Here is a 144,179-nt window from a genome sequence, read left to right as displayed (position 1 = left end):
TACATGTATCTCATAGCAGGAGAATGTCTGCATTCACACACAAAATACCTATTGACAGTATACTCCGGGTGATTTGCCGGTCAGTCGCGAAACGTAATTACATTATAGCTGGCGTAGCGATCTAACACACGGAGCTAGAGCTAGTTTTGGTCAGAAAAACATTTTTGTGATGCTACGTTGCTAGCGTTTAAATATATCAACTACAATGTCAGCAGATGGCCTTACATGTTTGTCATGGCAGGAGAATGTCTGCAGTCACACACACGGAATACTCATACAGTATACTGTACTGTGATTTACCGTACATTGTGACCGTACATATACTGCATGTAGCTAACGAGGCTAGCTGTATGCTAGCGCAAAACAATGTATTCATGCAAGTTACATTGTATGGTAGCAGAATACCCGTATACGATTGCAATTATAAACACGTTATTGCTAGCCTAATATGAACCACTAGCTTTTGTTCATAGTAGTTTTATTACACTGCATTATAGTTGCCTTTCCTCCAAGCTAATGTTCATATCGTGTTAGCTACCAAGGTAAACAAAGCTAGGTTAGCATATTAGCAGGCAAGCTGTTCATTACACAACTACTACTAACTAATCTAAAACAACTAAGTTTCTCTAATATTTTGTGATTTGCATTTGATTTCGTCCAGCCAGATCCTGGCGGACAATCCATGACGGGGAAGGGATTCTACTACTACTGAGGGTGCTAAAAGGCACCGCACCGACTGTGCGCAGGCAAGATGCGAGGAGGAGGAATGAATGATATACCGTGTGTATATATGTATATTTATGTTCATTTTGTACATTTCTAAAAATAAAGTTTAATGGAAATACTTAGTAGGCCTATCCTTTCTTCCCTGAATTCATATATAGCAAACCATGATTTGATTTCTCATCAAACAGTAGTAGTTTATAACGGGTAAAAATAACTTACTCTTTGTTATGAGAGTAGCTCGTAGGCCACAACGGAAAGACAAGGAGACATACACGAGTTTACAAAACCACGGCACATTTATTGTGGTAAATGCAAAGATAGGTGGTTGAGAGGATCGCAGAGTTAGTCTTCCTGCAGCCGCTTTGGAGAGAGACTGTGTCCGGAGGTGTCCGTGATCGTGCTGATTAGCCTCTTCAGCTCCACCCCATCGTAAGACAAAGGCCCTGGGGCCGTCACACTCTTCTATAACAACAGTTAAAAATATATATGTATATAAAATATACCGCTGTACCGACGCCATGATAAGACTGATGTTACGCTGAGAGCAGCCGGGAAAAGCACTGACATGGGCGCAGCCTCTCTGGTGGTTGACTAATCAGAACGAGTGGCCGAGCTGACCAATCGGAGCACACTAGGCTCACAGGGAGGGGGGGGCAAGAGCTCCAACGAGTCGTTTAGTGGAGAAAGTGAATACTGCTGAATACACATGCTTGACAGAGATGCTGTATGCGAAACCAATGTGAGTTTGGAAAATTGCACAGTATAAATCTATTTTAGTATACCTCAACAATGTAATTATGATCAGTGGAAATGGCCATGACATGGGCCCTTTAACAAGGATTTTATACCAACCTTTATAACTCTGTACACACACGACACACCTATATGTCGTGAGCTGATTATCGAGCCTTCATTGTAACAGATCTGGTAGGCCACCACGTTATTCTTTACTTTCTACGTCTTTATATGGAGAAGATATTACTTTTTTCTCCGTCATGTTGTTTCCATAGCAACAACAACTTCCTGTCAACAGCCAACGAAAAGTAACAAAAAACACTGTAATATCCTTTTCAGTTTCACAGAACACAAATTGGGTTATTTACATAATGTTTACAGTACTGTTTATTGTTATTTTGTAATATTCTTTGCGGAATTTGGCCATGTAAAATGTCCTATTGGGTTGCTGTACAGCCAATGCGTGACGTCATTGGTAAGCGGCGTAACGAACCCCGAACAGATTCTGGTACCTACACCGCCACTGTGGGCTCAGCCCCGAATGTTTCCAGGTCCAGGCGACGCCCCTGCTGACGAGTCACACACCACACAAAAGGTACGCGGTAGTAGAGCATTTTAGATTAGGCTATCGTTGCATGTAAAATACACAGTGGCGACTGGTCATTAGGGGCAGGTGGGGCACAGCCCCACCTAGTGTCAGCAGAAAGTATTACAAATAATGATTACAAAAATGCAAAAAAAAAAAAAAAAAAATATATAAAATATATTTTAAGATCATGTTTAATCATCTGATTCGTCTGTACATTGCTGTTTTAGTCTGTGTTCTTCTAATTAGTGTGTCTACAGTCACAGTGTGTGCCTATTGAGCTGTTTAGAGCCATGTGGGACAAAACCTGATTATGCCCCTCCCTCTCGCTGTGAAGTCAACGGTGACTGTAAAAACTTCACTGCGCATGCTCAGAGTATTTTGTAATGAAATGTGTGTGGCAAAAAAATAATGACCAGAGGGGCATGGAGCTACCATCCCCACCATACGTCATCTCAAATCATTCAGAGCTGATTGGCTGTAAGTACGTGTGCCGCGAAAAGTGTGCTGTGTGAAGAGGAGACGAGAGAGCTGCAGTGGCGCGTCCTAAAACCAGGAAGTAAGCTGCAAAAAAGCAATGAGATTTCTCCATTCCCGCATATATATGCGTATATGATGCGTATATGATATGTTTTATAATGATTGATCATGAAAGTGTTATCAAAGCTGGTAAAGTTGCAGCTAGTTTGAATGACTTTGTATACTACAGAGTAGCTTGTGAATTTACTCCAGGTGGAACTAAAGTCTGATTTAACACTTGATTATATTTCACATCATTCATCCACATCTGTAAAGTAACTAAAGGTATTAAATACATGTAGTGGAGTCAAAGTACACCATTTACCTCTGACTTGTGTTTACTGCCAACCTAAAAGTACCTCAAAAATAGTAATCAATAATATATTGAAAAGTTATTTGGCTGATTGTTTTATATTGGCTCAGCCAGGTTATATGGGATGCCCAGTCTACGTGCAGATGGGTCACACATTTGGAAATATTAAACTTAGTTTTCTTTTCTAACATTTTTCATTTTTCATCCTCATGTAGAATGCTATTATGAAACACACATTTGGTTGTTTATAGCATAAAGAACATCTGATTTAATGTGAGGTAGGGAAATAATCATTTGAGTATAAGTATGTGTATATAAATATGTAATTTACAACAGCTGTAAGATGCTTGAAAAGCTTGAAAATGCACCTTGAAAATGCTTGAAAAGTGCTTGAATTTGACTTTGGAAAAGGTGTAAGAACCCTGTAAATGAATCCGGGAGGAATGATTTAATTTTAGAGTACAATCCATCGTCAAAAGATAACCAACTTGCTATCTCTCTCAAATGTAATGACAGGTGTTGTTGCAGGGCCCTACTGTACATACACTAATCATCATCACTAACATTTTGCTAGTTGTTGGTATCTGGTTACTTTGGCACATCTACATCTTTAGAACCAACCTGACCAGAGCTCTCTCTGCATTCAGACACAAACTGATTTTTTATTTTCTCTCAGTGTTCAAGGCTTTTTTATTGTCATACGTACATAGCTACAGTGTAGTTATGTCGATGAAAATCTTAGGTCCCAAGCTCCTCCAACAGTGCAACACAATAAAACAGATACAAGTAAATACAATAAAAATAGAATAGAATAGAAGTAGTGCCATAAGAGTCTATATACAAGTGATACATCATTTGTAATTTACAAACAGGTGAATATTATGGATGTTCTTAGTTCAGGTGTTTAACAGTCTTGTTTTACTGTATATGTACCAGCTGTAGTTGGTAGTGGTGAATCCAAATACATCCATCAAATGCAGTTTATTCTCGCTTGTACCGTTTGTTGTGCTTGGTTAAATCTGGTTCACTTGGCCATTTTGCCTCTGTCGATGTGATGTCTCCCTCTTTTGGCTAATTTGCTGCTCTACATGTTTTATATGTTATTCATGGTTAGGACCTGGATACAGCAACTCTGTTGAAGGTTGCTAGTTAACGCACCACAGACTATGACTAGACCCTGGAATATATATATATGTCCTAATTGCTGTAACACTGTACAAGCAAATCACTCTACTTTGTATGTTGTTGACTACAATAACCAATATAAAAGTCTTCATGTTCTCCCATCATCTGAGAATGTAAAGCAACAGTGGAAAAAAACTACAACTAGATCCTGGAAAAAACTTTAAATAACACCAGGCTGTCAGTGACCCAAATTCAAACTTGGAAGCTATCATTTTTGGCATTCCTATGTTTTTTAAGTTTTTATTATGCATGTTACCCTTTAAGTTAGCTTTAGCATGTTGTGTGGATAATGTGGATATCTTTGATTGTAGGTCCACCCACGGGAGCAATACTGGATTAACAGTTATGTAATACTGAGAGACACTCTGTGACTGTCGAACATTTGAAGCCAGGAAAGTCAGTAGTAGGTTGAAGTGTTAACTGCAATGCAAAAACCTTTTCCATCCCTGACTCTTGATTGTATGCCTGTGTGTGTTATGTATGCTGTCATACTGTGCGTTTCGAGTTACTTGATAGGCACTTCCTGAAGGGACACATGTTATAAATTAAAGGTCAAATTGTATGAATTTGCTTTGATTCAAAGTTGGTAACTTGCTCAGGCCTGAAAGCTGGCCACACAGATACACTTGAAATAGTGTACTGTGTAACTGTAATAATAGTTAGTAACACAATTTATCAGCTACATTGCAGTTCCAGTATTTATTGTATAGTTGGAGGCTCTTGGGAGACCAACGCCTCTCCTTTTGCAGCAACAAAGACTTGGTTTTTCTCAAAACTCCAGGACATTTAACTGAATTTAAAAGTTTTTGGTTTGTCACAACACAAGCTAAGCTCAAAGTCAAATGTAGGCTTTCTGATCAGATTCCAGCTAGAAAATGTGCGTGTAAAGTTTTGGTTCAGATGCTTTTTTATTGTGGTGATTTCAGGGTACAGCTGCAGTTTAACTTGTTTACAGTTGTTCCCTGGTTACATTCATGTTGCCAGCAAAGATGTGGAGAACAAAAGCCTTAACCAATCAGCGCAGACTTCGCTTTTTGGAAGGAGGGGTTTAAAGAAAACGGACCATATCAGACGGAGGGTAAGAAGCAAAACATTATTTTATTTGATTACACTCTGAAATCTATGACTTGATAATCAATGCAGAAACTTTGCTAATTCTTTAACTGGATTTTATTTTTTCTTGCAGTGAACAAAGATAAATCTACATAATGCATATACAGGTATTGCCAGACTAGGGACTCCTGCCAAAAGAAAGATGACGGCATTGATCCAGGAAGGGTACGGTACTGATGCCAGAGATGGAAATTTGTCCTGTAAACCACAAAACAGTGTAAGTTGTTACCACTATGCGATGTACTATCAACAGCATTGATCATAACTATGCTTGGTACAACATTTGTCTAGTTAGCAAAGATAGCATCATTGAAAAAGAAGTCAACAAATGGAGGGACGCTTATTTCTGATTTATGAACAATCAAAGATTACTTTTATGAGCTGGAGTGCTTACCGAGTTGACATCCCAGACTAAGTAGGTGAGCTCTTTTTGGACTTGTGTCACCAGGTAGAAAACTAAAATAACCAGAACGACCAGAGGACTGACGAACCGCCATGTAATCTGCCAAAAGATGTTGGGCTTATGTCCGACCATGAACTTCAAGTCCTCATTGAACCTGCCACACAAAAAGGTTTTAGTACGCTTTGAAATGAGTCATGAATCAAACAGGACTTCAATATGTCAACCATACCCCTAGGGGTTTGTCCAATAATTGGTTAAGCATGACGCTACAAATGCTGTATGACCTTTTTATACAACAATAATCAATATAAATGATGAAGGAAACATAAATGGACAATGTGTTGCTGAAATATTTTGAATAAGCACTAACCTGTCTATGCCGTAGATGTATACAATAGATATCATCTCAAACAATCCAATGGTCAGAAGTGGAACAGATCCAGCAAAGTTGTCAAAAAGTGTTACCCAATAAATCCCTGAATTCTGGGCAAACAGGAGACAGAGGATGAAGCCCAGAAAACATGTGACACCTGAAACACACGTCCACAAAAACAAGGAATCATGAGTTAAAACAAGAATCAGACAAACTAAACTTAGTTTAACTACAAAACAAGTTACCAGTCACTGCTTCTTGGGGCCAATGTTTAGGTATAATATTCAGATCTTTCAATGGGACCACCACCCCCTCGATGTTGCCGAATAGGGTTGAGATTCCCAAGCAGAGAAGCATGACGAAAAAGAGGACGGACCAAGCTGGAGAACCGGGCATCTGGGTGATGGCTTCTGTGAACACGATGAAGGCCAGACCTGTTCCCTCCACTCCCTGCACAAACACAAGGAAGTCATGATGCAGGAAGGAGCAAATAAGATGGAATCTGGCCGATATTCATCAATATAGTCACCTCACTAAGAAGTTTCTGCATGTCACAAGTTTTGATGTCCAATCCAAGAACTATATCAGGATAAGAGCTGTTGAGACGAATCAAGGCTGCCTCGTAATTGCTTGTAGTGATGTTGTCTTCAGGAAGCTCAAATGTATTTGACAATGTCATGATGTTTCTAGGGAAAAAATGTCACTGTTAAGAAACACTGCTTTACTCAGGGTGTAATCAAATCAATCAATTTAGCGAAAATTAAGACTATTAAAAAGTATTAAACGGCATTTTCCAAGGTATTACATTTTGTAGCTTGTTTTCAATAAGTATATCAATTGTCCAAAGAGATTGTATTCTACAGTTTGCCTGAATGTAATCATTGCGTGTGTAGTGTGATTCTGTGTAGTTTATTTATGGCCTCCCGTTGGGTTGGACGTCATCTGAACAGGACATCGCACGCTCCCTGCTTGATAGCGCGCGAAGGTCCGTTTACGCCGGTTGTTAAACAACATCGTTATGGGGAAATGCAAGTTTGCGTCCAAATGGTTGGAAGATAAGGAGGAAGGACAATCAATACTGAATATAGTAAATGTTTCGCCAATGTAACCAGTTAAAACTTGAAGTGGCGATGAGGTCTTAAAATGTATGGAAAGGGTCTTAAAAAAGGTCTTAAAAGGTATTACATTTGACTTCAGGATTCCTGCATATACCCTGTTTACTGGAATTTACATAAAATAATACATTCAGATTTGTCTGTCTATATTAAAACAATCCTAACATGGCTTTTAAAGATGTACTGGTTTCTATATCCTGTCCATACTCATTGTAAAGTGAAACTTTAATAGAGTGACCTTATTTTAATTTAGGTTTCAGCCGTCTGACATAAGCCATCTATCTAAAGGCGTAAATGTCAACCTGTTAGTTGAAAGATCTGGGGATTACCATAGCAATTTGCAGACAACGTTTGGGGGCTGTTATTATCTGTACAAAATGTACTGGCACTCCATGGTCACTGAGATATTTCATTCTGGACTTAAGTAGATGATGAACTAAAGTACAACATTGTCATCTCTGCAGCAAACCTGCTAGCCTGGCCAAGAGACTATTACATTGGCAAATCTCATTCCAGGATGAATAACAGCAACTAATAACATCCCCAACTTATATATAAGCATGTGCTTAACTTTTTCAAAACCTTGAAAGGTACTGTTCATTTACATGCTGAACTTTTAGGACTACTATCTTTCAAAAACATTGAAAGCAACATCATGTGACTACTCACTCACTGATACACTTGTCATATTTTGCTGTTGCTCTGAAGCCAATAATGGTGTAGGTGACTGTCGCAGCATACACAGAGGTGAAGCCAGTGATGGCCGACAGGATCACAGCATCTTGCACGCAGTTGTTACTGTTGTTGAAACAAAACAAAGACAAATGATTAAGGACACAGCATGTTTGAGAACGGCTGCCATTATTATAGTTTTGTGGCTTGTGATGTATATCTTACTGAACAGGGTTGTAGCTTGAGAAGGAAATGAGACCACCCCAAGCTAAGCTAAAGGCATAAAAGACCTGGGCACCTGCATCCAGCCAAGTTGTTGGATTCATCAGCTCATCAACCTGCAATATTTGGGTTTACATTATGTGTTTTTTTCATTAGATATTTAACTTATTTTTTAACATAAGTAATTATATACATACATCTGGTGTGAAGAGGAACTTTACTCCATTAAGGGAACCTTTTAGAGTCAGTCCTCTGATCAGGAAGATGCCCAGCACTATGTAAGGCAGGATGGCTGTGACGTACACTGCCTGATGTCAAGAACAAAAGGGGGAAAAAGCATTTACTCATTTGGACAGTGGTTATTCAGGAAAGCATATTGTGTGTCTGAAGGTTTGACAAACCTTGCCTGAAGTGGCAATGCCCTGCATGTAGCAGACACATATAAAGGTCCAGGCAGCTAGCAGACAGACCACTACGGGCCAGTGCATTCCTCCAGAATCCGATATAGAGGCCGAAGTATTCAACGTTACTCGGTAATAATAATAGTCCACTGTGGAGCTCTGTTCACACTCCGGTACATAGCCTGCAGGGGCAAGAAACAGTCCTCTTTAAGTGTTTATTCATATTCATGGATAATCATGAGTAGGGTTTTGGTGCTTAATGAGTATCTCTGTATTTATATCAACCTGTTCCATTGATATTCAGAGGACACTGGGTCCAAGGCAGCGGGCTTTGAAAGGAATTGAAGAGATACCACATAATCCAGGCTATCAAGGTGTTGTAGTACAGTCCAATCAATAAGGACACCAACATGGAGGCTATACCTGAGAAGTACAGAATTATTAACTGATGTTTTTATTATGCTTTGGACAACTTGTTTCAGAGCCTATTTAACTTACCAATACCAGTCAGATAAGGGTTGATGGACCTCCACACTCCTACACTGCCTTTCCTGAGACGCTGGCCGATGCCAAACTCCAGCAGCAGGAGGGGCATTCCTTCCAGCACCAGCAGGATCAGGTAGGGAATTAAAAAGGCACCTAAAAAAGTATTATTATTATTATCAGAAACATATTTACACAACTCTAGTGTTGCGCTTACAGTATGACAATCATGAGCCTTTTCAGCAGCCTAACTATGAAAATGCCTAAGCAGAAAATCTAAGCTTTGATTTTAAATGGCTCTGTCTGCAGACAATGAATACTTATATTATTTAGTTACCCCTGTCAAAACCCCACCTGCTCTGCCTGCCTACCTTTCCTGCTCTGTGGGTCTCCCTGACTGTTGCTCACAGTTGGAGTTGTGTTTGTCGTTTATTGGTAACTGCAACATCTGTCCTGGGCCTCTTGGTTCATAACGTTTTTCCTCCAATTAAACTTGCGTTAACATTCACTGTGCACTAATCCGTGTGTATACTTTGATAAAAGATCAAAGAAACCCAGATTGTATTTATGCCATTCATAAATCACCAGATTCAGTTGTTAGATTACAAGTTAATCTTTTGAAAGTTAAAAGAGTTATTAGATCAGGGGTGTCAAACTCAAGGCCCGGGGGCCAAATCCGGCCCGCGACTTCATTTAATGTGGCCCCACAAGAGCTCTGAAAGAATATAATACGTTTATTATACGGTTACATGCCGATTTACAGAAGCACGTTGCCCATAAACATGTCCCACAATGCATCTCAAATATGAATGTTGTTCAGAATTTGACTTTTTTCTCAGAATTAAACTTTTTTGCTTCAACATTTCACATTTTTTACATAATTTGGCTTTAAAAAAAAGAAGTGACATTCTCACTGAAGAGACTTCCAATTATTTGCCCTAGACTTCTGCATTCAGACGTAGTTAATTATTAAGTTATTACCCTATCCCATAATAATCCAATGCAGAGGAAATATTGTAATATAATACATACGTTTATATATATCAAATATTTATATATGTATTTTTATATAGTCTTAAAGTTACAACCGGCCCTTTGAGTGCAACCATAATGCTGATGTGGCCCGCGATGAAATTGAGCTTGACACAGCTGTATTAGATAAAACATGTAATGTGTATTTTGTTAGTTAGTAAAATAAGTCTCTAGGATAAATACTTTTTAACATACAGAATATAGGATACTCCCAGCACCTCAAACACACTATAATCTGTCAACCATTATTCAAGAATTGACAGTCCAAGATGGTAAGGTGTTCCTTTCCAATTTTCATCTGAGCTTACCTCCTCCATGACTTTGACACAAGTAAGGGAATCTCCACACATTGCCAATCCCAATGCAGAAGCCCACACAGGTTAGGATGTATTGGGCTTTGTTGTCCCACTTGGGCCTGTCCCCAGCCTCCTCCTTATCCATCCTCTCCAGATCATCATAGCTAGGGATCCTGTCATCCAAACCTGGGTTTGGAAGTACCAGCTTCATGGCGACACTACTGAAGATTAGATGTTACACTATCCTTCTCGGAAGTCAAAGTGAAGGCACTCGGCACTCTGCAATATTAAACTGGTTTATGACCTTTTACTTTATCTAGTGTGGTTCAAAGATTAGCCCATGCACCCTCTGCTATTCTTGCACTCCCGGTTAGTCATTTCATTCAGTCAAAAACTATAGAATTACAATACTGACACAGAAGTTGCCACTGTCCCTTCACCTCAATATTTCCCTAGGTTTAAATTGACTTGCTAATATAGGAGCACTGGGCCTTTTACCCAATGTTAAGCTCCCTCTCACATGGTCTTACTGCTGTTCGTCCCTGAGGCTGATAATGGGGCAGATAACGAAGTAAACCGAGGTTCAGGCATTAACAGTGACCCTGAGACCTGAGTCATTCTCGCACTGGTTGCTTTAAGAACATTATGAAGAGAGATTATCTGAGGAGAATTGTTAAGAGGGTTCCCCCCGAAATTGCCTTTAACTGCTCTCATTGAGTGGATTGCACCTGAAGAAAGATGGAAAACCTGTGCTTGTTTCAGATTCAGCACTAATAACATTATACCAACTGCAGTAAGGGTCTTTAGGTGGCTCCTGCTTTATTATCTAATCTTGAGGCCCAACCTCTAAGAGGGTGAACTCTACTTTCTAGACATAATTTAAATTCTGGCTGACATACATTTCCAAATCCTCGTGGTTCATACATTTACTACACAATAAACACTGTGCAGGTCAAAGGCAGAACACAAAAATCTCAGTTATGGTTGAACGTCTGAGACTTTGAAAGACAAGAGGCGTTGCATCCTACATTGCATCCTACATTTTTCCATTCAAGTACTCCTCTAACATAATTCAAATCAAAACAGTTAATAATTTGATAGGACTCAATGAGGACTTCTTAAGTGGGTAATTTAATTGTATTGCCTTGTAGACCAACCCAGAATGAATGACTGCGGGACCAATTGATGAGCCTAAAGGTAACCCAATTTATTTTTAAAATGTTCAGCTAGTGTGCACCAAGCTTTTAAGTATGACTTGACAGTGACCTTTCAAAGAATGTAGTCATTATAAGACATTTACACATGATCAGCTACATATGGTGTGAATCATTAAAGGATAATAGTCTGGCATTCGATCAAGTGCATTAAATGATCATGGAGCAATGTTCAAATGGATGGAAAATGCATCCATAAAACAACTTTTATTATTATTATTAGTTCATTAAGTTACTTATTGTTAGTGTACTGTATGAACACTACAAACATAATTCCATCTCAGTTTGTATGTGCTTACTACTATAATGGGAAGAACTATTCTCCTAAGAACTGTCTTAAGAACTGTTACAGGATGTGTATTTTGAAAATTATGTAACTTTTTATTTGTTATTATATTTTTTATTATATCATAACTCAATACTTTTGAATGCATGTAACATTAAGCTGTCTGTGGCAATCTTTTCTGCTGTAACTACGTAAATGTCCCCTCTGTGGGACTAATAACTGGCACTTTGGCAGATATTCATCAATATAGTCACCTCACTCAGAAGTTTCTGCATGTCACAAGTTTTGATGTCCAATCCAAGAACTATGTCAGGATAAGAGCTGTTGAGACTATTAAAGGCCTCCTCATAGTTGCTTGTGGTGATGTTGTCTTCAGGGAGCTCAAATGTATTTAATAATTTCATGATGTTACTATAGGAAAAAAAGTCACAGACCCAGAATGAATGACTGCGGGACCAATTGATGAGCCTAAAGGTAACCCCAATTTATTTTTAAAATGTTCAGCTAGTGTGCACCAAGCTTTTAAGTATGACTTGACAGGGACCTTTCAAAGAATGTAGTCATTATAAGACATTTACACATGATCAGCTACATATGGTGTGAATCATTAAAGGATAATAGTCTGGCATTCGATCAAGTGCATTACATGATCAAGGAGCAATGTTCAAATGGATGGAAAATGCATCCATAAAACAACTTTTATTATTATTGTTAGTTATTTAAGTTACTTATTGTTAGTGTACTGTACATAATTCCATCTAAGTTTGTATGTGCTTACTACTATACTGGGAAAAACTATATTGTCCTAAGAACTGTCCTAAGAACTGTTACAGGATGTGTATTTAGAAAATTATGTAATTTTTTATTATATATTTTTTATTATATCATAACTTAGTACTTTTTAATGCATGTAACATATGTAACATTAAGCTGTCTGTGGCCATTTTTTCTGCTGTAACTACGTACATTTCCCCTCTGTGGGACTAATAAAGGTATTCTGATTCTGATTCTGATCAAATTTGTTTGATTGAATGAACTATACCATACAATACACAGGTAAAGGTTTGAATAAAGGTTTTATTATTGCAGTAATAGTGGTTTATTTACACAGTTTAAGTACTTTAACAATACTGTCAAAGACTCCACTGTCCCTATAACATGAGATGTATCTCGCCTTCTCCTTACAGTATGCTGTGCTTTGTTGGATCAGCTGACCTTACACAACCTGCTCTGTCAGTGTGAAGTCTCCCTCTCGTGGCCAATTTGCTGCTCTACACCTTTTGCCTACCTTTTCTAAAACTGACAGCAAAGAGCTAATGCTTTGAAAGACCACCCTTTTCTCTTTTGTTAAATATTTCTACTGACCATACCACCAATAAAACTACTGTCCTAGTAGTTTTTAACCTGTTAAGCCCCGAGCCTGTTTTTCAGGCCTCAGACTCGAAAATGACATGCCCAGAACAAATTACTATAACTTCACTTCTAAAAGGGGTAAATTAATAATATTTTTTCCCAAAGCAATGATACACCTGTGAGTTAGATGTAGTGAAGTCAGTTTTTTATTTTAAAGTAAATTCAGATTGAACATAGTAAAAAAATGTAAATGATAGTTTCCGTCCAAATACTGAAAAACCACCCTTGAATGATGGGATAGTAGCCAAAAACCTTTAGGAATCCAAACTATAACATATAAGTACCCTCTATCAAGATTGATGCAAAACAAGAGAAATGTGACCTTTTTAGAGAGGTTTAGAAACAAAACCCCACCTCTGGGGTCATTTGGTTGGATTTGCCGTATCTCTGGAACCCATTGGTCGATTTTGATGATTGACACCACTTTTTAACCGTTAGAGCCAATCGAATCGAGGGGGGGGGGGGTTCCTAAATCCACCTAAACATTACCATTGAGGAGTGAGAATGATGCGCACGCAGTTTGCCCAAAACCGAAAGCTCTCATACACTCTATATGAAAAATAGGTTTATTGCCATAAATATGATGATGGATTATCAGTAATCATTTCAAAGTGACACAGAGACATTGGATTAACCTTCAGCAGCGTTTATATGCGTTTTAATGCCATTGAACACAACTTTTGATCAGAAAACAGCAAAGGTAAGACGTATTTGCCGTTTTGGCCCCGTAAAGTGAAGTTGTGTGTTGTCTTTCCTGGCTTTCACTGCCGTGAGTTTTGGTCGTACAGTGATGATACATATACCAATGGAATCTGTGGAATCTCAGCTTTCATATGATATATAGTTTGTGCAGATAGCATGAAGTATACAATATCGCTACCGTACTCTTTCGCTTAGTGCTAATTCAGAGGCTTGGTGTTACCCTTGTGTTTTGTTTAGCTAAAATGGTTCATATCATCAGTTAGCTGAGTTTCTTCCCGTTAAGTGGGTATGACACATTAATAGGTTGTTAAATGTTAAGAAGCCCTGTGACACAGTTTCGTGAATATTGTTGTGTTTACCCCCGCCGGCGGGGGCAATCGGGCTTAACAGGTTTTTAATACAACAAGAAATCAAATGAGCAGTAGGTAAGTATGGTTTTGTAGTATTCTAAAACGTCTGACTTTAAAACAGTGTTTTATTAATTTTGTTCTTACAGCAAACAAAGACAAATCTACATAATGCATACGCAGGCACTGCCAGACTGGGAACTCCTGCCAACAGAAAGATGATCACGTATATCCAAGAAGGGTAGGGTACTGAAGCCAGAGACGGGAACTTCTCCTGTTAACCACAATACAATATGATTTAGCCCATTTGGTGTGCAATGAATATCCAAATGATGTAAGTATGATTGACCAAAGTCAGTTTGATTATGATATACTGTATCATTGAGAAACAACATATACTTGAAGTTATTGAGCATGTGAGTGGCTGATCACAGAACTTGTCTACTTACAAAGTTGGGATCCCAAACTGAGTACGTGAGCGCTTCTTGGACTTGTGTCACCAGGTAGAAAACTAAAATAACCAGCACAATTAGAGGACTGGTGAACCTCCATGAAATCTGCCAAAAGATAGAGGGCTTGTATCCAACCATGAACTCAAAGTCCTCATTGAACCTGCCACATAAGAGGGTTTTAGTTAGTTTTGAATTGAGTCATGAAATCAAGCCTGTATCATTGGATTTCAATAGTTTACCCATCTCCTGCTAGAATATGTTGAATCACTGACCTGTCAATGCCGTAGATGTATACAACAGCTATCATCTCAAACAATCCAATGGTCAGAAGTGGAACAGATCCAGCAAAGTTGTCAAAGAGAGTTACCCAATAAAGCCCTGAATTCTGGGCAAACAGGAGACAGATGATGAAGGCTATGGCACATGTTAAACCTGAAACATACATACACAAAAACAAGCTTGTGTTAAAACATAAACCAGGGACGAATACCAATGGTGTTTTATTGAAGATGGAAAAACAAATCTTTGAAACCAAGTTACCTGTCAGTACTTCATGGGGCCAATTTTTAGGGAATACATTCAGGTCTTTCAGTGGGACCACCACTCCTTCGATGTTGCCAAACAGGGTCGAGAGTCCTAAGCTGAAAAGCATGACGAAAAAGAGGACGGACAAAGCTGGAGAACCGGGCATCTGGGTGATGGCTTCTGTGAACACGATGAAGGCCAGACCTGTTCCCTCCACTCCCTGCACAAACACAAGGAAGTCATGATGCATGTAGGAGCAAATAACTGGCACTATGGCAGATATTCATCAATATAGTCACCTCACTAAGAAGTGTCTGCATGTCACAAGTTTTGATGTCCAATCGAAGAACAATATCAGGATAAGAGCTGTTGAGACTATTAAAGGCCTCCTCATAGTTGCTTGTGGTGATGTTGTCTTCAGGGAGCTCAAATGTATTTAATAATTTCATGATGTTACTATAGGAAAAAAAGTCACAGATTAGCACATTTGTATTGTACATGAGAATATTAATTCAGATTTGTCTATCTTACTACATTATTTAGATGTCAACTAGTAAAGTGAAGAGTGTAAAGGGACCCTTACCTTTCGTGACTCAAATGTCCACAATCTAACCGATACAATTGTGACGGCTTCAAAGTAAAAGCAAGGTAGAATATACTTGTAGGACTTCTCATTTATAAAAACCTTGAAACCGAGGCATGTGACTACTCACTCACTGATACAGGTATCATATTTTTCAGTTGCTCTGAAGCCAATGATGGAGTAAGTAACTGCTGCAGCATACACTGAGGTGAGGCTAGTCACGACCGACAGGATCACAGCATCTTGCACGCAGTTGTTGCTTGGGAAAGGAAATAAGCAAAATAAATACATTGGCTTCGGTTTTGAGAAGGGCTACTCCAATTAAAGTGTGCAAAATGAGACTTGAACTTTAAATTAAGAATCATCACATGTCCTCTAGATGTGTCTTACTGAACAGGGTTGTAGCTTGAGAAGGAGATGAGGCCTCCCCATCCCAAACCAAAGGCATAAAATACCTGGGCACCTGCATCCAGCCAAGTGGATGGTTTTATCAACTCATTCACCTGCAAAGGAGAGGCACACATTTGAATGCGTCTCTGAGTTATGAGATTAAATGTTCCTATGAAGATTTGAAACATACGTCTGGTGTGAAGAGGAACTTTAATCCACTCATGGCACCTTTTAGAGTCAGTCCCCGGATCAGGAAGATGCCCAGCACTATGTAAGGCAAGATGGCTGTGACGTACACTGCCTGATGTCAAGAACAAGGAAACATGGAATTATTGATATTTGGCAAAAGATTGAAGTTCTGAAAGTAGTGGAGTAGATGGGTCTTGGCTACAGTTTGAGTTTCTTTAAGTTCAACAAACCTTGCCTGCTGTGCTGATGCCCCTTATGCAGCAGATTGCCACAATTGTCCAGGCAGTTAACAGGCAGAGTACTATCGGCCAGTTGATTCCTCCAGAGTCAGCTATAGAGGTGGTACTATTCAAAGTCACTCGGTAGAAATAATAATCAACAGTGGAGCTCTGTTGACACTCTGGTACAAATCCTATAGGGGCAAGAAACAGTCCTCTTTAAGTGTTTATTCATATTCATGGGTAAATCATGAGTTGATTTTGGTGCTTAATGAGTATCTCTGTATTTATATCAACCTGTTCCATTGATATTAAGAGGACACTGGGTCCAAGGCAGCGGGCTTTGAAAGGAATTGAAGAGATACCAGATAATCCAGGCTATCAAGGTGTTGTAGTACAGTCCAATCAATAAGGACACCAACATGGAGGCTATACCTGAGAAGTACAGAATTATTAACTGATGCTTTCTTTTATTATGCTTTGGACAACTTGTTTCAGAGCCTATTTAACTTACCAATACCAGTCAGATAAGGGTTGATGGACCTCCACACTCCTACACTGCCTTTCCTGAGACGCTGGCCAATGCCAAACTCCAGCAACAAGAGAGGCATTCCTTCCAGCACCAGCAGGATTAGGTAGGGAATTAAAAATGCACCTGAACAAATATTATTATTATTATTATCAGAAACATATTTACACAACTCTAATGTTACGCTTATGACAATCATGAGCCTTTTCAGCATACTAGATATGAACATGCTTAAGCAGCTAAATTATGCTTTGATGTTACATGTGCTCTGTAAAGCAGTCACACATGACTCTGTCTGCAGACAATGAATACTTATATTATTTAGTTACCCCTGTCAAAACCCCACCTGCTCTGCCTACCTACCTTTCCTGCTCTGTGGGTCTCCCTGACTGTTGCTCACAGTTGGAGTTGTGTTTGACGTTTATTGGTAACTGCAACATCTGTCCTGGGCCTCTTGGTTCATAACGTTTTTCCTCCAATTAAACTTGCGCTAAACATTCACTGTGCACTAATCCGTGTGTATACTTTGACAAAAGATCCCAGATTGTATTTATGCCATTCATAAATCACCAGATTCAACTGTTGGATTACAAGTGAATCTTTTGAAAGTAAAAAGAGTTAATAGATTAAATATGTAATGAGTATTTTGTTAGTTAGTGTCAAATAAGTCTCTCTAGGAAAAATCATTTTAACAGACAGAATATAGGATACTCCCAGCAACTCATACACACTATAATCTGTAATCAAGAATTGACAGTCCAAGATGGTAAGGTGTTCCTTTCCAATTTTCATCTGAGTTTACCTCCTCCATGACTTTGACACAAGTAAGGGAATCTCCACACATTGCCAATCCCAACGCAGAATCCCACACAGGTTAAGATGTATTGGGCTTTGTTGTCCCACTTGGGCCTGTCCCCAGCCTCCTCCTTATCCATCCTCTCCAGATCATCATAGGAAGCGATCCTGTGATCCAAACCTGGGTTAGGAAGTACCAGCTTCATGGCGACGCTACTGAAGCTTAGATGTTACACTATCCTTCTCGGAAGTCAAAGTGAAGGCACTCGGCACTCTGCAATATTAAACTGGTTTATGATCTTTTACTTTATGTAGTGTGGTTCAAAGATTAGCCCATGAACCCTCTGCTATTCTTGCACTCCCGGTTAGTCATTTCATTCAGTCAAAAACTATAAAATTACAATACTGGCACAGAAGTTGCCACTGTCCCTTCACCTCAATATTTCCCTAGGTTTAAATTGACTTGCTAATATAGGAGCACTGGGCCTTTTACCCAATGTTAAGCTCCCGCTCACATGGTCTTACTGCTGTTCGTCCCTGAGGCTGATAATGGGGCAGATAACGAAGTAAACCGAGGTTCAGGCATTAACAGTGACCCTGAAACCTGAGTCATTCTCGCACTGGTTGCTTTAAGAACATTATGAAGAGAGATTATCTGAGGAGAATTGTTAAGAGGGTTCCCCCCGAAATTGCCTTTAACTGCTCTCATTGAGTGGATTGCACCTGAAGAAAGATGGAAAACCTGTGATTCAGCACTAATAACATTATACCAACTGCAGTAAGGGTCTTTAGGTGGCTCCTGCTTTATTATCTAATCTTGAGGCCCAACCTTTAAGAGGGGGAACTCTACTTTCTAGACATCATTTCAATTCTGGCTGACATACATTTCCAAATCCTCGTGGTTAATACATTTACTACACAATAAACACTGTGCAGGTCAAAGGCAGAAAACTCAAATCTCAGTTATGGTTGAATGTCTGAGACTTTGAAAGACAAGAGACCTTGCGTCCTACATTTTTCCATTCAAGTACTCCTCTAACATAATTCAAATCAAAACTGTTTATGATTTGATAGGTCTCAATGAGGACTTCTTAAGTGGCTAATTTAATTCTGAAACCAACCCAGAATGAATGACTGCGGGACCAATTGATGAGCCTAAAGGTAACGCAAATTATTTAAAAATATTCAGCTAGTGTGCACCAAGCTTTTAAGTATGACTTGACAGTGACCTTTCAAAGAATGTAGTCATTATATAAGACATTTTCACATGGTCAGCTACATATTGTGTGAATCCAGGGGCGTTTCCTGGACCTGGAAACATTCGGGGCTTAGCCCACAGTGGCGGCGCCAGAGATTTTCTTTTGGGGGTGCTGTGGGGTAGCTTGACGTTTCATAGAGGGTGCTCAAACATGTAGGGTTTCCCATTAAGGTACCGGGCGGTACAGTGGAATATTCTACTGCAACACTCCCCACACGCACATACACAGTACACCCGCGACTGTTACAATGAAGGCTTGATAATCAGCTCATGGCATATAGGTGTAAGCAGGGGTAAAGTGCTATTTTTATAAGTGGGGAGTGTACCTAACACCCTCTTGGGGGTTCCGGGGGCATGCTCCCCGGGAAGATTTTTTTTTAAATATTGAAGTTAAAAGCATCAATCTGGTGCACTAAGAGAGCAAAATTAAGAGATCTATGGATACATCTCTCAACACCCATATGAAACAGAACTGTAAACAGATTTTCTTTTTCTTTATGGATATTTTACAAATCACTCCCCTTTTAAACTGTATTCTTGTTTTACAGTCATATAGTATTTTATTTGTAGTGAGTTACTCAGATGAGTACCAGGAGACAGCGTTTGGTACTCACCCCACACGAAGCGTGGTCCTCCTCAGTGTCTCCTTCACTGTCCTCTATTTACACTTCTTGCATGCTAGATGATGAAGATGCACCTCCCTGTCTCTTTTTAAGCCTCCGATTTGCTTTCTCCAAAACTTGTTGCCAAAACTGTGAAGTCCTTGCATTTCCTGAGGCCAAGTTGAAGGATCAAATACTAAGAAATTATCACATGACTTGAAGTCATATCTGATTTCAGATGTGGGAAGTTACTAAGTACACTTATTCAAGTACTGTACTTAAGTACAATTTTGAGATATTTGTACTTTACTTGACTTTGATGCTACTTTGTACTTCTACTCCACTACAGTTCAGAGGTAAATGGTGTACTTTTAGTCCACTACATGTATTGAATACCTTTAGTTACTTCACAGATCTGGATGAATGATGTGAAATATAATCAAGTCTTGAATCAGACTTTAGTTCCACCTGGAGTAAATTCACAAGCTACCCTGCAGTATACAAAGTCATTCAAACTAGCTGCACCTTTACCAGCTTTGAGAACACTTTCATGATCAATCATTATAAAACATATCATATATATTATTCTGAAATGGACCAATCTGCACAATGACTACTTTTGCTGTCGCTACTTTAACTATATTTTGATGATAATACTTTTCTACTTTTACTTGAGGAACATTTTGAATGCAGGACTTTTACTGTAACAGAGTATTCCTACACTCTGGTACTTCTACTTTTACTCAAGTACAAGACCTGAGTACTTCAACTTTTACTCAAGTACAAGATCTGAGTGCTTCTACTTTTACTCAAGTACAAGATACTTATACCACCTCCGTTTATAGGCTATGAAAGAAACTATTTGAAAACGAAGGCTAAAGCTAACGTTAGCAGATAGTGACAATGTATGCTAATTAGCTATCTCAACGATTAATTAAATAATATTGCGACAGAAACACTTTTCAGTGCACATCACGCTCTGCCGCTCCGACAGGGAGCTCTGCTCTAAACACCCTGTTCTAACCAGCGGTCCAGTCTGTGCCACAGTGACTCTGGACCGCACAGTTAATATTAACGAACGCACCGTAGGTAATGTAGCTGCTGAAGCTAGACCCTCATCCCGGAGCAGCAGAGCCTTATTATACATCCATGAGCAGAGCTGACAGGCAGGAAGACTTGTGCTCGCGCTTCATTATAATATATAAAAAAAGAACACCATGCGTGTCATGATGGCACATAACAGCTCGCGGCCGCAGATTACTCCGGGTCCCAGACCCCCCCCATACCCCAAAAATATTTTTATTGCAGATCTACATGAATCACACAAACGACCTATTTTGGAATCAAAACGGCGAATTTCGCCGAAAGGTGACAAGTTTGCATCCCTGAACTTACGGGGTGTTTCTCAATCGCGAGTAAAGCTGCTTCCGAGCCACTATTTCAAGCATACTACGTCATCGAGTGCCGCCGAAGTACTGTTCCAATCTCCAGTATACTTGGAAATCTACCGAGCCCGGCGTACTCCGTTTGGAGAAATATCGAGTGTGCACATGAGTAGACTTCGCGGCCTTAAAATCCCCACAATGCTTTGCGCACGGACCAATTTCCCCAAATCTGTGGCGGAAGATGTAAGGCGGGGCCTCTCATATGACGCACACCTGCACACTTGCTAGCGTGTTCCACACTTCGTTTTTCCGAATGCCAGGAAGTATTCTTGACTCGCTTCTGAAGCAAGATGCTCGGCAGACATGTGCTACCAAGCAAGCGTACTCGCGATTGAGAAACACCCACGGTATGTTGTGCTTTGTTGGATCAGCTGACCTTACACAACCTGTGTGAAGTCTCCCTCTCGTGGCCAATTTGCTGCTCTACACCTTTTGCCTACCTTTTCTAAAACTGACAGCAAAGAGCTAATGCTTTGAAAGACCACCCTTTTCTCTTCTGTTAAATATTTCTACTGACCATACCACAAATAAAACTACTGTCCTAGTAGTTTTTAATACAACAAGAAATGAAATGAGCAGTAGGTAAGTATATTTGCGCAAAGCATGGTCACAAATAAGTACTTTACTGATGTGCATCAATAAAACATCATGTTGTTAAAAAATCATACATTTTGTACTATTCTGAAATGTCGGACTTTAAAACAGTGTTTTATTCATTTTTTTTCGTGCAGCAAACAAAGACAAATCTACATAATGCATACACAGGCACTGCCAGACTGGGAACTCCTGCCAACAGAAAGATGATCACGTATATCCAAGAAGGGTAGGGTACTGAAGCCAGAGACGGGAACTTCTCCTGTTAACCACAAAACATTATGATTTAGCCCATTTGGTATGCAATGAATATCCAAATGATGTAAGTATGATTGACCAAAGTCAGTTTGATTATGATATACCGTATCATTGAGAAACAACATTTACTTGAAGATATTGAGCATGTGAGATAGAGTGGCTGATCACAGAACTTGTCTACTTACAGAGTCGGGATCCCAAACTGAGTACGTGAGCGCTTCTTGGACTTGTGTCACCAGGTAGAAAACTAAAATAACCAGCACAATTAGAGGACTGGTGAACCTCCATGAAATCTGCCAAAAGATAGAGGGCTTGTATCCAACCATGAACTCAAAGTCCTCATTGAACCTGCCACATAAGAGGGTTTTAGTTAGTTTTGAATTGAGTCATGAAATCAATCCTGTATCATTGGATTGCGATAGTTTACCCATCTCCTGCTAGAATATGTTGAATCACTGACCTGTCAATGCCGTAGATGTATACAACAGCTATCATCTCAAACAATCCAATGGTCAGAAGTGGAACAGATCCAGCAAAGTTGTCAAAGAGAGTTACCCAATAAAGCCCTGAATTCTGGGCAAACAGGAGACAGATGATGAAGGCTGTGGCACATGTTAAACCTGAAACATACATACACAAAAACAAGCTTGTGTTAAAACATAAACCAGGGACGAATACCAAAAGTGTTTTATCCAAGTATATAAAAAATCTTTGAAACCAAGTTACCTGTCAGTACTTCATGGGGCCAATTTTTAGGGAATACATTCAGATCTTTCAGTGGGACCACCACTCCTTCGATGTTGCCAAACAGGGTCGAGAGGCCTAAGCTGAAAAGCATGACGAAAAGGAGTACGGACCAGATTTGAGAACCAGGCATCTTGGTTATCGCTTCTGTGAACACGATGAAGGCCAGACCTGTTCCCTCCACTCCCTGCACAAACACAAGGAAGTCATAATGCATGTAGGAGCAAATAACTGGCACTATGGCAGATATTCATCAATATAGTCACCTCACTAAGAAGTGTCTGCATGTCACAAGTTTTGATGTCCAATCCAAGAACAATATCAGGATAAGAGCTGTTGAGACTATTAAAGGCCTCCTCATAGTTGCTTGTGGTGATGTTGTCTTCAGGGAGCTCAAATTTATTTAATAATTTCTCGATGTTACTATAGGAAAAAAAGTCACAGATTAGCACATTTGTATTGTACATGAGAATATTAATTCAGATGTGTCTATCTTACTACATTATTTAGGTGTTGTTGGGGAAATATTTTCCAAGGCCCATAACTTTGACCCAGTTTATCAGTTCATACTGTCCTGACTGAGCACAGGCACCTGCAACCTTGGCTGCTGTGCTCTCAGTGTTTTGTCTCCTTGTTCCTGCCTGTTGGCGTCAGCTGATAGAGGTGTTATGATTCTATCTTGTTATGCACAATGTTGATTATTCTCTCAGAACTAGCTAAATACATGGGTCTGGGATAGAGTTCTTCAGAATTGATTGTGGCATCTCAACCGTGTGGTCAGACCACGGCCCGTGATAGGTCTTGGGAATTCTCCGGCCGAAGCTCCAAATAAACCGTGTCAGTGTTTACCATCAAAAGCTCCAGTTCTCCTCGTGTCTCTTTGAGTCCTGACTCCCAATTGCTTCAGAAGTTTCCCCCACAGATGTCAACTAGTAAAGTGAAGAGTCCATACTACAAGTGTAAAGGGACCCTTACCTTTTGTGACTCAAATGTCCACAATCTAACCGATACAATTGTGACGGCTTCAAAGTAAAAGCAAGGTAGAATATACTTGTAGGACTTCTCATTTATAAAAACCTTGAAACCGAGGCATGTGACTACTCACTCACTGATACAGGTATCATATTTTTCAGTTGCTCTGAAGCCAATGATGGAGTAAGTAACTGTTGCAGCATACACTGAGGTGAGGCTAGTCACGACCGACAGGATCACAGCATCTTGCACGCAGTTGTTGCTTGGGAAAGGAAATAAGCAAAATAAATACATTAGCTTCGGTTCAATCAAAGTGTGCAAAATGAGACTTGAACTTTAAATTAAGAATCATCACATGTCCTCTAAATGTGTCTTACTGAACAGGGTTGTAGCTTGAGAAGGAGATGAGGCCTCCCCATCCCAAACCAAAGGCATAAAAGACCTGGGCACCTGCATCCAGCCAAGTGGATGGTTTTATCAACTCATTCACCTGCAAAGGAGAGGCACACATTTGAATGCGTCTCTGAGTTATGAGATTAAACGTTCCTATGAAGATTTGAAACATACGTCTGGTGTGAAGAGGAATTTTAATCCACTCATGGCACCTTTTAGAGTCAGTCCCCGGATCAGGAAGATGCCCAGCACTATGTAAGGCAAGATGGCTGTGACGTACACGGCCTGATGTCAATGACAAGGAAACATGGAATTATTGATATTTGGCAAAAGTAGTGGAGTAGATGGGTCTTGGCTACAGTTTGAGTTTCTTTAAGTTCAACAAACCTTGCCTGCTGTGCTGATGCCCCTTATGCAGCAGATTGCCACAATTGTCCAGGCAGTTAACAGGCAGAGTACTATCGGCCAGTTGATTCCTCCAGAGTCAGCTATAGAGGTGGTACTATTCAAAGTCACTCGGTAGAAATAATAATCAACAGTGGAGCTCTGTTGACACTCTGGTACAAATCCTATAGGGGCAACAAATACAAAAACAATTATGAATTGTGGATGCTCTCTGTGTGCATATGTGGGCTGAAACTGTATGTATACACACCTGTCCCATTTTCATTAAGAGGACACTGGGTCCAAGGCAGCGGGTTTTGAAAGGAATTGAAGAGATACCAAATGATCCAGGCTACTAGGGTGTTGTAATAAAGTCCAACCAATAAGGACACCAGCATTGATGCTATACCTAAGGGACAACATCATTACTTATGATTCTCTCAGGAAGCCAAATACTTGTTGATAACTTCTGTGTTGTTTTTAACTTACCAACACCAGTCAGATAAGGGTTGATGGACCTCCACACTCCCACACTGCCTTTCCTGAGACGCTGACCAATGGCAAACTCCAGCAACAAGAGAGGCATTCCTTCCAGCACCATCAGGATCAGGTAGGGAATCAGAAAGGCACCTAAAACATTTCATGTGGTTGGGAGGTTGGACATTTATGATTAGATGCATGAAGTACAGCTTGAGTACAGGCAATGTTGCTATTGTCATGCATAAACATTGGATTGGTTGGATTTTATTGATTTGTTGTTTAGGCTAAATTAAGTTCAAGTTGTCTGATTAACAAAAGTGAGTGGCCCATATCCAGGGGCGGACTGGCCATCGGGACGTTCGGGACGATGTGGGCCGGTCGGATAAGTCACTAGCACCCCCCCCCCCCCCCCCCCCCCGTTAGTAATTTACCGAAGTGGGCCGGTCGAGAGTCCCGGGCTGATTTGTAGTCCCAGTCCGCCCCTGCCCATATCACTATGCAGATATCTGCTGCATTTCAAGGTATTATGCCTGTGTAAGTAGAGTGTTGCTGATAACAAAATCCTTATGGGCCTTCTATGGGTTGAACAGAAGTTAGGTATTAACTACTGAATACTCTTTAAGGTTACACATCTGTTGTTATAAGATGCTATAAGTGTATGACTTTAATTGTTTTAAGTTTTCTTTATACAATGCACAACACATTAAACACTTACAGCAGACTAAAGTATAACATTGATTTATATCCATAAGGATTGTTTTCCCTTTGCTGTAAAGCTGCTTCTACTTTAAGCGTATGAATGTCTTTGAAACCTGTCCCACTTCCTGTGTCTAACAGTGAACCTTTTAACACTACACTTTTGAAAACAACAACACATACACACAGATGTATGCAGTATGAAGGAATTCTTAGCATTCATTTTCAACTCAAGCCAATAAAGAGCTCTGTCTTTAGCTCAGGCCAAAGGTCTTTCTACCGAAGACGTCTTACTTTTGAGAATCATTAATGTACAGCAACTTGAAGGAGCTTTAGGACACTTAGTCTTCTGTGAATGGCTTATTTAACTTTCCTTTTAGCTTTAGGTCGGTAGCCTTTTGCAGGACCAGTTATTTTGTTATAATTATATTGTTAACTTATCAGTTTAGATAAACACAGATACATCGAACAATGCCTTTTATTCCCATTATATCACAATAAATTGACCCTCGGTACCTTTTCCCCACTCTAATCTGTCAAACATTAATTCCACAGTTTTCGGTCTTACCTCCTCCATGACTTTGACACAAGTAAGGGAATCGCCACACGTTGCCGAGCCCAATGCAGAAGCCCACACAGGTTAAGATGTACTGGGTTTTGTTGTCCCACTTGGGCCTGTCGTCCTCCTCCTTATCCATCCTGTCCAGATCCTCATAGCTAGGGATCCGGAGATCCAGTCCGGGGTTAGGAAGTACCAGCCTCATGCTTACCACATGTGCACTGAACCAGAGAAGTAGAGTCTACTGTGTTTGACGCATTTGTGAGTGGTTAGGGTGCATGTGATACACAGTAGCACTTAGCAATGTTGAAACAGGTTTATGATCTTTTACTTTATCTGTTGTTGGCCATAAATTAGCCAGTGAGTTCACTCTCTTTACTTTGAGCTTTATGTACTTTTAAGTAATATGTACATTTCAAATGTCCAACATTTCATGCCATTCTGCAAGATTTAAAACAATGATTGTTTATATTACAGGTGAGAAAAGATCATTCAAATACTTTGATAATTTGTAACTCCAGTGTTTATTTTTAAGTGCTTTATTTACACTCCTTGTCGATGAATATAGGGGATATCAAACCAGAGATTTCATTTGTTACAACTGTTGCCAGGAGGATCCTTAAGAGCGTCTGTAAACTCATTAAGTTCTGCATGATTTATTTTAATAGCATATAAGTTCTCTTAAGTCTCAACTGCTGAAAGGATTATTAACAGATCATAACCTGACAGTTTATGGCAGTTTAAGTGCAGTAATAAACTGAAACTTAAAAATGCTTTACAATAGCCCTCTACAATAAGTACAACAAGTCAACAGTGTTATAAGTTCTCTTAAATCTCAACTGCTGAAAGGATTATTAACAGATCATAACCTGACAGTTTATGGCAGTTTAAGTGCAGTAATAAACTGAAACTTAAAAATGCTTTACAATAGCCCTCTACAATAAGTACAACAAGACAACAGTGTTATAAAAAGCTCTTTTGCCATTTCGCTTTAAATATCTAAAACATACCTGCATATTGTTTACATTCTAACATAAAACATTATAATTTGTATATTAGACAATTAGATTAAGTAAACTCACATTTATCAAAAGAGTAGCTAGACCTTTTTGGGCACAGAGAGTTAGATTTGAAAACCATCATGTTTTCTGTTAGCTAAATGTGAATAGCTACAGCCAATAGCAGGTTAGCTTAGCTTTGTTTAAAACGTGGAAACAGGGACATAGCTAGCCAGTCTCAACTGCTTCTTTTTTTGTAAATATTTAGAAAATAGGATATAGCCAGGCTTGCTGTTTCCCTTTGCCTGAGCCTCTATGCTAAGCTAAGTTAAGCTAAATGGCTACTAGCTGTATATTTTATATTTAGAGCACAAACTGGTAGGCCTATCCATCTTTTCATCTAACTCTTAGCAAGAAAGCAAATAGGCGCCCAAAATATCCAACTACTCCTTTATTTTACAACACCCACTTACAGGTCAAACATGATATAGCCAGAAACCAATATCACAGTAGTACGAAAAGTTAGCAGCAATTATTATTTTCTCCAAAATTATATTATTTTACAGATTCCGATTCACCCTCTGCTTTTCACAGATAAAAGTCAGAAGTCATTAGAGTGCTCTTCTGTGATTGTACTAACCCATGAGAAAGACAACGTATGTAAGCATAATACACAAATAACAGCACCACAAGTCCATATTCATGTTACTATTAAATATTCTGTTATTCAATGTAAGTAAAAGATATCTACATCTTCATTTTGTCATTCATTTCTACTTTGGCAGAGATAGTGTCCACTGTGCCATCACTGTAGTCCTCCTTTTTGCAGCATTTATTCTGGATGAATTTGTAGAGGGCGAATCCTGGGACAGCTAAACTGGGAATTCCAGCCAGGATGAAGATGATGACGTTGATCCAGGCGGGAAACGGACGTGCTTCAAGGGTTGGGAAATCAACCTATATGGTAAGAGTAATACAATAAATGTACAGAAACGTATGAGGTCTGAAATTACAAAGGTGGGTTTCTATCACCATAAATTTTAAAGTTATTTTAAGATAACACATTTAAAAAACATCTTTAAAGGTCCCCTATTATACTGTTTTTCATCCATATATTATAGGTCTCAGATATATACAAAACATGTCTCTGAAGTGTTTGGCTCAAACAGATCATTGTAGCATCCCATAATCCCCTCTGTTTCAGCCCTGTTTCAAAAGTGCTGATTCTCTGTCTGTTACTTTAGATGAAAAGAAGGAGCCACTCCCCACGCCCCTCTGAGAGATATTTGGTTAAAAAGAACACAATGGTGCTCTAGGAGGAGATTCAGGTGATAAGGTGGGGGGGGGGGGTTACCTTGGTTGGTGATTGGCTAATGGTTACACAAGCCAAAAAATCGTTATGACATCATAAAGTGGCCAAAATCCGATCAGCTCATGTTCAGACAGGTTTTTATATAAATTGATCAGGACAAAAAGAGAGAGAATCTTTTTTCCTGAAACTTTCAGAATCTCTTTACACAGAGGGGACACATGTTGATGTATAAAAGACATGAAAAAGTGGAATTTTGATGAGCACACTTACCGCCTCCTGGTCCCACACCAAATATGTGAGACTCTTAGTGATTTGGGTTACAAAGTAGAAAATCAAGATGACGACCATAATGAGTGGACTGACCACCCTCCACGTCACCTGCCAGAAAAGATTGGGTTTGTGGCCGATCATAAACTCAATGTCCTCGTTAAACCTGTAGGAAGCAATAAGAGGGAGACATAATGTCAGCTTAGAGTGTATGAAGTCATCCATGGTTGATAACCTTGAACTTTTATGAGTTACAATGAAGCAGCCTGTGGGTCTCTGTGTGTGTTTTACATGTTGAAGCTAAACAAGGAAATACAAACTCCACTCTGTTACTTAAATAACTTTTTGTTCTTACGTAACAGAAAGACTACAAGCAGGGGAGAAAATAAAGCAATATTTTTTACATATTAAACAATATTACTTATAAGCCACATTTTTTACTGCATACATCGACAATGTTATTGAAACATTTATTTTCAACATTCCTTAGTGTCGCTACATCTTAAGACAAACTGTAGTTTGTAATGTCTCCTACTGTATGAGGACTGTTCTTTATCTCTGTTCCAAGGTCAGAATTCAATACCAATTTCTTGCTTTGTTTCAACTTCACAAAGAATTGTCTAACTGAGTATTTGATTATTTGTATTTGATACCCTCATTGGCAATAACAATAATTGATCGTGTCCACTGATAGCACCATAAATTGCCCATCACTTGCAATCACTATCTCAAGGTCCGATTCCCTAAAGATATTACGCTAATGATATAACAGTGCCAACATGGCCATAAAGTTTTGCAGCTGAACTCGATTTGCTATTTTTGAATCTGATTGCAAACATGTGGCAAAGTGTAAATGTTGTCTTTGCGCCAAGAACTCCGTTGGCAGAGAAAAAGAGAAACAATACATTTTAAATGAGCTAGCTACAAGTCCTGACCAACGAGGCGCTGGGGCATTTCTCAGAACTTCAGTCAGGGAATTTTAATCTGAAAAACGTGTAATATCGTATGATCAGAGGAAAGTCTGCATGTGACACCCCTTAAACAACGAACATTTGATCTAGGGAAAACATTGCTGCGAAAATATAATGTTAAAAAAGGTCTCCTTAAGGTGTCATATTTGGAGGCTAGAGCTTGGATACATATACACTTCCAGCCACGCAAGCAAATACTCACCTATCTACGCCGTAGATGTACATCACAGCAATCATTTCACATAACCCGATGACCAGCAGTGGGATAGAGCCAGCAAAGCTGTCAAAAAGAGCTAGCCAGTAGTTTCCAGATTGCTGGGTAAAGATCAGTCCACAAGCGCAAGAGATTAAGCAAGTCAGACCTGAAATAAAACAATACAAAGAAGTGGGTTCAACCTTTCTGTAAAGTTCTTCAATCAACATCCTAACCCTATCAAAATGAAAAATAATCGTATATTTATTAGGACATTTGGGAATTTACCAGTGAAAACTTCTTTGGGCCAAGATTTAGGCAGTATGTTGAGGTCCTGCAAAGGAACCACCACTCCTTCTATGTTCCCAAACATAGTCGAGAGACCAAGGCAGAACAGCATGACAAAGAAGAGGACAGCCCATATAGGAGAAACAGGCATTTTGATGATGGCCTCTGTGAACACGATGAAGGCTAGACCTGTTCCCTCCACGCCCTGAAGGAGAACACCAAATATTTAAAACATTGTCCCTCTGCTAACTCACTGAGGTCAGATAAAAAAAGTCTATATTCTAATGTCAAATATTCTATATATCTACTGACCTGACTGAGGAAAGTCTGCATGTCACAAGTCTGTAATTGCAATCCTTGAATGATGTCTGGATTTGTCTGGTTGAATCGGGACAGAACCTGATCGTAGTTGCCTTCTGTGATGTTGTTTTCAGGATAGTTAAAGGCATTCATCAGCTTCAAGATGTTGCTAAAGAAAAAAGCACAACGAGATAAGTTCAGTCCTAGTAACTCTAAATATATCTTAAGGCTGCTTTTTTTGTTCAATTGAAAACTTACTCTGATGTGCAATCGTCAAATTTCTCCGTGGCCCTAAAGCCGATGATGGAGTAGATGACAGTGGCGGAGTACACAGAGGTGCAGCCATTGATGATCGAGATGAGAACGGCATCTTGCTCACAGTTGTTGCTAAAAGGCAAAAATGGGGTCATGTGAGGGGAGAAGTTCATAAGAAGGTTCATTATATGATGTGTAGTTTAGGCAGTATACTCACTGAATAGAGTTGTAACTGGAGAAAGAGATAAGACCTCCAAAGGCCAAAGAGAAGGAGTAGAAAACTTGAGCACCAGCATCCAACCAGGTCGATGGATTCATTAACTCATCTACCTTAAAGAGAGAACAAAATACCTTAATAAAACGTTTAATTAAGCCAAGATTTCTATAGTAATTATTTCCTTTTTAGATATCTGAACTGTGAGCAAACAATCCTACGCACCTACTGTCCTGGACTTTGTTCATAATTAATATGTGACGCACAATAAAATCTCCTTCATGTGAGATCATAAAAAGTTAATGGACGATTAATCAATTGCTAAACAACATACACTCAGAGATGTTTTTAAGTATTTTGAACCAAGTCAAAATCAAGCTAGACTTTCAGCAATGCTAGTATGGAAATTATAAGAGAAGAATAATAATAATAATAATAATACATGGGACTTGTATAGCGCTTTTCAGGAAACTCAAAGACGCTTTCAAGAATGGCCTAAATCACATCAAATACTTGTTTTTTTCACATGGCAAGATCCAGTTGCCAAATGAATCAAATCATAGCGTCAAATGCTAATGAAGGTATATCTTCTTGTCTAACACTTGGCAAGGGTGGTGTAAACTCATCTCTAATCGTCATATTATTTAACTTTTGCAGAATACCCCAGCTATATCCATGCCTTTTTGTGTAGTAGTGTCTGGTAGCGTTTTGGTTAGGTTTAGGCAACAAAATGACCTGGTTAGGTTTTAAAAAAGATTACAATTTGAGTTAGAATAAGTTATTAACGTATCACGGTGACATAGCTTCAGTGAAAATGATTTAGCTTTTGATTTGACACGGGACATGACTTCTGGTTGCAGATGGGTATATATTGGAGTCAGTTAAGCCCAGTGTCTTTCATACAGATGCTCAAGGGTGCAAATCACTTAATCAGCGTCACTTAATCCAAATTGTTTTGACATTTTTTACGCTATATTAGTTATTCTGACAATTGTATGTTTTTCGTTACAGCAGTGCTTACATCTGGTATGAAGAGGAACTTAATCCCCTCTATAGATCCTTTCAGAGTCAGTCCTCTGATGAGGAAGATGGTGAGGACCACGTATGGCAAAGTTGAGGTGATGTAAACAGCCTGAGAAAAGACAAAAAAGAAGATATGATCCTAATACATACCTTTTTTATATGGGATTGAACACATAAGCACATAAGCTGGCATCAATCTTGCATCAAACATTCAGATGTAATGTCATATTCAAACCTTTCCAGTGGTCTCGATGCCCCGGATGCAGCAGACATAAAGCAAAGTCCAGGCAGCCACCAGGGATAGCACCATCCACCACTGTAAACCTCCTGACTCATCGATAGCTGTTGAAGTGTTCAGAGTCTCTCTGTACCAGAAGTAGTCAACAGAGGTGCTTCGAGCACACTCTTCCACCAGACCTGCCAGATAAGCAGACAGCAATGGTCAGATCAAGCGGCCTTGGAAAGACATGTTACAGCAGATGTTGCTTTTTTAAGATTATTTCTGACTGTTGTCTCGATGTATGAACGCATACCTGTCCTGTTAGCATTTAGAGGACATTGGCTCCAGGGCAAAGGACTTTGGAAGGAGTTGAAGAGATACCACATGATCCAGGCCATGATGGTGTTGTAGTACATGCCCACCAGAAATGAGACAAGCAAGGATGCAATACCTATAACAAAAAGAAACAATTAGAGTTGTGGTGTTTTTAGTTTAGTAATTATCTGTGAGGATGCTCACAATAGCAATGCTGACAAGCTTATATTTGGCAGTAAAGTGTTCAATGTTTCATACATGTAAGCATGCTACAATTCGTTTATTGGCTCTAAACAGTTGACGATAATGAGAATAACATTAGTTTTAAGGGATTGGGTCTTAAATCACACTGTTGAACACAATGACATTTGGATTTGATGATGGCATTAGATATGAAAAAAGGATCAGCAAAGTGATCATAATTCTTCCTGTGGGGTGGCATGCATGTCTGTGCCAAAGTTCATGGATATAATACAACCACAAATTATTGTATACCTACTGTATATAATAAAACCACAAATCTTAACCTCATGGTGATGATGAAAGGATTCATCCTCTGGGGACCATGAATGCCTCAATTTGAGAGTAAATCCATTAAGTAATTGTGTAGATATTTAATTTGGGAACGGTTGATGGATCGACATATCTGTCATCCATTGAGCACCACAATCTAATGTGCATGTTTCTTCAATTTATTTTACCCACCAACTCCAGTCAGGCATGGATGGATTGATCTCCACACCCCCACGCTGCCCTTCCTCAGGCGCTGACCGATGGCAAACTCCAGGTGCAGCAGTGGGATGCCCTCCAGGACCACCAGGATAAGAAACGGGATCATAAATGCTCCTAAAATGTCAACATTGACATCGTTATAATGAGTTACCAATGTGACAAGTCAAGTCATTTAATCAGTTTCAACTTTAATGAAGGTAAGCAAATAAAACTGTACCCATAAAGACACCTATAAACCTTTAGTACCATATAAACCATTAATAGGAGTATCACTATTACATAGCGATCAAGTTTGAGAGAGAAAACGTAAGTAATTCAAGCAACAGTTGATATTACCAAAGATAAGTTGGTAGACTATTTTAAATATTCATTCATTCATTCATAACTTTGGAAAACTCAGTCTAGAAAGAAACAAGCTTTTTTTTTTAGAGAGCAGGATTAAACAGCTTACTGCTAAAAAATATATATTTGTAAAACTCTGACAGAACCTTATACAGTGCACAAGGTCTACAAAACTCTGTTAACCCACCATAAAAAAGATACTTCGTTTCAAGCTTTCAACATGAGTTTTACTTAAAATAAATGTTCAATAGGGTCAGTTAATGTGTGACAAAACCATGGGTGTTAAGTGCTACTGTAGGTTACATTTTGACCAAGTTTTTGAAAATCCTCAGTTACTGAAAACAGGTAAAGGCACATAAAGATCCTATAATAATTCATGCACACTGCTGGTTTTCTTGAAACTATAACGGAGAACAATCAGCCTACCTCCTCCATGGCTCTGACACAGGTAAGGGAACCTCCACACGTTGCCAAGTCCCACACAGAAGCCCACACAGGTGAGCAGGTACTGGGTTTTGTTGTCCCATTTGGGCCTGTCCCCTGCCTCCTCCTTCTCCATCCTCTCCAATTCTGCATGAGACGGGATTCGGTCATCCAGTCCCGGGTTTGGAAACTTCAGCTTCATTGTGTCTTCTTTTCAAATTCACTGGACTCAGAAAATCCGTTGTGTCTCCCTTTGGTAAGTAGCTGTTGGTTTTGCTACTTCCCTACAAGCCTTCGAGGTGCTGCGTCCTTTCTGGTATATTCTCCTCTGTGAAAACTGTTGCTGATTCTTGTTGAACTGTCTCTCTCTCTGATCCCTTCACCTCTACTGTATCCTGGGAAAGACCACTGAGGTATTAACTGCGACCTATGGCACCTGAACCGAAGTTATCAGTAGCTCACTTCATTCTGTGGGGTGTTACCTAATGTCAGCAAGGTTAAGCTGAGAAAGGTGCAACCTCCTTGATAATGGTTAATACATCACATGCGGTACCGTCACTGACACTTCTCCCTGGAAGATGAGTTTAGTATTCATTCGTTTGTGAGGGAAATTGAGCACTGTCTTGGCTGTTTATTTACTTATTTTAACACTCCACATAACTCATAACATCCCAGGACTACTTACTGAAGAATAAACTGCTGTACAAAACAACCATCATAGCAAAACGTTACTTCTTGTTCAAACATTATTACATTATTAATTCATATCATCTGAGTTAATAGAAATATATATTTATTTTATTAAAAGTAACAGTTATTTTGCATTTTGCTGAGCACTGCTTTGTTTCTGTCTCTTTCAAAATGCCACCTGTTAGTGTTGTACTTTAAATGTGATCCCATTACAAGATTATAGTTATTCTATTTTATGTATTATAACTGCATAGGCTGCAACTGGGTGTTTTTGACCCCTTGATACAATATATAAATTGCTGTTTTTAGTAATAACTAATTGAAACTAAAACCTTTGTTTCGACATTACTAGAAACTTTAAATGTTGATAAAGTTAGCTCTGAGGTCTGTGGGGACCCAAGTTGGAAGGATGAGGGTTAAGTGTCTGTTAGGAAAATATCACTCGACACCAGGTTGAGAATCAATAATCAGGTTCTAGTTTATTCTTGCAAGAAGGAGCAGAGTTAAATCACATACAAAGGATATGGGTTAACTCACACACATGGGGTATGTTGCTCAGCGGAGTAGCAAAAAATATGCAGCTAATTTCCTGCCATAACTCCACAAACAAACTAAACAGGTTTTACAAATGCCTTATGATTCACTAACAAACACAATGTGGTTTGCAAATACAAAACACCATCTACAAACTAATGAATTTAGTTTTGCAAAGAAAAAACGTATCTATCAAACAAACACATAACATTTTTCTAATAAATCATGTTTCAGAGACAAATTCAGCTTAGGTTTTACAAGTACACAACTTTTTTTTACAAGTGCACAAATTTGTTTTACAACTACAACACTTTGTTTTACAACTACAAAACTTTTTTTTACAAGTGCACAAATTTGTTTTACAACTACAACACTTTGTTTTACAACTACAAAACTTTTTTTTACAAGTACAAAACTTTTTCTTCTCACGGCGGAATATTACTGCCAAAAGTCACGTGAGTGAGTCACGTGACTTTTGGCAGTAATATTCCGCCGTGGCTGGCTCATACACAGTCACACATGCTCACTCACACATGCTACACGGCAGCAGGGGGCGCTACTGAGTCCATTGGGAAGACGGGAGGTTGAGCAGAGCATGGAACAGCTCTTGCCAGTCTGATGACAGGTGTTATAGTGATAATATTATAAACAAGGTGAATTTAGCGATCACAACGAAAACAGCCAAGACACATATTGAGCCCAGAAAATAAATGTTATTAGGGGCTGTAAATATAATAAGCCTTTGTCTAAAAGGGACAACATTGTAACTAAAGAGATTTAAACTATATATACAGCCAGGGGACGTTCGGGACGAATCCCGATGGGCCGGTACTGAAGTGGGCCGGTCGGATAAGTCACTGCTCACCCCCCCTTCCCCCCCGTCGACAATTTCCTCGCGGTATTTACTTGCGGCACCACCGAGGTGGGCCGCTTACTTGCGGTACCGAGGTGGGCCGGCGGTACCGAAGTGGGCCGGTCGAGAGTCCCGGGCTGATTTGTTGTCCCAGTCCGCCCCTGTATACAGCGATTCTGCACTCGGTCAATCAGCTGCTTTTCATTTTTATTCCTGCTATATTCAATGAGTGATACAAATATTTTTTACCACAAGTTCTTAATAAAACTGACACTGTTGGACTTGGTACTAGTTGACTGCAACCAGAAATAAAATGAAGTACTTTACTGTGTACCTTGTGAGTAATCCTCTGTCAGAGTCCCCTCCATAGTACATAATGCATGTTTTTTGCTATCTTTGATGAATGATAAAAATAAAATGTTACCATTAGTTCTTAATGAAATTGATACGGTTTGACTTTGTATTAGTAAGCCTACTACTAACAATACATTGAAGTACTTTTACTGTGTATTTTTTGAGAAATACTCTGTCAAAGTCCCCTCCTGTGAACAAAATCAAGCCACTTCTGCTAAGTTTGATGAGGGAATTCTTTTTTGTTGCCATTAGTTCTTCGTGAGATTGATCCTGTTGGACTCAGTACTACTGATACTACCCCCACAAGTACTATGAAGTACTTATTGTGTACTTTTCCAGTAATCCTCTGTCAATGTCCCCTCCTGAGTACAAGAATGCATGTTTTTCTTTTAATAAGCGTTAAAAAACATTTCTTCCTGAGACTGATATTGTTGGACAGAGTATTTTAAGAGGATGGTAGACATGATATCAGCAATACTTCCAGTCAGTACTCCGGCAGCAGCATTTTCACACCTTGGAAAGTCTTTAGAGTCTGGCCTGGAATGGATAGCTGGTCACAAATATCCTTCAGCAAAGTAACACACTCTGTCACATGGTTGCCCTCTTATGATGCTGCTGTCTTTTAATATATAATTATTCCTCTGCCGCTAGTTCGTTCCTCGCAGATTCTTCAGTCTCATCAGCCTCATCCTTCCATCAGTCCCAGTTAACGCCTCCAGCCCACTTCCAGTATCTGACTCCATATGATATTGTCCTGATGCTGTAAGGGTGATGCCCCATGATCACAAAATGACCCCTCTAGAGTGCCAAGGACCTCATATTATGTCTGTCATTAATGTTACATCACCCATTAAATCACCCAAAAAATATTTTTTTCCCTCATCAAACTTAGAAGAAGTGGCTTGATTTTGTTCTCAGGAGGGGACTTTGACAGAGTATTTCTCAAAAAAATACACAGTAAAAGTACTTCAATGTATTGTTAGTAGTAGGCTTACTAATACAAAGTCAAACCGTATCAATTTCATTAAGAACTAATGGTAACATTTTATTTTTGGGTCATTCCAGAATTGGAGGACATTTCATGTCCCCCATATAAAAAATCTAATAATCCATGCCCAAAAAGCTAAGACATGCACTTGTGTTAAATATACTTGTCTTGAGACAAGATGCATATAAAGTTGTAGAAAAAGTGGTTTCAAAATATTATTTAAAATATCAAATAGCTCTCGAACACCCCCTAAAATTGCCCTTTTCTCTTGTCCCAGCTTCTTGGTGACCAACTTGCATGTCAACTATAACATTTAAAATAGGGTTTTTATTTACTTTTTTGGTATTATTCTATTGATATATGTGTCTTGTAATGGTAAAATCAATTTGTTAAATCATAAACACATTTTAAATAACAGTAATTTTGCACAGAAGGTGTGTCCCTCAACATGCGCGCAACCCTGTTACCGAAACCTTTTTAGCTTGGCAGAGGAAGTGAAAAAACTGTTTGTCGCATGACACAGTGGAAAGGACATCAGCAAGCCATGTGCTACTACCATGGGTAGACCAAAACTAAGTCCTCTCTTTTATTTGTAATATATTTCCAATCTTGTCACTCTTGAAGGAGTGTGGCACTCATACAAACGCAACCCTGTTACTCAAATTATGAAACAAAAACAAATTAATTTCAAATGTATCTTTCTTTTGTTAAATATATATAAATATAAATATAATATAAAGTGTGTCCATTCCTTGACAATAGCATTACATTGTGCAGCTAGCATTAATTCCTGAGGTAAAAGCTAAAATTAGCATTGATTTTCAACCCTGTTACTTGCAACCTGTTGGAGTAGAACATTTCTGCTACGCGCCGTTCGTTGGATGAGGCTGGATCTCTATTAAATTAAGAAAGGAATTGAAAACACCGGAATCAAAGTTATAACAAATTATCTGAGTTTACTTCTAGTAGGAAACCAAACACATATACAAGTTATACAGAGTACTCGAGTACTCCGGACTTTCAGATTTGTGATGCGATGCGGATAAATGCGTCGGGACCCGCCAACTCATCAAACCAAAAAGAAATTGGACTTCAGGTTTGTGATGCGATACGGACACAGTTATCAGGACCTGCCACTCAACAAACCAAAAAAGCATTTTTACACACACAAACATCAGTATTTCTATCTGTCTTTGGGGCGGAGATTTGTCGATTCTTCCTTCCCACTTTTCTCCCAAGCGAATTAGAGAGCCCCTGGGGAGGAGCTGTTTAAACTGACCACCTCCCCCAAGTGCCCTGACTGGCTGGATTCGCTTCTGGTCTGGTTCAATCAGAGTTCGGACCATAAAGTTCCATAAGGTCAAAAGTCAATGTTTATCTTTACCTTATCTTACTCTACATTCCTTTCCCAGGGGATATTTTCACCTAAACTATCCTCCTTCAGACATTTAAACTCTTCCTCACCTATTTAACGATGTGTCTTTAACGACTTAACAGCCGCATCTGGCTTTTAGGGATGATAAGAAGGATGTTGGTGTATTGAAACACAGAATCTCTGAGCCAGTGAATTTAAAAGTGAGAATAACATTCCTATTCTATATATAATTACCCAAACCGTTGTGATTACATAAAACAGTTCAAACAATACATGTTTACTTCAATACAGTGTAGAATCATATCTTCTTACTTCAAACCCTGTTACTATAATTAGAGTAACAGGGTTAATTCTTCATTGGAAAATATACATTTGATGCCTTAGCTGGGCAAATCACTTTTTTTTATGGTTTATTATCTGTTTTTCCTAAATACATAACAAAAAATAATCAAATGAAAGGTTCATTTTTCAAAAATGTTGGTGTCTAAATTGTCCTCCAATTCTGGAATGACCCTTTTATCATTCATCAAAGATAGCAAAAAACATGCATTATGTACTATGGAGGGGACTCTGACAGAGGATTACTCACAAAGTACACAGTAAAGTACTTCCTTTTATTTCTGGTAGCAGTCAACTACTGTAGTACCGAGTCCAACAGTATCAGTTTTATTCAGAACGTATGGTAAAAAATATTTGTATCACTCATTGAATATAGCAGGAAAGAAAATGAAGAGCAGCTGATTGACCGAGTGCAGAATCGCTGTATAGTTTAAATCTCCTTAGTTACAATGTTGTCTATTTTAGACAAAGGCTTATTATATTTACAGCCCTAAGAACATTCATTTTCTGGGCTCAATATGTGTCTTGGCTGTTTTCGTTGTGATCGCTAAATTCAGATGCTGGATCGCTAGAAACACCGCTGTCATGATCAGGCTGGCAAGAGCTGTTCCATGCTCTGCTCAACCTCCCGCCTTCCCAATGGACTCAGTAGTGCCCCCTGCTGCCGTGGAGCATGTGTGAGTGAGCATGTGTGAGTGTGTATGAGCACAACCACGGCGGAATATTACTGCCAAAAGTCAGAAGAAAAAGTTTTGTACTTGTAAAAAAAAGTTTTGTAGTTGTAAAACAAAGTGTTGTAGTTGTAAAACAAATTTGTGCACTTGTAAAAAAAAGTTTTGTAGTTGTAAAACAAAGTGTTGTAGTTGTAAAACAAATTTGTGCACTTGTAAAAAAAAGTTGTGTACTTGTAAAACCTAAGCTGAATTTGTCTCTGAAACATGATTTATTAGAAAAATGTTATGTGTTTGTTTGATAGATACGTTTTTTCTTTGCAAAACTAAATTCATTAGTTTGTAGATGGTGTTTTGTATTTGCAAACCACATTGTGTTTGTTAGTGAATCATAAGGCATTTGTAAAACCTGTTTAGTTTGTTTGTGGAGTTATGGCAGGAAATTAGCTCCATAAAAAAACATCAGGCTTATATAGTCCAAAACACGGATAACAACAAAGTCGTAAATTGAGGTGGCACTAATATCAGCCGCGGGTGTCGGAAAGTCGGGTCACCTGCGATGGGTCACCTGCGATGGGTCATCTGCGACTTCTGGACTTCCAGCAGATGTGAGATATGTAGGAGACAACACGTATGTGCCTGTCTCCTCATAAAGATCAACAACCTGAAATGCCCTGCCTCCTTCCATCATAAAGAGGCCGCTGCAAGGTCGTACACAGTTCAGAATCACACATGATATCAGTGCATTAAAACAAACCCTAAGAGTGGAGACAACAGTATTTCTCCAACAGTGTCCAAAATATGTCCAAAATATGTTGCAAAAAGTAAATACAATTACCCACAATGTTTTGGACAGACGGGGTTAAAACTCTGTACAGAGGTAACACATTTTCCATCATAGATTATATGAACTATCGACCTGCCCTTTTGGAAATGTAATTGTTTTATTGCGCAGGGATCTAAAAGCGTATCATATCGATCTATACACCACACCTTGTCCACATTATCTCAGGATGGAAAATCTAATTCTAAACGGTTCTAATCCTGATTATTTTAGTAGTTATCACAACTGAGTAGAGAAGGAAGTTATTTTCTGTTTGTGTTCATAGCAGGGAAAAAATCTGCAGTGTAATTGTTGAGCGATTCAGAATGAATATAAACCTAATCAGTGTTTCCTTCTAATGGGATTACTAATCAAATGCAGGCATTTACAGAGTGGTGTTTGATGACTGGTGATCTATAGCTGGTCATTTAAAAGATGTACATAAAGCCATCAGTGTATGTACAATAAAAATAGAATACAGTTTAATAAAATAAAATGGACATCGCACAGATTTTTCTGGTCATTGGCCATTATATAGGAAATTGCCAAATGTTGTTGCTCGTTATTGTGAAACCACACGTGGCGCAGCTCACTGACAGCTGGCTATCTATCAGCTTGCTAATTCTGCCATGTTTTAAAGCTACTTCTTTTACAGAAAACAAGCTGAACAATGTTATCGCTCAGCTGGTGTGTGGAAGCATTAAAGCATTAAAACTGTTGAATTTTATAATAGCCATCGCTCTGACCCTTCTCCAAGGTTGATTTGAATGTATTAGTCTGTTCTATTCTTTGTCTTTTTCAATAGTTTATACACTATGTGCATCATTTAAAACTTCATTTACATTTGCCTCTACCCATGTTGCATAGTATTTCTGTTTAGGTCTGTTTTCCATGTTTTTAAATATAGTTGTTTCATTCAATGTTTATATCTTAGATTAGAGGGATGGAGCCAATCCAAGCTGACATCGGGTGAAAGCAAGTGTACACCTTGGATTTTGGGAGGAAACTGAAGCACACTAAGAAAAACCCACACAGCCACAGAGCATCCACACAGAAGATTTGCAGCTTTCATTTAATTAAATGTACTCAAATGCAATGTCCTCCAGTCAAAGAAATGTAAGTTTATTGATTGTCATACAGTATGTTGACTTTGGCTGATACAGTGTTGAGCTCAAGGATATTTAGGTTTTTCTTGCAGCAGCATCTTTGGAATAATTTGTATAAAGCAAATCCTGGGATAAAAAGACTTGGAAGTCCAGCCAAAAGGAAGATGATAACGTAGACCCAGCTAGGATAGGGTATCGCCTCCAATAGGGGGAAGTTTTCCTGTAAACATGACACAGAAAATATACTTTTAATGTGATCATTTGGAGAAATATATCTTACAACAGTTGTGAAACATACCGAGTTTGGATTCCAGGTGAGGTATGTGAGTTCAGCGTTGACTTCGGTGACAAAGTAAAACACAAAGATGACCAAAACGATCAAAGGGCTGACCACTCTCCACGCCGCCTGCCAGAAGATGTTGGGTTTGTGTCCAATCATGAACTCAATGTCTTTGTTAAACCTGTCAAAGAAGGTAGATTTGATTTAGGACTCTGTAGGAATGTCATAATAATCAATTGTAAAAGACCTATAACTTCCATTTTTGGATTATTGCACTAAATGATGGGATTATTGCAATAGGCTCAGCTATCCCCCATTATCTTAACATCTTACCTGTCCATTCCATACAGGTAGGCCACGGCAGTCATCTCACAGAAGGCGATAATGAGCAGCGGGATGGAGCCTGCGAAGCTGTCGAAGAGGGCTAACCAGTAATTTCCAGACGGCAGAGCAAAGATGAGCGCAATCGAGAAGGACACAAGGCATACGACTCCTAAAGAAAGATGAAAAACATCTCATTGTGTGTGGTAAGTAGTTTATTCACAAAGTTACTTAACCCTTACTCTGTAGAAATGTGCCAGCACACATGGGTGCAGGATCATTTACCTGTGATCACCTCTTTAGGACAGTTCTTAGGAAAGATTTGTAGGTCCTGCAGGGGGACCACGACTCCCTCTATACTTCCAAACATGGTGGAGAGCCCGAGACAGAAGAGCATGATGAAAAACAGAACGGACCAAAGAGGAGAAACAGGCATCTTTGTGATGGCCTCTGTGAACACAATAAAGGCAAGACCGGTTCCCTCCACTCCCTGGAAGACAAGTGCACAATTACCATTTCATTATGAAAGCCCTTTTAGAAGAAAATCTAAAAAAGATGCATATTAGCTTTGTGATGAAAAAATTACTCATGAAGTCATTATAAAGACAAACCTTCTGGAATAATGAATTAGCATCTCAACAGAATAACATAATGTCTCAAAATTAAGAGAAACTTATTTTAGGATAGCATTTTAAGATTTTGAGAGTCATTATTTTTGGAGAGAGTTTCTCATTATAATGTGATACTAGGTCATTATTTAGAAAAAGTCTATTATATTTAAGTATATTTTAGGATTACAATTCATTATTTTCAGATAGAAAGTCATTATTTTGGACAGTTTCCTATTATCTTGAGATAGAGTAAAGCCCTTTTTGTTTTAGATACCAAGTCATTATTTTGAGAAATGTTCTCATTATTTTTATTTTTTAAACATTAGGTCATATGACTTTAAGAATAATTCTTATTATTTTTTAGATATTTAGACTTTATTTTGACACTTGAGTCATTATCTCGAGGAAAGTCATTATGACCTACAGGATTATTTATTTTTTCAATACAGTCGTAAATAGCCTTTCATTCTCAAAAGAATTGTTACAAAACACATTGATGCCTCCCAAAAAAAAAAGTCATACTTCACTAAGAAAGGTCCTGAGGTTGCAGGTGTTGAGGTCCAGCCCCTGAATGACCCCTGACCCCGAGATCGTGCTGTTGAGATTCTGCAGAACTTCATCGTAGTTGCCCTCTGTGAACGTCCCCTCAGAAAGATCAAACGCATTTAGCAGCAACAGGATGTTTCTGAAATGGAAAATGTTTAAATTGTGTGACTGAAAAACGATACTTTTGCCTCGATAACAATTAACATAATGTTCCATGCACATACTCATGAAGGCAGGCGTCAAACTGCTCCGTTGCCCGGAAGCCGATGATGGAGTAGATGACAGTGGCGGCAAAGATAGAAGTACATCCATTAATAAGAGAGATGATAAGAGCATCTTGCTCACAATTGTTGCTGGTAGAAAAATACAAAATGAAGAGTTTTATTAGACGTTTTTGCAAGAAAATGCATTAAATAAGAATATTACATTTATGTGACTTTATTCTGTTCATTGCAGCTGATAGATTAGGTGTTATTTAGACTCAACATGGTCTTACTGAATAGAATTGTAGCTGGAGAATGAGATGAGACCTCCAAAAGCCAGAGAGAAGGAGTAAAACACTTGGGCTCCTGCATCCAACCACGTTGCCGGGTTCACCAACTCATCTAGCTAGAGATTGATAATATCATTATCAGAGTGGTGAGTGTGTCTTCCAATGCAAATATCAGGAGTACTACATCTAATGATAATACTAACATCTGGCGTGAAGAGGAACTTGATTCCATCTACAGATCCTTTCAGGGTCAGTCCTCTGATGAGGAAGATGGTGAGGACCACGTATGGCAGAGTGGAGGTGACGTATACAGCCTGGCAGAGAGGTAAACCATTTTACAATAACATTAAATTATCTGTAAAAAACATTTGTTGACATTTCCTGTAGCTCTTTTCACTGTGAGACAAAGTTAGACTTCTCTTATCACTTTTCTGATCCATACAGTACTCACAGTGCCAAATGGTATCAACATGAATTATCATAGCAGGGGAAATCAACTAATTTAGTGGGAATGCTGATACAGCATTCCAACTATCTGTTATGCTACGCACTAAATTCTTTATTATTCCGCCGGGTTATTTTGCACCTCTTCTTCTCCCACATTCCACATCGCAGAAACTCTGTTCAAACATCAAAACGTTCAGCTCGGTCGGGAATCTATGGCTATTACTTTTCTCATTCATAACTTTCATAATTCCAGAGATACATCCCATAATTCAATCACATTTTTAACATGGAAGTCAATGGAGAAACTCTTCAGACTTGAACAATCTTCATGCAAACGGCCCAACACTTCACAGGTTTGGTAACGATGCAGCCATCAAAACATCTAAGCGTATTATTGGGTGTCATCAAATACCATTGCCATGGCGACAGATCATTCGTCATCAAGTTAGTTCAATAGTTTGCAGTTCAAATATTCTGCTGCTTTTCCAAGCTTTTTTTACTTTCTTTTCTTCTCTTATCACACATTCAAGCCCCCAGTGTTCATGTATCATTTCAATCTAAATTCTTCACTTTCTTCTTACACATTACATTTCAGAATAGCAATTCAGCGTCAGCTTTTCAGCATAAAGCATTCCCACTAGCAATTTCTTCAGGAATTGCATTCTCTAGTTAAAGTAATTATGGCTGAACTATGGCTATTCAGGTATAGCACTCCCAGAGACTTGTTATGTGCGTGATGGTTTATTTGGTTATTGGAACACTTACTGGATATGAGCCATCATTTACAACATGCTGTTAGTTACAGCCAATACTTGCCTAGTATGACCTGCTCGGATACAGTATATCGTCATCATCTGATGTGAAGCATGAGACATCAATGCTGCCAAATAATAGAAAGTGAAGGCACCCTACCTTGCCTGTAGTCTCAATCCCTCTGATGCAGCAGATATAGAGCACACTCCACGCAGTAGCCAAACACAGCACCATCCACCACTGCACTCCTCCGGCGTCCTCTATAGTCACCGAGGTGTTCAACGTCTCTCTGTACCAGAAGTAGTCCACTGGAGAGCTGCGTTTGCACTCAGACACTAGATCTAGACGAGGAAGGGTGAAAAAACAAGAAATCGCCTTAGAACATATTCGAAAATATTAAACTGAAATTGGAGATGTGTTTTTAAAATGGTGAGATGCCTGTGAGATTGTCATTGAGAGGACACTGGCTCCATGGCAGGGGGCTCTGGAAAGAGTTGAAGAAATACCACATCACCCAGGCGATGATGGTGTTGTAGTACATGCCCACTAAGAAGGAGACAATCATGGATGCAACACCTGAAATAGAAGGGGAAGAAACGGTGTTAAATATTGCACCACAGAAATTACACTGTAATACTTCCATAGTGCAAAAGGATCTATTATAGGGTTCTTTAGAAAGGGAGTCTTTAAATCCGGAAATAAGTCAGCGTTTTTGCACTCCTGGTTCCTTTGATTTTAAGTATATGATTTTTATATATTTTTTTGGATTTTGGTTAGATCCCATAAACAAGGTCCATGGTAAACATAAGGATTATATCACGTTTCTAGGACATCAAATGTGTCTGTAAATACAGCTACTTGATGTCAAGTGGCTGAATGAGACTACAGAGGTTGTTGGTGACATTAAGAGTCATCATGCCAAGCAAGTGGAAACTCAACTACTATGTGGTAAGGTCATTGGACCGTAGTATTGACATTTAGTGCTGAAAGTTAGATTTTTACTTGGCAACTATACATTTACGCTTTAAAAATAATAATAAATGTGGTATTCCCTTGTGAAGATTATCTCAAACTCTTGTTGGCCACAGATGGAACCCAATGGAAAAATCCCATTAGCCTTTGTCGAGGGAACCAGGGCGATGATAACTAATGGGTTAGCTATACAAATATGTCAAAGATCTGCGTAGGGCAAGTGTTTTCAACATTTTACCTCAATACCAGAAAACCAGATTTCCATTATTTCAAATAGGACTACAAATCCCTCATGAAGGCACTCACCAACTCCAGCCAAGTAGGGGCTAATTGCAGACCAAACCCCTACACTTCCCTTTCTGAGGCGTTGGCCGATGGCGAACTCCAGGTACAGCAGCGGGATCCCCTCCAGGACCACCAGGATAAGAAAAGGGATTATAAAAGCACCTGGGAGACACCAACGTTATCAGATATAGAAGGAACATGTTAGTGATAGCATAGATAAAGCTTGTCTACTGTTACCAGGTATGATCGTTAGATATTCTTTACACCTCAATTCATAAAAACAATCTTTAGTTTCTGCCCTGCATGAAATAAGCAATTTTTTCAGGTTCATGGCCAAACAGGTGGACATTTTAAACACATTTAATTACATTGAACAGCTATTTTCAATACTTGAATTTACATCTAACTTGTGCAATTCCTTTTTTATTATTTCTTATCATCTACCTTGCTATCGCCATGTCTTTTTTTTTTATTATCTCGTTCTCTATTGCTGCCGGTCACTAACATTTACCAAAGATATAGTTCTTTATATAGAACTGCAATATAATGTCTTATTTCTTGGGGTAGTTGGAGTTGTGCGATTTTCGACACATTGGAGCCCAGGGGATTTTATAGTTTACTAGAGATTGTTGTGAATCTCTCTGTAGTAAAATGGGCTAAATGTTAACGACTTGAGATGAATATGCAGACTCTCCCAAACGGTAGTTCATAAACGGACCTTGACATCAGTGGCACGAAGATTGTTGGGAAATCGGATTTCCACCTTCAAAATGTTTTCAGCTTATCTCCACATTGCCTTGAGGGTTGACCGCAAGTTCAAGATAACAAGCCAAACGCAATGTACAATAACCTTTGTATGTGAGTCATCTTTTCCTACTCTGTTGATCACGGCATGAGTGAGTGTTTAGCGTCATCTTAAAAATGTTGGCTTTTAACTGGAAGTGCACTTAAGTAGCCTAACCATCATAAAATTGATTAGACAAAATATACTAAAAAACAAATGTATATAGTTTCCTTTTTTTTGGCTGAAACAGCTTCAGTTAATGTGGGTGGTGCTGTTTGCCTGCTTGGACATGGTGTGTTATGCTACTCATACTTAGAATCATGGTAATATGTCTGTATATCTAAAAATAAATCAGAGTGAGCAGTTGGTTAGTGAAGTAAAAAGATATGATTCTAAACTGTATTGAAGTAAACATGTATTGTTTGAACTGTTTTAAGTAATCCCATATATAATGTCTTCTCACTTACAACTCACTGACACAGAGATCCTGTTTCACACACACAGCTCCTTTTCACCAGAGCGCACACACATGTTCTTTTCAAGGTTCTTTCTGGGTAGCATTATGTTCTTTCTGGGCTCATTATATCTGTATACAATGTTTAATTGTCTGAGAGTAACAGTTTATGTGAAAGATGCCATGGGAAAATAAGGGAGTGAATACCGGTGCAGAGATAAGATTGACTTTGACCTTGTAGAACCTTAGAATCTCACGTTCTGGTCAGAACTCTGATTCGCTGTATTGAACCCGGCCAGAGGTGGATCCAACCAGTAAGGACACCTGGGGGAGTGAGCAGCTCACACAGCTCCTCCCCACGGACTCTCTGATTCGCTTCGGAGTAAAATGGGAAGGAAGAGTCGACACATCTCCGCCCCAAAATATGGATATAAATACTGTTGTTTTTGTATGTAAAAATACTTCTTGTTTGATGAGTTGGCTGGTCCCGATACTTGTATCCGCATCGCATCACAAACCTGAAGTCCGGAGTACTCTGTATAACTTGTATATGTGTTTTGTTTCCTACCAGTAAACTCAGATAATTGTTATAACTTTTGATTCCGGTGTTTTCAATTCCTTTCTTTATTAAATAGAGATCAGCCTCATCCAACGAACGGCGCGCAGCAGAGGGGGGCGCTATCAGCCACCCCAATAGGTGTTCTGCTCCAACATTAGTCAGCCCCTCCATGATCATGTCAAGGCTTTAAACATCTATTTGCAAAATCTGCCACAAAGTGTTAAGTAGTCATCTGTCATCTTTTTTTTGTTACAGCAGTTTAGGTCTAAAGCAGAAATTAGCAAACGTATGCCTGCGCAAAAGACTGTTGGGCCGTGATTAATTTGTAATCAATTCAGGTTTCACCCTGCTCTACACTCAGTTGTGTATGTGGGTGTGTGCTAATTCCCTCAGATCACACTTCAGCCAATCAAGAAGTACAGGGGATACTCTGAACCGGGCAGATGCACATAAAAACTCATAGTTAAAAAACAATGCTTATTGTACTGAAGGTGTGTGTATCGTTACTTTATTGTACCTGGGCAGAGGCAGGAAGACGCAGAGGGGCATATAACAAAGTGGCTGTGTTTGACTAGGGAACTCAAAGGCTCTTTTTTTGATGCCCAGAAAACTCCCAAACAAAAATACAGGTTCTCTTCATATACAGACACAACCACATACTTACAGTTGGCTCTAAAATATGAATAAATCTATGGGTTGCACTTAAATTGTAAGTAGGTATTCATGTTTCCTAAAGTATAAAGCCCACCCAATCTGATTATTCCCTCATTTTCCTCAAGCGCCACTAGCAAGTTGATATCTATGTTTTTTAACCTCTTAAGCCCTGAGCCTGTTTTTCAGGTCTCAGGCTCGAAAATGACATTCCCAGAACAAATGACCATATCTTCCCTTCTAAAAGGGTTAAATTAATAATCTTTATTCTCAAAGTAATGATAAACCTGTGAGTTGGATGTAGAAAAGTCAGAATCAATATAGATGTTTTTTATTTTAAAGAAAATTCAGATTTTACATAGTAAAAAACTGTAAATTATAGTGTCCGTCCAAAAATTATTTTTTACTTATAGTGAAAACTACCCTTGGATGATGGGTTAGTAGACTAAAAGCTTTAGGAATCCAAAGTACAACATATAATAAGTACCCTGTATCAAGATTGATGCAAAACAAGTGAAATTTGACCTTTTTAAGAGAGATTTAGCCAAAAGACCCCACTTCTGGGGTCATTTGGGTGGATTTGCCCTATCTCTGGCCCCCCTTGCTCGATTTTGATGAATGAAATCTCTTTATAACCGCTAGAGCCAATGGAATCGAGGGAAAGTTATATACACACCAAAACGTTAAGAAATAAGGAGTGAGAGTGACGCGTTACCAAAACCGGAAGCTGCATACACTCTGGTGGCTACCATTAGCAGCTAACTTTTCCGCTCCGATTTTTACATAAAAAATTGAATTATGGATTATAAATAATTTTTTAAAAGGCACAGGTCCATTATCAACCTATGGATCAACAGTTGTAGAATTTTTTTTTTTCGTTTTAATGCCATTGAACACGTCTTTTGACCTAATTGACAGCTACGGTGAGACGATCTGCCGCAAAAGCTCCGTAAAGGTACGTGTTGTGATATCTGTGTTTGCTTCCCCTGTCGCAAGTTCGGATCGCTCAGTGATGATACTATACCTAAATAATCAGTGGAGTCTCAGCTTTAATAGGCTATATTGTATGTGCAGCTACGATAAGTAATAAGGGTATCTTCATCTTGAATTGTGTGCCGCAGTGCGTTAGAATTTTTTCGCTCAGGGGTCATTTAGACCCTTCTTATGAGACTTGTGTTTTGTTTTGGTAAAAATGGTTCATATCTTCAGTTAGCTGAGATTCTTCCCGTTAATCTGGTGCTACACATTAATAGTTTCATAAATGTTAAGAAGCCCTGAGACATTATCTCGAAAACAAAAAGGTGGGAGGGGTCCAATGGGGGGACCGCCGTGCTTAAGAGGTTAAGCTTTGCTGGTTTTTGATGACCTTGCAGGATGAATCATTAAAATTCCCTTGGATATCCCATTAACTTCCATCTAGCCCCATCTACAGGTCGAAAATGAATTTGTCTTTGACCAAGCACCTGCAAACTGACTTCCACATCAGCCTCAATTGTAGGATACTTTGTGTTTAGTGTGAGTTAGAAAACGTTAGCATGTTAACACAAACATGGTAAACATTACCCCTGAAAAACATCAGTAGCCTATGTTAGTGTTGTTATTGTTAGCAGGTTAGCATGATGACGCTAGCATAGTTCAAAATGCAGCTGCACACTTAGCCTCACAAAGCTGCTATAGTAAAACAAGTATTAGCATTTTATATAAATGTTTATAAGGAGGTATAAAACAGATTTAGTTTTATAAAAATAATGCAGATGAATCATACAATTATATTCCTATCTGTATTTGTACTAGCATCTGATAAGTTATTGTGGTACCACTTTACAATAAGACTACCCTTATAAAGGATTCATAAAGGGTTTATAATTAGGTTATGAATTAGGTTGTAAACACTTTATTAATCATTAAGAACCATTTAAAAACCAGTTCTAACATAGTTTTCATACATCAACACAGGCTCACTATTTGGCAAGATGACTAAGCCTTATATTGGCTACTTAGCGAGAATCAACTCAGTGAACAACATACCAAGGATGCTGGCTGATGAAGGAGTCTTATTGTAAAGTGGTACCGTTATTGTTTGCCATCTTGAGATATGCTAGTTTGTCTGATAAGTGATAGTGATATCTGAGCACGGCACAAGGCCATGTTTATATTTGCATGTTATGTCAAAGCCAAGGGGTAAAGTTCAAGGAATCGGAAAAATCCCTGCTTTCATAAATCCAGTTTCCGTTACCATTTCTTCCTAATTTCCTCTCCCATTTGTGTTTTAAAATGTACAAGCTCGGAAAATGTCCAGAGGTTTGGCACATCTGTGGGTCTTTATGGAAATGGAAATTCTGTCTATAATGGCTTTCATTCACCACTTAAAGTTAATATTTAACCTAAATCACCCTAAGTGCAGATATTAGGCCCAAGATGATGCATCATGGTTTAAAGCACCACTTTGAAATATGGAGTATGTTTGCTCATACATATTACTTTAGCCTTTAAAATTTCAACTCACACCAGAACATTTGTCAACAAATAAAAACTATAATAAGACTATAAAGAACACATTTTTTTTATTAAAATAATTATTATGGCTTTTTGCAAACTTGAAAAAAACATGCTTATTTTTAACCTTCAAATGTGTTAAAAATCCGTCATTAATTTGTTAATTGATGTATGTCTAAGAAAAAAGGCATTTCTATAATTGTATTTGTAAATTTGTTAGTGTGCCAGATTAAGACAGTCTGAATGTGTACCGCTATAAACACTGTATCTTTGTACACATGTAAAATAACCTTTAAACATACATTACGCAAGTTCAGGTCAGGTTGCTTGGATTGCATATTCTAACATTCAGTTTGAATAAATAATTACTTTCAGATGGGTCTGTTAATGAGTTACAATCCATTATAATTAGAGATGAGGTTACTAGGTTAAACTTTGACCAAATGTAGACTGACCAAGTTTTGGAAAAGCCATCATCAACTTCTGGAAACAAGTAAAGATTTCAGCACACCCGGATCAAGACCACCAGACTCAGGACAGTATTTCATTTGACTTTCTGTTTTATCTTATCTTTTTTACATGGACACAGTTGACTTATTCCTGCGTTTACGTGTACCATTGTGTGACTTGCAGTATTTTATGTCTTTTCTTTTTATGTCTTAAGTTTATTGAATGTTGCATTCTTGGAGGAACCTTTGAACACACTGAGTTTACAGAAAATTATCCTCATCCCAGCCTACCTCCTCCATGGCTCTGACACAGGTAAGGGAACCTCCAGACGTTGCCAAGTCCCACGCAGAAGCCCACACAGGTGAGCAGGTACTGGGCTTTGTTGTCCCATTTGGGCCTGTCCCCTGTCTCCTCCTTCTCCATCCTCTCCAGGTCCGCATGAGACGGGATTCGGTCATCAAGACCAGGGTTTGGGAGAACCAGCCTCATGGTGTTTGTCGAGTTAATCCAAAATGCCTGACAGCCTTCAAAGCTGAGTGATTCTCAGTACTACTGACTAACTAAGAACACCAACGTTTTGTGGGACTTGCAGAATCTGTTCATCTCATACCATCTATGTGGAGCATGGGTGTTAACATCATAAAATATTCCTCCCTATCAGAGGAGAATGAGGTGGTCATTTTGACACAAACACACATCTAGGGGGAATTTGCATCCTTTAATGCAATTGTGGAAACTGCAAGGACCATTACCTCACAACACAACACATGTTACTCTCATCTTCAACTTTACCACCCTTTGTTTCAATTAACTGCATGGTCATTCTGAACTGTACTGTACTGCAGAACGTTACAGAGAAACAGATAAGAAATTATACTGCTGGAAGTTCGGAGGGTCAGGTTGCCTCTGAACTTTGTTCTTTAGAGATTTAATGGCATGTTACACAAGACCCTTTGCTCACAGAGGATGTTTGCAACCTACCATCCATCTAACAAGCCCCTTAAACGCATGGCTTCCTCCTGTTAAACGTATTTACTTCATGACACCGCTTGTTGTAACTGCTTTCTGTTAGCGTTTTATTTCTTCTAGTCCATTTCATCACATCTTATGTTTTAATTTAAGTGTGTATGTTTGTTTGTAAGCTTGTTCGAAATGTTTTAATTTCAAAGTGTATTTAAAAGGGACTTATTTTATGCATTATATTTATTCAGCTTCATCTTTTACTGTATTTAATTTTTTTCCATGTGTGTTTAATTTCCTATATTACTTTCCCTTTATTCTGAATTTGTATCCCTCTTTAGATGTCCCTATAAATGTATCATTAATGATATTGTTATTGATATTATTTATTTATGTTGAATTATTATTCGTATTATTATTTTAGAAACTACACGTGCAAACTACTTTTTTTTATACAGTAAATGTGAGATACTGTTGCACATCAGTACACAAGCTACCTCCTATTGACTTCCATAACAATACTGTATATTTGATTTGATTATTTAGAGTACTTTGCAATAGTATACTGCACGTATTTTTTTTGTTTATCCAGATTTCATGTAAATACTTTCTTGTATAATAGTTTCACTCGTTTTTATTTAATTTTTGGTTGTTTTTTCTTACATTTTATCTTCTTTATCTGTGCTTATGTATGCACCATTTACACCAGTACGAATTCCTCGTATGTGTCAACATACAGTACTTTAAAGTGGACCTATCATGCTATATTTAAATGATATATTGTAGGGCCATACCTATATAAGGTATATTTATTTATACGTTTCTGTTTTCAAAATACCAAACAGATCATGCATTTTAGCTATGCCTCATTTCGCTCTATTTGCTGTTCTCCAGCCCTGTTTTTGCAGGGGGCTGATTCTGTGAGCTGCAGCTGACCACGCCCCCCTGCAGGAGAGGGGAGCGTGCTCTGATCAAGTCAGAAGAGGGGGAGAAAAATAGATCTCCGTCCTCCGTGTTTTATTATATTATTATTAGGGCTGTCAAGTTAACGCGTTAATAACGCCACTAATTATTTTAACGCGATTAACGCATGTGTATTTTTTGTCCTCGGCCGCCCCGTAGTTTCAGAGCGCATCAAGTTTAAAATACCATCAACAAGCTGATGCTGACAGCCCCGCTCCTGCCGCCCGCTTGTGGCAGACCACACTTCCACGCTCACCGGCAGGCCTGGACTGGCCGTCGGGAGGACCGGGAGGGTGTGTGTATAGTGGCGCGAGCGAGGCACACCTTACGTGTTGTTGTTGTTGTTAGCATCTGGTGCTAGCTAGCTGCGCTAACTAATATAAGGAGCTGTTTCAATGACATTTCGACAACAACTGCGCCGAGCACTTGACTTTATGCAGGTAGCCAGACAGTGGGACATTGTACGAAAAGTCAGCACACTCAGCACGGATAGTACGCGCAACATGATTGCAGCGTCCAGGCAGCTCCCGTTCGAGCATATATGCCTTGAGCTGCACATAGCTCCAACGATCCATCACAGTGTCTCCACACACACACACACACACACACACACACACACACACACACACACACACACACACACACACACACACACACACACACTTTGTATTGTATTATTGTATGAGAGGTTCCAGGTTGAATTGAGGCGAATATTTGTAATGTTCAGAGGTTGTTGTGTTTAATATTCATGAGAATATTTGTAGAGATGTCCCGATCCGATCATGTGATCGGGGATCGGAGCCGATCACGTGATTTTCAAAAGATCGGAATCGGGAGAAAAGAATCGGGTATCGGGATTTTTTTTTTTTTTTTTATAAAATATTTGTATTATTTCATTTAATGTTACAAAACAAAAATGACCATGTTCACGTCTTAAAGTCATCCTGAGGCCTTAGTTTTGGTTTAAAATTACACAACATCATGTATGTGTTGCTTCTTTTGGGCTTGTTTTCATAGACCTGGTTGCTTATTTCTCTCAAATCTGGCAACAGAGTGGGCGCAGTGTCTAATAGTAGCAGTAAGCTAACGAGAGGCTACGTTCAGCTGGTGACTCGGGAGTCGGGACAGAGAAAATGTCAGGAGTTTGGAAGTATTATAAAATTGAAAGCGAAGGCAGTGTAACAGCCAGATGCAATGTTTGCAAGGCGGAGGTTCCGCGTGGTGGAAAGAACAGAGCTACGTTCAACACGACCAATCTAATACGCCACCTGAGAAACAAACACCAACAACAACACAACGAGTACACAGCGGCCACTCAGGTAAAGGCACTGAAACAACCAACACTTTCAGAGACTTTTAAAAGGAAAGAGAAACTGCCCCAGAACAGTGAAAAGGCCAAAAAAATAACAGCCAAGATAGCTGAATTCATCGCGTTGGATGACCAGCCGTTATCTGTGGTGGAGAACGTGGGGTTTAAGGGACAACTTGAATGCTTTTCTCCTTTTTTTTCTCTTAATGCATTGCATAAAGATCGGATCGGGAAAAATCGGTATCGGCAGATTGTCAAAATCAAATTATCAGAATCGGATCGGGAGCAAAAAAAGGTGATCGCGACATCCCTAAATATTTGTCATTGTTCAAATGATAATAAACAAACATATAAAGCATATTTGTCCACTCATATGTTGATAAGAGTATTAAAAACTTGAAAAATATCCCTCTAAGGTACATTTAGAACAGATAAAAAATTTGCGATTAATTTGCGATTAATCGCGATTAACTATGGACAATCATGCGATTAATCGCGATTAAATATTTTAATCGACTGACAGCCCTAATTATTATATAGAGTCGTTATTCATTTGTTTTAAAGCTCAATAAATAACAAAGAAGACCTTTGACCGGCACTTTTCTAATTTTGTCCGGAAGATTTAAACTTTAACGGACATCTTGACCGGCGAAAGAAAACCTAACTGAAACTCTGCCACACGGTCCCCTCGTTCCTTGGAAGAGGCGGAGAGGTGGGTGTTTGTCATCTGCTGGTGGACTAACCGGAGAGAATTACAGTGCTTGCCTCAACGGGGAGGGATTGCATTGAATTACAGCAGCAGGAGCAAACGCTTGCCTCGGGGAGGGAGAAAAAAAGCCACAGCGGAGAATAAACAGAAGGGCAACCATGGCAACCATGCGCGGGAAGTCTTCTTCGCTGCTTTTGTGGCAGACTACAGCACCACTTACAGGCCTGGCATATGTACTACAGCGTCTCCAGCGCTTTCGAGCGGCAATGGCCGGCCGTGGCCCAACCCCAGATTCCCCTGATAGGTGGAGAGTTGGCCCAATAGCCGTAGCGCCACTTCTGTGACGACATAGAAGTGTTCAAATCTGGATCAGTTTTGATCAGATCCGTTGCAGCCCCGTTTTAAGAGATTTGGGTATGGAGGAAAATAGAGAGGGTTGTGTTTTCTGACACTTGGTGAGTTCCCTGGAACACCGGGGACACATATTCATGTATAAAAGACGTACAAAAGTGCATTTTGCATGATAGGTCCCCTTTAAATAAACCAGTAAACCAGTTTCTGATTCTGATTACTGTATAACATGCATTTACGCCTCTTAGCCACTAGAGGTCGGCATTTGTCAAGACTGCAGTTTAACATGCACCAAAAAGGAACATATTTATTTATCCCTGTATTCATCTGATCTGGACTTGTAGTGTTGGACTCTGTTGTGAGCTTAAACCAAACCAAACAAATCTACTTTATTTGTTAATTTATTATATTTTAAGTTTAAGATTTCCCCTTTTCTTTAATCTAATGTTGCACTAACACAGCAGTAGGTCCTTATTGTCCCTTAATTTGTTAAATGATTTATAAATATACTCATTTTTTGCAAGGATTAGTGCAGTTCATTTTCATATAGGAAGCCACTGCTAAGCCGGAGACAGTGATCTGAAGGGAGGTGGGGGAGTGAGGCAGAGAGGAAAATAGATATGGGGTTGTGGGGGGGAGGAGGGGGGTGGATTTAGTGTGACTCAGACAGCAGACCGGCTGTCCCAGGCTGCGCTGATCCTTCACTCTCCGGCCGGCTTCAGTCCGCCTGCTGCCTCACTCTATCACCGGACACCTGCCTCTCCGAGAATAACACACAGAAACATCCCAGCAAAGCAAGAGGAGCAAAGCGAGACAGCCAGGACACACAACCGGTTTCTTAGTGCCACTTTTTCGGCTTCCAGCACCCCCCCTCCCTCTCCTCTCCTCCTCCCTCAGGAGCGCGCTTGGAGACCCGGGTTTGTTGTCGTTACTGGGAGAGGAGCGCTCAGCGACCCGAGCCTCACACCGCGCTGCCTCCCCTCAGAGGAGATACTTGCATGGATGCACCATGGCCACGTTTGTCTGCAGGGTTCAGTTTCTAGATGACACCGATCCGTTCAACAGCACCAACTTCCCAGAACCGACGAGACCGCCGCTGTACACCTTCAGGGAGGACATCCCGCTCATCAACCAGCTAGCAGGCATCCACCGGCTCCTCGGGGCTCCACACAAGGTAGGGTTACCGGCATCAAATCATCTGAAACTTCATTTATGTCACCGTATTAATCCCATAGTAGGATGCTGATTTTGTTATAAAGCCAAAAAAACACTGGAAACAACAAAAATAGCACAACATTCATATTACTTATTAAAGTTTTCCTCTTTATATTCTTACACGCATAGGCCTACTTAGGTTCAAATCAGGGCTGCATGAGGTTGTTTTGAATGCTGTTTTTACTTTAAGCCTTCTTCAAATAAACTTCCATACCCACCATTCAGAGGCTATTTTGAGAACACAAGCAAGCACAAGTGATTGGCTCTCCAGCCTGAGGACTCGAACAGGGTTGCAAACGTTTTCCTTGAAGCCCACAGCAACATTACACATGGGTTTAGTTTGTTTTGGAATAAATTACTCAATATTCACATTCATTCCAGTGTTGGCAAAGGCTGACAATCCACCAGCCCTAAGCAGACTTCACATTTAAGAATAAGGATGCATTCTCGTCTTAGAATAAACCTTTCTTCTAAGACGAGAAGATGCATTCTCGTCTTAGAATAAACCTTTCTTTATTGTTTCTGAATATTTGCATTGTCACAGAGACAGGTGTGCAAATGCATCAGTGAAACCAGATCCATGGGACAGTCAGTGAAAGCTGTTTCCCAGCCAAAAGCATGAATCACAGAGGATCAGATTTAGTGGCGAGTCAGATTATAATAGTGTATTATAGTAGTCTGATAGAAAGTGTCTGAATTTCAGTAATAAAAGCAACACTGAAAAGCAACACACATTCCTTACTGTTGAGGCTAGGTCACAGAAACACACCTGCAGAGAGGTAAAGCAGATGCTGAGCTTGTTTTTATTCTTCATTTGCTATAAAATTCAAGCTGAAAACATTGAATTAAAAATAAAAGTCAGACACCAAGAGAAAAAAGAGAGGCCCTCTGGCTCACAACCCTGACAGCAAACCAGCGTTCGACAGCAGAGTGGTTTTCCAGACCAAATAGATCTTTTGCTGCCCCATCTTTAAAAGCCACAAAACAAATGAAAAATGGCCCACAGCACAGAAAAGCTTATGATTACAACCTCCACACAGACAGATGGCACAGCCCGTGTTCGTGTTTGCAATTTGGTTCACATCAGAAGGAGGACTGTGTGCAATGGCAACTGGATATTGTGCTCAGATTATAGGGATGAAACTGAACGGTTGCAAATCTGCCTGTCAAACTGTCCGCATCTAAACCTTGGTGTTAAAATATTATTGGAAAATGTCAAAGCTTGCAAAAGGGACAATTTCCTGAGCTTTTTTTTTGGTCTTTCTTTGTTAAAGCAGTTTTTTGTCTTAACTTTCTGTGCTCTTCTCTGAGAAAAGCCTACTGTATGATTATGTTGAGATGGTGGAGCTCTGCATGTAAAGTATAGGTCACTTGTCCCAGAATTCCTGCGGCCATGGCCTGGATCCCTGCGACACTTTGTTCTCCTCACTTTGGCTGCTGTGGTTTTCCTGACCTCTTCCTCCAGCTCCTCTTCCACCTCTCTGGCCATGCACCCGTTTGTAGACTCAAATACAAACACGGTTAGGCTAACGTGCCAGGGCTAAATCAGTGCATCCCTAGTTTATGTGAACAGTGTGTGTCATTTTATCCAAACTGCTAAACTACTACCACAGAATTACAATCATCACTTTCCTGTTAAACCTAAATTGATAAATGAGGCCCAACAAAGTTAATCAAAGTTGAACTTTCGAATGTTAAAGATGATATCAAGTAAAGATTTTTGAGTTAAATTTAGCCTCAACATCAGCAGTAAAAAAACTCCCATTTCCCTCAAAAACAACAAAGCACACTTAACAGCTCAGCTAGTATTTCATTACCTAAGGGTTCCCATTAAAGCAAAACTGGGAGATTTAATAGCTGTGTAGCACCCACCCTCCTGCACGCTCTTCAAACGGCCGTATCATCTATTGCTCTGATTCTGACACAAAAACAGTTCCTAAAAACTTGTTGGAGTTACGTAAGGTTATTGTTAAGTGTTGACCCAGCGTGATCGCCAGCAGGCTTGGTGTTGTTTCAACGTGGTAGTAATTACTCCCCTACCCCCACTTTGTTCTCTTTGCCTCGCTCTTTGGGGAGAATTTGATTAAATGAGTGTAAAGTATACTAGCCACTAAGTGTTCCCTTGGCCCAGCCCAGAGTGTGAAGAGCTTGCGGTTCCTTCTGGAGCCACCTCTCAGCCGGTTCCGTCCAGCATGATGTGTTTTGTTTTGATATTACTGCTATTACCCACGCAAAGTGTTTTAGGAACGAGACACCCTTTGGAAGGGGAGCTGTTAACATATTGGGTTTCTGAGTGGTCTCACTTCTCGCTGTCCAAGCAGTATTTCTACGATTGAGTAACGTGTCTAGATAAAGCTGAGCAGCAAAAAAAAGCAGAGACAAGGTGTTGACACGTGTAAGACACAAATGGGGGATTTTCAGAGAAGGCCTCATTTAGGGATAATACAGACTCTTAATTGTTAGTGGATAGAAAATGCTGAATAATGCTAGATGATTGAGCACAAGAAATGCTTTTGTCTTGTGCTGCATAAAAAGCAGGGCAGTAGGACAGGGTATGATTAACTCTCCTACTTTCTCTACCCCGTCTACCCCCCCTCCCCTATTGGCACGAAATGTCTGAATAACAATGGAATTGCACTAGGGTTCAATAGGTGGTGATACGGGTGTTAGACTTTACATTTGAACCCTAAAACATGTTAAAGTGGTGCTAGAAGGCAAGATTTTAATGATGGCAAAGTTGGCTTGATAAATAATGACGGTGAGGTTGCAGATTGTACCAACTGAATACCTCTTTGCCCACCCCCTCCCTTTCTAAGCCTGCAGAGAATATACGGGTCCTAAGGTAATATAAAACATTTAATAAAATATTAAATTTCTTCTGATAGATACTCCAAATTCTACACACTGCTTCTTTTAATTTTCATTTGCCATCATTACAACTAAATGTAATCCTATCAGTCCAGGATGTACTTTGTATTTAATGCTAACGAGCACATGTTAGCATGCATACAGACAAAAGTAAGATAACGAATTTGTCAAACGTTAAACATATCATTACATTACATGTCACTTGTTAGACGCTTTTATCCAAAGCGACATATACTCAATACTGTGGGCAATCCCCACAGGAGCAATTTGGGGTGAAGTGTCTTGCCCAGGGACACAACGACATGCTGACTGCAGTGGGGTTTGAACCTATGAACCCCTGATCCTAACACCAACGCACAACCCACTGCACCACACGCCTCCCAACCTATTGTCAATTTGATCATGTTGCCATTGTAAGGTTAGCTTTTTAGTAAAGGTAAAAGTCCACTCAAGGTCCACTTATCTTTTTACTTAGCTGTCAGTCTCATTTCACAAGTCTCTTCCTAATTTATAACTATCAACACAATATCACAGTGGTCTATCTTGCAAAACATGGCCATGACAGTCTTTTTTATTTGCCTGAATGACTGAATTTGGATCAGGGAGCTGCACGTTTGCTTTGCGGATTATCTTTTTGGCACACATGGATTAATGTTGTTGTGAGAGGAAACTGGAGCAGAACCCAGAGTCACCTCTTTTAATTATGCCACATGTTTCCTTGCTCTGAGCTTGGGATTACTTAAAGAAATTATTATCTCCTTTGCAACACTTTGGCATTGGCAGTGACCGTCACCCCCCTTTCAAACTCCCAGCCTTTGCGGACACACCCACCCTTGAGCTCTTGTGCGCATGCTGCCTCAGTGCAGAGTAAATATAGCAAGGTTATATTTATGCTGTGAGTCCATCCGACAGTCCGTCTCTCTGTTTCCCCGTGAGAAGGAGGGACAGACGGAGGACAGCAGCAGGTCTCATGATCTGCGGTCGCTGCTGGTCAGGGAGTGTCGTCATGCAGCTCGCCCCAGACAGCCATGGGGCGTTTGGCAGCACACCAGAGGCTAGGTTAATCCTACCCATAATATAAAGGTGCTAAATGCTAACTCAAATCCTGACAGTGATCTCATTCACCTATTCATATATCAGCAGCTTTGACAATAAGTCGCAAAGCTCTTTGTAACAATAAAGACGTGATGCATGTTACGTTTTATGAGTTGTAGCTTGAATGGCTGCTTGCACCTGCTATCAACATGTGACCATACCCATAAACATCAATGCCAGTGGTGTGCAGATATATTACTGCGCACCTGGCCTCAAACTCAGCATGGTTTCTCATTACACAGCATAGCGGCTTAATTCTGACGTAGGCTATTCTGCATTGCTTTCTTAGATCATGCATTTGCAGATGGCATGGGTGCAAGATTGGTCAGTTTTAGAGTATTTACAAAACAGAATTTGCCAAGTGCATGAATGTAGGCATGTCAATAAAGTATGTAGGAATGACTAAAGAGAACTATAGGTTCTGGAGCTTCAAAGTTGTACACATTATTTAAGTGTTATTTTATCGGCTGGTATTGAAACGCACGTAAACCTTTCTTTATTTCAGTGTTTCCCTCTGGTTTTGGTTTCATGTTTTGCTGCCTTTATTGCTTTGTTTCTACTACTGTAGTTAATTCCCTTTACAGCTTTGTAATGCTGAAAGCAGAGCCGCACCACATTGGCTCGCCCACTTCTCATGGGCCACTGTACACACTTTTTTTGAAATCCATACCCCGTAAAGTTGCTTTATTTTACAGGCTCAAGTTGTTTCAAAAAAGGGTGTGAAACACATGCAGAGACATACTGTAGTGAAGGACTATTAAAAATAGTGAGCCCTGAGACCTTTTTCATTCCTGTGGGTGGTTCATGTACGCACATCACAGCATGGCCAGGGAAATTTCACATGCCATCATGTACTGTATGTCAGAGCGCTCAATCATATTTTCCATTGCTATTTTAGGTATGAAAGCCAATTTTTAAGTTGGCCCTCAGTTTTGTTTGATGAAATCCAATACCTTGTATCAAGTCTATACTGTATCTGTCATCAGGACTTGTATTCCAAATATATTTTCATTTTTTTCCATAGCTTGATGACTGCACGCTACAGCTCTCCCACAATGGCACCTATCTGGATCTGGAGTCATCTCTGGCTGAGCAAAAAGACGAGCTGGAAGGCTTTCATCAGGACGACACAGGGTGAGACTGATTCACAGTTTGAAACTCAAACACTATCACTCTTCACTGTTCAAAACATTTGAGATAAAGTAATGACCCCCCCCCCCCCCCCCTAGCCTTTACTCTCCCCCACACAAACACACATGTCTCTTCTTAGTTTCTAAATTTGTATAAAATTGAAGGAATCACAACTGTAGGATATGAATTTCTTGGAACCACAAGTTCATGGAAAGTATGAAACACTGTGGAAAGCAGGACAGATGTGCCCTCTCTTTCACAGCTACGGCTCTCTCTCTGTGTTTTTGTTTTACAATAACTCATAATTTATCGACTCTGTTACAAAATATCACAAACCTGTCAACTGTAGAACAACTTGACCACTTGGTAACAGTGGGTCTCATATATTAGTCTCTTACTGGATATTTACCAGCAGAAGTTCTGGAGTCTCTCTTTGAGGAATAAGAGAAATGGAAAATGGAAATCTGCTACCAGGGCTCATAATTTCCACCTCAAAAAGTGTTGGTCGTGAGCAATCTAGATGGTGACACACATTGTATTGTGATCAATAGGTTTGGTAGAGATTGTGACCCAAACAATATAGCAGCCAAACTTAAATGTGACCTTTTCTGTGTGAAAAGTGTCTTTGTAGTCATCAACATCTTTTCAGGGTTTGTCATTTATTTCCATTTTATGCTAATTCGTACTTCTACTTCAATACATTGCATTAGTAAATATTTTAGGCTACTTTTTATTCTACTATATTTATTAAGTTTTAGTTACTAAATCCTTTGAAAATATAAATTATTAATACACATTTAAAAGTCAGATTCAAAATAGTTTTGCACTCTATGGATGTATTGATACTTTTAACTCTGACATAGTATTTCTAGAATGTTTTATTATTGCATCTTTACTAATGTATTATCTTCCTCTGCCACGGCTTGCTGTCTTTATTATCAAATGTCAGTGAATAAGGGCAAACTGACCGTGGATCTGCTATTATGGAGAATGATCCAATCACATTAGATTTAGCGCACCTTTTTGCGCACATTGTCACCGCAAACGTGAAGGCTGTTTGTACCTCATCAATGTGTACTCATGTTCAAAAAGGGAACCGTTTAAGAACAGTTACAGGTCATGACTTATGAGTTATACAGTAAGTAACCGAAAAATAATACCTGCATTTGTTTGCAATTGCAAATAATGTTATTGTAATATAAATGTAGCCAGTAACGGTAAAGCTAACCGCACACATTGTAGCTAACCTAGTTAGTGCAGTTAGCTAAGTTAGCTTCTATTAGTTTCCGTATATAATTTTAACATTAAATGACCAGCAAGCAAGTTAACTAAGCCACCTATTACGTTGAAAATAAACCAACAGGTACGTGTACCATAATTTAAACTACTAGTATATAGCTAGCACAACTTTAGTGTTTGCTAGCTAACTGTTGTGCAAATCCAGCCGTTTAAAAACGAGCCTGTGCGTTTTAATGAGCTCAACAGGTGCTGTTACTTTAGCTTATTAGCACAACAACCATACGAACCTCATCTGCATTGAACTAATGTAGCCACATTATCAGTTGTGAATTAATTAAACTATCTTTAGTTCCTAGTATCAAAAGAAAACAGTAGCACTGTGTTTAATGCTGCTGTTGAGAAGTCCTTAGAAGTGTATTTATTTTTCCTAGGCCAACATAGCTGGGTTGTTATCTATGTCTGTGTGTGGTTGTTGTTGCCATGTGTACATGCAGTTGTTTATCAGTGTTTATATATACAGTCTATGGTGTGTACCTGGTAAACCCTGTGACAGATGATGGACAGGTGTATAAAGACCTGTGCGTGTGTTTCTGTGGGAACTGGCTGGATAGGACAGGCCTGTCTATCATCTAACCAAGGTCATACTGCACTGACAGTAGGAAATAAATCATGCATTGGCTGAAGTTTGACCCTTTCTTGGCTTAACATCACAAGCGTTGATGATAGACGCTTCTGACAAAGTCTTATCCATCCTCTGTTGGATGTACACTGTGTATGTAGTGTCACAAATGAATACATTAACAGTCAAACTCAGTATCTCAGCCTCACACTGCATATTTCACTTTTAAATCAGGCAGTTCTCATAGTATTTTGAAACATTTGCATATTGGTTTTAAATTATGGGATTGACTGCATGTGTCTTTTTCAGCAGTGTACTGTACTGACACTATACACTTGATATAGACACATGTATTTCAATTGTATATAATTAAGGCTCAAGGCTATTGTTCTGCTTTTTATGGACAAACCTGAACTGACATATTGAAATAGCCTTTCACTGAGTGTTACACAGAGTAGTGTGATATAAAAGGATTTTCACCCCGAATCTTTTCCCACGCATCAAAAATGTGTTGTGATTCCACTTGTGGCAGGACACTGCTCACCACAGTTGACAGTAAACAAGGTCCTCTGGTGACGAGGACAGCTAAAGAGTCAGCTCTCACTAAAGAAAAAGTGAAAAAATAAATTGGGAGGAAACTGCTGTAGATGAAGATGCTGGCTAGCAAAAGTCCGTCAAACATATCAAATAAAATGAATCCTATCCCTCACATCTCACTAGCATTTTTAATCCAACACATCCCTTTTAACTTCATAGTAATATAGCCTGTCATTCTTACACAATACTTTATCAAACAGCTTCAGCAAATGAATCTGCAAGAAAAACACAGTTTTATCAGCATCTCGGCAGATCGTGTTAACATTTTGCTCTATTTCCGAGCAAAGCTGATAACGCAGCTTAACAGGAGGATAGGAGGCCAGCTGGTCTCTTGTTTGGGTGTGTGTTATCCCCATTGCATGTTATGCATGATGATTGTATTGCAGCTGTGTGTGTTATCAGAGCAGTGCTTTCTCTGCTTGGATTGAATGCTATCACCGTGTTAGTGATGGACGTTAGCGATTAGCTCCTGAAGATTGGAGAGATTGAGTTTGAGGTGCTCTCAAAATACCATCATGCATTACTTTATGTTTGTGTGCTCATTTTGTTTTCCCACTGGAAATATGCTGTGTACAGTATGAATGTGTGCTGGCCATGATGGCACGCTGGTATGTGGAGATGTGTGTGTGTGTGTGTGTGTTGTGTCTGCTCCTGCACTTTTGCTGTCTGTCCTCGAGGCTCAGATGTGTATCAGTATAGGGGTACAAGTTCTATGCAGGCAACTGTTTGTCTGCACCATTCCCGTCATGCCAACGGCCTAAAAGTAGTAGCCAAGGGTTTACATAGTGTCTCGTCGTTTTCCAATAGCGTTTCACTTGTTGCAGTATATTCTTCCCTATAATTAAGTGTAAATAAATCATGAACAAGGCAGATCACTCCACTACTGCCAGACAAATCCCACATTTGACCCACATGAGATGTACTCTAAGTCAAATGATTGTGTAGAAACGAGACAAAATACCCGGTTGCTTTCATAAAGATATTTTTTCTTCTTTCGTTGTCAGGTCCAGAGGGAAGAAGCACAGTGTTGTTCTACGGACCCAGCTGACTGTCCGTGTACATGCCTGCATTGGTGAGTGTGTTTGACATGTTTATATATGTGTTTAACATCGGTCCCCCTCAGTGGACACACACACGCCCCGCCACACACATCAGCAGGTCTAAGAACATACTGTACTGCACGCTTGGATGGCTGTCCAGGGGTTTACACGTGGTGCATTCTGGGTCAGACCCGAGACCTCCCACTCAGAGGCAGGTTTGACTGGTATTTGAAAATTCTCCAAAATTCGACATGGTATTGTGATCACGTCAGTAATTGCATTACAGATGTATGATGGGAGCTTTTATACGGTTTAGAGAGAGAACAAAATATTTGATTGTGTAACTTTAGGATTGTTTTCTTGCCTACTGGCTTATTACAGTAGTTCTATATAAATAAGAACATCATGTACTGAGAGCTCATGGATGATTTTGGTGTCTGTTGTTCTCATTACATTCATCTAAATTCACCAACATCCCGTCATTTAAGAAGCGATGTATTCCTTTTTCTGTCTGCAGCCCCCTCCTCTGAATCTGCCCACACTTTGTCAGTGCTCAACCGTTTCCTCCATGACTTGTCTGCATGGTCCACATTCTCCATGCCAGTGATAGCAGCGCTAATTCTGGCCCCTAGAATCAGTGCCACGGATTGGTAGAGAATGTCATGAGGTTAAAGGTCACTAGGGCTGTGACTAATAATGTTATGTAAAGAAAAACGTGTACAGGATTTGTTTTAATAATATTTTCAATTTTACATTATGACATAACAGTTCAGTTGTTAAATAAAAAATAAAAATAGATGGTTCTGTATTATCAACAGTCCCTTTTAGGAGATATTATTGCAACATACTGTAAATAGCAGTTTGCATTAACCCAATTCTCGGGACATGAACCCCTGAACTTGCCCCATATTTGCCTGTTTTAGTTGATTGCTTTGGACATATGGCCCCTGTTGTTTCTAGAATGAGTGATCTCTTGAGTCTCACAGATGGGCTCTGCCCTTTCTGAGAGGAGAAAACCTGACCCAAACTGCAGCCACCTGCTTATTCAAATATATTTACATATGTGTGCCCTACACAAATGGCAGTGAATTAAGTAGGAGGTTGTGTAATACAAGTCTTTCTCTCACACTCGTGCCCATGTAATACACACACCCACGCTCAAACACACACAAACAAGCTCTTATGAGGGATCTTCCCATGGCTCATCTTGGTTTATGAAAAAAACAAAAACCGAGCCGGGCTATATTTGCTTGCCTTGGTATAATTTGAGCACAACTTTTAATGGAGAAATAGCTGCATCATCCCCATGAGACATGCCTTTTCTTTTGATGGGCACGAGTAAAACCTGCACTTTGCCCTGTGCCAAGGCTTGATGAAAGAGTTTGCCCGATATATCGCCCACAATCCAGATTTCATCGTGCATGGCACAGATGCTGAGAAGCAAACCAGATCCTGACTGGAGTTGATACTCTGGAGTGTAATTCTGCTGCATTAGAGAGACGTATAATCAGACAGTGTGAGCGAGTCAGGGCAGATTCACTTTAGAGATCTAAAGACCATTTTCCACCCCCTCTTAGTGTTGCTCCATCGAGTCACTTCTGCTATCCACTCATCTGGCCGTTTAGCGCTCTCTAATCCTTCAGGGCCTTGACCTTCTGCCTGAGTGGTGGTCAGCATACTATCCACTAAATGAAAAGTCTGTCACTATGAAGGATACAAATTGCTTTTGGAATCAAGTCTCTTTTACTCACAATAAGTTGGTCAGTAAAGACTGAATGCTTTGAATTCATGGATTGCTGATTGTGCCACATGCATGATAATTATTTTGATGACTTGATTGAAATCCAGGAAAGAATAATTTCCTAACAGATCTTCCTAATCTTGCCGTCTTCATCAGTCTCCAGGTTTGATTGACAAGGATCAGGATGTGATTGTATTAAGGTCAAATGTCAAGCAGATCTTAGGGTTTGTGTCTTCAGTTGTTTATTGATCTTCTTTCAGGGCCACAAGGTTGAACAAAAGAGTGAGAAACACCGCTCTCCTTGGCATTTCTTGGCTTCACTGCTAACAGAAAGATCATTCAGGCTGGCCAGCTTGGGATTACTGATGCTCTGTGATGCGTGTATGTGTGAGTGAGGGTGTGATAATGTGTGTGACTTAATGAGTTTTTATGTTGTACATGAAAAAGGGAACACATGTGCATGGTCAGCATTTCTCAACAGTATCTGTCCTGGAGAGGCGTTCATGGCACTTTAATGATCCAGCTCTTCTAAGTACTCACTGCATGTACCCTACTAGGAGATTGGGGTCAATTCAAAAATATAAATATCTCCTTTTATGCACGACAGGTGTCCTCAGTGTCCTCATGTTTGACCTGAGCCTCATCGATTTGCCCATCTACTTTTATATCGCTCTTATTTGTTCTTTTGTGCCCTGTTTCCTATATTTTCCTCGCCGTTTCTCAGTTGTTCCCGTGGTCTGCAATCTTGTTAGAGTGGCATTCAGAAGCCCTTGTTTAAGGGTTAATTTTAGCAGTCTCCATTGCAGCAGAGTTGTTTCGAGGGGGGTGGTTCAGGGGTGCGGGTGAATTGCAGGTGTTATCTTTAGAAAGTGTTGACAGCACAGAAACATGCGAGGAAGACTACATGGTGCTGAACCTTTTCTCACTAAATGTGAGAGTTACAGGAAGGGAGAAGGGTAACAAAGGTGTTGATTGAGGTAGATGGAGGATAGTTGGAAGGAGTAATGTACCACATGTTGTGAACTCGTATCTGTTGTTGATCAAGTTCAGAAAACATGACATGTATTAAGCAATGACTTTATGTAGCAAGACCCAAAAGCCTGCAGCTCCTCCGGCACCATCAGTTGCTCCTGGAGGCGTCGGTGCTCATTACATCACACAAGCGTCAAAACAATTATCTATTAGGGGTGTGAATTTTTCCGGGTATTGTAATATCTGTCTACCTTAGAGCAAGCATGACTTTGATCTAGTGGGGTCACTAACAATGTTATTAAACTGTTGCCTTTTAAATCGACTTAGTAACAATAGCATTTCTTTTGAGGCATGTTTTCTGAACATTATGGTGAATTTAGTTATATTATTAAATGTCTTTAAGCTCTTTTTTGTTCTCCACCACCTCTACTATGTTGACCATAGCGTTGCTTACTTTATTTGTCAAAAAGTTGCCATAAAGCTTAAGTTACATAATGTTATGTAATATTCACTTTTGCTTTATTGCGTCTACTTTTTTCATGATCCTTAGCTTTCACCAAAGTTAGCAAAACATAAAACAACAATGATGAAACTCTATATAAAGCTGCACTGGCTGAGTACAAACTGTACTTTTGTCTAAGCTTTTCTTTCCCATGTGGCCCCATTTCCCAGCCTCCCATGAATTGAAAGAATATGCAGTAATTAAATACAGTTTAAGTGATCAAATAAAGAGAGGGTATGCTATCTGACAGGTAAAGCTCCCTGCAATGATTTGTACAGCAGGTGAAACAAAAGAGTTGGAGTGCAGAACAAAAGACCTGGCATGTGTTTTGGCGCCTGTTCAATCCCTTGGCACTTACCTCTGGAATTTAGCCCTTATTCCAGAAATGTGGCTCCTTTACCGCTGGATTTCTGTGCCCCAATTATCCGTCTCTAATCACCCCCCGCAGTATTGTAAAAGAGAGGCAGGGGTCGGAGGTGGAGTGAAAATTGAGTTGCTTTGATTTTCTCTCGTTGAGCTGTTGCATCACAAATTAACAACTTGTCTAAAGATTGTGTTTCATCTGTGGCTATTTCCCACCTCACATTTAGTTACTTACTCTTGCTTTGATTTGACTTCCAAAAAGAAACAGTGTAATAATAGGCCTCTAGTACAAAAACAAAGGTTTATAGTTACTGTATTTATACATTGTAAGGATGTATTTTAAGGATTTGATAGCTTTAGTGAGTTACACAAATCAAAACCTCTATAAATATTAGCTTACTTGCATGGTGGTCTCTCGTAAAATAAGCAGTAGTCTCTTTTCAGTGTTGCTTCCCCGGTGGGGGTGCGGTGGTAGTGACAGCAGTCTGGGCTAGGGATGCTGCAGAAAGAGATGACTACAGCTGGTTCCAGCAGTGATTTACTGTGTGCGTTTCCCCCCCCCCGCTGTGGGAGATAAGGCCTGGTGATGGCGTGGTGTGACAGGGAGATAATGCTTGGTGACGGGTAAGCTGTGAGGGGACAGCGGTATTGGACATCTGAGGCAAACTCTACTCACATCATATGGTTTTTCCTGACACGCTACACTCCAATATCTGTGCCAATATGTTCTAACCTTTCATCGAGCATCACTTTACTTACTAGTTTCACTCATAGAGCTGCACAATTTAGAAATCTTTTTTTGACTGATATTGCAATAGCGACAAGATCACAATATTGGAGGGATTGATCATTTTGTAATCATCATTTCCATTATAATTGAAGATATATTAAATGATTTTGGCGTGTGTGTTTTAAAAAAAAAACATCTTTACCAAACATATGTGTTTTATTTAGTCTGTAGACGTTTGTTGTATCTCTGCAGCTGGACATTATTTCAACCATTATGGTATTTGAACACATAAGATAAGATAAGATAAGATGGACCTTTATTAATCCCCGTGGGGAAATTCAGTTGTTCAAGCAGCAACAGGGTAAGGGTGAAAAACAGGACAGCACAGATTCACACAGATGAATAAAATCAAAAATAAAATCAAGATAAAAATTAAAATAATAAGAATAATAATTGAAAAACTATGAAATAAGAAATTAATAAAAAATAAGAATACAAATAAATGTCAGCATATATACATATTTGGTCATATAAACGATGAAGTACGAAATTAGTTAAAGTGTAAATGGACATATATACACATAGGGACATATATATACATATTACATATTAGATCTATTAACATGGGTGTGTGGAAACAGTGTTTAGCCTTTAACAAATACTGTGGTTTCTGCGATTTGAATACCAGTCTATATTGTGATTTTGATAACATGTAGAATCATTGCACAGCCCTAATACTCACCACTTTCTTTAAACCCTGCAACCTTTTTCTTTTCCTGGCATGCCCCTGCTTTCTAAATCTATATTTACTCTATTCAGCTTCACAGACTGTTTTTGCCTCTTTGGCTCATAGACTTGTACATTTTCATCTCTGTGTGCACGTGTGTGGCTCAACAAGGATATTTTGCCGTGCTTATGAATTGTTTCCATGCTCTTTGACCAGTTAAACCTTTTCACCATCTCATCATTACCTGAAATCAGCAGTCAAGCATTCAGAATACAGGACACGCTGCTCTGTTTTCATCTGTTTCCCAGAGAGAACGAAGGAATGAGAAAATCACTTAAATAGTTTCCCCTCTACCCTCACCAGCAGCTGAGAACATTGCGCCCACATGAGTCATGGCTAAGTTACTGCTGCGGGAGATGGAGAGATGGCTGATGAGGCATTAGGGATGGAGGTGCAGAGCAGTGGAAGTGGTGAAAAAACTTTATAGCAGTAGCTGCTGTAGCAAAACACATAACACACATCTATCCTGCAGCTGTTCTCAATTATTCCTGCAGTAGAACTTTTCAAATTGTCTCTTACTGTAAATAACTTGCCCTCTTGCTTTCTTACAGCTAAGTAGTAGATTGAGGGGGACCCTGGTCTAAACAAAGTTAAATGTTCTCTGTTGCAGTACGCAATACGCAGATATAAATAACAACTTTGCATATAGCGCTGCTTAAACTCATCCCTCGAGCTTTACAATTCCCTGCAATAAAAAATCGAAGATGTTAATTTATGGCTTTTCATGGGTTTATGTTGCTGTGCAGCTGTGTCTATCGTCACTGTAATCAGTTGTTGTGGTGATCCTGTCTGTATGGTACAGTGTGTGCTTTGTGTAGATGTGGCAGGGTTTTCCCTGAGCTTTAGTTTGGCTGAAAACCATAAGCAGCCCAAATGTTGTGTGGTGGCACAACACACCGCTGTTTGAGGTTTGCTCTCCCAGGCCTTACGCTCCTATTGGAGTAGTAAGAAATATATATCTACATGTTTGTGTGTGTTGGGCTGTGAGTGCGGCTGAATGTTATGTCTGGGCTTGTTCATATGCAACTAATGTGCCTGCAAAAAACCTCTGGCTGGTCTGTTTGAATCATTTAGAAACTATTACATAATGCAATAAAACATTACAATTACCTCAAGCTAAACATCCAGAACACTCAGTGGAGAATCTGCAGGCTTGGCATGTTATCCAGCCGTGGGGTTTCAGAGATGATGGGTTTAGGGGATGTGTGGAGAGAGACGAGGTGAGAGGGATGATTTCCAGAGAAATGGTAAATCATTTAGGGAAGGGAACACAAGGGAATAACAAAGCAAGGAGGAAATGCACCTGCCAGACAGGCCAGTTGCTCCACTAGTTATGTCATAGCGCTTCAGTCCACCAGCTTACAGGTGAGGAGAAGGGACGCTTTGCCAATGTGCTACAACTCTGTTCTTTTCTCCCCAGTTTAACAGACGCTGAGGTTTATTCTACTATGTTGCTTCTATTTTGGGGTTAGACAGAATAGTTGCGGTACACTTGTATTGGCTGTTTTATTTAGCGGAGTACTGTAATTGCCTGGCCTGACGATAAGTGGAGTTTGCTCTAAACCTCAGTTAAAATGCTTTCTGCAGTTTCATCTAGTGTATTTTATATCGCCTCCATTTAGTTTATCTACAGGACAGGTTCATTTAGAAATTGATCCAGAGGTACAACTTTGCACCCCCCGATAGAGAGACTCTTTTATATCTGTCATTACAGGCTAATGTGGTATGAGTCAGGGCAAGATTTCACTTTGCTAATCCTTTCTGCAAGCAGCACATATCCCAATGCCAAGAAATAGCAGTTTAGACACCTTTAAATAGTCATTTGACTAATGCATTATTAATTAATTATTATATAGTGCTTAATATTGATCAGTACTCATTGTACTTCCAAAATATTGAACATGTAAGCCTTCTATAACAAGTACTGGTTTCATTAAATGTCTCTGTTTGTCTGCTATTTCTTCAGTCTTTTTCCTAACCTTAAATGGCATGGGTCATGCTCATAGCATTTTTGTTAAAGAATGCACTGAATCACTTAAAATTCAACTATGGTTTTTTGCTTTTTCAATAGTTTGGCAACATTTGAATGTTTCCACTGCAAAGCTAAACTATCCAGCTGCTAGCTAAAGCTTCACATTTAAAACACAGACATGACAGAGGTATCAATTTTCTAATCCTTCATCTCCTTTTGTCCTGTCGCTGGCACGGACTGTCATTGCTCATGCCCAGTGGATCGAGTCAATTAACAATGACATCAGAAGCAAGCCTGAGAAGTGAGAGAGGAAAAGAGAGACAGACAGGCAGAGAGTGAGTGACACAGGAAGGCAGAGGGTGAGGGGAGACCAGGGGAAAACACTGGACGCTTGTTTCACACATGCTTTTGTTTGTGGGATTGAACAATATTTCCCACAGCCTTTGTGTCTGGCTGCACAGTGCCGGAAATCAGGTCGCGCTTTATAACAATGAAACATCACAGATACAATCCAATTACATAATGTCAGCTGCATGCAACACCTGGTTAAAGATTACAAAGATTAGATGATTCTAATATTTGACAGCTTTTTTGTTTTTACAGTTAAAGGAATATTTTGCACACTAAATAACTTGTGCTATTTTGTCAAACTATAACAATAGATTTCTGGAGCCCAGTGGTTGTTTTTGAGTTACCTTTCGGGGACAAAACCAGGCTAGCCACTTCCCTCTAGCTAAGCTAAGCTAACAGGCTGCTTTCTGTTGCTTCACATTACTGAACACACACTTAAAGGTAGGGTAGGTAAGAATGGAGAAACCAGCTCGAGTGTGCTAGAATTTGAGCTATTTGGGCTATCTGCCCCGTCCTTCAGACTTCCTTACAGAGCCCCTCCTCCAACACACACAAACGCGCACATGACCAATGAGGGCACGAGATAAGTTTGTGCACGAGATGGAAGGCTGACAGGCAGGTAGGCCATCCAGTTATTTTAGCCGGGCCGGCTCAGATGATTGGTCGTGCTTTTTACAGCGCCACGGCTTCCACAGATGAAATGTTGTTATGTATTTATTGTCAAAGCATTTAATGTATTCATTGCTATCGGGATGTTAAGAGCATTCCATGGAATATAACAAAAAGTATTTCTGAAGTGAATTACCTACCCCACCTTTAAGTGTCTATCTTCTTATCTAACTCTCATCAAAAGAACATATACGATTAACTGCAAGCACAACATGCTGTCTGAAAGAGAAAATGAGAAGAAGCTGCTTTTCTTAAATTGGACATTGTTTTGGGAGCAAAAATCTATAGCATTTATATTATATTATTTAAAAACGTTATGTATTCCTATAAAAAAAAACACGACATACTTGATATGCAGATGTGTCAATCATCTCACCATAGTCTCATTTGTTCATGATCATTCTTGACGCTTTGAATATATATAATGTTTTTTGTAATCCCACTGTGTAAAATTAACCCAGGAACGAGATACAATACAGTGTGAAGATATAATGATTTGTCTGGATACAGTATAGTATCTATGGTAGTCTGTGTGAATCTGTACTGTAGCAGCTTGTTGGCTCTGACCTGTCATCAGCATGGTAACATTGGGTGCCTGTAAGAAAAGCTGGGTGTATTTGTGTTTGTGTTGTGGGTAACTATTCCTGTGTGTGTATGTTTGTGGACACATTAAGAGGTGACAGGGGCATATGAAGGGCACAGGGCACGCTCTGGTCTTTGAGTTTGTCGGGACATACTGCGTTTGTGAGCGTGTGTGTATTTTTATGTGTTTGAATGTGTTTATGTGGCAGTAGGTTTCCTTCCTGAAGACATCTGCTTCTGAGCTTCCCTCGCAGCTGATGTCCTTCATCAGGGTTCAAGGTTACAGTCTGGAGATGTTTAACTGCGTGTGTCATTATACGATAGTGCATGTAGGTATGTACTGTATATTGGTGTGTTAACTCTAAAATATAGCCGCCATTTGCTTTCATAGGGGAATCGCATAAAAAGTTTGTTTTCATGTTCTCCCAAGTGTTTTCATTCTCAGTGCGTTTGCATTTAGGTTCTGTTGTTGCACTGCATCAGAGTATGCTTGTGTGGGTATGTGTGTGTCATTGCTAGTGAAATCTCTGTTTATGTCCTTCGCCACTCTTTAAATCTTCTGAAATCTTACAGTGAAACCTTGGAGGTCTTCCTCTTCTTCGCTTTTTCCTCTCTGTCTGGCACACTGAGCTCATGGGGCCTCTATCGTCATCTGTGCCATCAACAGCCTCAGTACTCGCACTGTAGGCCAAGACCAACAGACAGAAAATAGACAGTCGCAAAATAACCAAGTTATCCTCAGCAGTGTGGCCTTTGCTGCCTGCCAAACGTTCCTTTTCACTTGACATGAGACTGAAATCATGCATTATTGTCCAAACTATATTACATTATGACAGATTGATGGACTATTTATCCTTTTAACTCCACAAGGAAATTCCACCGACAGTATATTTGCACATGGGTACTGATATAAAATGCAAACCTTATAGAGACATTTTAAAGGATTAAGGCGTCATTGAAGTTTACTTTTAGTCGTCTAAAGGAAAGAAGAATCTGCCAGTGGTGTGAAATTCCTTGTTTAAGATGATCAGTTGGGAACAAAGGTTTATTAGTTGATATAAGAAATCACGACAGGTGAAACTGCATTGGCAACAACTGGAATTGTATCATGCATTTGACTTTTCTTCGGGCTGCACACACAGTGCACTGCATGACCTGTCCACAGATTGAACTCAGTCTCTCGGCTTGTTACAGTAGAATACAACCCACCCACCTATATTTAGCATGATACCAGCGCAGAGAGGGAAAGACTTCCTGGCATTAAATGAAGCTCTCCAGCGTGCCATTACACCAAGGGCTCCTCTCACTTCGTTATTTTAGATCCCACTGAAGACCTTGTCTAAAAGCCAGCTGACTGATTGGCCCAGACAGCCGTGTGGGGTGCAACGAAATCCTCCAGAAACACAAGTCAGCGGGTATAACTGGGCTTACATGTAAGACCACCAGCTGAGACCCTTCCCTCTCTCGCCTGACCCATAGACAGTTGTGCCGTCCTGGAAGTACAGTATGACCCTTGGTTGACCTCAGGTCCTTCTTCTCTGTAAATATCCCAATAATAATGAAATCATTCCTTTTGATCAGATTTACATGCATGCTGTGGGCGGAGAGATCCCACCTTTTTATCTGTGATGTTGGTGATTGGGGTTTGCCTCTTTGAATCTATTTATTTATTTTGTTCTGCCTACATTACATTATATTGCATTTCATTAAGTTAATGATTTTATCCGAGTTGACTAACCATGAGTAAAATCAACCATAAAACAAATGTACTTGCAGTTACATCAGCACACTGTTTAAAGTGCTACTGCATTGGCTTTAAATAAACCAAACTTTTACAGTTTCAATACATTTAGTTTTTTAATTGGCCAAGGTGCAGATGAAACAGTTGGGTTTTACAGATACGGATCTGTACAATCTGTTGTTTTTACACTTCTTATGATCTTTTGGGAAATTAGGCTCAACATCTCAGCAAAACACTTTTTACATGTTGCAAAGAAGCATCACCTGTCTTAACGTCCCTTATATGTATTTATATTTTTGCAAGTTAGATAAAGTGCGGGAGCTTATTACCAACGTTTGAAGAAGTTGTATATCTCCTACCCATCTCCCTTTTGAAAAACATGTGTTAGGTGGTTTCTTCTTAGTACTAGAAAGTGAATTTGGAAGTGATAAAACAGGCTATTTGATCTTTTACTTTTACTTCCAAGATTGTAGAACAACATGAATTAAGCGTCTGTTACCTCAAGTTATTATTATACCCTAACTTCCTCAGCAGAGAAACGGCATTTTAGGATTACCTTGCAATGGCTTCAATAGTCTTCTTCATTAACCCTTTTATTTATAAATGCATTTGTCAGTTGCATGTTTATTTAAACCTGCGATAACACATTCCTTGACCACTAGGGAGCAGTGAAAACATGCTATAAATACAGCTTGGCATGCATACCATCTCCCTCAGGTTTACAGTATATGGAGAACTTGTTAGCAAACAGTGGCACAATCATAAAAATACTACGCAACATTACCATTCATTTCAAGTTGTGCCAGATTAATGTAAGTCTTTTATCTCTGTGTATAGTCTTTAATAGCTCTGGAGATAAATATAGTATCTTGCTCTTTAGCTGCTTAATTCCCTTCCATTTCCGCTATTTGTAATAATCTGTTTTCCATTTGTTGATGTGCAGATTGTGTACTCCAGATTTTAAGAGCTTTTTAAAAGAACAAGCTGCTGCTGTGGCCAACAATTACGCTGTAGAATACAGAAAATGCACAAACATAGGTTTATGATGCTTATGAATGACTTTAATAAGCTCATATGTTGAATGCCAAACAGATAATCACATTTTTCTTCTCAGCCTGCAGACTCTCACCTTCACACCACTATTTCTGTAACCAGGTTGACTTCAAGAAACTTCTGTTGAGCTGAGCTATTGTTCAATCTGAGGGATTAAGCATAGTAGTAGTAGTAGTAGACTGTTGGTTCCATTTACTGAGGCCAACTAAGCAGAATTAGACTTCAATCAATTAAAGGACTTTGGGATTTAGCATCGATATGTCGCAGCAGTTCAAATAAGTACTGTGCAGTGCTGAGATGTGTAGATAGATGGTGCAGTAAATGTTGAGGGATTAGTCGAAGCTGAAGGGTCACAACACTAATCTCATTATGGCGGGAGGAGAAGGAGGGATCTGACCATTCCTGAACGAACTAGCAGACAACCTCGGCACTGGGGAAAACCCTCTCTCTCACACACACACACACACACACACACACACACACACACACACACACACACACACACACACACACACACACACACACACACACACACACACACACACACACACACACACACACACACACACACACACACACACACACACACACACACACACACACACACACACACAAATGCAAATACGGATAATTGAATAAATGCACAATAGACATGATGACATATTTTCATATTTCTTGGGTCCTCACACGTGTGTTTCGGATGTGATGAACCCTATGAAGCTCCCACAGTAACTGGACTCCATGTCCCCATAAAGCTCTAATTATAGAAAAAGCCGGGCCCCCTGGGAGAGGCTCTTTAACTTATGGAGAATAGACAGTTAGTGTACAGTTCATAGGTTGTGTGTGTTGTTAAATATCATCAAAGCCATATGGACCAAGAGGTTTGTTTGATAATAAGTTTAAAACAGGAACAAGTGGATTCATAATTCTGCTGGTTGATTTTGCCCCCGCTTTAAGAAAATGTAATATTTTAAGACGGAATATGGGACTAAATGACTCGTTAAGGCGGACATATTGCAGTGCATGTGAGGTCATGGTGAAACAGCTTGGATAGAACTGCAATTCCTCCAAAACAAAACAGTAAAACTCCAAGCGAACCTATAAAGAAAATGTGCCTTTCTGTCTTTCCTTCATCTGTCTGTCTGCTCTCAGTGAACACACACAGAGGCTAACACTCTCTCATATACACAAACACACACGCACACTATACACAAGCTGCGTACAAACCACAATGACACATCCCAGTGAGTGTTTCAGCTTTTCTTGTGACAATAATAAAATCAAGGGCCAGGAAAAAAGGAGAATGACCAGCAAGACACGTTGACAGGCAAATCCTCACTTATTCCCACATCCACTAATCTCTCTCTTAGACCAGCAGAGGGAACCTTATTTACAGGGCTCAGCAATCATGCAAATCATTTTATCATTTTAGCAGACAACTGGTAAAAAAAGAATTAAACGCATACTTTTTCTGAAGCTGATAATGGAAGTAGCTTAAGAGAGAACCATCTTGCTTCCTTTTCACATGTTAAATGTTGCACAGATAGGGCACTCGCAAGAAATGCTGGTAAAGTTGAGTATTTCAATTAGCCTGGAAACAGGAGTTTAGTTGTCAGCTAACTCCAGAATTACTTACTTCATAACTTAAATACTTTGTTTTTATTTGATAACTAAAAAAACATTTGTTAAGAGGCAAACAAATGGACTTTAGGCAAGTAAAAAAAAAACTCACACACCAAATGATGATGTGTTATCTTCCTAGTTTGTGTTTGGTTTGTTATTTCAGTCTCCCTCTGGAGAAATGCAGAGTTGTTAGACCAAGCTGTTTGGCCCAGAGGTTGAAGGTGAGAGTCATTTGTTTGAATTATTTCCAGCTTGAAAGCACCATCGCTCCTGACACACAGTGTTAAGACAGCTGGAGCCTTTTGTGCCAATGGGAAATTAGCCCATTGATTATTTAGCGTGTCAGACTCTGATGACTCTGGAGCAGAGGGGTAATTATGTTGACAAGACTTTATTAGCAACCATCAAGTGACTACACAGTATCGCCATGGCAAACTTAAAGTTGGCATGGATGTGAGACTGTTTTTCGCTGTGCAAAAAACATCTTAATAAGTTAATCGCATTTACTACTGAATGTTTTCATGTCAGCAATTAAAGTGAGTGAAAAATTGTATAAAAAAATTAAGACATTTGGTTCAAGAAAATCTGTTAAAGAAGGGGACCTCAACCAATAGGCAGAGTACATGAATTGTCTCTTAAGATATTATAGAGATGGTACATTCTTACATAAAACAATGTGATTATGTGGAACCATTTAACCTTTAATGTCTATATAATATTTGCCAAACATTAAAGAATTGTTGAATTCCAAAATTGACTGAATTACTGAACTTTTGATTTAGTGTGTTTATTTACATTGTAGATGGTTGTCCCTGTACAATCTAGCTAATAATAATACCCACCTTGCATCACCGGCAGTAGGCTACACCATCATGAATCAAGCCAAGTGTAAGGCTTATCGCTGCTGCTGACATGACCCTGATGGGCAGCAGACGTTTTGGTAAAGGTTACTCTGACAGCACCTGATAAAGACCATGAACATTACACGTGACCGACTGAATCTAACGTTCACCTTGAAGGGCAGAGTGTTCCTCAAATCACTGAGAGGCCACTTCATTTCTAAGGAATACTAGACAAACGAGAATAAGGAAAATGCAACAATTGTTTGTTTACCCAAATGAGGGGTCGATTATATTAGTGTCCCTATTCATTATTTTTTTAAGTGGTTCTGTAATCAAAAGGTTAAGAGAAAAAGTGAATTGAACAGGTTTTTCTCTGTGCCACAAAGTGATCATGTCATATTGATTTTGTTTATATCAGCTGGCTTAGAAAAGGTTAAAAATTAAAAAGTTTTATTTCAAATACATGGCAGGAAACAGATTTAGTTTGTGTATCTTTGGAAGGGGAGTTCCATGTCACCTCTGCCTCAATTACCCAGAAGCTTTTGGCTTTCTTTCCTCAAATCATACCCTTGCATGTAGTCAGTGGTCACCCTTTCCTTTCCTTTCTTTTCCTTTCCTTTCCTTTCCTTTCCTTTCCTTTCCTTTCCTTTCCTTTCCCTTACTTTCTTTTTCAATCCTTTACTTCCTTTTTCTTTCCTGACCTGTCTTGCCATTTCCTTTCCTTTCCTTCTATTCCCTTCATTAAGTCCACATCTTTCATGCCTATCTATACATATTATTCCCTCTATTTTCCTGCTATTATACCTTTTTGTGAGAATCGCTCATTTCCTCCCACTGACACTCATCACCAGCTGCCCCTAGGCTCTAGTGATGTGGTTGATTTGATTATCTCTGCTGTAGACTACCATGATGTATTTCGCTGCTGAATTCACAAAAAGCATCCCGTAGATGGAGAAACAGAAAGGCTGGTAATTTGTAGTCTGTGTGCGTAATGATAATGATTTTGATCTTGTGTTAGCCTTGTCTAGCTTAGCGATGGTTCCCACTTAGCTACAGACAGCAGGCCCTTACTCTGTAGACGTTTAACCCCTCCCTGATGGAGTGAAGATATTTCATCAACATACAAACTCTGGTTTACGCACAGTCTCCCAGCCCCTGCTGACACACACCTGCACACACAACAGTTCATACACACAAATGGACAGTATGGACACAGACTCTGGGTTTAATGCACTTAGGGAAATATGTGTTTCTGTCTGATCATTGTAGTGGTATACTATGTACTGTACATGCAAATACTAGTACTATTTGTACAGCAGTACAGCCTCAACAACTTTATTGCACATTATTTTCAAAAATATTTATTATGTTTCACATGAAAGGTATTTTTTTTAATTTGAAAACCCCCATACGCATATATATGGATACACAGATATACACTCGGGACACTAAGGATTCCACAGTAAGAAAAACTGAATTGATACGTGCCCAACACCAGGCAACTCCTACTAACTGAAGGACAATAACGTACATTACCTTTCTAGAAAGCTTGTATTGAAACTTGTGGTTTTAAGTCATTTATTTTCAGATTAAATATCAACAGCAACATATACCTACACCTTTGCTCCTATACTAGAATTATGTTGATTCTAATGGTGTTAGGGTAATACATACTTTATTATAGGATAAAGTTGTAGAAATATATATTAAACTCACTATTTAATGCAATGCTAGAAGATATGAAAGTACAAAGACTCAGAACAACATTTTATGGCCCTGTGGTTTGATAGAAGTCTATTAATGATGTCTTGTGGTCATATATAGAAATAATAAGGCTAAATATCAGATGTGATGGTGTTAGAGCTTGTAGTCGTTGGTTCTGAGTGCTTTCCATGTCGTGACCTGAATACCTCACCGTTGAAGCCCGGCCAGCAGCTCATTAACATTCCAATACAGCTCTAATCACCACTGCAATGTGTGTGTGTTTGTGCATGTGTGTGTGTTTGTTATAAAGAGAGAAACCATGCAAAGTGTGTGATGAAGTGCCTGCCTCAGGTGATCAGAGCTGAGCGGTGCGATTGGTTCCATCTACCTCCGGCCTTCCTCTGCATATCAAACTATTGCGCAAGTCTTGCACAGCTGAGACTCATTTCACTTCCAAGTTTTATTGACTTAGTCATGAGACATATGAGGATTGGTGTGAGATGAAAGGTGCACACGGAAAGGAACAATACAAACAGATTATGTAAAAAACACTTGCTTCAAATAATGGGGAAACAGTTTTTTACATGAGCTTTTTATTACTGTTTGTTGAAAATAACCACTCCCTTGTCTCTCTCTCCCTCCAGAAAGACTGTATAACTCCAATGGACGTGACTTGAGAAGGGCCCTGTTCTCTCTAAAGCAGATCTTTCAGGTAACACGCATATTTCACATGCAATTACTGTCCGTTTGTTGTTGCAGAATACAGTTAGTTATTGTGGCCACCATGCGCCTCCCTGATGACAGGGATCTCCATCAACGTGGCGTTTCTCTCCCTGTGTGTGTATATATGTGGGTGTGTGTAGGCCTTTGTGTGTGGGGTGTATTTGTACTGTATGTGTTTGTGTGAATCTTTATTTTAAGATGAGAGGAGTGAGCCACATAAAACACCAAGGGCTTTTTCTGGAACACAAAAGAACACAAGAATACTGAACTATAACAAAAACAATTAAATAGCAATGCTTGCTAATGCAGCATTTAAGTAAAATGATTACATTTGCAAACACTTAAATTGACCCCCCAAAAATGTTCATTTTATCATGAGACAACAGCATAAAATGTCTTGTCAGTTCAATTAAAACATCTTTCTCTTCTCTTTGTCGTTCCATTGCCGCAGCTTGGTTAAAACAATAAAAAAAGGCAGGAGTTTTCTCCCAGATTCCGTGCTTATTTTTTACCCTAGACACATGACAGTCTAAATTGACAAATTGCTAAACACATGGTTGGTGGAGTGTATGTATCAGCTGTTCTGGGGAATGAAACATTGATGTACTGTCGTCTTTAGTCCTAGCACTGACACCATGTGGTAACAAAAGAGAATACAACCTGAATTTTCTAAAAATAGAGTACAATTGTGAGTTTTAGGAGGGATTTTTTGTGATTCTATAAGTATAAAACCAATAATTGTATCAGTGTCCTTTGCTGTGAAGCGCTTCGAGATTTGTCTTGGCAGATGAGAAGCGCTATATAAATTAAATGTATTATTATTATTTATTAGTGTGTACTGTGCTTACTTGTCCTATGCTTTCTTTTTCCCCCTGTTTTACTCCAGGATGACAAAGACCTGGTCCATGAGTTTGTGATGGCCGAAGGTCTGACCTGTCTCATCAAAGTGGGCGCAGAAGCTGACCAGAACTACCAGAACTACATATTGAGAGGTAAAGTTTCCCTGCCTCTTTGATAACTGTAATCTGATACAGTTTTACAAGTATGAATAATGACAGTTATGGTACAAATATTTAAATGATTGTTAGGTAAAGAAATGAAAAAAAGCAAAGAATACACAAATATAATCAGAAAAACCTGAATGCATCAGCACATTTTCCATCTTAAAAAATCAACATAAATGTTTACTTGTACTAAACATTAAAAAAGGTTTGCAACATTTGTTTTAACAGAATTTGATTTTGATTGTGGCAGTTACCAATAACAGAAAGTACAGCTCTTCTCTCTATCTCAGTCTTTCTTTCTCACATCCTTCCTGTCTCTGTCCAACCCTCGCTTAAACATCCTCCTTTGTCTCTTTACTGTCTCTCTTTTTAGAAATACATACAGCATTGTATACAGTTAATTTAAGCTTAAGTGTGTCATATGTCAAATAATGACAAGAGTAAATGTTTCAAAGTGAAATACGTGTGAAACATAAAAATATGGATTACTTACTAAGAGAGGCTTCCTTTTTTCACACTTAACCACATTTGTGAACAATCATAATTTATGATGAGAGAATGAGATACTTTCTTGAACAACATATCTAGGGAAAAAAATTAGTTATTTCTCCAGTCATTGTTCAATATTTGTTCTAAATTAAATGTCCCTGATCAGAATGCCATATGGTCGAATAGCTCTCTCTACTAGCTGTTTCTCATTACTGGCAGGCAGTCCTTCCATAAAACGAATAACCCAATATCTAGGTTATTCGCAGATGTGTCTTAAGCCAGGGTTGATTCGATTTTGCAGGATCACTTTGTAACTTTCCCCCGTCGTGTCCGATGTGAAGATCTTGGCATAACAATCTCTCTTAGCAACACGTACACTATATAGACAAAAGTATTGAATTCAAGTGTTTCATTCAGTCCCATTGCCAGTTGGAATGCATGTTTCAATGCCAAAGGGTTTAACGGGCAGTCCAATAATTGAAGCTAAAACTTTCATGTTCAATTTTTAAGGTTCAAATACGTGGTTGAGGAGGATTGGAGCAAAGTGTCTCTGTTCTTCTCTTGTTCACTGTGTGTGGGAATCATTAACTACTGTACATTTAAACTTACTTCATGGCTCTTTCTGTGTAACAATACAATTGAAAATGTGTGTCTCTCGTAACGACTCAGGATTTGCATTATTATCCTGGGTTTACTTCATAGTTCAGAGTTTTCCATTTGTTTCACTTACGAATTTGTCAAATCATTTGTACCAAAGTGGTGTGGTCTGTATCAGCAAATAGTAGACCTGTTCATTTTAAAACTTGTAGGAAATCCCCCAAGATCCCTGAAATAAAAATCTGAACTAAAGGAATTCAACAAAATGTCTTTGAATGTTAGTCAGGTCAGTTCACATGTTAATACCTATACATTGACACTTTATATGAACCAAACGCAAGCAAGATCAGATGGTAATGTAACTTTTAATAATAAGACACAGACAATCACTACTCTATAATCAACAAGGTCAATAATAACTACATTTCTCTATTACGTCTACTGTGTAAAATAGTTATATTTCCAATACAGTTCAAAGCAGCTGACACTTAGAAACATAAACTCATCAGATATTAATTTGATTAAACAAGATTTTGCAAAAAGTTTATAATTATTACCGACAGTTGTTAAGGCACCTAAACACTGTTTTAAAATCAGCTTTTCTCCATCAAAGTAGAAACAAATTAAGTAAACATTGAAATTAGGTTTAATTTGTTGTTACTAAAGTAGAGATTTTTGTCCCTGTGGTTGATCAGCTTTAACCAATATTCAATAGGTTACAATAAAAGTCAAGCAAATGTAAAATTGCGCTGACAAAATGATAACAGTCAAAGTTACGAAAATAGCCTTGAACAAAGCTGTTGAAAGCCCCTTGAGAACCAGTCAACTAGAAATATTCAACGTCTCTAGCCAAAGATATTTAGAACTGAAGAAAATAAGGAATACACTTTGCCAAGTATACCATCATCACTGCCGGCGTGTTCATCTCCACCATCGTCATCGTCGTCTCCGTCGTCGTCTCCGTCGTCGTTACAGTCGCCTCCGTCATCTCCATTGTCGCTACTGTCCTCGTCGTCGTCCTTCATCTCCTGAATCAGAATGCCGTAGGGTCGAATAGCTCTCTCGGCTATCCATTCCTCCTTCCAGGCAGGCGTTCCTTCACCAACAGGAATCAGCCAGTAGTCAGATCTTCGGCATACCTCTCTTCTTTCAGGATTGATTCGATTTTGCAGGATCACTTTGTAGCTTTTCCCCGTCTTCTTTGATTGGAAGTTCTTGGCGTACAGCTCATTCTCAGCAACACGTATGTCTGGTGTTGAGTAGATTCCTCTTCCATATAAAGCTCTATCTCCAGCCTTGTAGTGACTGTTGATGATGCCTCTGGCTCCATCTGAGCTCGTCCCATGGTAGGAAACAGGCCATTCTCCAGGTACAGAGTGACTCCTCCATCCGTCTGGGCCCAGCCAGGTGTCTCCATCTGGATATTTGCCTCTGACCTTTAACGCCATGCGGTACCAACCATTGGGGCGCTCATAAGGTTCGTCACCTCTCATGCACTCAGCCGAGTCAGAGAGATCAGTGAAGTCGCGGTCATACTGCGGGTCAAAAAAGTATTTCTCATCGATGAACAATTCATTCTCAACCTGTTGTTTCACCAAGATTTGTCGGAGGTGAAAGTCCTCAAGAGACAAAATATTTGCTCTTGTCTTGTTTGTTTGGTTGTCATAGGGTTTAACCTCCTGTCCAAGAATGGAAGATACAATTTCTGCTCTTAAATCTGGGTCCTTAAACATGGTTGAGGAGGAATCAAGCAAAGCGTCTCTCTTCCCTAGTCCACAGTGTGTGTGTGTGTGTGTAAGCTTCGCTTATAAAGTAATATCTTAACAGAAACTTGGAATACAAATAGATTAGAGAATTCTCTTACACTTTCATTTTGACTCAAGGTTGACACCTACACAAAAATGTGCTGTTTCGACATAGAGCAACCGCGGAAACCTCTTCTACAGCATTTCCTGTACAATTAACAAAAGAAGCTTGGCTGTGTGTCAAGGAGGAAAGTATTCTGCAAATGCTGTTTATACTTTATGAACACTGAGCTCAGAGCTCATTCAGTGAGACAGGAATCATTTCTTAACTACTGCACAGCTACACCTAACTACATGGCTCTTTCTTTGTTAGAAAATACATTGCATAACAATAACAGTGAGGCTTTAAACAAACTTTGTTCATATTATTTCAGTTTTTATCTTAATTTGACATTTTGTCTGTCAGAATCAGAATCAGAAACGGGTTTATTGCCAGGTAGGTTCACACATAGGAGGAATTTGACTTGATGTCCTGGTGCATACATAAAATATAAAACAAAAATGTAAAAAAGTACACAGATAGAGAACTATATTAAGAGCACTGTAATACAAATATAGTAAGATAGCAATAAAATAATATATATATATATAAAAGAATAATGTCATAACGACTTCGGATTTGCGTTATTATCATGTGTTTTATTTATCATAATTATTTTTACAGACAGTTTTCCATTTGCTTCAATTACAATTTGGTCAAATAATTTGTATTTTGTAATTATCAAGGTGTTTTTGTTTGGTACAGTAAGCACATTTGCACCAAAGAGGTGTGGTCTGTATCAGCAGATAGTAGAACTACCAGTTTTCAAACTTGACAGCGTATCTGTAGGAAATCCCCCAAGATCCCAGCACCAATAAAACACTTAAGGGAAGATTAATTTCAGATCTTTATTTATATCACAGAACAAATGAAAGATTATCAAAGTGTTAAGTGTTTCTAGAAAACTGGTTGCAGTAAACTTTAGTGTAAAATAAGTTACTTTTATGGTGGAAATCTGAAATAAAGGATTTCAACAATATTTTCTGATATGTTTAATAAAGAAATACAAAAATAAACCTTTGCAAAGGATCCCAGCACACACACAGCATTTCTGCAACCACTGGGCAACAAGCACAAAGTTATTACACATTATATAGCCAGAAACAACTTAGCCTTGTGATTCCTGCGAAGACAGTCTGGGAAAATGTTTCCTGAAGTCATCGCAAAATTGTTTGGGGTGAGTGCTGGTTTGAACAATAAACACAAGCATGGTTCAGGAAAAGGTCAGTTCACATATTAATACCTATACAATGACACTTTATATTATTACAGAAGCAAGATCAGATGGTAATGTTCTTACTCTGTTGAACTTTTAATAATTAGACACAGACAAATAGTACTCTAATAAACAAGGTAAATAATTACAAATATTCTCCATTACATATACTGTGTAATATGATTATATTTCCAGTACAGTTAAAAGCAGATTACACTTTTATACTATAAATCATCAGATATACATTTTCTCAAAGTTTTGACATCAAGATCATTAAAATGGTTTGCAGGGGGACAATGTTCTTTCACTGTTGAACCTTTAATAATAAGACACAGACAATCACTACTCTATAATAAACAAGGTCAATAATAACTACATTTCTCTATTACATCTACTGTGTAAAATGATTATATTTCCAATACAGTTCAAAGCAGCTGACATTTAGAAACATAAACTCATCAGATATTAATTTTATAAAACAAATGCTTAAAGTAAGTCGTCGTCCGAGTCCGAGTCGTCCGAGTCGTCCGAGTCGTCCTCATCCTTCATCTCCTGAATCAGAATGCCGTAGGGTCGAATAGCTCTCTCTGCTATTTGTTTCTCCTTCCAGGCAGGCGTTCCTTCATCAACAGGAATCAGCCAGTAGTCAGATCTTCGGCATACCTCTCTTCTTTCAGGATTGATTCGATTTTGCAGGATCACTTTGTATTTTTTCCCCGTCTTCTTTGATTCGAAGGTCTTGCCGTACTGCTCATTCTCAGCAACACGTATGTCTGGTGTTGAGTAGATTCCTCTTCCATATAAATCTCTGTCTCCAGCCTTGTAGTGAGTCTTGATGATGCCTCTGGCTCCATCTGAGCTCGTCCCATGGTAGGAAACAGGCCACTCTCCAGCTACAGAGTGACTCCTCCATCCGTCTGGGCCCAACCAGGTGTCTCCCTCTGGATATTTGCCTTTGACCTTTAACGCCATGCGGTACCAACCATTGGGGCGCTCATAAGGTTCGTCACCTCTCATGCACTCAGCCGAGTCAGAGAGATCAGTGAAGTCGAGGTCATACTGCGGGTCAAAAAAGTATTTCTCATCGATGAACAATTCATTCTCAACCTGTTGTTTCCCCAAGATTTGTCGGAGGTGAAAGTCCTCAAGAGACAAAATATTTGCTCTTGTCTTGTTTGTTTTGTTGTCATAGGGTTTAACCTCCTGTCCAAGAATGGAAGATAAAACTTCTGCTCTTAAATCTGGGTCCTTAAACATGGTTGAGGAGGATTCAATCAAAGTGTCTCTCTTCCCTAGTCAACAGTGGGTGTGTGTAAGCTTCGCTTATAAAGTAATATCTTAACAGAAACTTGGAATAAAAATAGATTAGAGAATTCTCTTACACTTTCATTTTCAATTTTTGTTGCTGCTTCAACATAGAGCAACCGCGGAAACCTGTTCTACGGCCTTCCCTGTACAATTAACAAAAGAAGTTTGGCTGTGTGTCAAGGAGGAAAGTAATATGCAAATGCTGTTTATACTTTATGAACACTGAGCTCAGAGCTCATTCAGTGAGACAGGAGTCATTTCTTAACTATTGCACAGCTACACCTAACTACATGGCTCTTTCTTTGTTAGAAAATACAAATTTGACACTTAATTTGATATATTATCATGTGTTTATTTATCATCATTATTTTTACAGACAATTTTCCATTTGCTTGAAATACAATTTTGTCAAATAATTTGTATTTTGTAATTATCAAGGTGTTTTTATTTTGTACAGTAAGCACATTTGCACCAAGGAGGTGTGGTCTGTATCAGCAGATAGTAGAACTACCCGTTTTAAGATTGCAGCGTCTCTGTAGGAAATCCCCCAAGATCCCAGCACCAATAAAACACTTAAAGGTGGGGTCGGTAAGTTTGAGAAACCGGCTCGAGATACACTTTTTGTTATATTCCATGGAATGCTCTTAACACCCCGATAGCAATGAATATCTTAAGTGCTTTGACAAAAAATCCATTAAAAAATGTCATCTGTGGAAGCCGTAGTACTGTAAAAAGCACGACCAATCATCTTAGCCGGCCCGGCTAAAATAACTGGATGGCCTACCTGCCTGTCAGCCTTCCATCTGTGCACAAACTTATCTCGTGCCCTCATTGGTCATGTGCGCGTTCGTGTGTGTTGGAGGAGGGGCTCTATAAGGAAGTGGCATATTTTCTCCGGTTGTGTATTTTCACATTCTAGCGATCTCGAGCCGGTTTCTCAAACTTACCTACCCCACCTTTAATGTACAAGCAGGTTGAGGTGTAACTTTATTCACTATTGGGTATTCTAGTGTTTCACAATACAAGATTTGTCGGAGGTGAATGTCCTCAAGAGACAACATATTTGCTCTTGTCTTGTTTGTTTGGTTGTCATACAGTTTAACCTCCTGTCCAAGAATGGAAGATACAATTTCTGCTCTTAAATCTGGGTCCTTAAACATGGTTGAGGAGGATTCAAGCATAGCGTCTCTCTTCCCTAGTCCACAGTGTGTGTGTATGTGTGTGTGAGCGAGCTTAGCTTATAAAGTAATATCTTAACAGAAACTTGGAATAAAAATAGATTAGAGAATTCTCTTACACTTTCATTTTGACTCAAGGTTGTCACCTAAAAAGAATATGTGCTGCTTTGACATAGAGCAACCGCGGAAACCTGTTCTACAGCCTTCCCTGTACAATTAACAAAAGAAGCTTGGCTGTGTGTCAAGGAGGAAAGTAATCTGCAAATGCTGTTTATACTTTATGAACACTGAGCTCAGAGCTCATTCAGTGAGACAGGAATCATTTCTTAACTATTGCACAGCTACACCTAACTACATGGCTCTTTCTTTGATAGAAAATACATTGCATAACAATAACAGTGAGGCTTTAAACAAACTTTGTTCATATTATTTCAGTTTTTATCTTAATTTGACATTTTGTCTGTCAGAATCAGAATCAGAAACGGGTTTATTGCCAGGTAGGTTCACACATAGGAGGAATTTGACTTGATGTCCTGGTGCATACATACAATATAAAACAAAAATGTAAAAAGGTACACAGATAGAGAACTATATTAAGAGCACTGTAATAAAAATATAGTAAGATAGCAATAAAATAATATATATATATATATATAAAATAATAATGTCATAACGACTTCGGTTTTGCGTTATTATCATGTGTTTATTTATCATAATTCTTTTTACAGACAGTTTTCCATTTGCTTCAATTACAATTTGGTCAAATAATTTGTATTTTGTAATTATCAAGGTGTTTTGTACAGTAAGCACATTTGCACCAAAGAGGTGTGGTCTGTATCAGCAGACAGTAGAACTACCAGTTTTAAAACTTGACAGCGTCTCTGTAGGAAATCCCCCAAGATCCCAGCACCAATAAAACACTCAAGGGAAGATTAATTTCAGATCATTATTTATATCACAGAAAAAGGAAAAAATTATCAAAGTGTAAAGTGCAACAAGCACAAAGTTATTACACATTATATAGCCAGAAACAGCTTAGCCTCGTGATTTCTGTGAAGACAGGCTGGGAAAAAAGTTCCTGAAGCGATCGCAAAATTGTTTTGGGTGAGTGCTGGTTTGAACAATAAACACAAGCATGGTTCAGGAAAAGGTCAGTTCACATATTAAAACCTAAATAATGACACTTTATATTATTACAGAAGCAAGATCAGATGGTAATATTCTTCCACTGTTGAACTTCTAATAATTAGACACAGACAAATAATATAAAAAACAAGTTCAATAATAATGAAATTGTTCTATTACATATTCTCCCTAATATGATTACATTTACAATACACTGTACAGTTAAAAGCAGCTGACACTTTGATACAATAAATCATCAGATATTAAGGTTCTCAAAGTTTTGACCACAAGATTCTGCAAATAGTTTGTAATTATTACACACAGTTCTTAAGGCACCTAAACACGTTGTTTTTTAAATCAGCTTTTCTCCATCTAATTAGAACAAAGTAAGTAAAAGTTAAAAAAAGGCATAATTTGTTGTAATTCGTGTAAAGTTTAAAATTCAAGATCTTCAAATATTGAGGAAATCACAGACGCTACATATACAGAAATGTCTTATGTGAAATTACAAAATTATTTTAGTTATAAGATTTTTTGTTTTTCATGTGTTGATCTCTTATCATTAATAAATAAGCTGTTTGAAAAATAAAACGTGTCAGGCCTTTTAAAACAATGTCTGCATTACTCAATAAAGCAATTATGTATAAAAATGAACTCCCATGTGATTTAATGTATTTATGTGGTTGATTAAACTTTGATCATTGGGTTATACAAGTGATTGAAGTCAAAGCAAATGTAACATTGTGAAGACAACATTGAAAGGCCCTTGATAACCAGTCAACTAGAAATATGCCATGTCTCACATCTTTAGAAGTGCAGATTTAAACGAATGAACCCTTTCAACAATAAACCAGCCTCAGCCTAATAAGCTTTCTTAATCTCCTTAATCAGAATGCCGTAAGGTCGGATATTTCCCCTTGCTATCTCTTCCTCCTCCGAAGCAGACTTTCCTGCACCAACAGGAATCAGCCAGTAGTCAGATCTTTGGCATACCTCTCTTCTTTCAGGATTGATTCGATTTTGCAGGACCAATTTGAAGCTTTTCCTCATCTTCTTTGATTCGAAGGTCTCGGCGTAGTGCTCAGCAACACGTATGTCTGGTGTTGAGTAGATTCCTCTTCCATATAAAGCTCTATCTCCAGCCTTGTATTGACTGTTGATGATGCCTCTGGCTCCATCTGAGCTCGTCCCATGGTAGGAAACAGGCCATTCTCCAGGTACAGAGTGACTCCTCAATTCTTTTGTGCCCAGCCAGGTGTCTCCATTTGGATATTTGCCTAGGACCTTTAACGCCATGCGGTACCAACCATTGGGGCGCTTATATGGCTTGTCACCTCTCATGCACTCCGCCGAGTCAGAGAGATGAGTGAAGTCGCGGTCATACTGCGGGTCAAAATATTTCTCATCACTGAACAATTCCTTCTTAACCTGTTGTTTCACCGAGATTCGTCCGCCGATAGATTCATTGACAGACAAAACATTTGGTGTTTGGTTGTCATAGAGTTTAACCACCTGTCCAAGAATGGAAGATAAAATTTCAGCTCTTAAATCTTGGTCACTAAACATGATTGAGGAGGATTCAAGCATAGCGTCTCTCTTCCCTAGTCCACAGTGTGTGTGTGAGCGAGCTTCGCTTATACAGTAGTATCTTAACAGAGACTTGGAATAAAAATAGATTAGAGAATTCTCTTACACTTTCATTTTGACTCAAGGTTGACACCTACAAAAAATATGTGCTGCTTTGACATAGAGCAACCGCGGAAACCTGTTCTACAGCCTTCCCTGTACAATTAACAAAAGAAGCTTGGCTGTGTGTCAAGGAGGAAAGTAATCTGCAAATGCTGTTTATACTTTATGAACACTGAGCTCAGAGCTCATTCAGTGAGACAGGAATCATTTCTTAACTATTGCACAGCTACACCTAACTACATGGCTCTTTCTTTGATAGAAAATACATTGCATAACAATAACAGTGAGGCTTTAAACAAACTTTATTCATATTATTTCAGTTTTTATCTTAATTTGACATTTTGTCTGTCAGAATCAGAATCAGAAACGGGTTTATTGCCAGGTAGGTTCACACATAGGAGGAATTTGACTTGATGTCCTGGTGCATACATACAATATAAAACAAAAATGTAAAAAGGTACACAGATAGAGAACTATATTAAGAGCACTGTAATAAAAATATAGTAAGATAGCAATAAAATAATATATATATATATATATATATATAAAATAATAATGTCATAACGACTTCGGTTTTGCGTTATTATCATGTGTTTATTTATAATAATTCTTTTTACAGACAGTTTTCCATTTCCTTCAATTACAATTTGGTCAAATAATTTGTATTTTGTAATTATCAAGGTGTTTTGTACAGTAAGCACATTTGCACCAAAGAGGTGTGGTCTGTATCAGCAGACAGTAGAACTACCAGTTTTAAAACTTGACAGCGTCTCTGTAGGAAATCCCCCAAGATCCCAGCACCAATAAAACACTCAAGGGAAGATTAATTTCAGATCATTATTTATATCACAGAAAAAGGAAAAAATTATCAAAGTGTAAAGTGCAACAAGCACAAAGTTATTACACATTATATAGCCAGAAACAGCTTAGCCTCGTGATTTCTGTGAAGACAGGCTGGGAAAAAAGTTCCTGAAGCGATCGCAAAATTGTTTGGGGTGAGTGCTGGTTTGAACAATAAACACAAGCATGGTTCAGGAAAAGGTCAGTTCACATATTAAAACCTAAATAATGACACTTTATATTATTACAGAAGCAAGATCAGATGGTAATATTCTTCCACTGTTGAACTTCTAATAATTAGACACAGACAAATAATATAAAAAACAAGTTCAATAATAATGAAATTGTTCTATTACATATTCTCCCTAATATGATTACATTTACAATACACTGTACAGTTAAAAGCAGCTGACACTTTGATACAATAAATCATCAGATATAAATGTTCTCAAAGTTTTGACCACAAGATTCTGCAAATAGTTTGTAATTATTACACACAGTTCTTAAGGCACCTAAACACATTATTTTTAAAATCAGCTTTTCTCCATCGAATTAGAACAAAGTAAGTAAAAGTTAAAAAAAGGCATAATTTGTTGTAATTCGTGTAAAGTTTAACATTCAAGATGTTCAAATATTGAGGAAATCACAGACGCTACATATACAGAAATGTCTTATGTGAAATAACAACATTATTTTAGTTATAAGATTTATTTTGTTCATGTGTTGATCTCTTATCATTAATAAATAAGTTGTTTGAAAAAGAAAACGTGTCAGGCCTTTTAAAACAATGTCTGAATTACTCAATGAAGCAATTATGTATAAAAATGAACTCCCATGTGATTTAATGTATTTATGTGGTTGATTAAACTTTGATCATTGGGTTATACAAGTGATTGAAGTCAAAGCAAATGTAACATTGTGAAGACAACATTGAAAGGCCCTTGATAACCAGTCAACTAGAAATATGCCATATCTCTAGGTAAACATCTTTAAAAGTTCATACAATAATAGAAGTATTGAACAATTCCACCAAGTAAACCAGCCTCAGCCTCATTATCTTCCTTCATCTCCTGAATCAGAATGCCGTAGGGTCGAATAGCTCTCTCGGCTATCTCTTCCTCCATCCAGGCAGACGTTCCTTCACCAACAGGAATCAGCCAGTAGTCAGATCTTCGGCATATCTCTCTTCTTTCAGGATTGATTCGATTTTGCAGGATCACTTTGTAGCTTTTCCCCGTCTTCTTTGATTGGAAGGTCTTGGCGTACAGCTCATTCTCAGCAACATGTATGTCTGGTGTTGAGTAGATTCCTCTTCCATATAAAGCTCTATCTCCAGCCTTGTAGTGACTGTTGATGATGCCTCTGGCTCCATCTGAGCTCGTCCCATGGTAGGAAACAGGCCATTCTCCAGGTACAGAGTGACTCCTCCATCCGTCTGGGCCCAACCAGGCGTCTCCCTCTGGATATTTGCCTTTGACCTTTAACGCCATGCGGTACCAACCATTGGGGCGCTCATAAGGTTCGTCACCTCTCATGCACTCAGCCGAGTCAGAGAGATCAGTGAAGTCGCGGTCATACTGCGGGTCAAAAAAGTCTTTCTCATCGATGAACAATTCATTCTCAACCTGTTGTTTCACCAAGATTTGTCGGAGGTGAAAGTCCTCGAGAGACAAAATATTTGCTCTTGTCTTGTTTGTTTGGTTGTCATACAGTTTAACCTCCTGTCCAAGAATGGAAGATACAATTTCTGCTCTTAAATCTGGGTCCTTAAACATGGTTGAGGAGGAATCAAGCAAAGCGTCTCTCTATCCTAGTCCACAGTGTGTGTGTGTGTGTGTGTGTGTGTGTGTGTATGTGTGTGTGAGCGAGCTTAGCTTATAAAGTAATATCTTAACAGAAACTTGGAATAAAAATAGATTAGAGAATTCTCTTACACTTTCATTTTGACTCAAGGTTGACACCTAAAAAGAATATATGCTGCTTTGACATAGAGCAACCGCGGAAACCTGTTCTACAGCCTTCCCTGTACAATTAACAAAAGAAGCTTGGCTGTGTGTCAAGGAGGAAAGTAATCTGCAAATGCTGTTTATACTTTATGAACACTGAGCTCAGAGCTCATTCAGTGAGACAGGAGTAATTTCTTAACTATTGCACAGCTACAAATACCTACATGGCTCTTTCTTTGATAGAAAATACATTGCATAACAATAACAGTGAGGCTTTAAACAAACTTTGTTCATATTATTTCAGTTTTATCTTAATTTGACATTTTGTCTGTCAGAATCAGAATCAGAAACGGGTTTATTGCCAGGTAGGTTCACACATAGGAGGAATTTGACTTGATGTCCTGGTGCATACATACAATATAAAACAAACATTTTAGACAAAAAAAGTACACAGATAGCGAACTATATTAAGAACACTGTAATAAAAATATAGTAAGATAGCAATACCATTTTATATATAAATAAAAATAATAATGTCATAACGACTTCGGATTTTGCGTTATTATCATGTGTTTTATTTATCATCATTCTTTTTAGAGACAGTTTTTCATTTGGTTCAATTACAATTTGGTCAAATAATTTACATTTTGTAATTATCAAGGTGTTTTTATTTTGTACAGTAAGCACATTTGCACCAAAGAGGTGTGGTCTGTATCAGCAGATAGTAGAACTACCAGTTTTCAAACTTGACAGCGTCTCTGTAGGAAATCCCCCAAGATCCCAGCACCAATAAAACACTTAAAGGTGGGGTAGGTAAGTTTGAGAAACCGGCTCGAGATACACTTTTTGTTATATTCCATGGAATGCTCTTAACATCCTGATAGCAATGAATATCTTAAGTGCTTTGACAAAAAATCCATAAAAAAATGTCATCTGTGGAAGCCGTAATACTGTAAAAAGTACGACCAATCATTTTAGCCGGCCCGGCTAAAATAACTGGATGGCCTACCTGCCTGTCAGCCTTCCATCTGTGCACAAATTTATCTCGTGCCCTCATTGGTCATGTGCGCGTTCGTGTGTGTTGGAGGAGGGGCTCTATAAGGAAGTGGCAGATTTTCTCCGGTTGTGTATTTTCAAATTCTAGCGATCTCGAGCCGGTTTCTCAAACTTACCTACCCTACCTTTAAGGGAAGATTAATTTCAGCTCTTTATTTATATCACAGAACAAATGAAAGATTATCAAAGTGTAAAGTGTTTCTAGAAAACTGGTTGCCGTAAACTTTATTGTAAAATAAGTTACTCTTATGGTGGAAATCTGAAATAAAGGATTTCAACAACATTTTCTGATATGTTTAATAAAGAAATACAAAAATAAACCTTTGCAAAGGATCCCAGCACACACAGCATTTCTGCAACCACTGGGAAACAAGCACAACGTTGTTAAACATTATATAGCCAGAAACAGCTTAGCCTCGTGATTTCTGCGGGAAAAAAATCCTGAATTGATCGCAAAATTGTTTGGGGTGAGTGCTGGTTTTAACAATAAACACAAGCATGGTTCAGGAAGGTTCAAAAGGTCAGTTCACATATTAATACCTATATAATGACACTACGGAATCAAGATCAGGGGGTAATGTTCTTCCACTGTTGAACTTTTAATAATTAGACACAGACAAACAGTACTCTAATAAAAAAGTTCAATAATTACAAAATGTCTCTATTACATATACTGTTATGATTATATTTACAATATACTGTACAGTTAAAAGCAGATGACACTTTGATAAATTAAAACATCATTTTTTAACAACAAGATTCTGCAAATAGTTTGAAATGAGTACTGACAGTTCTTAAGGCCCCTAAACACAGTGTTTTAAAAATAATCTTTTCTCCATCTTATTAGAAAAAAGTAAGTAAAAGTTTTAACCAGGCATCATTTTTTTTGTTGATATTCACAGACACTACACAGAAATGTCTTGTGTGAAGTAACTAAACAATTTCAGTTTTAAGATAAATGTCTTTGTTCATGGAGGAATCTTATCATTCATAAATAAACTGATGTGGTGGATCAGCTTTGGTCATTAGTTTGTTTTTTGGTTTATACAATAGATTGAAAGTCAAAGCAAATGTTACATTGTGAAGACAAAATGATAACAGTAGAAGTTACCTTGTAGCCTTGAACAAAGCCAATGAGAGTCCCTTGAGAACCAGTCAACTAGAAATATGCCATGTCTCTAATCAAACATCTTTAGAACTGCAGAAAAGAATGAACGAACAATACCACAAAGTGAACAAGCGCTTTCATCCCCTTTTTTATCTCCGTCATTATTTTTCTTTACTTTCTGAATCAGAATGCCGTAGGGTCGAATAGCTCCCTCAACTATCTCTTTCTCCTCCGAGGCAGACGTTCCTTCACCAACAGGAATCAGCCAGTAGTCAGATTTCCGTTGGCATACCTCTCTTCTTTCAGGATTGATTCGATTTTGCAGGATCACTTTGTAGCTTTTCCCCGTCTTCTTTGATTTGAAGGTCTTGGCGTACTGCTCCTTCTCAGCAACATGTATGTCTGGTGTTGAGTAGATTCCTCTTCCATATGCAGCTCCGTCTCCAGCCTTGTAGTGACTCTTGATGATGCTTCTGGCTCCATCTGAGCTCGTCCCATGGTAGGAAGCAGGCCATTCTCCAGGTACAGAGTGAGTCCTCCATCCGTCTGGGCCCAACCAGGTGTCTCCCTCTGGATATTTACCTTTGACCTTCAACGCCATGCGGTACCAACCTTTGGGGCGCTCATAAGGCTCGTCACCTCTCATGCACTCAGCCGAGTCAGAGAGATCAGTGAAGTCGTAATCATACTTAGGGTCAAAAAACTCTTTCTCATCGATGAAAAATGCATTCTTATCAACCTGTCTTTTCCCTAAGATTTGTCGGAGGTGAAAGTCCTTGAGAGACAAAATATTTGCTCTTGTCTTGTCTGTTTTGTTGTCATAGAGTTTAACCATCTGTCCAAGTATTGAAGATAAAACTTCAGCTCTTAAATCTGGGTCCTTAAACATGGTTCAGGAGGATTCAAGCAAAGCGTCTCTCTTCTTCTCTTGTTCAAAGTTTCTATGAGCTTAGATTTTGATATCACATTAACCTGTATAAAACCTGTAATAAAAATAGATAAGATAATCCTCTTTCACCGTTGTTTTGACATACATGTAGAGTTAACGGCAGGAACATCTTATACAATCTTCCCTGTTTGTATGACTTTTACAAAAGTTACTGTACTGACTTTAAAGTGAGACATGTCAATTAAACTACATGTAAGAATATCTCTCTATTATCTGAGCGAGAAGTGAAGACTGTCTTACAACAAACAAGGAATCTTGGCTGTGCTTCAAGGAGGAAGGAAAGCTGCAAATACAGTTTTGGTAAACACTAAGCTCAAAGATCAGTCTAATATCGGGAACTGTTTCTCAACTACTCTACATATAAAAGTAATTACCTTGTTTTGTTTGAGATAGGAAAGACAGTGCATAACATTACCACTGAGGCTTAAATAAATATTTGTTTATATATTTTCGGTTTTCTGCTTAAGTTGACCATTTGTCTGTCATAAGGGCTCAAGATTTCCCTTTTCAATCTTTGTTTTGAATCATAATTAATAATACATTTCCTTCACTTATAATTTAATCAAACCATTCTTATTTTATTATTATAGTGTATTTGTTGTGTGCAGTAAGCACATTTGCAGCAGAGAGGTGTGGTCTGTATCAGCTGACAAATAAACAGTCAGTCAGACTTGACAGAGTCTCTGTAGGAAATTCCCTAACACCCCAGCACCAATAAAACAATGAAGAGAAAATAATTTCCAGCTTTTTATTAAAATAAAAATGATAAATGAACAATAAAACACAATTTCCAGGCAACTGGATTAAGTAGCATTATGTTTAAAGGAGACCTATCATGCAAAATGCACTTTTTGGTCTTTTATACATAAATATGTGTCCCCGGTGTGTCAGGGAACTCACAAAGTGTCAGAAAATAAAACTCTCTCTCTTTTCCTCCGTACCCAAATCTCTAAAAACGGGGGTACAACGGAGCTGATCCAGATTTGCTGCCAATATGACGTAATATCAGAAACGTTGCTATCAGAAACAATGCCGACGTGTTTTGGACGTAATATGGTCTTTGTTTACATTAGCAAGCATCGCTAACACTTAGAGCTAAGCTGTACTGAAGAGAGTACATGTGTACAAAAGCAGGAAATAAAAAAAGGAACTCACCTTGTAGTAAACCCGCAAGACAAAAGCATTTGAGTTCCATACTGTTTCAGAAATAATCCTTCATGTGGTTTGGAACATGATATGGCATTTAATCACGGCAGCATTTAGCTTTATCTGTGGTAGAATTCTGAGCAGGCATTAGTTCCCCCTCCTCTTGTTTTTTTCAAGCTAAGGACCCAGATCAGCGTTTCTCTCACAGGGCTGAAACAGAGGGATATGAGGGATGTCTAAAATGCATGATCTGTTTGGTATTTTGAGCAAAACACATCATAGACATGTTTTTTATATATCTGAGACCCATAATATATGCCTAAAAATAGCATAATAGGAGACCTTTAAAATAAGTTAATGTTAAGTTGAATTCATCAGAGGACTGATACTTTGATACATGAACTCAGATATTTATTATAACAAAGTTTCTTAACCACACAGGCCTTGCAAATAGTTTGATATCACACCACAAAGTGAGCAAGTGTCACCATCCCTTTTTTAATGTATGTCATCATCTCCCTTTATTAATCAACAAAACCTGACTCCAACAACAGATTGTATGTCTTGTAAAAATATGAGTAAAAAGGATTTATTCTATCAAACATTAACAAAGGGTTGAACAACATTTTCTAACATAGGGTAGTTTTGTATATATATATATGTTTTTAACAAATTAGCACCATTTGTACATGTAATACAGTTATAAAAGTAGAACCAATAAAATAGTTTTTTTTTGTAACATGACAAACAATAACAAATAATATTACCATTGAGGTTGGATATAGAAATACAAACGTATAATACACTTGTAATAATTCAGAAAAAAATAATACGTGCAGCTTTTTTCTCTATCTCAGTGTTTCTTATACACACCCTTCCTGTTTCTGTCAGTCTAGTGACTCTTGATGATGCCTCTGGCTCCATCTGCTTGTCTCATGGTAGGAGACCGGCCATTCTTTTGTTTTGATTTCTGTTTTTACTTTGCTCAGTATCTCACTACATTTTGGTGATGGTGGCACAAACTTCACCTTTAGGAATAATGGTGACTTGGCATTGTGCATAACTCCATAATAATTGCCCATGGAGCTGATACGATGGCTGTAATGAGAATCACTGGGAATATTACAATGAGAATATAATTCAGTTTCATTAAACTAGTTGTATTTATATATTCGGACACACATTGATTCATAGATTCATATTTGATTTTCATTCTTACAGTATTTAACCGCTTTGAGTGAAAGAGTGATTTTAAAAATGTTTAGTTGCATGAAAAACATATTTTTCAATTGTTCTCGAAGATTTCTTTTTGTTTTGACAATAGATATGTCAAATAACAAGCTGAGTCCTAAAACCGACAAGATAATTGGAAATCTTATGTTAGTACAAGCCAAGTCCATACCAAGCATTTGATTTGACCTGCCTCATTTAAATTAAACACACACACGTACTGTACACACACACACACACACACACACACACACACACACACACACACACACACACACACACACACACACACACACACACACACACACACACACACACACACACACACACACACATCCTACGTTGCCTTTTATAACATGCCCACAATACTGACCTATCAGTCTCACCATGATAGGTCTTTAAATCAAAAAACGTAAATTCAACAGAATCTCTTAAGAAACTTTTTGTCAAAGTAATGCATTTATTTAAACAGAAAAGACACAAATCATATGAGTGGAAATCCAAAACAATCCCTTTAAACTGAGGGACGCAGCTTTATTCATTTGTTCACACATTAACATTATAGGCAAAACCTACCTCCTAAGTGAGGAGGACACAAGTGAAGTAAGGAAACATGCACTTTGAATAAAGCACCTGACAATAAGAGACTTGCTCCGACTCTATGCAAACACATAATCTTCTAAGCAGAGCCAAGTCTTTTAAACCCATATCATCATTGCTATCTTCATCAGAGCTATCATCGTCCCATTATCATCATCATACTTTTAACTCTCTGAGCTTTAACCCTTTTTTAAAAATATTTTTGGCTGGTCTCCTTATGTAAAAACTATTGTATAACCGCTACTCTGTGCTGCACAATCAGGTAATATACACCCTTTTTTTCGGGACAAACAAGCTGTCAGAATATGTATGCGGCAGGGATTTCACATAAATGTATAAATATATTATACATCCATAAAGACAAAAAGAAACCAAACAGAAATGTATTGTATATGCTCTTAATTGCCTGTACAATAAAAACAAATCAGATCATCAGGTTATATATTGCTTGATAAAATCATAAAACATACATTCTACCAAAATGAAATATACAAACATAAAAAATATAGTGAATTTAAATGTTGTTGTTTTTTACAATTCTCAGCTTGTTCAGTTCTTTTTTGGTTCTGGTTTTGAACAACATATCCGGGGAGAAGTATGGGCTATTTCTCCAGTTATTGTTCAATACACATTTTTAATTTCCCTGATCAAGATGCCGTAAGGTCGAATAGCTCTCTCTACTAACTGTTTCTCCGTACTGGCAGACAGTCCTTCCATAAAACAAATAACCCAGTATCTAGGTTCTTTGCAGATGTGTCTCAATTCAGGATTGATTCGATTTTGCAGGATCACTTTGTAACTTTTTCCCGTCGTGTTCGATGTGAAGATCTTGGCATAACCATCTTTCCTGGCAACACGCATGTCTGGTGTTGAGTAAATTCCTCTTCCATATTTCTCCCTTGCTCCTGCTTTGTAGTGAGTCTTGATGATGCCTCTGGCTCCATCTAAGCTTGTCCCATGGTAGGAAACAGGCCACTCTCCAGCTACAGAGTGACTCCTCCATCCTTTTGTGCCCAGCCAGGTGTCTCCATCTGGATATTTGCCTTTGACCTTTAACGCCATGCGGTACCAACCTTTGGGGCGCTTATAAGGCTCGTCACCTCTCATGCACTCAGCCGTGTCAGAGAGATGAGTGAAGTCGTAGTCATACTTAGGGTCAAAAAACTCTTTCTCATCAATGAAAAATTCCTCCAGATAACCGACATGAGCCTGTAGATTCCCGAAGAGTTGATAGAGGTGAAACTCATCAATAGACAACATATTGTGCGTTGACTTCCATGTTTCGGTGTCATAGGGTTTAACTATCTGTCCAAGAATTGAAGATAAAACTTCCATTCTCAAATTTGAGTCCAAATACATGGTTGAGGAAAATAAAAGTTCCACTGTTCTTCTCTTGCTCTGTGTTTGTAGGCTCTGTTGGTCCACTGCGCTTGTCACAAAAACTTTTATTCAACATGTGAGATGTCTCTTTCGCTTTCAATTCAAGGGTTGAATGTAATAAGATCCAGGCTGTGCTTTGACAGCAACAGCTGGGACATTCTATGACTCAAAAGCAGCTGACTTTCCTCTCAAAGAGCACGTTTGTGTGAGTGTATTTATAAGCAGTTAACACAGTTAGTGCTTTAATTTTAAACACACTTTTACTTAAAGAAACCACAGAGACCATTGGATTTATCCACCTGCAGGATTTTCGTCAACAAATATATGTTTGATCCAATATAAAACATATTAATCAGACAGAAACAACAGACAAGTCTTAGTTGTACACTTGTCTCTTACCTTTTCCAATAACATTTTCCAATAACATATTTCAAATGCTGTATTGCAAGGCTTCTTACCTACTAGGATACTCAGTATTATAAAACGGACACGTCAAATCAAGCAATCTGATTGGTTCTTAGCCGTGATATACTGAGCGTATACCACGGGTAGAATTGTAAGTTACTTTTCACAACAAGTCAGTATCCCTCCGCGTCTGAGAAAAACAATATACAGTTGGGCTGAAAAGCAAACTGCTTGCAGTTTGCTTTTCAAACTGGAACAAGAAAGCAGCGGAGAAGTAACGGGGCAGAAACCCTCCTTTTTACGCAGCGGTCCAGACATAGACATCAAACGGCAAAAACATATTCAGTGTGCAGTTCCTTTGACATTAGGGCAGGGATATTTAGATACTTTCCAAGGTTTGACATAATTAATTGTGCTACTTTTAAAGCAAGCAACGATGTTTTCAAATCTGTAATCAAAAAGGTCCGCAAAAACATTTAAGATGAACTTCGACCTCCGGGGGGATCTTACTATGGAGGAGTGGATTGAGGAGTGCCTATCTCCAGAACAAAAAGCACCTAAACGACGACATGTAGAGCTACGTGAAGAGCAGGTAGACCAACTGGAAAAGTATCACCATTCAAAAGCTTTCTGATGCGGGTCTTGAAACAAAGCAGAGAAATTATGACCGTTAGTGGCCACAGGTGCGAAAGCTCTCTCCAGAGCTACTGGAAGCCGAATCTCGGGGACCGGAGAAAGTGGAGCAATATTCTCTCCACCCCAAGCAACAGCCTAGAACAACCTCAGCCTATACAAGTAACCACGTAAGCCATGCTACTGATGCTGGACAGTTTTTCAGTGGGTGCACAATAAACGGCAACATACACATTAATGTAAATAAATAGCCAAATAATGGATCAACGCTCTCCGTCTAATATGTTCGCTAGCTGTTGTTAGTGTTGTTGCATAGCAACCACCTCGCACTATGTTTCGTGCAGAAGGCAACGGAGGGACTATTTTATTTTGAACATCATTATTTACTAATAACAACTATTTAAATTAGAGTGTGTATTTCGCGTCGGGCCGAACCACGCCCCTTAACTGTGATATTATGGCCATATACCACGGCCTGTCGTGAGCTATTGCTTAATTATAATGTAAAGAAACACACCACACTCACAAAAATATGTTTTTGACTATGGGAAAGTCAAATGTATATGTTTGAACTTGTTCAGAGCTGTTTTGTGTAATTTTATACTGCGGGTCAAAAAAGTATTTCTCATCTGTGAACAATTCCTTCTCAACCTGTTGTTTCCCCAAGATTTGTCCACCGATAGAGTCCTTGACAGACAAAACATTTGCTCTTGTTTGTTTGGTTGTCATAGAGTTGAACTATCTGTCCAAGAATGGAAGATCCAACTTCTGCTCTTAAATCTGGGTCACTAAACATGGTTGAGGAGGATTCAAGCAAAGTGTCTCTCTTCCCTAGTCGTGTGTGTGTGTGTGTGTGTGTGTGTGTGTGTGTGTGTGTGTGTGTGTGTGTGTGTGTGTGTGTGTGTGTGTGTGTGTGTGTGTGTGTGTGTGTGTGTGTGTGTGTGTGTGTGTGTGTGTGTGTGTGTGTGTGTGTGTGTGTGTGTGTGTGTGTGTGTGTGTGTGTGTGTGTGTGTGTGTGTGTGTGTGTGTGTGTGTGTGTGTGTGTGTGTGTGTGTGTGTGTGTGGGGGGCTCATACAGTAGTATCTTAAAGGTGGGGTAGGTAATTCACTTCAGAAACACTTTTTGTTATATTCCATGGAATGCTCTTAACATCCCGATAGCAATGAATATATTAAATGCTTTGACAATAAATACATAAATAAAATGTATCTGTGGAAGCCGTAGCGCTGTAAAAAGCACGACCAATCATTTTAGCCGGCCCAGCTAAAATAACTGGATGGCCTACCTGCCTGTCAGCCTTCCATCTGTGCACAAACTTATCTCGTGCCCTCATTGGTCATGTGCGCGTTCGTGTGTGTTGGAGGAGGGGCTCTGTAAGGAAGTGGCAGATTTGTTCCTGTTGTGTATTTTCAAATTCTAGCGCACTCGAGCTGGTTTCTCCTAAATTACCTACCCCACCTTTAACAGAAACTTGTTATAAAAATAGATTAGAGAATTCTCTTACACTTTCATTATGACTCAAGGTTGACACCTAAAAAAAAATATGTGCTGCTTTGACATAGAGCAACGTTGGAAACCTGTTCTACAGCCTTCCCTGTACAATTAACAAAAGAAGCTTGGCTGTGTGTCAAGGAGGAAATTATTCTGCAAATGCTGTTTATACTTTATGAACACTGAGCTCAGAGCTCATTCAGTGAGACAGGAATCATTTCTTAACTACTACACAGCTACAGTACACCTAACTACATGGCTCTTTCTTTGTTAAGCTGGCTACACACCAACCCGATTTTGGGAGTCAGAGGCCGTCAGAGGCAGTCGGGCATTCGCGGCGCCCTACTCAGGTTGGTGTGTCCCGCACCGTCGTCTCTTTACGGCACCTTTTCACACCTCCCGTGGCCTCCCGCGGCCGATTCAACATGTTGAATCGGCCGCGGGAGGTCAGAGAAAGTCGGCCCAAGCAATCACTCTGATTGGCTGTTCACACTACCGCTGCCTGCTGGTAAGGACAGTTATTGCCACTCGTCGGCTGAAGTATTTGCGGTGTGTTCGTAGGCGGGCGGCGTAGGCGGGCGGCGTAGCGGGCGGCGTAGCGGGCGGCGTAGCCGACGCAGGCGATGTAGCTGACGGAAAAGTCGGGACGCCTTCGGTACGGGTTCTTTGGTCTCAGGTGGGTGTGTAGCGGCCTTAAGAAAATACATTGCATAAAAATAACTGTGAGGCTTTAAACAAACTTTGTTCATATTATTTCAGTTTTTCACAACGACTTCGGATTTGCGTTATTATATTGTGTTTATTTATCATAATTCTTTTTGAGACAGTTTTCCATTTGCTTCAATTACAATTTGGGGAAATAATTAGTATTTTGTAATCATCAAGGTGTTTTTTATTTTGTACAGTAAGCACATTTGCACCAAAGAGGTGTGGTCTGTATCAGCAGACAGTAGAACTACCAGTTTTAAAACTTGACAGCGTCTCTGTAGGAAATCCCCCAAGATCCTAGCACCAATAAAACACTTAAGGGAAGATTAATTTCAGCTCTTTATTTATATCACAGAACAAACGAAAAAATGATCAAAGTGTAAAGTGCAACTAGCACAAAGTTATTACACATTATATAGCCAGAAACAGCTTAGCCTCGTGATTTCTGCGAAGACAGGCTGGGAAAAATATTCCTGAAGCGATCACAAAATTGTTTGGGGTGAGTGCTGGTTTGAACAATAAACACAAGCATGGTTCAGGAAAAGGTCAGTTCACATATTAAAACCTAAACAATGACACTTTATATTATTACAGAAGCAAGATCAGATGGTAATATTCTTCCACTGTTGAACTTCTAATAATTAGACACAGACAAATAATATAAAAAACAAGTTCAATAATAATGAAATTGTTCTATTACATATTCTCCCTAATATGATTACATTTGCAATACACTGTTCAGTTAAAAGCAGCTGACACTTTGATACAATAAATCATCAGATATAAATGTTCTCAAAGTTTTGACCATAAGATTCTGCAAATAGTTTGTAATTATTACACACAGTTCTTAAGGCACCTAAACACGTTATTTTTAAAATCAGCTTTTCTCCATCTTATTAGAAAAAAGTAAGTAAAAGTTTTAACCAGGCATCATTTTTTGTTGATATTCACAGACACTACACAGAAATGTCTTGTGTGAAGTAACTAAACAATTTCAGTTTTAAGATAAATGTCTTTGTTCATGGAGGAATCTTATCATTCATAAATAAACTGATGTGGTGGATCAGCTTTGGTCATTAGTTTGTTTTTTGGTTTATACAATAGATTGAAAGTCAAAGCAAATGTTACATTGTGAAGACAAAATGATAACAGTAGAAGTTACCTTGTAGCCTTGAACAAAGCCAATGAGAGTCCCTTGAGAACCAGTCAACTAGAAATATGCCATGTCTCTAATCAAACATCTTTAGAACTGCAGAAAAGAATGAACGAACAATACCACAAAGTGAACAAGCGCTTTCATCACCTTTTTTATCTCCGTCATTATTTTTCTTTACTTTCTGAATCAGAATGCCGTAGGGTCGAATAGCTCCCTCAACTATCTCTTTCTCCTCCGAGGCAGACGTTCCTTCACCAACAGGAATCAGCCAGTAGTCAGATTTCCGTTGGCATATCTCTCTTCTTTCAGGATTGATTCGATTTTGCAGGATCACTTTGTAGCTTTTCCCCGTCTTCTTTGATTCGAAGGTCTTGGCGTACTGCTCCTTCTCAGCAACATGTATGTCTGGTGTTGAGTAGATTCCTCTTCCATATGCAGCTCCGTCTCCAGCCTTGTAGTGACTCTTGATGATGCCTCTGGCTCCATCTGAGCTCGTCCCATGGTAGGAAGCAGGCCATTCTCCAGGTACAGAGTGACTCCTCCATCCGTCTGGGCCCAACCAGGTGTCTCCCTCTGGATATTTACCTTTGACCTTCAACGCCATGCGGTACCAACCTTTGGGGCGCTCATAAGGCTCGTCACCTCTCATGCACTCAGCCGAGTCAGAGAGATCAGTGAAGTCGTAATCATACTTAGGGTCAAAAAACTCTTTCTCATCGATGAAAAATGCATTCTTATCAACCTGTCTTTTCCCTAAGATTTGTCGGAGGTGAAAGTCCTTGAGAGACAAAATATTTGCTCTTGTCTTGTCTGTTTTGTTGTCATAGAGTTTAACCATCTGTCCAAGTATTGAAGATAAAACTTCAGCTCTTAAATCTGGGTCCTTAAACATGGTTCAGGAGGATTCAAGCAAAGCGTCTCTCTTCTTCTCTTGTTCAAAGTTTTTATGAGCTTAGATTTTGATATCACATTAACCTGTATAAAACCTGTAATAAAAATAGATAAGATAATCCTCTTTCACTGTTGTTTTGACATACATGTAGAGTTAACGGCAGGAACATCTTATACAATCTTCCCTGTTTGTATGACTTTTACAAAAGTTACTGTACTGACTTTAAAGTGAGACATGTCAATTAAACTACATGTAAGAATATCTCTCTATTATCTGAGCGAGAAGTGAAGACTGTCTTACAACAAACAAGGAATCTTGGCTGTGCTTCAAGGAGGAAGGAAAGCTGCAAATACAGTTTTGGTAAACACTAAGCTCAAAGATCAGTCTAATATCGGGAACTGTTTCTCAACTACTCTACATATAAAAGTAATTACCTTGTTTTGTTTGAGATAGGAAAGACAGTGCATAACATTACCACTGAGGCTTAAATAAATATTTGTTTATATATTTTCGGTTTTCTGCTTAAGTTGACCATTTGTCTGTCATAAGGGCTCAAGATTTCCCTTTTCAATCTTTGTTTTGAATCATAATTAATAATGCATTTCCTTCACTTATAATTTAATCAAACCATTCTTATTTTATTATTATAGTGTTTTTGTTTTGTGCAGTAAGCACATTTGCAGCAGAGAGGTGTGGTCTGTATCAGCTGACAAATAAACAGTCAGTCAGACTTGACAGAGTCTCTGTAGGAAATTCCCTAACACCCCAGCACCAATAAAACAATGAAGATAAAATAATTTCCAGCTTTTTATTAAAATAAAAATGATAAATGAACAATAAAACACAATTTCCAGGAAACTGGATTAAGTAACATTTTGTTTAAAGGGGACCTGTCATGCAAAATGCACTTTTTTATGTCTTTTATACATTAATATGTGTCCCCGGTGTGTCAGGGAACTCACAAAGTGTCAGAAAATAAAACCCTCTCTCTTTTCCTCCGTACCCAAATCTCTAAAAACGGGGGTACAACGGAGCTGATCCAGATTTGCTGCCAATATGACGTAATATCAGAAACGTTGCTATCAGAAACAATGCCGACGTGTTTTGGACGTAATATGGTCTTTGTTTACATTAGCAAGCATCGCTAACACTTAGAGCTAAGCTGTACTGAAGAGAGTACATGTGTACAAAAGCAGGAAATAAAAAAAGGAACTCACCTTGTAGTAAACCCGCAAGACAAAAGCATTTGAGTTCCATACTGTTTCAGAAATAATCCTTCATGTGGTTTGGAACATGATATGGCATTTAATCACGGCAGCATTTAGCTTTATCTGTGGTAGAATTCTGAGCAGGCATTAGTTCCCCCTCCTCTTGTTTTTTTCAAGCTAAGGACCCAGATCAGCGTTTCTCTCACAGGGCTGAAACAGAGGGATATGAGGGATGTCTAAAATGCATGATCTGTTTGGTATTTTGAGCAAAACACATCATAGACATGTTTTTTATATATCTGAGACCCATAATATATGCCTAAAAATAGCATAATAGGAGACCTTTAAAATAAGTTAATGTTAAGTTGAATTCATCAGAGGACTGATACTTTGATACATGAACTCAGATATTTATTATAACAAAGTTTCTTAACCACACAGGCCTTGCAAATAGTTTGATATCACACCACAAAGTGAGCAAGTGTCACCATCCCTTTTTTAATGTATGTCATCATCTCCCTTTATTAATCAACAAAACCTGACTCCAACAACAGATTGTATGTCTTGTAAAATATGAGTAAAAAGGATTTATTCTATCAAACATTAACAAAGGGTTGAACAACATTTTCTAACATAGGGTAGTTTTGTATATATATATATGTTTTTAACAAATTAGCACCATTTGTACATGTAATACAGTTATAAAAGTAGAACCAATAAAATAGTTTTTTTTGTAACATGACAAACAATAACAAATAATAATACCATTGAGGTTGGATATAGAAATACAAACGTATAATACACTTGGAATAATTCAGAAAAAAATAATACGTGCAGCTTTTTTCTCTATCTCAGTGTTTCTTATACACACCCTTCCTGTTTCTGTCAGTCTAGTGACTCTTGATGATGCCTCTGGCTCCATCTGCTTGTCTCATGGTAGGAGACCGGCCATTCTTTTGTTTTGATTTCTGTTTTTACTTTGCTCAGTATCTCACTACATTTTGGTGATGGTGGCACAAACTTCACCTTTAGGATTAATGGTGACTTGGCATTGTGCATAACTCCATAATAATTGCCCATGGAGCTGATACGATGGCTGTAATGAGAATCACTGGGAATATTACAATGAGAATATAATTCAGTTTCATTAAACTAGTTGTATTTATATATTCGGACACACATTGATTCATAGATTAGAACATTTGATTTTCATTCTTACAGTATTTAACCGCTTTGAGTGAAAGAGTGATTTTAAAAATGTTTAGTTGCATGAAAAACATATTTTTCAATTGTTCTCGAAGATTTCTTTTTGTTTTGACAATAGATATGTCAAATAACAAGCTGAGTCCTAAAACCGACAAGATAATTGGAAATCTTATGTTAGTACAAGCCAAGTCCATACCAAGCATTTGATTTGACCTGCCTCATTTAAATTAAACACACACACGTACTGTACACACACACACACACACACACACACACACACACACACACACACACACACACACACACACACACACACACACACACACACACACACACACACACACACACACATCCTACGTTGCCTTTTATAACATGCCCACAATACTGACCTATCAGTCTCACCATGATAGGTCTTTAAATCAAAAAACGTAAATTCAACAGAATCTCTTAAGAAACTTTTTGTCAAAGTAATGCATTTATTTAAACAGAAAAGACACAAATCATATGAGTGGAAATCCAAAACAATCCCTTTAAACTGAGGGACGCAGCTTTATTCATTTGTTCACACATTAACATTATAGGCAAAACCTACCTCCTAAGTGAGGAGGACACAAGTGAAGTAAGGAAACATGCACTTTGAATAAAGCACCTGACAATAAGAGACTTGCTCCGACTCTATGCAAACACATAATCTTCTAAGCAGAGCCAAGTCTTTTAAACCCATATCATCATTGCTATCTTCATCAGAGCTATCATCGTCCCATTATCATCATCATACTTTTAACTCTCTGAGCTTTAACCCTTTTTTAAAAATATTTTTGGCTGGTCTCCTTATGTAAAAACTATTGTATAACTGCTACTCTGTGCTGCACAATCAGGTAATATACACCCTTTTTTTCGGGACAAACAAGCTGTCAGAATATGTATGCGGCAGGGATTTCACATAAATGTATAAATATATTATACATCCATAAAGACAAAAAGAAACCAAACAGAAATGTATTGTATATGCTCTTAATTTACTGTACAATAAAAACAAATCAGATCATCAGGTTATATATTGCTTGATAAAATCATAAAACATACATTCTACCAAAATGAAATATACAAACATAAAAAATATAGTGAATTTAAATGTTGTTGTTTTTTACAATTCTCAGCTTGTTCAGTTCTTTTTTGGTTCTGGTTTTGAACAACATATCCGGGGAGAAGTATGGGCTATTTCTCCAGTTATTGTTCAATACACATTTTTAATTTCCCTGATCAAAATGCCGTAAGGTCGAATAGCTCTCTCTACTAACTGTTTCTCCGTACTGGCAGGCAGTCCTTCCATAAAACGAATAACCCAGTATCTAGGTTCTTTGCAGATGTGTCTCAATTCAGGATTGATTCGATTTTGCAGGATCACTTTGTAACTTTTTCCCGTCGTGTTCGATGTGAAGATCTTGGCATAACCATCTTTCCTGGCAACACGCATGTCTGGTGTTGAGTAAATTCCTCTTCCATATTTCTCCCTTGCTCCTGCTTTGTAGTGAGTCTTGATGATGCCTCTGGCTCCATCTAAGCTTGTCCCATGGTAGGAAACAGGCCACTCTCCAGCTACAGAGTGACTCCTCCATCCTTTTGTGCCCAGCCAGGTGTCTCCATCTGGATATTTGCCTTTGACCTTTAACGCCATGCGGTACCAACCTTTGGGGCGCTTATAAGGCTCGTCACCTCTCATGCACTCAGCCGTGTCAGAGAGATGAGTGAAGTCGTAGTCATACTTAGGGTCAAAAAACTCTTTCTCATCAATGAAAAATTCCTCCAGATAACCGACATGAGCCTGTAGATTCCCGAAGAGTTGATAGAGGTGAAACTCATCAACAGACAACATATTGTGCGTTGACTTCCATGTTTCGGTGTCATAGGGTTTAACTATCTGTCCAAGAATTGAAGATAAAACTTCCATTCTCAAATTTGAGTCCAAATACATGGTTGAGGAAAATAAAAGTTCCACTGTTCTTCTCTTGCTCTGTGTTTGTAGGCTCTGTTGGTCCACTGCGCTTGTCACAAAAACTTTTATTCAACATGTGAGATGTCTCTTTCGCTTTCAATTCAAGGGTTGAATGTAATAAGATCCAGGCTGTGCTTTGACAGCAACAGCTGGGACATTCTATGACTCAAAAGCAGCTGACTTTCCTCTCAAAGAGCACGTTTGTGTGAGTGTATTTATAACCATTTAACACAGTTAGTGCCTTAACTTTAAACACACTTTTACTTAAAGAAACCACAGAGGCCATTGGATTTATACACCTGTAGGATGCTCGTCAACAACATATTAATCTGACAGAAACAACAGACAACATGTAGTCGTACACTTGTCTCTTACCTTTTCCAATAACATCTTTCAAATGCTGTATTGCAAGGCTTCTTACCTACTAGGATACTCAGTATTATAATGTAAAGAAACAAACCACACTCACTTCTAAATCTATTTATACAATTATTAGTTAGACAACCCTCCTATGAGATACAAAAAAGCCTGAAACACTACTACATATCAAAGTACATTTTAAAGTTGCTTACATCCTTCACAGAAAACTCCAGTTCTTTCCTGTTTTTTTATTTCTACTTTCTGACTAAGCTGCATATCCAGCTTGTGAATTGCCCCAGGCTCTCATTAGTCTTCATTCATAGTCATTTGTTTTGTTTTACCAAATTCCAGAAATCCACTTTAGGTTGTTTCATTTAAAAGAAGTTTCTACTCTCTACAGTTTCATAGTTGTGAGGCCTCAGCAGCTTCTTTGCACCTCCAGCCGGTATCTGCCCTCTGCTCCTTCCGTCCAAAAAAGTGTTCTTGAATTTGAGGCCAAATGCAAAGTAGAGAAAGATTGAAGCAAAGTTGCTCCCTGCTTCTCTCGCTCATATTGCATATGAATTCAGTTCACCTGCCACAGAAACTTAGATTTAACATATTTTGAAATAAGATCTGAGGATTTCCCTCTTACCTTGACTCATGCTTTCTGTGTAACGCAATCTGCAGTGTGCTTTGACGCACAGCAACAGCTGACAGCTAAAACGGGGACTTCAGTGTTGCTTTATTGACTTTCATTTAATTATTTCTCAAATGTGGGAACTGCTGTTGTTTGATGATGAGTGCTACCCACTTCCTCTAGTCACAATCTTTACTATAGTAAAAGTAGCAATACCACAACATTACATGACTCCATTACAATTAAATGACTTTTTGTCTTTATTTTACAGAAGTGTTATTATGAGCTTAATGTACTCAAGTATTAAAATACTTTCTTTTTATCGTATATTCTTCATTAATGTACAAGCAGGTTGAGGTGTAACTTTATGCACTATTGGGTATTCTTGTGTTTCACAATACAACCTAATTCAAAGCTGTTAATGTTTTGTCTGTAAATTCCTTCCTGCAAAGTGTTGGTAGCTATATGTCAGATGCATGGAGTAAAAAGGACAATATATCCTCTCAAATCAGACAAAATAGAATTGCATAGCATATTTGACTAAAACAGAATACACAATTGTATTCATACAAAGTACTTATACTTAATATACCTTGTTGCTTTCCATTTTTGATCATCCTAAACTGTGTATAGCTTCTGAAAACATAAATATTGAGTACTGTGTGGCCTGTTAATTCTTAGTAGAAAAGGTCAAACACATGTCGACTCATGTATTCTGCAAGGGGAAAATCTTTCTGAAAAGTAACCAACTTAGTCTGAAAACTATTTAATTTCCAAATCTCTTTCATTTTCTTTTCTCATAAGCTTCATTATGAGAGGAAAGTCCCTTTCTTCCCCTGATATTAATAGCAACTGTACATAATACTGTAGGCTCTAATGTTTCCACTCAGTGTGCTTGGTTTGTTTACAGTGTTGCTTCATCATTCTATTTCTGTCACGAGCCTCTAACTTTTAGTTTCGTTCTCTTTCCCTTTTCCTCAGCTCTGGGGCAGATCATGTTGTATGTGGACGGGATGAACGGTGTCATCGCGCACGCTGAGACAATCCAGTGGCTGTACACTCTTGTTGGCTCAAAGGTACAGCTGAGCATACACACAAAACATCCCCCAAAAAACCACCACACACTCTGAGCTGCCCATTTATCGTTTTGCAAGCATTATTTGTGTTACTTATACCCAGAAAAACATACACAATCACATATACTACTGATTTCAATCTGTGTCCTGACCTAAGGGTGGTGTGTTTGTTGTCTTTGTGGTATTTTCATATTTTTTTAAAGGTACACTTCCACTTTGCACTAAAGCTCAATATTTTTATTTATTTCTGCTTTTTCTTATAACATAACACAATTTGATTTGCTTTCAATACAAAGATATGATAGCACATATACGACACATAAACTCCCTATCATTCAACTATTTGTGGAATCGCATCTACATCGAGTCATCTAAACTAAAGCACACGTAACATGGACTTCATTGTATAGGGTCTAACAAACATGTAAACAACATAATATTCACAAATATAGATTAAGCATTATTTGAAAAAAATAATGTGGACCGTTTACATTTATTTGTGTATATCATTTTAATTCTGGCCTAGAAGCCCATAAATAAGAAGGACTTAAAGATGGTTTGTGATGCGAACATAGGAACAAATAACAGATTTTAACAGGCTGGTCAACGTAATGCATATATGTTTTTCTATGTGTGTCGGTTTTTAACTTTGTATTCCCCCTGCTCTAGTTCCGCCTGGTGGTGAAAACAACTCTGAAGCTGTTGTTGGTGTTAGTGGAATACTCCGAGTCCAACGCCCCACTGCTGATAGATGCCATCACCTCTGTGGAGACCAAGAGAGGTACAAATAAAACAACATGACACCACCTGTGAGCTTATGTAATTATATCTGGACAAGATGGACCTACTGTATAGGAAGGGGTGGTTGGTTAGACTCAAAGCTATTAATGTGTTTGATCCGAATGCATACGTTTCCAGGATGCAAGTCGTGGTCCAATACTATGGAGATCTTGCAAGAGAAGGATGGAGTGGACACGGAGCTGCTGGTGTACGCCATGACCCTCATCAATAAGGTGTCAATGTCTATACTGAATGTTTATATACTTTTTATCATCATTTTGAACTACTCTATATAACTCTGATATGACCACCGGTACTAAAATATGTTTTTCCTTCACTATTTCCTTATAAATGAAAATGTTTTGTAGTTGTATTCTTCAGTCATGCACAAAATATCCAATTTCAGTGGTAGTGTTTCAGGGAGTTTTCCCATCATGACAGATATAAAATTACTAAATATAATAAGTGCATTGTTTCTGAAACGGCGACACAAACAACACCGGCGCCTGTTTGGCTCTCGTCTCATTACAAGGTGGAGCATTCAATGTGGATTCTAGTAGACTTTAGATTGCAGTTTATTGTGTACGTTTAAGTCGAACTGTTACTATTTCTCTTTATTTAGCTTACTCGTGTAAAGTTAAATTAGAAAGATCACCAATTTAATGTCCTTGAAGTTCCTGAAACAAAACATATTGAGCTTTGAACAGAACCGTGAACTGGGAGAATTGTTACACCCCTTCTGAATATGCAATATTTCAACATATAGTTGCCAAAAGGTTCCAAAACCTCTGATACAATTCGACTCATCGGTCTCCTTTTCTTCTTGTAGACGCTGGCTGCACTGCCTGATCAGGACTCATTTTATGACATGGTGGATGGTCTTGAGGAACAGGGCATAGACACAGTGTCCCAAAGACATCTGGGCCGGAGAGGAACTGATCTGGATTTGGTTGAGCAGCTCAACATCTATGAGGTTTGTAAAACACTTAGTCAAAAGATAACAAGGAAAATATTGCAAGCTGATATTTGCCTTTCATTAAAGATCAGATACCAGCCAGTGAGTGCTGCTTACGTCCAGTATTTATACTTAATTTATAGCACATTTGGTTCATCCTAAAGTTCTGAAGCACCCTTTATGACTCCCGCTTCAGATGACCCTACGGCATGAAGACGGGGACGATGACAGCCAGCCTCCACCAATGGGACGCCGGGACCGCCGACGAGTCAGCCTTGGAGGCGGGGACAAAAAGCACGGCCTGGAGAGGAGGCGGAGCCGCAGGGCCTCTCTGGGGCGATCAGGCCACGCCTCCCCCTGCAGCCCTGCGTCCCCACAGAGAGGCCTGCAGTCAGTCTATGGACAGAGAGCTGAGGACATGAGCGAGAGGTGAGATAAGGCTCACAAGTAAAAGTGCAACTTAAAGGTCACCTATTATGCAAAATCCACTTGTTCATGTCTTTTCTACATCAACATGTGTCCCCTCTGTGTAAAGAGATTCTGAAAGTTTCAGGAAAAAAGATTCTCTCACTTTTTGTCCTGATCCATTTATATAAAAACCTGTCTGAAAATGAGCTGATCAGATTTTGGCCACTTTATGATGTCATAACGATGTGTTGGCTTGTGTAACCATTAGCCAATCACCAACCAAGGTAACCCCCCCCACCTTATCACCTGAATCTCCTCCTAGAGCACTATTGTGTTCTTTTTAACCAGATATCTCTCAGAGGGGCGTGGGGAGGGGCTCCTTATTGTCATCTAAAGTAACAGACAGAGAATCAGCACTTTTGAAACAGGGCTGAAACAGAGGGGATTATGGGATGCTGCAATGATCTGATTGGTATTTCGAGCCAAACACTTCAGAGACATGTTTTGTATATATCTGAGACCTATAACATATTGATGAAAAACTGTATAATAGGGGACCTTTAAGAAAGTGTCAGTAGGTGTTTGTTTCACAAGGTATAAACAAAGATTGATGCCAAATATTTAGTGATCCCCTGTTACCTGAGTCCAAGGATGCAGATCTGACTGTCTGTACCAAATCATTCTGCTCCAGAGCACTTTCAGGTTTCCTTCAATCCATGTAAGTCCGAAGGTCTCTGCAAAAAAGGCCAGCAGCTGTGACCTTATGCTTAATTTCCCCTCTACCACTGCTCCTCACCTAACAGCTCCAGTCCCGGGTCACAAAAAAAAAGTTATCCCCAGCTGCACTAGCCTTTCGGGGATTGAAATTCTAATACAAGTTTACACGTTATTAAACCAGCACAGCCTTATTTCAGTGCTGTGTGTGCGCACCAAAAAGAGAATGAGGAACTGACTGTAGCTGTACTCAGGTAAATCTTTGTTACTCTCTATGTCCTCCCTTCATCTCTTTATCCTGTCAGTGTGTAACGTTACATAAGCAGATTAGGTCCCCTGCTTTAGCTCGTATTATTCAATTCATCTTTACTCTCCCTCTAGGGGAAAGTAAACTTGCAGCAGAGCACAAATAAACAACATCCCAAAGCACAGAACAATACAACAATAACAGAAAAGTCTCTCGCATATTGTTCATGGAAGTTGTTCTGACATTACCGGTATTGGCATAACCATTCACAACACACACACACACACACACACACACACACACACACACACGGTTCTGGTCTTGTGGAAGGTGGCAGCACGCGTCGACTCGACTGCAACAACAAACGTCTTGTTTCTCCAAATGAGGCCGTTTGGTGAAGCTGATCCCAAGTCAGTTCTCCAGCGTCACCTTTTTCTCCTCCTGCCCTCCTTCCCCTCTTCCTTTCCATCATATCTTGTGTTGTTGTGCATGTTATCTAACTGGAGGCATGGAGTTTGTAATGGGAAACATTCATCCCCTTTCTACCATGTTGTCTTTTGTCTTGATCCGTTTGTTTTTCTACTACTTTATCTCTGTCTGATGTCATGTCCTTGTTTTTTGTCTTTCAGCATCATACACATTTGTATAGTTTGAATAATAGACCTGCAACTAATGATTATTTCCATTATTGATTTTGACAATTTTAGAGATGAATTGTTTGGGCTCTAAAACCTCAGAAAAGTGTGAACAATGTTCATCACGGTTTCTCGAAGTCAAAGCTAATGTTTTTAAAAGTCTTGATTCCCAAACTTTCCCAAGCAAAGTGTTCAAAATATGGAAATCAAATGTTTCAATATCTGAGAGACTGCAACTGAATAATCTTTAATTTGTTTTAATCTCTTAAAAAAAAAGAGTGTTGCAGCTCTGATTTTTTGTGCAGTTTAAATAATTATTTCTCATCTAACCCCTCGATCTCTCTCTTTACCATTTCCTCTGTTCCATCTCTTTATTTCTTAAAAAACGTGTTGATTTCCATTGGCCTGCATCTCTTTTGTATTGCCTCATTTCTCCCTCAACCCTTCCCTTAAATACACCCATACATCCATACATCCACCGCCACAAACAATATGTATTTGTCTCATCTTTCACTGTTTTGGGTTGTTTTGATCTCCTGGGGGCCTGTGTACGTTAAAGGGGATAGTTCTAATGTTTGAAGTGGGGTTTGTGTGAGGAACTTATTCGTTGTCAGTGTATACATACAGTAGATAGTGGCAGGCACGCCCCCAGTTTGGACAAGACAGGAGTACCAGAACTGCAGCTAAGCAATGGAGCTAGAGGAGTAGCAAAAATATTCTATTTCGTTAAATATTCTATTTCGTTCAAACAACGTAACCAAAATATCATGATCAGTTAGTGTTTACTCTTTATTGAGATGTCTTCACCACTTGCTGTCAGACATGCCTGAACCTGAACCTGAAGTAACTGCAGCTGTTTTATCCATCTCAGAATCAGAATCCCTTTATTAGTCCCACGGAGGGGACATTTGCGTAGTTGCAGCAGGAAAAAGAGCCACAGACAGCTTAATGTTACATATGTTAAATATGTGACATGCATTAAAAAAAAGTACTAAGTTATGATATAATAAAAGAATATAATAAAAAATAAAAAGTTACATAATTAAAAAAAAATACACATCCTGTAACAGTTCTGAGGATTTAGCAGCCAGGTATATATTACACAGTTATTAACGGCATCTATATATATTGCACATCTAGCACATATTGCACATAGGTGGTTGGTATTTAACAGCAGCAAGTTACACAATTTACAAAATACAAAATACACACCTTGTAACAGTTCTAAGGATTTAGCAGCCAGGTATATATTACACAGTTATTAACGGCATTTATATATTGCACATAGTTTGTTGGTATTTAGCAGCAAGGGGTGATACAGTCTGTGTTGTGGTGTGTGCTCTTTTCAAAGCCAACAGACTTGTATCTGCATTTATCTTGCAGAACACATAAGTTACTAGTGTTCCATTGCCTTGATTAGTTATTTCTTTTGATCTGACTTTCGATATTTTGGATTCACAAAAGTACCAAGTCCCAAGCGATAGATGTATTTTCTCCTGTGATGTAACTCCTGTCTGTTTCTCCAAACTGAGGGCCTGCCGACCAAAAATCGAAGGGAAAGTACCTCATACAATCCCACTTAAAACATTTCAAACTATCCCTTTAAATCTCCCAGGGGAACATATGGTATTGCTTCTATTTCATTTGCCAAGTTTCATCAATGTATTCCTCTCGATCCATTCCTCTGTTCCTAGCCCCGCCACACATCTTCCATCTACAGCTCACCGATCCACCGTGCAGTCCATCACCATCACTTCCAGAAAGGAGAGTCTAAGAGAAGAGGAGCAGAGGAATCGGACTGATCCACCCGCTATCCACCCCCCCATTACCCCCACCTTATCTCCTCCCGTGTCCTCCCCTCTCAGCCCCCCCGCCCCACCCTCCGTCCTGGCCTCCCTGCTGGCCAGGAAGAGGCCCATCGTCACTGTCCCGGCCACCAAGGAGGTCAGCCCGCCATCGCGCGGCAGCTCCCGCCCCTCCCCCGAACGCATGCCCTACCTGCCCCACTCACCCTTCCACCTCTTCTCCTACGACCTCGATGAGGAGCCGTCGCCCCCGGCTCCACCCAAACCCAGCGAGGAGTCACCCAAAACAACAACGTCTCCCAGGTCAGGCGGACAGCAGAACTCAATCTCCCTCGAGTTCAAGAAGCACAGAAAACTGCTTTTTCATTTCTCACTTGTGCTTCTGGCTTTTATCCTTGCACCAGCTTGGTCTCTTGGCACCACGTTTGTTTTTCATCACCTTCCCTTTACACCGGTTCTTTTCACTTCTTTGACTGCACAGCTTCTCACCTTCAGCTTGTCAACGCTCTTGTTATCACTTATTGTTTCTTCACATTTCCTTTTCTTAGTTCTGTCAACGCGTGGATAGGCCACACTTGTTAAAAATCCACACTTTGTTTCCCTTTGTCACTGCTTTTCACTCCTTTTCAAGAACACCTACTGTATAGTACAGCACCTTTATTTCTGTATAATCTTTCTTTGCTTCTTTGTATGATCATTTTCTGCATTTTCTAAACTTCACTTTTTGTATTCCTGTGTGAGATGTTTAGCCTAAACTTATATACCTTGTTATTATTCGATATTCAAATGCTTAGATCTAAAGTCCTGTTTGCTAATCGTGCATTTCTATATTCTGTTATTTTCGTCTTGTTCCAAACACTTAAATAACATAGTTTCAAAAAACATATTCACTTTAGCAAAAGATATTTTCAGTTTCACAGCTGACTGTAAATGAAGTGAGACACCTTTCTGGAATCGTCCACAAACATAAGCAGATAAACACCACAGCAGTTATAAATACATTCGGATCACTTTAGTGTCGCACACACAGCATTCCTGTTATGTAACACGGGCTTCATTTCTCGCCACCAGCCCTGCACTGATCAATGATGCACTGGCGGGGTCACTTACTGTTAACTACTTTCTCTTTTCTCCAGGAATGGCGGTCTCTCGTCCTATTCCTCAAGTACGCCCACAACCTCCAGGTGAGAGCCTCCACATGAAAGCATGCTTAAAATACACACACGTGCACTCTAAAGGTAAACATACAACTACCTCTTCACATGTGTTTGCAGGACCAAACATAAACACACTCACGTGTAACAAGTGTGGACTGTGTGCAGCCATGTGGTGAATTCATGGCCATGACGTACTGAAGGGAAAGTGATATCAGCTCTCTGGTCCCCTTTTTACTAAGCAGCTGCTCCTACTTCCTCCATGGAGAATACAATCATTAAAACATAACTGATGGCGTGTCAAACACATATGGAAGCTCTGTTTATGCAGGAAACATGTGTTGTGTTTTAGACAGATTTAGCTATTTGTATGTTCATATTGTCCCACAATGTTGCAGAAGGATAAACTAGCATTTAAGAACAGATCATTATGAAGAATAATTTACATTTCTCGCTCTTGGAAGAAATGTTTAAAGTTTGTGTCTGAAGTAGTGTGCTTTTTAAACCCAATTTATCACTATTAATCACTGCATCACACTTTTTCAGGCCTGCTTTGGGAGGTCTTCTCTCCTCCTCGCATCGACAACACCAGGAATCTCTGGCGGCCGAGCGAGAGCGCCGTCGGGGGGAGAGAGAGGAGCGGCTGCAGAGGATAGAGAGAGAGGAGAGGAACAAACACAGGTGAGACGCCACAGGAATCTGGATTATCCAAATAGACACCAATTTGGATTAGGGGTTCTGAAACTTTGGTAACTTAAAAGCTACTTCTCATTGTTAAAAAAAACGGAGAACCACAAACAAACTAGAAAAATCATATCATGACAAAAAACACTCAAACAAAAACTGGTCTGTAAATATGTGCCACTGTCAGCTGTGATACAGGAGTTCAAAATACTGCTTAACCTCACACATCACTGCTTCCAATCTGAATCCAAATGAATGTATTTAGGGTCATATCATTTTTTCACAAGCTTTGGAGCTTTAACTGGCGCAGTGTTGTCTCCCATTCGAGGGAACGTAGCAAAACTTCTTTATCTGAATTCTTTAGCAAAGTGGACCATCCTGCCGTAGGGTATGACTATTATGCTCTAAATTGTTTTGTTTGTGTGTCTCTCACAGCCGTGACTATGTGGATAAAATGGAAGAGGCCAGGCTTGCGCGGGATGAGAGGTAAGTGTGTGCACTAAGTCAAAACAACACACACTCAACATCTGAACCCACGGGGAATATGTTTCAGTCTGTGGTTTGGGAAGCCCGGTAATAGAGTAATTGTTTTCAGGTTAAAAAGGTTGGGGGGGATGCTTAGCCGATTTCTCTTTGCTCTGTTTCTCCTTTCTTAAAGAGCAGCATTTTAACTCGAGCGCTCTGCCAAGGGTTTGTTTGTTTTGGCTTCATTCTGAGAGATTTGTTAAGCTCTTCACACAGAATACACATTCCGACACACACACTCGTTTTAGTCAAGCACATGTACTTTTAAAGACACACAAAGAATTTTCATGAGGCTCATTTTTATGTTTCTATGCAAATGGGACTCACGGGAAACAAGAGCGTTACTCGAGAGGGTAAATGAGGTCACGCTTAGATTCAGGATCATACTAGAAGCACCCTTACATTAAATAGTCATTCAGTTTATCCCCCAACCTTTTTAACCTGACAAAATCTGTGTACAGCACTGTGGCAAAAAGTGTTATGATGGCCTAAATATCAGTCAACAGAGTCCAAAAATAATTGTTCATGGCGTATATAATAGAGTTTACCGGAAACTGGTTTCCTTGAGCTTGTACAGTTAGCAAACGCTTTAGGTTTGTTGAAGCCACTAAACACTGTTTTTGTGTGCTAATTGGTTAGCTGCTGGTTACAAAGTGCTAATTAGCAAATGATACAGAACAGCTACTGTATAGTTAAAGTGCAGCTTATAAAACACTCACAGCAAACGGCTTATCAAAAAGTGATTTATGGAAGTAAATAGCATAACTACAATTTAACTAATTTGATATCTAAGTGTGTTAAGAAATACAGCCTGTATCGGGTTTGAGCCATGTGAAGCACACAAGACACATTTGTCACTTGCTGTCTGTCACTCGTATTAACACACACAGACACACACATATGTGTATTAGTATCCAGTTTCATCAGACCTGTGAAGTGGCTTGATGCTAATGAGCTCTGAACAGAAGCTCTACACATTCATGGTATGGTGGGAAAGAGGAGTGGTTAGAGAGAGGGAGAGAGAGAGTTTACAAAGTGCCCGAAATCTGTATTTGGCTGCCAGGGTGGATGGTAAGATTTAGTAGGGAAGGAAGGAGATGAAGAGAGAGGAAAAGGACAAGGGAGGAGAGCTGATCGAGACACATCTTGAACAGGTTTACTTTGATTCACTTCTGATGGTTGGCCTTTCCGCAGCCGAGCTGACATTAACTTCTCCTAATCTCTTCTATTCTTCTCTGAGGTTGTTCTTCTTTCTTCAACACGCTTACAGTTTCTCTTATTTTTCAAACTCCCTCTGGTTGCACATTAGGACTAGAGGTGACAGCTGAACATTAAGCTAGACAGGATGGTGGATCTCTAGACTGCAGGAAATGAGTGATGAATGCGTTGTGAGGGTGAGGTGTAGGTGTGAGGTTGGCTTATACAGGGGCATGAGTGTTTTTAAAAGTAAAATAGAAGGTTGAAAGTTTGTGATGAATTTAAGTAAATGGGCAGAGTGGTAACTAGTTTAGTTTAGGGCATTTTGGCAAATACCAAAATTGAGTGCAGCCCTGCTGAGAAAGGGCAACACAGAAGGTGCATTGTCTCCTCCTGCCTCCTCTGATCCTCCCTCTCCTTCAGGTATAAGAACGTGGAGCGCCAGGCGGCGGAGGAATACGAGAGAGATCACGTCCGGGTGTCCAGGACTCGCCCTGACCTCGGCCTGACCTTCGAACCCGCGGAGGCCTGGCCCTCGTCATCGCGCAGCAGCACCCCATCCTCTTTCGCCTCCCATGAGGACGCAGACGCTGACCTCGAAGCGGAGACCCCCGCCACCCCCTACACCACCTCTGAAACTGGTAGGTGAACTGAGAATACTGTATGATGGAGTAGCTCTGAAATAATTTGTGTCTTTGTGGGGTTTTGATTAGATGACAAGATGTTAGACTGACATGTAATCAGCTAAACATAGTATTGTGAAATGTAACATTGTCTCCTTGTTTGTTTAAAAGAGGTAATTACAATACTGTTGCTAATTGTATTAGGTTTTGTATTAAAATATACAAGAGTAGTCGGTATCACTTCAGCTACTATATTACAAACGTTTCTCCTGCTAGTACTGTTAGCATTACTTTTACTTTAAATACGAATGAAAATATGTTTTAAAAGGGTTACTGTGAAACAAATCTGGTTTTAATTGCGTATTCGTGGTTGAACACGAAATAAAATCAACGTGTTGTTTTTTAGAAGTAATTGGATAAACTATTTCTGTCAGCATGTAAAGTCAGGCAATCTAAATCCAGCGCGAGAGTTAACAATTAAAATGACTATGTAAAGGTGATTGAATATCAATGCGTTGAATTGCTCCGGCTGAAAGATATCAGAGCATTTGTATGACTTTGAATTCTTCCTGGGTAATGTTTGGGGGACTTATAATTCAAACCAGAAGGTCCCCAGTTCAACTCCTAACAGTGCGCCCCCAAAGCAATCATGCTTAACCTTTAAATTGTTTCTGCCCTTTAAACAACAATGTTGGCGCGAGCAAAAGAAGGCGAGGCGAGACAGAGTGTGGAAAATACTGAGGGAGAGGAGGGGAAACTGTCAGGGGCTTAGAAAGAAACAAATACACAGAGAGAGGAAATAGGTGAAAGGGTCAGATGGGTTTCTGAAAGGCCTTTTTGAAAGTGTAATGCCAAAACATCTTGTGTAAGAAAAAAAGCCTTGTTTTGGAGCCGAGTGCATGCACAGCCATGAGCTGAGGTACTGTAGCTCACTCAGGTGAGTGTATGAGGCCTCACTGTGTCGTGTTATTCTAAGCCGCCTGCATCACTGCATGGACTGTACTGCAGAGTGACGTGTTTGTGTGTGTTTTCACATAAACAGGAACTTAATTCTTCATTTCCTGTTCATATCCTGGTCCTGCAACAACTTGGCTTTCTGTACCTGCCATATTGTTTACATTAGTGCATAGGGGGGTGTGTTTTTTTCTTATCAGTGCGTGTGAGAGTGTGTTGATATAGGGGCGTCCCATGGGCAGAAATCAAAGACAACCACGTATTTCATTGCAGAGATAAATGTGAATTCTAGGGAATTAAGTAACACTGATTGGTTTTGTTGGTGACAGGAGAGGCTGAGGACTCCAGTGTAGAAACAGAGGAAAAAGAGGCCACTGCCGAAGCGGAGGAAGAACAGAAAGAGGAGGAGCTACAGGAGGAAGTACAGGAGGAAGTACAGGAGGAAGAACAGGAGGAGGAAGCAGCAGAAGAAAAGGAGGAGGAAAGTGAAGAGTGTGAGCCGGAACCGGAGAAGGACAAAGAGGAGGCGGAGGAGGACAGCGGGATCCTGAGTGACAAAGAGCGACAGAATGAGGAGGTGAATGAGAAGGACAACTGCTCGGCCTCCAGCATCTCCTCCGCCAGCAGCACTCTGGAGAGAGAGGAGAGGGGAGTCAATGACAATGGTGGGTAGATTTGTTTTTGCAATGTGAATCAGCATTCAAGTTACATTTTTAAATCTAGAGGAATTCCAAAGTTGATCTAGTTTTTGGACCGTTTCATTTGGTTGCCTATAATGGAGTCTTAGTCTGTTTGAGCAGCAATTCATGCAGCTTCCAGAAGCTGCCATACATTTACTTTTTATCTAGATTCAAGCCACAATTCTATCATTAACATTTTAGGATCTTGGTCTTTTCTAACCCTATATTTGAACCATATGAATGATTTTACTTTTTGGGCACCACTCCCAGATCGCAACACCATGTTGTGCTTAAAAAGGCAAATTCACTCCGATTAGGATGCGTGTTTAAAAGGAAAACAAAAACAAACATTGAAAACACCTGAATCACTTTTCCGACATGCAGCCTAGAGAAGTGTAATTCCAGCTTGAGATATATATGCTGGACCAAAAAAGAAAAAGCACAAGTTTTGTGGAAATTATTGAGAGATAAATACTTGATGTTTTCTAAAGGTCAAGCTCCAAAAACACCAAATGCTACAGTTACCGTAATACATTCAATAGCCTCTTTCAGCAGACCCTCCTGCCTCCTGTATGCCTTCTCACCTCTTAAACAACACCTACAGTTTGAGTTGCAGGCTGGCTGTTCAAAACTTAAGGTTTTTAGTTTAGCCCTAATTAGATGGTTATAGTTTTATTCATTTAACAAAACACTAAACCAGTACTATTAACAATTAAAGGTGGGATAGGTAATTTTGGAGAAACCAGCTCGAGTGCGCTAGAATTTGAAAATACACAACCGGAAAAAATCTGCCACTTCCTTATAGAGCCCCTCCTCCAACACACACAAATGCGCACATGACCAATGAGGGCACGAGATAAGTTTGTGCACAGATGGAAGGCTGACAGGCAGGTAGGCCATCCAATCATTTTAGCCGGGCCGGCTTGGTCGTGCTTTTTACAGTATTACGGCTTCCACAGATGACATTTTTTAATGGATTTTTTGTCAAAGCACTTAAGATATTCATTGCTATCGGGATGTTAAGAGTATTCCATGGAATATAACAAAAAGTGTATCTCGAGCCGGTTTCTCAAACTTACCTACCCCACCTTTAAAGTGTGACGTCTTTCTAATATATTTCTCCTCTCAACACCATCGAACTCCTTCCCAGGCTTGAAGGAGGCAGAGGTGAACGAGCCGTGCGGCAAACTCCTCAACAGCAAGCTGTTCATGCTGGACATGCTGTACTCCCAGAACAAGAAGCCCAGCGATGAGGAAGAGGAGGAAGAAGAAGACGTTGAGAAGGAGAAAGAGAAAGGAGAAGGGGAGGACAAAGAAACTCAGGAGGATGCTGACGTGCAACTGGGCGATAAGCAGGACAGCGAACACAAGGCTGACAAATCAGATCACCACTCCAACATCCGACCGCTGGCCGAGAGATTTGGAAACTTAATCAAGGACCTCAGTTCGATCCCCCCTCACCACGATGTCCTGGCCAATGAGCCCCCTCCTCCCCCACCCAAAAAGGAATCGGACACGATCTGGGACCAGCTCCTGGCCAGCCCTCGAGAGCTGAGGATCGGAGACATCAACTTCACCGACCTGACGGACGAGGATGACAAAGACATTCTGGATGCTGTTTTGATGGGAGGGTGTGGAGACCTGCCGCCCCCTCCGCCTCCCCCGCCCTGCATCCTCCGCTACCCTCCGCCCCCCCCCCATGCTAGGCTGCTGCCCCCCACCCCCTCCCTTGCTGGGGAGCATGAGGCCTCCTCATCCTCCTTGCTTCGGTGCCACAAATCCAGCGCCTCCTCCCTCGGAGCCGCCGCTCTTCAACAAGAAGAAAAAGACAATCAGGCTCTTCTGGAGCGAGGTGAGTCGAGAAAAGAACACCATTAACATCAGTCAGATCAATATTATCATCCAGTGTTACACATCATCTATACAAAGGATGATCAGTGGAGATCGAGGGTCACACAAGATGCCCAAAGACTATATTTAGTATGACAGGAGAAATTCCGTTTGTTCTGATTGATATGAAGTCTTACCATTTTAGATCTAATAAAACAAATTAATTTATCAATAGTCAAAGCCAGGATATTTGAAAAAGAAATTCAATTTAAGTCTTCCATATGAGATCATTTTTACGTTACACAATTATTATTATTATTATTATGATACTTGTTTTAGTTCATAGATACCAGCTATGTGATTGTGATACTTGTAGCTTCTGGGATACAGCCAATATCTTGTCTTTAGAAACATGACATACAACTACTTTCCTAAAATATAATGAATTGTAAAGAAAAACAATAGCCCTGTCAGCCCAAACACTAAAAATAGTACGCTAAGGAAAACTCTTTAAAAAGGTCAGGCCAATCAGACAGCTATCACTTCCTCTGGGTGCAGGGAGAAATGATATCAGAGTGCCGTGTTTGCTTTGTCAGAAATGTTGGACCAGTCTTTTTGGTTGGACAGGAGTTCCCACAGATTAAGAGTACTAATAAGACGGCATGTTTTAGTGCCAGTCAACACGGAGGAAATATTTGTTGTTGTTTGTCTCTCCGTACTTCATACAGTGTTTTCTCTGTTATCAGGTGCGCCCCACAGACCCTCAGTACAGGGACTACAAGCGGAGCGGAGATTCGTTCTGGTCCAAACTGGATCCAGTGAAAATGGACACCGCCAAACTGGAACACCTGTTTGAGACGAAATCAAAGGAAATGCCTGTTACAAAGGTAAACAACAAGTGCTAATAGTCTCACTGTTAGATACTGAACGTAAGCCTTGACCAACTATTTATCACATTGGCATCTAACGGAAGTGCTGTTAGTTCTTTCATTCATTTTACAACACACTACGGTTGTCACGATGTACCAGATAATAACCTTGATATTTGAAAAAGGAAATATTGATCTCATGTTAATAATAAACATCCAAATATCTCCAGCGTTGCTAAATCCTGATTATGAGTGCAATTGATTTGCCAAAAAAGACAAAGATACATTTGAATGACCGTATAAGTAGTAGTAGTAGTAGTAGTAGTAGTAGTAGTAGTAGTAGTGGTGGTAGTAGTGGTGGTAGTAGTGGTAGTAGTAGTGGTAGTAGTAGTGGTAGTGGTAGTAGTGGTAGTAGTAGTGGTAGTGGTGGTAGTGGTAGTGGTAGTAGTAGTGGTAGTAGTAGTGGTAGTGGTAGTAGTGGTAGTAGTAGTGGTGGTAGTGGTAGTGGTAGTAGTGGTAGTAGTAGTGGTAGTAGTAGTAGTAGTAGTAGTGGTAGTAGTAGTAGTAGTAGTAGTAGTAGTGGTAGTAGTGGTGGTAGTGGTAGTAGTTGTAGTAGTGGTAGTTGTGGTAGTGGTAGTAGTGGTAGTTGTGGTAGTGGTAGTGGTGGTAGTAGTAGTAGTATTTCTATAGATATATCAAGTAAATATTATATGTAGTAGAAATCTAATATTCATCACAAATCATCACACATTACATAAAATTGAAACTTCATGGTCTTCATGGACACATTTCCTAATTAATGTAATACATGTTTAATTTGTCTGTCGGTCAGTGTTCCCCAAAGCTGATTCTAACATGATAAATCTGACATTTTTTTCATTCTAAAATGGAGAAACTCATCTTTATCAAAAACACTTTGCCAATGCCAGCCACAAAGTCAATGGGTTTTGAGTCCATTATCTCCAGCACATGAAAGTCGTTGAAAGATTTCACGGTTAAGCTAGGTCGCTAGTGTTCTGATCATGATCAAACATGGGAGTTTTGAATCCTTCATAATTCTCACAAAGCCTTTAAATAAGAAAAGTATGGAGTGCAAAGATGATGAGCTGGCCTCTCACACTTTGAACTCCTGAGCTGCTGCTTCAAAGCCACAGCGTCTGTTAGTGGCTCGCCTCCGTCGGCTTCTGGCCTGCACATAATTGTGATGGAGTGATGGTGGTCTGCAGCTAGACACTCGAAACAGCTCAAGCAAAGCTGTCAGTAAATGAGAGAATCCAGGATTTACAGGACCACCAGAAAATCAAAGCCATCGGAGGTCAGAGCCACCTCTTCTGATAGTTCTTTATTATTGCTTTGGCAGACTCTCCTTTGTTCCCTTCTTTAGGTTCTATGGTTTTCTTACCTAACCCATCAGAATGTTAAGTATGTGCTTTAGATATTTTAGATTAGAGATTGCAAGGTTCAAACCAATTTCATGCTGGTTTTCATCTTCGTGATTGGTATAATGTTGTGTATTCTTCAGGTATACATCCATCAGTCTTTACTACAGGGTGTCCGCGGGGTCTTCAAAAGTATTAAAAGTTGATGAATCAATTTAGCGAAAATGAAGGCTATTAAAAAGTATTAAACGGCATTTTCCAAGGTATTACATTTTGTAGCTTGTTTTCAATAAGTATATAAATTGTCCAAAGAGGTTGTATTCTACAGTCTGCCTGAATGTAATCATTGCGTAGGTGTTACAGTCTGCCTGAATGTAATCATTGCGTAGGTGTGTAGTGTGATTCTGTGTAGTTTATTTATGGCATCCCGTTGGATTGGACGTCATCTGAACAGGACATCGCGCGCTCACTGCTTGATAGCGCGCGAAGGTCCCGTTATGGGGAAATGCAAGTTTGCGTCCAAATGGTTGGAAGATAAGGAGGAAGGACAATCAATACTGTATATAGTAAATGTGAGGTAAAGGGTGTCGCCAAGGTAACCGGTTAAAACTCAAAGTGGCGATGAGGTCTTAAAATGTATGGAAAGGGTCTTAAAAAAGGTCTTAAAAGGTATTACATTTGACTTCAGGATTCCTGCATATACCCTGCCATCAGTCTTTACTAGTTTTCTAAATGTGCTCCTTTTTTATCTATCTATACGTATGTATATCCATATTGTTTGGTCTGAAGTAAAAGCTCAGAGCGTGACAAATATGTGAGTGAAACAGAGTAGGTTGATGAGCTCAGATGAGACGGCTGTTTCCTGACCACAGAGAGCATAAGTCTCATTTAATAATAGCATGTTTTTGCTTTAAAAACTGACGTGTTCATCTATGCAGGTTCAACTGTACAGAACTTCCCCAACCCCGAATATAGCGCTTCCTCCAAAAACATGGTGTAAAGTCAATACAAGATTTAACCATGCATCTAATAGTTGCTGTGTAACATTATATAGAAATGATGTCTAAATGACGTGAATTCATTTGGTATTTCATTACTTATCTTAGTACAAAGACTTCAAAAATGGCAGATACAATTCCTCAGTGGTAGACAAGAAAATGCATCATAAAAGGTGTGAGGTAGTCTTACACTTAACAGCATAAACTGTAAGATATAACACATTGTGCCAGAGTGATGGTGTAAAGTAAGTCTTCCAGTCTGCATATGGAAAGGATATTATTACCTCCTGGCAGTAACCAGGTCTTAGCAGCTACTCTGTTACCCTTTAATGTGCTGACATGTTACGACTTCCTTCCATTTATAGCTTATAAAGTGCTGGTGAGGTAATCTGTTCACATACAGTGACAATATGGCTGCAGACACCCACAAAAACACACATACTGTTAGGCATTTCCTGTTCCTACTCAACATATAGTTGCCACAGCTGCAGTCAATGTAACCTGAGTGATTATCCCTTTAATCCTTGCAAGCCCATAACGCAGACCACACTGACAGAAGAGACAGAGGGAGGGAGGGAGGGAGAGACCCAGCATTGACCCTCTCTGTCTTTTTATATCCTAGAAAACAGCAGCAGATGGGAAGCGGACGGAGATCATCGTTTTGGATTCCAAGAGGAGTAACGCCATCAACATCGGTCTGACGGTGCTTCCTCCTCCCCGCACCATCAAGACAGCCATCCTTAACTTTGATGAATATGCGCTAAACAAGGAGGGCATTGAGGTGAGAGATACAGACTATTTTTCAAGATTCAAGGCTTTTATTGTCATACATACATAGCTACAGTTATGTCGATGAAAATCTTAGGTCACAGGCTCCAACAACAGTGCAACACAATAAAACAGATCAAATAGTGCAAGTAAATACAATCAAATAGAATAGAAGTAGTGCCATAAGAGTCTATATACAAGTGATACATCATTTGTAAGTTGCAAACAGGTGAATGTTATGGATGTTCTTAGTTCAGGTGTTTAACAGGAAAGGAATCCTATATCTTTTTCACTCGTATCCTGCTGTCCTCTCATATTCTTCTATGTCGTTGCCCTCAGAAAATCCTGACGATGATCCCCACAGAGGAGGAGAAGCAGAAGATCCAGGAGGCCCAGCTGGCCAATCCTGACGTCCCGCTGGGCTCGGCTGAGCAGTTCCTCCTCACTCTGTCCTCCATCAGCGAGCTCTCCGCCAGACTCCAGCTCTGGGCCTTCAAGATGGACTACGAGACAATCCAGAAGGTCTGTATCAACACGGGACAGTCCTGTTGTGATGAGATCAAACTAAAACTGCTCTCATGGATCAATAAGCTCAGACAGAATCCTTCCTAAAGCATTATAAATAATTAGTCAAGTAGTAGTTTGCGTACAGTGTTCATTTTGAACTCTTAAAGGGATCCTCAACAGGCTTTGAATTATCAGCGAGCCAGTATATAGCAAAGCTTTCTGTTTCCTTGTATGATTTAATAAATATCAAATCTCAATAAACTCATAATAATCTGATATGGGTTTATAGTCATTTAATTTGACCTTGACTGACGTGATACAAGTGCTTTCCAATGTATAACTATTTGATGAAAATAAATATATAGATACTTTTCATGTGTATGTAGAGGAGGAAAGGCCAAACTAAACACATTTAAAATTAAAATAAGCACGTTTTTTTGGTTTAATTAAAGAAGAAACAGAGATACATACACAAAGCCAAACAAACTCAGCACTATAACGCTTTGATTAAGTGTGTGTGTGTGTGTGTGTGTGTGTGTGTGTGTGTGTGTGTGTGTGTGTGTGTGTGTGTGTGTGTGTGTGTGTGTGTGTGTGTGTGTGTGTGTGTGTGTGTGTGTGTGTGTGTGTGTGTGTGTGTCAGTGGGTATCAACATCCCTCTTAGTACAAAAAACATCCGCAACACATCAACATGGTTACATCATAACAAAATATGCACGCTTATTAGCGGCACCTCGTCTTAATCTTCCTCTGGAACGCATCCAGGAGGAGAAGTTCAAAGTGAAAAGCCAGAGAATGAAAAACACACCACTGTCCTGTACAATTTACGGCTTTCCGCAGGACGCAGTTGTCTTTAATCTCCATGAAAAGCATCATTCCTGAGCGCGCTCTCGGTAGAACGGCGTTCCCGACTCTTCTCTGTGGGACGGATCGTTAGCGGGAGGTTTAATGGAGGGCAACGTACCGTGCAGGCACACAAAAACACACGCACATAAAAGCAACCTGCTGCTCAAAAACAAGATCTTCATATAATCAGAAGCACGTTTGGTAGTGAAGGGTGACCGCGATAGCAACCGGTTCATGACCTCAAACAAGCACCTGTTCAACCACTTTTATCACTGTAGACTCAAGAAACACATGTCTTAATTGACCCCACTAATGATGTGCGTGTTTATGTGTGTGTTTGCCTTCTCTCAGGAAGTAGCAGAGCCGCTGCAGGATCTGAAGGAGGGTATGGAACAGCTGGAGAAGAACAAAACTCTCCGATACATCCTGGCCACTCTGCTCTCCATGGGGAACTTCCTCAACGGCACCAATGTGAGTCACGATCGTTACTGATTCATCACACTGAGACATTATTACAAGCTTCTTTTGTCTGCAGCAGTAGTTTGTAGTAATTGTGGAGATGCTCAGTGATTTTAAGTGTAGATATTCTAAGCCTGTCATTTGTAGATTCAAAATGACATCCCATAGCTACTATAATTCACAGTGAGAACACAGTGTACCTTTATATCAGTACTCCAGATGTATTCTTTACTCAGTTATGTTTCTTTGGCTTTGTGTCCAGGCTAAAGGTTTCGAGTTGACATATTTGGAGAAGGTTTCTGAGGTGAAGGACACAGTTCATAAGCAGTCTCTGCTGCATCACGCCAGCTCCGTGGTGGTGGAGAACTTCCCTCAGAGCACCGACCTGTACTCTGAGATCGGGGCCATCACACGATCTGCAAAAGTACGCTCAGCTCTCACGAAAGGAAATCTTGTATTAAGACTATTTTGCATCCCTGCACTGTAAAAGCTTTTCAATTTGGTTCCATTTAAAAGCATTTAACTTCCTTTGCTGCCTTAAAGTCTAAACTCTAAACTTCAAAGTCTTCTCACTAGTTCTTAAGTAAAAATGCTTCAAACAAGCCATTTTAAGTACGACAGCATTCCAAAAAAGTTAAAGAAACTTCTAATCATCAGTAAATGTCTATGCAAAAACGTTACGTCTCATTCACCTCGACATCTGTCCCGCCAGGTGGATTTCGACCAGCTGCAGGAGAACCTGTGTCAGATGGAGCGGCGCTGCAAAGCCTCATGGGACCACCTGAAGGTGATCGCCAAGCACGAGATGAAGCCTCAGCTGAAGCAGAAGATGTCTGACTTCCTCAAAGACTGCGCTGAGAGGATCATCATCCTCAAGATAGTCCACCGCAGGATCATCAACAGGTACCTCTCCTCCTCCATTCAACAAGACACAACATTTACATCTGCTACTGACTGAGTCACCTTTTCATTGATTACGAAATTCAGAAATAAAAAGCTTATTGATATGCTACTGTTACTTAAAGACGAGGATCACAGGAGTGTTTAGTGGAGCTAAAAGGCTCCTCTTACACACAATACAACTACAACTATACAAAACCCCACTAGAGGCACTTACAATGTCCACAAAGACACATAAAACCACCATAAAGAGACTCAAAATGAACACAAGGAGACACAAAATGACTAAAGAAACAACTTCAAACTTGGAAAAATGAACTGTAATTAGAGTGTCACATTTTGGTGTACAGTAAAACTGAAAATAAATATTTAACGGTCTAAAATAAATGGCATTACACCGAGAGAATAAATAAGGACTTTGAATAAAATGTGATGTTCTCCTTCTGGCAGGTTCCACTCCTTCCTGTTGTTCCTCGGCCACCCGGCCTACAGTGTGAGGGAGATCAGCGTCCACAGGTTCAGTAAAATTCTCAGTGAGTTCGCCTTGGAGTACCGGACCACCCGAGACCGCGTGCTGCAGCAGAAACAGAAACGGGCCGACCACCGGGAACGCAACAAGACCCGAGGGAAGATGATCATGGACGTCAACGCTCCTGTGAGCATCACACACACACACACACACACACACACACACACACACACACACACACACACACACACACACACACACACACACACACACACACACACACACACACACACACACAAACACACACACACACACACACACACACACACACACACACACATATGAGAGCTCATTTCGAGTCACCAGAGGCTGACAATAAAACGTGACTGGCAGGATGAAGGCATTCATCCGTGTGTCACTCACTCCCTCTCACACACACACACACACACACACACACAGAATCCTTTACCCACACTCTGACTTTCAAATCTTTTTACTTTTCCCCTTTTCTCTTTAATCTAAAGCTGCCTTATTCTTCATTTTCTTTGACTTCCACTCCTTTCTTTCCCCTGTAGTCTGATGATGAAGAGGAGAGTGAGGTATCCACATAAGTGCTGACTGCCTGCATGTGTGTGTGTGAATGTGAGTGTGTGCATGAAACCACTAACCTTTTCTAGACTTCTCCAGGCTGTTCCTACAGGTTGGATGTTTAACCTCTTTTATTTTTATTAGGTTTTTAATTGAAAAAGTGGAAAGAAAAGCGATGATTTATGCCAGATTTAGCTTTTAGTTCATTTCTCTCTGCAGTCCGTTGACAGGTACACACACAACAATCAACATACATTAAATACATTACATCTTATCTATCGCACTAATAATTATAAGGACGGATTGGAGCATGGATCAACATATCAGCACCTTTATAAGTACAACCATACAATTACAATTCATTTCAATTCAAGAACCGTCAAAGGAAGACTAGTTGCTGAATATTCATTGTTGCTGAATGGGTCTGTGCACCTTGATTTTCAGTCTTGGCTTGTTTGAGTCAAATAGTAAATACAAGTTGCTGATTTGTTATTCTCTTGTATTCTGTCTCCCCCCCAGTGTGCTCGGTATGGCTCCAGCAGCACCACCAGCGCCCCCAGTGGCAGTCAGGAGTGTGAGCAGCCTCAGGGTCTGGGCCACACTGAGGATGCTGCAGAGCACGAGCACATGAAGGTCATGCTGAGGACCACCCTCAGCGGGGGAGACAAGGAGGCCAGCGCCGTGCCGGGGCTGCGCACACGGACGAGATCCCGGCCCGGAAGAGGAGGTACGACGATGATGATATAATGTATATCAGGGGTGTCCAAACTTTTTTCACTGAGGGCCACATACAGAAAAATATACGAAGGGCTGGGCCACTCACTAGAGGTGAGGTGTATCAGTTCAGTTATAAGTTAGCTAAATCAATCAAATGTAGGTAAATAATGCTTGATACTTGAAAATGAAACAGCTACATCACAGCTCTCCATAGGCTTTCATTTATTTTTTGTTGGCAGCTCGTTCCTTAAAACAGAAGCTTCAGATTGCTTATACAAAGAGGAAATATGAAGGTATATTTCAAGCTATGTAATTAAAGGTGGGGTAGGTAAGAATGGAAAAACCAGCTCGAGTGCGCTAGAATTTGAAAATACACAACCGGAAAAAATCTGCCCCTTCCTTCAGACTTCCTTATAGAGCCCCTCCCCCAACACACGAACGCGCACATGACCAATGAGGGCACGAGATAAGTTTGTGCACGAGATGGAAGGCTGACAGGCAGGTAGGCCATCCAGTTATTTTAGCCGAGCCGGCTCAGATGATTGGTCGTGCTTTTTACAGCGCCACGGCTTCCACAGATGAATTTTTGTTATGTATTTATTGTCAAAGTATTTAATTGTATTGCTATCGGGATGTTAAGAGCATTCCATGGAATATAACAAAAAGTGTTTCTGAAGTGAATGACCTACCCCACCTTTAAGTTATTGGACTTTTATCAACTAAGATTTGTTTGAGAATGTTTCCAACTTGAATTGACTGAATTTATTTGAAAAGTGGGCCTTTTAACACATGAATACTGTGTTAAATATGTTTACATATATATATTTAAGAAGTACAATATATGACAAGCACAAGTTTCATTTTGTGGGCCATATTTCGTTATACTTTTGGAATTAGCTGAGGGCCGTTTCTAAATGGGCCGCGGGTCGCATTTGACCCCCGGGCCGTAGTTTGGACACCACAAATGTATATGAATGAATATGGGATGAATAAAGGATTTCTGATTCTCAATACAGGAAGTTCCTGATATGATCACACAGAGGAGGCCAAAGTGAAACCAGAGTCACTAAATCGGTCTATTTTTTTAAACCTTGATCAATATTCTCAATTTGTTCAGGTCGCATTATGCCTTCAAGGACTCCGCCTGTGGAGGACACTCCGATCGGTGGAGACGACGCAGACGCAGACGAGATCATGGAGCGGATAGTGAGGTCGGCCACGCAGGGTCCAGCCCAGCCCAGAGAGAGGAGGAGGTCCAGAGCCAACCGCAAGTCCTGTAAGACCTGAACCTGAACCTCTGTCCATAAACTGAACCAGATACTCATCCTAGCTTCTGTGATCACACAGAAAGCTGCTTTCATTAATGCTAGAATACAATCGGTTGATCACTTTTACAATGAAGTTTTGTTAAGGAGTTACAGTTGCATCATGTCTTTTAAACAGTAACATTAAAGCATGGAAACATGTCGCAGTAGAGACACAAAATACAAATACGAACCTGGATCTCACCTTATCTCACCTTATCTCACCTTATCTCACCTTATCTCAACATGTCTGATTTAGTGTTGTGTCGTTAGTAAGTCATTGTTTTACTATCTCATTATGATATGGTTAATCCAGCAACCAAGTAATGTTTTCTTATAAACTTGTTGTTGAGGGTTTAAAAAAAGAACGATCAAAGGTGATGCAGAGATATGGTGTGGTACAGTATGGGTGAAGCTCCAAACACACTTGACTCTGAATTTACCACAATGCAATCAGATGCATTCACACATTGTCTATATCACCGGGATACATGAACGCTGAGACGTAATTAGCAATTGTATACATGATGTTGTCGTTATAAACATAATCATAGATCATGTATTTTGTCTCTCCTCACAGTGAGGCGCACTCTGAAGAACGGTCTGACCCCAGAGGAAGCTCTCGCTTTAGGACTTAGCGATTCTCCAGATGGATAAATGGGATCTTCCCGCCGCCTGTCGTCATTTCCGTGGAAACACCGCGACAATCATTCAAATCCACATCTCTGTCCGCCGCCTGCCTTCGCCTCACTTTACAGAGTTGTATTCCACCAGTCACAGACCCCTGTTAGGTTTTTGCCAGCTGCTAATGTTGCCTGATGTGTCTGAGTGATGAAGCTGCAGCCGTGATAGCGTTTAGTTTTTTAATGCAACTGATGTATTTAACTTGACAAGGAAAAGGACATTTAAATTCAGTGCCGCTGCGTCTACACTGAATGGAAACATTTTCGCGTTAGTACTAAGGGAAACGTTTTGCTTGTGAGTTTTTGCATCTGTGACGTCACTATTTTTCATTTATTTAAGCTGTGAATTTCAGTTGTTTAGGATGACAAATTTGATTTGCTCTCTAATCCAGTTTCAAAGAATCCCAGGAGATCCTCAAACAAAGAGGCGAATGCTTCTGCAGCTGCACGTTTGACACGTTTGTGTTGAGTAGGAATGAGAAAGGTTTTCTATCCGATGTGATGTGCCTTTCATTTAAAAGGGACGGTACTGTGCTTTTAGCCATCCCTCCATGTTGTTACAGTCACCTCCTACTTCTCAGATAACTCACAAAGGTCACATTCACAGGTGCGGTTATATCGAGTACAACTGTTCGTTACATTTCACTTTTTTATTTTGGCAAAAATATTTATTTGCAAAGCTCGGACATCTTGCACTTTACTCGACAACATCTAATGCTGAAATGAATGACTCATACAAAACAGACAAAGGAAGTATTTATCTCAGAGGAACTGTTTGTAAAATGTAAAAAGACAAAAAGATAAAGACATTTTTAAAATTGTAATAATCTATTTTGAAGGACATGCAGGAAGTTCTGCAGAAAATGTGTAAATGCCCTTTTCAGCTGCCAGGTACTGAGTACTGTAGACTACAGTGTGCATGATTAGTGCGGTTCATTTGATGTAATATTTTTGTAATTTCTGTAGAAACTTATATTATAGTCTGAGAGAAAAGAGGCTATTCTGTGAATTGTTATAAAATAAATGAAAGATGTGGTCAAAGCTGAAATATGTTTTCAAGGAGATGCTGTGTGCTGAGACGAGAGCAGGGTTCAGCATTCACTCTGAACTCTGTGCATTGTACTTTATATGAACTTGAAAAGTTTGTGGATAATAATAAAACGTCTCTGCTGAACCATCTGCTCCTCTCATGGTACAACGGAAAACACAGGGAAACATCGCTGCATAGATATAATGTGGTGAGCTGAACATGAAACCCTGGTTACACTTTCACTTGAAATGCTGTGTATAAGCACTCTGCAATAAAATATGAAAAACATTGAGTGAAAAAAAGATCGAAGTGTCGTTCTTCTTCTATGCTTTCCCTTCTGGAGCACACACTTAAAACATGTAAATGGGATCCCTGAGACAGCACAACTTATTTCACTCCGCATGTCTGCACACGCTGCTGAGAGCATGCAGCCTTTTAATCATGCTGCATGTGTGATTTCCATATCTATGCACGAGTAAAGCTCAATGAGGCAATAACTTGACAATGTGCTGTAAAATACTGACATCTAGTGCCAAGTTTGGGGTATGTGTATAAACTCCAGTTCCAAGACTTTTAGCAGTAGTTTCAATTAACTGGCAACCAAATTGTGTTTTTCCAACTTAATAAGTTAAATACAGTATACAGTGTTGAAAACTGAACACACACATTTAAAAGTAAAGAAAGACAAAGAATTTGAATTTTATATTTGAATTGTATTTCAAAATTGTACAAAAATATCTAAAAAGTTGCAGAAGGAAAAACTCCACAAAACCCTTTAACAGGAAAAAAGTGGAGAAACCTCAGCCAACCGAGACGTCTCCAGAACGCATCGAGGTCCAGCAAAGATAGGAATAAGATCTGGAAAATAGTGAGAGAAAGGTCAAATATAGGATAGATAGAAAACAGAGACATGAACCAACAAACGTGACATTTCACTTTACTTTTGCAAAACAAAAAAACACTTTGACATGTTGACCACCTGAGACACATCCGCCAACCATTTCTGTTTTCTTAGTAACCTGTTAGAGAATAAGTAGTTGAAACAGGGGAAAACAAACCTTATTCTCCAATAATTATTTTTTGCAAACGTCGGCACATGATAAATTCCCGGTTTCACATTTTGAGAGTAGAGATGAACACTTGAAACATATTAATGTACAAACACTTCAATACCGTAGACATGCCTACGGGAGCGATTTGTGCTAAAGTGTCTTGCTCAAGGACACATCGGCATGTGACCCAAAGTCACATCCGCATAGGACTTTCTGTTTTCTTAATGCCTTACCTGGTAGAGAATAGGTAAAGAAACAGAAGAAAACAAACCCTATTCTCCAAAACTTACTATGTGCAAACGTTGGCACATTATAAATTCCCTGTCTCACATTTTGTGAGTAGAGATGGTCACGTCTCAAGAATGCAACATCCGCCAATGATTTCTGTTTTCTTAATGAACTATCTGCCAGAGAATAGGTAGAGAAACAGAAGAAAACTCAAATATATATATTACATTACAAACACTTCAATACCGTAGTCATGCCTACGGGAGCAATTTGTGCTAAAGTGTCTTGCTCAAGGACACATCGGCATGTGACCCAAAGTCACATCCGCATAGGACTTTCCCGTTTTCTTAATGTCTTACCTGGTAGAGAATAGGTAAAGAAACAGAAGAAAACAAACCCTATTCTCCAAAACGTACTATGTGCAAACGTTGGCACATTATAAATTCCCTGTCTCACATTTTGTGAGTAGAGATGGTCACGTCTCAAGAATGCAACATCCGCCAATGATTTCTGTTTTCTTAATGAACTATCTGCCAGAGAATAGGTAGAGAAACAGAAGAAAACTCAAATATATATATATTACATTACAAACACTTCAATACCGTAGACATGCCTACGGGAGCAATTTGTGCTAAAGTGTCTTGCTCAAGGACACATCGGCATGTGACCCAAAGTCACATCCGCATAGGACTTTCCCGTTTTCTTAATGTCTTACCTGGTAGAGAATAGGTAAAGAAACAGAAGAAAACAAACCCTATTCTCCAAAACTTACTATGTGCAAACGTTGGCACATTATAAATTCCCTGTCACACATTTTGTGAGTAGAGATGGTCACGTCTCAAGAATGCAACATCCGCCAATGATTTCTGTTTTCTTAATGAACTATCTGCCAGAGAATAGGTAGAGAAACAGAAGAAAACTCAAATATATATATATTACATTACAAACACTTCAATACCGTAGACATGCCTACGGGAGCAATTTGTGCTAAAGTGTCTTGCTCAAGGACACATCGGCATGTGACCCAAAGTCACATCCGCATAGGACTTTCCCGTTTTCTTAATGTCTTACCTGGTAGAGAATAGGTAAAGAAACAGAAGAAAACAAACCCTATTCTCCAAAACTTACTATGTGCAAACGTTGGCACATTATAAATTCCCTGTCTCACATTTTGTGAGTAGAGATGGTCACGTCTCAAGAATGCAACATCCGCCAATGATTTCTGTTTTCTTAATGAACTATCTGCCAGAGAATAGGTAGAGAAACAGAAGAAAAACTCAAATATATATATATTACATTACAAACACTTCAATACCGTAGACATGCCTACAGGAGCAATTTGTGCTAAAGTGTCTTGCTCAAGGACACATCGGCATGTGACCCAAAGTCACATCCGCATAGGACTTTCCCGTTTTCTTAATGTCTTACCTGGTAGAGAATAGGTAAAGAAACAGAAGAAAACAAACCCTATTCTCCAAAACTTACTATGTGCAAACGTTGGCACATTATAAATTCCCTGTCTCACATTTTGTGAGTAGAGATGGTCACGTCTCAAGAATGCAACATCCGCCAATGATTTCTGTTTCTGAATGAACTATCTGCCAGAGAATAGGTAGAGAAACAGAAGAAAACTCAAATATATATATTACATTACAAACACTTCAATACCGTAGACATGCCTACGGGAGCAATTTGTGCTAAAGTGTCTTGCTCAAGGACACATCGGCATGTGACCCAAAGTCACATCCGCATAGGACTTTCCCGTTTTCTTAATGTCTTACCTGGTAGAGAATAGGTAAAGAAACAGAAGAAAACAAACCCTATTCTCCAAAACTTACTATGTGCAAACATTGGCACATTATAAATTCCCTGTCTCACATTTTGTGAGTAGAGATGGTCACGTCTCAAGAATGCAACATCCGCCAATGATTTCTGTTTTCTTAATGAACTATCTGCCAGAGAATAGGTAGAGAAACAGAAGAAAACTCAAATATATATATATTACATTACAAACACTTCAATACCGTAGACATGCCTACGGGAGCAATTTGTGCTAAAGTGTCTTGCTCAAGGACACATCGGCATGTGACCCAAAGTCACATCCGCATAGGACTTTCCCGTTTTCTTAATGTCTTACCTGGTAGAGAATAGGTAAAGAAACAGAAGAAAACAAACCCTATTCTCCAAAACTTACTTTGTGCAAACGTTGGCACATTATAAATTCCCTGTCTCACATTTTGTGAGTAGAGATGGTCACGTCTCAAGAATGCAACATCCGCCAATGATTTCTGTTTTCTTAATGAACTATCTGCCAGAGAATAGGTAGAGAAACAGAAGAAAACTCAAATATATATATTACATTACAAACACTTCAATACCGTAGACATGCCTACGGGAGCAATTTGTGCTAAAGTGTCTTGCTCAAGGACACATCGGCATGTGACCCAAAGTCACATCCGCATAGGACTTTCCCGTTTTCTTAATGTCTTACCTGGTAGAGAATAGGTAAAGAAACAGAAGAAAACAAACCCTATTCTCCAAAACTTACTATGTGCAAACGTTGGCACATTATAAATTCCCTGTCTCACATTTTGTGAGTAGAGATGGTCACGTCTCAAGAATGCAACATCCGCCAATGATTTCTGTTTTCTTAACCCTTGTGCCCTCCTCGAATTTTCAACCTTTCGACCCCTTCGTGGCAAAAATGTACACGCCCATAATAACTGCTACTAAATCATCATACATCAACATTTCTTTCTACTTTTTTTTTCATGAATCACTTAAACAACTTATAACGTACTCAAAACTACCAAACATTCAATAATTGTCTGGATTTTAACCCTTTAAATGCCTGTTTAATTATTTGAATTATTTCATTATTTATGACAAAAAACACAAAAAATGAATTTTTTTCAATATAATAATTAGTAGAGGGATGGAACTTTGGTGGTTATTAGAGTCTTGGATGTGTCAAAGATTAGCAACAAAATTGATTTGACTGCATTATTATTCTTTACGTAGTATCAGATACTACCTCTGGACACCTTCGTGGCAAAAATGTACACGCCCATAATAACTTCTATTAAATCATCATATATCAATATTTCTTTCTACTTTTTGTTTCATGAATCACATAAACAACTTATAACATACTCAGAACTACCAAACATTCAATACTTTTCTGGATGTTAACCCTTTAAATGCCTGTTTAATTATTTGAATTATTTCATTATTTATTACAAAAAAACACAAAAAATGAATTTCTTTCAATATAATAATTAGTAGAGGGATGGAACTTTGGTGGTTATTAGAGTCTTGGATGTGTCAAAGATTAGCAACAAAATTGATTTGACTGCATTATTATTTTTTACGTAGTATCAGATACTACCTCTGGA

At 39.3% G+C, this 144,179-nt stretch overlaps 7 protein-coding genes across 8 annotated transcripts; 1 reads left to right on the top strand and 6 right to left on the bottom strand.

Annotated features, from left to right (window-relative positions):
- Nucleotides 1-5,197: 5,197 nt before the first annotated feature.
- Nucleotides 5,198-10,428, bottom strand: LOC117478131 (sodium-dependent neutral amino acid transporter B(0)AT1-like). Its single transcript, XM_034125038.1, has 12 exons — nt 10,187-10,428; nt 8,862-9,002; nt 8,649-8,786; nt 8,364-8,545; nt 8,160-8,270; nt 7,966-8,078; nt 7,738-7,866; nt 6,483-6,639; nt 6,199-6,403; nt 5,951-6,110; nt 5,572-5,734; nt 5,198-5,375 (listed from the first exon to the last, which is right to left on the bottom strand). The coding sequence occupies exons 1-12, from the start codon at nt 10,383-10,385 to the stop codon at nt 5,235-5,237; spliced, it is 1,839 nt and encodes a 612-aa protein (XP_033980929.1). The 5' UTR covers nt 10,386-10,428; the 3' UTR covers nt 5,198-5,234.
- Nucleotides 10,429-14,118: 3,690 nt separating this feature from the next.
- On the bottom strand, nt 14,119-18,026 carry LOC117477514 (sodium-dependent neutral amino acid transporter B(0)AT1-like). Its single transcript, XM_034124185.1, has 12 exons — nt 17,825-18,026; nt 17,008-17,148; nt 16,791-16,928; nt 16,506-16,687; nt 16,277-16,387; nt 16,087-16,199; nt 15,827-15,955; nt 15,413-15,569; nt 15,129-15,333; nt 14,861-15,020; nt 14,586-14,748; nt 14,119-14,410 (listed from the first exon to the last, which is right to left on the bottom strand). Exons 1-12 carry the CDS (start codon nt 18,021-18,023, stop codon nt 14,252-14,254), a joined length of 1,857 nt encoding a protein of 618 aa, XP_033980076.1. The 5' UTR covers nt 18,024-18,026; the 3' UTR covers nt 14,119-14,251.
- Nucleotides 18,027-21,811: 3,785 nt separating this feature from the next.
- On the bottom strand, nt 21,812-26,413 carry LOC117477513 (sodium-dependent neutral amino acid transporter B(0)AT1-like). 2 transcript variants are annotated; one of them, XM_034124184.1, is made up of 12 exons: nt 26,212-26,413; nt 24,957-25,097; nt 24,739-24,876; nt 24,471-24,652; nt 24,258-24,368; nt 24,068-24,180; nt 23,824-23,952; nt 22,985-23,141; nt 22,701-22,905; nt 22,435-22,594; nt 22,160-22,322; nt 21,812-21,978 (listed from the first exon to the last, which is right to left on the bottom strand). In XM_034124184.1, the coding sequence occupies exons 1-12, from the start codon at nt 26,405-26,407 to the stop codon at nt 21,832-21,834; spliced, it is 1,842 nt and encodes a 613-aa protein (XP_033980075.1). In that variant the 5' UTR covers nt 26,408-26,413; the 3' UTR covers nt 21,812-21,831. The 2 variants fall into 2 exon arrangements, with proteins under 2 accessions (XP_033980075.1, XP_033980074.1); XM_034124183.1 differs by lacking the exon at nt 22,985-23,141 and having other exon boundaries at nt 22,701-22,801; nt 26,212-26,407.
- Nucleotides 26,414-26,725: 312 nt separating this feature from the next.
- Nucleotides 26,726-34,518, bottom strand: LOC117477507 (sodium-dependent neutral amino acid transporter B(0)AT1-like). Its single transcript, XM_034124175.1, has 12 exons — nt 34,059-34,518; nt 33,264-33,404; nt 32,557-32,694; nt 32,259-32,440; nt 32,022-32,132; nt 31,004-31,116; nt 30,790-30,918; nt 30,544-30,700; nt 30,232-30,436; nt 29,953-30,112; nt 28,783-28,945; nt 26,726-28,157 (listed from the first exon to the last, which is right to left on the bottom strand). The coding sequence occupies exons 1-12, from the start codon at nt 34,255-34,257 to the stop codon at nt 27,948-27,950; spliced, it is 1,908 nt and encodes a 635-aa protein (XP_033980066.1). The 5' UTR covers nt 34,258-34,518; the 3' UTR covers nt 26,726-27,947.
- Nucleotides 34,519-41,804: 7,286 nt separating this feature from the next.
- On the bottom strand, nt 41,805-52,419 carry LOC117478114 (sodium-dependent neutral amino acid transporter B(0)AT1-like). The gene is made up of 12 exons (XM_034125017.1): nt 52,181-52,419; nt 46,518-46,658; nt 45,678-45,815; nt 45,399-45,580; nt 44,243-44,353; nt 44,043-44,155; nt 43,771-43,899; nt 43,523-43,685; nt 42,675-42,879; nt 42,402-42,561; nt 42,087-42,249; nt 41,805-42,008 (listed from the first exon to the last, which is right to left on the bottom strand). Exons 1-12 carry the CDS (start codon nt 52,377-52,379, stop codon nt 41,805-41,807), a joined length of 1,908 nt encoding a protein of 635 aa, XP_033980908.1. The 5' UTR covers nt 52,380-52,419.
- Nucleotides 52,420-56,862: 4,443 nt separating this feature from the next.
- Nucleotides 56,863-139,793, top strand: fhod3a (formin homology 2 domain containing 3a). The gene is given in 29 exon segments (XM_034124436.1): nt 56,863-57,356; nt 62,385-62,494; nt 65,951-66,018; nt 82,263-82,330; nt 83,228-83,333; nt 114,704-114,798; nt 115,468-115,579; nt 115,717-115,811; nt 116,408-116,551; nt 116,730-116,962; nt 120,232-120,645; nt 121,479-121,526; nt 122,043-122,177; nt 122,616-122,666; nt 124,326-124,543; nt 125,809-126,144; nt 127,310-127,868; nt 127,870-128,011; nt 128,736-128,876; nt 131,858-132,016; nt 132,343-132,525; nt 133,706-133,825; nt 134,076-134,237; nt 134,526-134,716; nt 135,164-135,368; nt 135,758-135,781; nt 136,290-136,497; nt 137,605-137,763; nt 138,372-139,793. Coding segments are annotated over 29 exon segments (4,728 nt in total). The 5' UTR covers nt 56,863-57,191; the 3' UTR covers nt 138,449-139,793.
- LOC117477714 lies at nt 84,778-92,770 on the bottom strand. Its single transcript, XM_034124437.1, has 2 exons — nt 92,204-92,770; nt 84,778-85,683 (listed from the first exon to the last, which is right to left on the bottom strand). The coding sequence occupies exons 1-2, from the start codon at nt 92,688-92,690 to the stop codon at nt 85,277-85,279; spliced, it is 894 nt and encodes a 297-aa protein (XP_033980328.1). The 5' UTR covers nt 92,691-92,770; the 3' UTR covers nt 84,778-85,276.
- Nucleotides 139,794-144,179: the final 4,386 nt, after the last annotated feature.

This window comes from Trematomus bernacchii, unplaced genomic scaffold (assembly GCF_902827165.1).
Source record: "Trematomus bernacchii unplaced genomic scaffold, fTreBer1.1, whole genome shotgun sequence".
Classification (NCBI taxonomy): Eukaryota; Metazoa; Chordata; class Actinopteri; order Perciformes; family Nototheniidae; genus Trematomus; species Trematomus bernacchii.
Note: the sequence above shows the minus strand (reverse complement) of the source record. Positions and strands in the feature narration are given on the sequence as shown.

Bases quoted from the DNA above. Each gene is read 5' to 3' on its own strand.
- LOC117478131 (XM_034125038.1), bottom strand. From the start codon at position 10,385: ATGAAGCTGGTACTTCCAAACCCAGGTTTGGATGACAGGATCCCTAGC. The intron at 8,271-8,363 runs GTTTGTCAAACC...TCTTGACATCAG, and splicing joins GCATTGCCACTTCAGGCAAG to GCAGTGTACGTCACAGCCAT. The intron at 6,640-7,737 runs GTGAGTAGTCAC...TTTTTTCCCTAG, and splicing joins TATGACAAGTGTATCAGTGA to AAACATCATGACATTGTCAA.
- LOC117477514 (XM_034124185.1), bottom strand. From the start codon at position 18,023: ATGAAGCTGGTACTTCCTAACCCAGGTTTGGATCACAGGATCGCTTCC. The intron at 16,388-16,505 runs GTTTGTTGAACT...TCTTGACATCAG, and splicing joins GCATCAGCACAGCAGGCAAG to GCAGTGTACGTCACAGCCAT. The intron at 15,021-15,128 runs GTAACTTGGTTT...TGTATGTTTCAG, and splicing joins GCCCCATGAAGTACTGACAG to GTTTAACATGTGCCATAGCC.
- LOC117477513 (XM_034124184.1), bottom strand. From the start codon at position 26,407: ATGAGGCTGGTACTTCCTAACCCCGGACTGGATCTCCGGATCCCTAGC. The intron at 24,653-24,738 runs GTGTGTATACAT...TTGCCCCTATAG, and splicing joins TCTTAATGAAAATGGGACAG to GATTTGTACCAGAGTGTCAA. The intron at 23,953-24,067 runs GTAAGACACATT...TCCTTTCCCAAG, and splicing joins TCAAGCTACAACCCTGTTCA to CAACAACTGCGTGCAAGATG.
- LOC117477507 (XM_034124175.1), bottom strand. From the start codon at position 34,257: ATGAAGCTGAAGTTTCCAAACCCGGGACTGGATGACCGAATCCCGTCT. The intron at 31,117-32,021 runs GTAAGCACTGCT...TCTCTCTTTAAG, and splicing joins AGTTCCTCTTCATACCAGAT to GTAGATGAGTTAATGAATCC. The intron at 30,113-30,231 runs GTAAATTCCCAA...GTTTTATTTCAG, and splicing joins GCCCAAAGAAGTTTTCACTG to GTCTGACTTGCTTAATCTCT.
- LOC117478114 (XM_034125017.1), bottom strand. From the start codon at position 52,379: ATGAGGCTGGTTCTCCCAAACCCTGGTCTTGATGACCGAATCCCGTCT. The intron at 44,354-45,398 runs GTAGGGTGCCTT...CCTCTCTGCCAG, and splicing joins GGATTGAGACTACAGGCAAG to GCTGTATACGTCACCTCCAC. The intron at 42,250-42,401 runs GTAAGATGTTAA...CTTCTTTGACAG, and splicing joins TACCTGTATGGAATGGACAG to GTTTAACAAAGACATTGAGT.
- LOC117477714 (XM_034124437.1), bottom strand. From the start codon at position 92,690: ATGCTTGAATCCTCCTCAATCATGTTTAGTGACCAAGATTTAAGAGCT. The intron at 85,684-92,203 runs CAGACATACGTG...TCTACTCAACAC, and splicing joins AAGAGGAATCTACTCAACAC to CAGACATACGTGTTGCTGAG.